This window comes from Salmo salar, chromosome ssa13, assembly GCF_905237065.1.
Source record: "Salmo salar chromosome ssa13, Ssal_v3.1, whole genome shotgun sequence".
NCBI classification, from domain to species: Eukaryota; Metazoa; Chordata; class Actinopteri; order Salmoniformes; family Salmonidae; genus Salmo; species Salmo salar.
The window spans coordinates 84,455,456-84,599,634 of NC_059454.1; the positions used below are offsets into that span (position 1 = coordinate 84,455,456).

The 144,179-nt window shown below is 42.9% G+C and overlaps 6 protein-coding genes across 15 annotated transcripts; 3 read left to right on the top strand and 3 right to left on the bottom strand.

The window, feature by feature from the left end:
• Positions 1-16,759: 16,759 nt before the first annotated feature.
• On the bottom strand, positions 16,760-44,233 carry LOC106567824 (gap junction delta-2 protein). Its single transcript, XM_014137590.2, has 2 exons — positions 42,883-44,233; positions 16,760-18,388 (listed from the first exon to the last, which is right to left on the bottom strand). The coding sequence occupies exons 1-2, from the start codon at positions 42,957-42,959 to the stop codon at positions 17,533-17,535; spliced, it is 933 nt and encodes a 310-aa protein (XP_013993065.1). The 5' UTR covers positions 42,960-44,233; the 3' UTR covers positions 16,760-17,532.
• A 2,519-nt stretch (positions 44,234-46,752) lies between these two features.
• On the bottom strand, positions 46,753-74,243 carry rab6a (RAB6A, member RAS oncogene family). Of its 6 annotated transcripts, none has more exons than XR_001320149.2 (9): positions 73,935-74,243; positions 62,579-62,637; positions 54,850-54,903; positions 53,677-53,782; positions 52,482-52,593; positions 51,757-51,850; positions 51,190-51,283; positions 48,582-48,648; positions 46,755-48,369 (listed from the first exon to the last, which is right to left on the bottom strand). XR_001320149.2 is itself a non-coding variant. In NM_001139936.1 (8 exons), exons 1-8 carry the CDS (start codon positions 74,002-74,004, stop codon positions 48,305-48,307), a joined length of 627 nt encoding a protein of 208 aa, NP_001133408.1. In that variant the 5' UTR covers positions 74,005-74,125; the 3' UTR covers positions 46,753-48,304. The 6 variants fall into 6 exon arrangements, 4 of the variants coding, with proteins under 4 accessions (NP_001133408.1, XP_013992890.1, XP_013992891.1 ...); XR_006758345.1 differs by lacking the exon at positions 53,677-53,782 and adding an exon at positions 53,950-54,055; NM_001139936.1 differs by lacking the exon at positions 51,190-51,283 and having other exon boundaries at positions 46,753-48,369; positions 73,935-74,125.
• Positions 74,244-77,764: 3,521 nt separating this feature from the next.
• Positions 77,765-79,266, top strand: LOC106568055 (39S ribosomal protein L48, mitochondrial). 2 transcript variants are annotated; one of them, XM_045692740.1, is made up of 6 exons: positions 77,766-77,962; positions 78,062-78,150; positions 78,257-78,339; positions 78,644-78,746; positions 78,849-78,938; positions 79,071-79,227. In XM_045692740.1, the coding sequence occupies exons 1-6, from the start codon at positions 77,938-77,940 to the stop codon at positions 79,143-79,145; spliced, it is 465 nt and encodes a 154-aa protein (XP_045548696.1). In that variant the 5' UTR covers positions 77,766-77,937; the 3' UTR covers positions 79,146-79,227. The 2 variants fall into 2 exon arrangements, with proteins under 2 accessions (XP_045548697.1, XP_045548696.1); XM_045692741.1 differs by lacking the exon at positions 78,849-78,938 and having other exon boundaries at positions 77,765-77,962; positions 79,071-79,266.
• A 318-nt stretch (positions 79,267-79,584) lies between these two features.
• Positions 79,585-103,788, top strand: dnajb13 (DnaJ heat shock protein family (Hsp40) member B13). 3 transcript variants are annotated; one of them, XM_045692299.1, is made up of 9 exons: positions 79,585-79,813; positions 79,951-80,054; positions 80,178-80,339; positions 80,460-80,617; positions 80,808-80,921; positions 90,517-90,630; positions 91,008-91,084; positions 102,435-102,572; positions 102,679-103,788. In XM_045692299.1, the coding sequence occupies exons 1-9, from the start codon at positions 79,746-79,748 to the stop codon at positions 102,683-102,685; spliced, it is 942 nt and encodes a 313-aa protein (XP_045548255.1). In that variant the 5' UTR covers positions 79,585-79,745; the 3' UTR covers positions 102,686-103,788. The 3 variants fall into 3 exon arrangements, with proteins under 3 accessions (XP_045548255.1, XP_045548254.1, XP_013993062.1); XM_045692298.1 differs by having other exon boundaries at positions 102,435-102,568; XM_014137587.2 differs by lacking the exons at positions 102,435-102,572; positions 102,679-103,788 and adding an exon at positions 92,103-92,276.
• Positions 92,382-95,845, bottom strand: LOC106567822 (mitochondrial uncoupling protein 2). The gene is made up of 8 exons (XM_014137588.2): positions 95,613-95,845; positions 95,307-95,458; positions 94,493-94,694; positions 93,690-93,903; positions 93,386-93,583; positions 93,193-93,294; positions 92,904-93,084; positions 92,382-92,696 (listed from the first exon to the last, which is right to left on the bottom strand). Exons 3-8 carry the CDS (start codon positions 94,616-94,618, stop codon positions 92,582-92,584), a joined length of 936 nt encoding a protein of 311 aa, XP_013993063.1. The 5' UTR covers positions 94,619-94,694; positions 95,307-95,458; positions 95,613-95,845; the 3' UTR covers positions 92,382-92,581.
• A 3,817-nt stretch (positions 103,789-107,605) lies between the features above and the next one.
• Positions 107,606-121,648, top strand: LOC106567820 (protein phosphatase methylesterase 1). Of its 2 annotated transcripts, XM_014137586.2 has the most exons (14): positions 107,614-107,900; positions 110,193-110,286; positions 110,491-110,583; positions 116,318-116,375; positions 116,487-116,538; positions 116,958-117,112; positions 117,307-117,397; positions 117,504-117,569; positions 117,688-117,817; positions 118,053-118,182; positions 118,318-118,362; positions 118,542-118,606; positions 118,779-118,846; positions 121,226-121,648. In XM_014137586.2, the coding sequence occupies exons 1-14, from the start codon at positions 107,815-107,817 to the stop codon at positions 121,227-121,229; spliced, it is 1,137 nt and encodes a 378-aa protein (XP_013993061.1). In that variant the 5' UTR covers positions 107,614-107,814; the 3' UTR covers positions 121,230-121,648. The 2 variants fall into 2 exon arrangements, with proteins under 2 accessions (XP_013993060.1, XP_013993061.1); XM_014137585.2 differs by having other exon boundaries at positions 107,606-107,900; positions 116,318-116,538.
• Positions 121,649-144,179: the final 22,531 nt, after the last annotated feature.

Here is a 144,179-nt window from a genome sequence, read left to right on the forward strand (position 1 = left end):
TCTCTTGAAGACGGAAGGGACGTAGCCAGCGGTCAAGGATGCGTTAATGAGCGAGGTGAGGTAGGGGAGAAGGTCTCCGGAAATGGTCTGGAGAAGAGAGGAGGGGATAGGGTCAAGTGGGCAGGTTGTTGGGCGGCCGGCCGTCACAAGACGCGAGATTTCATCTGGAGAGAGAGGGGAGAAAGAGGTCAAAGCACAGGGTAGGGCAGTGTGAGCAGGACCAGCAGTGTCGTTTGACTTAGCAAACGAGGATCGGATGTCGTCAACCTTCTTTTCAAAATGGTTGACGAAGTCATCCGCAGAGAGGGAGGAGGGGGGGGAGGCGGAGGAGGATTCAGGAGGGAGGAGAAGGTAGCAAAGAGCTTCCTAGGGTTAGAGGCAGATGCTTGGAGTTTAGAGTGGTAGAAAGTGGCTTTAGCAGCAGAGACAGAAGAGGAAAATGTAGAGAGGAGGGAGTGAAAGGATGCCAGGTCCACAGGGAGGCGAGTTTTCCTCCATTTCCGCTCGGCTGCCCGGAGCCCTGTTCTGTGAGCTCGCAGCGAGTCGTCGAGCCACGGAGCAGGAGGGGAGGACCGAGCCGGCCTGGAGGATAGGGGACAGAGGAAATCAAAGGATGCAGAGAGGGAGGAGAGGAGGGTTGAGGAGGCAGAATCAGGAGATAGGTTGGAGAAGGTTTGAGCAGAGGGAAGAGATGATAGGATGGAAGAGGAGAGAGTAGCGGGAGAGAGAGAGCGAAGGTTGGGACGGCGCAATACCATCCGAGTAGGGGGAGAGTGAGAAGTGTTGGATGAGAGCGAGAGGGAAAAGGATACAAGGTAGTGGTCGGAGACTTGGAGGGGAGTTGCAATGAGATTAGTGGAAGAACAGCATCTAGTAAAGATGAGGTCAAGCGTATTGCCTGCCTTGTGAGTAGGGGGGGAAGGTGAGAGGGTGAGGTCGAAAGAGAAGAGGAGTGGAAAGAAGGAGGCAGAGAGAGGAATGAGTCGAAGGTAGACGTGGGGAGGTTAAAGTCACCCAGAACTGTGAGAGGTGAGCCATCCTCAGGAAAGGAACTTATCAAGGCGTCAAGCTCATTGATGAACTCTCCAAGGGAACCTGGAGGGCGATAAATGATAAGGATGTTAAGCTTGAAAGGGCTGGTAACTGTGACAGCATGGAATTCAAATGAGGCGATAGACAGATGGGTCAGGGGAGAAAGAGAGAATGTCCACTTGGGAGAGATGAGGATTCCAGTGCCACCACCCCGCTGGCTCGATGCTCTAGGGGTATGCGAGAACACGTAGTCAGACGAGGAGAGAGCAGTAGGAGTAGCAGTGTTATCTGTGGTGATCCATGTTTCCGTCAGCGCCAGGAAGTCTAGGGACTGGAGGGTAGCATAGGCTGAGATGAACTCAGCCTTGTTGGCCGCAGACCGGCAGTTCCAGAGGCTGCCGGAGACCTGGAACTCCACGTGGGTCGTGCGCGCTGGGACCAGCAGGTTAGAGTGGCAGCGGCCACGCGGTGTGGAGCGTTTGTATGGCCTGTGCAGAGGAGAGAGAACAGGGATAGGCAGACACATAGTAGACAAGCTACAGAAGAGGCTACGCTAATGCAAATGAGATTGGAGTGACAAGTGGACTACACGTCTCGAATGTTCAGGAAGTTAAGCTTACGTTGCAAAAATGTTATTGACTAAAATGATACAGTACTGCTGGCTGGTGGAGTAGGCTAGCTAGCAGTGGCTGCGTTGTTGACTTTGAACGTGTAGCTGGCTAGGTAACCTCGGTAGTTTCAGTACTACACCTTGTCATGATACAAAGCAAGTTTGTAGCTAGCTAGCTAACATAACACTAATCAAGACGTTCCTTGTAGTGTATTTAGTTTCAACAATGCTGCTCGTCGGTAATAGTTGGCTAGTTGGCTAGGTTAGGAAAAATGGCGTCGCGGGGGACGGAAATAGCTGGCTAGCTAACCTCGATGGCTGGCTAGCTAACAATTATCAATTAACAATGATCAAGCTATGACAAAGACAACTAGGTAGCTAGCTAGGTAACACTGCACTAGTCAAATCGTTCCGTTGTAAAGTATTAGTAACTACAGCGCTGCTAGTCGGTAACGGTTGGCTAGCTGGCAGTGGGTTAATGATGACTAGGTGTGTTGAGTAAGTCTGGCGCCACGTCGCGGCTGGCTAGCACACCTCGATAATACTCAAACTCAAACTACACAATTATCTTAGATACAGAGACAGCAAAGACAACTATGTAGCTGGCTAACTAACACTAACGCCACACTAATCAAGTCGTTGTAATGTAATAGTTTCTGCGGTGCTGCTAGTCGGTAGAAGTTGGCTAGCTAACAGTGATGACTAGCTAGCTAGCAGCTAGCAGTGTTGACTACGTTAGGAGGACGAAGATAGCTAGCCTCGATAATTACTCAGTTACTCTAAACTACACAATTATCTTTGATACAAAGACGGCTATGTAGCTAGCTAAGAAGAATTGCTCAGATCAAACTAGAGTGCGAACATATTTTGAAAGACTTAACAGGACTAAGGTAACACCGATATCATCTTTTAGGGAGCGGTAATGAAGTGACCAATAATGGTTGATCAGCTGTGCGGGTGAATTTACAAGACATCATTTAACAAGACATCAGATTGCGATAATCTAGTGCCACCGATCGTTTCAATAGGCCCCTTGTTATTTGATTATATTCCAGTACATTCTGTATGCTACCTGTTAGCCTATCCATTGTCACATAATGAAAGGTGTGAAAACAGATATAGGCTGTTGTTTGTGTTTTCCTGGCTGATTTGGGGCATCAGTTGATTGACCGATGTAGGCCTACTGTAGAACGATAAACTTTACTCCCGTGTGGATGCTTGCCCATGTTTGATAGTTAGGCTATGTATAATTTGTTAATATAGTTATGGTCTTCGGTGTGGATGGCCCTTACATAGGTGAGATTTCCATTGCTAAGCTGTTATATTACAGGTACAGTAGTATGGGTCTACTGTACTTTAGTTTGATTTCATTATTTGAAGTCATCCTTCTTGTGATTTCAAAGCCTGTGTTGCATGGCTTTAATATTTCATTTCGTAAAGCTGTCAAGATATTTATGCATTGGAGCCTATCCAAACACAATTTCGTTAAGCTGTGATTTGAACCCATGCCAACTCTGGCATATGTGTGCCATGGTCAGCGGCTGTAACCGTTGGACCACACAGCTACTGAGGCCATCAATAATTTATTCTGCACATTGCTTGCCTTGAACATATAATAATAATAATAATAATAATACAAATAAAAAATATCCCTAACAAAAAAACATCTACCCCCTACAATTTATTATAATCCACATAAGAATTCACACAAGATGCACTGTAGCATAAACGTAGCCTGCATGTACTCTACATAGGCTCTCCGCACTGCTAAAGCTAACTCTCTCTCCTCTGCTCTCATCCTCCTAGACCTATCTGCTGCCTTTGATACGGTGAACCATCAGATCCTCCTCTCCACCCTCTCCGAGTTGGGCATCTCCGGCGCGGCCCACGCTTTGATTGCGTCCTACCTGACAGGTCGCTCCTACCAGGTGGCGTGGCGAGAATCTGTCTCCGCACCACGTGCTCTCACCACTGGTGTCCCCCAGGGCTCTGTTCTAGGCTCTCTCCTATTCTCGCTATACACCAAGTCACTTGGCTCTGTCATATCCTCACATGGTCTCTCCTACCATTGCTATGCAGACGACACACAATTAATCTTCTCCTTTCCCCCTTCTGATAACCAGGTGGCGAATCGCATCTCTGCATGTCTGGCAGACATATCAGTGTGGATGACGGATCACCACCTCAAGCTGAACCTCGGCAAGACGGAGCTGCTCTTCCTCCCGGGGAAGGACTGCCCATTCCATGATCTCGCCATCACGGTTGACAACTCCATTGTGTCCTCCTCCCAGAGTGCTAAGAACCTTGGAGTGACCCTGGACAACACTCTGTCGTTCTCTACTAACATCAAGGCGGTGACCCGATCCTGTAGGTTCATGCTCTACAACATTCGCAGAGTACGACCCTGCCTCACACAGGAAGCGGCACAGGTCCTAATCCAGGCACTTGTCATCTCCCGTCTGGATTACTTCAACTCGCTGTTGGCTGGGCTCCCTGCCTGTGCCATTAAACCCCTACAACTCATCCAGAACGCCGCAGCCCGTCTGGTGTTCAACCTTCCCAAGTTCTCTCACGTCACCCCGCTCCTCCGCTCTCTCCACTGGCTTCCTGTTGAAGCTCGCATCCGCTACAAGACCATGGTGCTTGGCTACGGAGCTGTGAAGGGAAGGGCACCTCCGTACCTTCAGGCTCTGATCAGGCCTTACACCCAAACAAGGGCACTGCGTTCATCCACCTCTGGCCTGCTCGCCTCCCTACCTCTGAGGAAGCACAGTTCCCGCTCAGCCCAGTCAAAACTGTTCGCTGCTCTGGCACCCCAATGGTGGAACAAGCTCCCTCACGACGCCAGGACAGCGGAGTCAATCACCACCTTCCGGAGACACCTGAAACCCCACCTCTTTAAGGAATACCTAGGATAGGATAAAGTAATCCTTCTAACCCCCCCCTAAAGATTTAGATGCACTATTGTAAAGTGGTTGTTCCACTGGATATCATAAGGTGAATCCACCAATTTGTAAGTCGCTCTGGATAAGAGCATCTGCTAAATGACTTAAATGTAAATGTAAATGTAAATTTACACAGGAAACTCAATTCTGATATTTTTGGACTTTTAACCAATCGCATTAGATCTTTTCACATCAGATGTTTTTCAGAGCTGATCTGAATGGTCAAAATACCAATTACCGTAACTTCCGGACTATAAGCCGCAACTTTTTTCCCACGCTTTGAGCCTCGCGGCTTAAACAATGACGCGGCTAATATATGGATTTTTCCCGCTTTCAATTTTCTTTGAAAGGAGATGACTTCAGTGGTTTCAGTGCACAGGAGGAGGAAGATAGTGACCAATGACTTTCTTGGTAGGCTACTGTTTACTGCTAATATTAAATTTTTTGTTACAAGCCGTGTTTCGTTAAAGCCTATTTATTTTTGTTACAAGCCGTATTTCGTTAAAGCCTATTTATTTTTGTTACAAGCCGTGTTTCGTTAAAGCCTGTGTAAAGTTAATTTGTTTCAATGTACCGGTAGGCACCTGCGGCTTATAGACATGTGCGGCTTATTTACGTTCAAAATAAAATAAAACATTTAATTCAGTGGGTGCGGCTTATGTTCAGGTGCGGTCAATAGTCCGGAAATTACGGTAGTGGAAAAAAGATCAGAATTGGTCTGCCTGTCTAAACGCAGCCATAGGCTACTTGAACTGGTGCCGAGTGGACCTGTGTAACAGTGTAGGTTCCGTCCCTCTCTTCACCCCAACCCGGGCTCGAACCAGGGACCCTTGCACACATCAACAACTGACACCCCACGAAGCATCGTTACCCATCGCGCCACAAAAGCAGCGGCCCTTGCAACGCAAGGGGAAACCCTACTTCAAGTCTCAGAGCGAGTGACATCACTGATTGAAACGCTATTAGCGCGCACCACCGCTAACTAACTAGCCATTTCACATCGGTTACACCTGCACTCTAAATTACAATGCAGGTAGCTATGGTACTGCATTGTATACAAACACCGCTTCGAGCTGGTGATTGTAAATATTTCTTCAGATATTCAAATCCTCCTGATGCATGATATATTTTTTCCTGCAATGAAATTGGTCAAATTAAGATCCGACAACTGTAAAAGGAGATTGTAGGGCTGTGTTTTACTAAATGGCTTCCATACATCAAGATGTACAGTAAGCATGTGCAGCTCCCAAGTGGCGCAACGGTCTAAGGCACTGCATCACAGTGCTAGAGGCGTCACTACAGACCCTGGTTTAATCCCGGGCTGTATCACAAGCAGCTGTGATTGGGAGTCCCATAGGGCGGTGCACAATTGGCCGGTGTCATTGTAAATTAGAATTTGTTCTTAACTGACTTGCCTAGTTAAATAGAGGTTAAATCATCCATGCTTGTCCAGAAGTCCCTGTGATGTGAAGCCATGCAGTCAGGTGGTGGTGCAGGACAATGTGACAAAGATAAGCCCTCTTCATGGTTTATAAATTGATATACAAAATGATGCTGGATTCAAAACTTTGAGTGTTCAAATTATTATACACAATTCTTGCAACCAATAGAATGTTATATATATATATATATATATAGGGGATACAACCATCCCAGCTCTGCAGATTTTGCTGCGAAGAGAAAGAATCATTAGATCACTTGTTCTGTTACTGCCTATATGTAGTTTGTTTTTGGTCCCAGGTTCAGGAATGGCTGAAAAATTGCAACATTTACTTGGAGCTAACTCTGCAAATAGCACTGCTGGGTGATTTGAAAAGTCATATTCAATCGATCAATAATATAATAATACTCTTAACAAATGTGTTTATCTTTCATTTACAACCTGTAGAAACTATGAGAATATAAAGGTTCACAACTTTTGTGAAACAGCACAGTAGAAAAATATATGGCAGCTAGAACTGGATTGTCTTCACAGATAGATGGGAGGGGTTGAAGGTAGCTGAAGGCTGTAACTAAAAGCAAACAAAGGATAACTAATGCAAAATATACTGTCTGTGAAATGTATGTAGTATGTATAAGCTGGAAGTAGAAGCCTAAGTATTGTTGTCCATTAGTTTACTCCAATTAGGGGAGGGTGGCAGGGTTAGGGGAAATAATAAAGAAGGAAAAAAAAGAAATAAATGTTTACCCCTTTTTCGTGGTATCCAATTGGTAGTTACAGTCTTGTCTCATCGCTGCAACTCCCGTACGGACTCGGGTCAGGCAACGGTCAAGAGCCGTGCATCCTCCGAAACACAACCCAATCAAGCCGCACTGCTTCTTGACACAATGCCCACTTAACCCAGAAGCCAGCCACACCAATGTGTCGGAGGAAACACCGTACACCTGGTGACCATGTCAGCATGCACTGCGCCCGGCCCACCACAGGAGTCACTAGTGCGCGATGGGACAAGACATCCCTGCTGGCCAAACCCTCCCCTAACCCAAACAACACTGGGCCAATTGTGCGCCGCCCAGGGGCGGTTCTGGGGGGGGGCCAGTGCCCCTGTGACAACAATTTTGGACCACCTTGTGGCCCCCCCTAAATGTGGAGTATGAAATAATTTTTACATAACAAATTTTTGCTATCGTTCTTTTTTACATCTGTTATTAGACAGTGGCAACGCGGAACACTAATGATTATAAACATGGTATTTTGCCTGCTAATGCCTGCAATGCAGTGAATAAAACGATATGACAACAATAACGTCTAATGTAACTGGCCCCAGCTTGGCCCCCCCCAGTTGAAATGGTCTAGAACCTCCACTGGCGCCGCCCCATGGGTCTCCCGGTCGCGAACAGCTGCGACAGAGCCTGGACTTGAACCCAGAATCTCTAGCCTTAGACCACTGCGCCACAAGGGAGGCCTGGAAAATAAATATTTGTTAAAATATATACAGTACCAGTCAAAAGTTTGGACACCTACTCGTTCAATGGTTTTTCTTTATTTTTACTATTTTCTACATTGTAGAATAACTGTAAAGCCATCAAAACTATTAAATAACACATATGGAATCATGTAGCAACCGAAAAAGTGTTAAACAAATCAAAATATATTTGATATTTGAGATTCTTCAAAGTAGCCATGATAGCTTTGCACACTCTTGGCATTCTCTCAACCAGCTTCATGAGGTAGTCATTGATGTCTTCACTATTTTTCTACAATGTAGAAAATAGTAAAAAATTAAGAAAAACCCTTGAATGAGTAGGTGTGTCCAAACTTTTGATTGGTACTGTATATATTTACCCAAACATATGGGGGATTTCTAAATGATGCAGACAATTACACTGGTAGAAGCCACAATCTATCTGCAATATTAAAGGTGATCTAGCCCCTATAAAATAAAAACAAAATATAGATAAGCCGTCCTACAGACCATCACTGTGATGAATGTTAAAATACACCCCTGGCACTCTCTGCCATTCTCCTTAACACTCCCTCTCTCTCCCTCCTCTCCCTCCATCTTTTTCTCCCCTATCTCCCTCTCTCTCTCCCTCAATCACCAGCCTTGTGCTCCTCCTCTGCCCCGCCTGTGCCTCCATCTCTCCTTCCTTCTAAACCTTTCCTTTTCCTTTTCTTTCCCTCTAACTCATTCTCTCATTAGATGTTAATGACAGGTCTTATATGCAGTCTTTGGCTGGCTTTATAGTCCAATTATCCTCCAACTTTAGTGAGAGCTCACTGATCCTGCGGTCCATGGAGAATATCTCTTCTCTTTTGAAGAAGGGGTGGTGCACTGTACCATTTGAAATATCAAACGTTACTCATTTTTTAAATGTCACACATCTTGGCTAATAGTAACACTTCACTGTCTAAATTATTACTGACAACCATGATCATCACTCTCTACCCTCTCTCAGCCAGAAGAGGACTGGCCACCCCCCGGAGGCTGGTTCCTATCTCGGTTTCTTCCTACGTATGTAGGATCTTAATTTGAGCCAGTTTGCTACAGCAGGAAAAGAATCCTGCAGCAACAGAAAATGTGAATTATTATGTGGATTATAATTCATGGACATTGTTGTAGGAGATGATGCATTTTTCGTTAGCGCAAATCAATTCTGACATTTCGAAGTGGAAATTATAAACTTTAGAAGCCTTTTTAAAACTCAAATACACTGCAAGTTTGCATTTTCCATTTCTTATTTTCAAAATAAGATCCTACATCTGGTTCCTTCCTTTCTATGGAGTTTTTCCTAGTCACCGTGCTTCTGCATCTGCATTGCTTGCTCTTGGGGGTTTTAGGCTCGGTATCTGTATAGCGCTTTGTGACAACTGCTGATGTAAAAAGGGATTTATAAAATACAATTGATTGATTGAGATAAGGAACCCTACTTAATGGGATAATAGAAGACGAACACTATGGAAAAAAATATGTTATAAAATATCACTTTGTTAGGACCACACCCTAAAACTGATGATTAGACAAGATGATCATCGTTAAATCAGCATTGGATTAGATAATGCATCTTTGAGTCATGGTATGATGTACATGATATAATGCACTCAGTTGTGTGAAAACATGCCAGCATTCTTATTTTATTTAAGAAGTTATATCACAGACATTCAATTCCCTAACTGAAATGGAATTCTGCAATCAATGCCATCACATCAGTACTCTTGTTCAAAGCACAGTAATGGCTGGAACGGAGCGAATGGAATGGCATCAAACACAAGGAACCATGTGTTTAATGTATTTGATACCATTGCACTCATTCCACTCCAGCCATTACCACGAGCCCGTCCTCCCCAATTAAGGTGCCACCAACCTCCTGTGATGCACACAAACATGCTATGACAGCACTGATGAAATGTGGGCTACATGCGGTGACTGTACTCCATTTTCTGTACATGGGTATGTGCGGTCAGCACTAAACCTGATAAAGACTTTAATGGTTGAAACATTATAATCTGTACCAGTGCAGCAAGCAACACTGCAGTGAACATTGAGTCAGTATTCATTACTATAGATTGTGGATAGTTGCGGTGGTGGTGGCCTGACCTCCCATGGCCTGTTGGAGCTAATGAAGTTCTCCGCTAAGTAATCGACCCCAGTGGAAATGATCTGAGCTGAAGCCAACATATGGTTCCTCAGTTTGATTTCACCACTGCATGCCCATGCATATTCTATCAGGCAGCATGCCGTGCGCCCGTCTGTTTCATAATGGAGATTTTACAAGATGCAAGACAAGATGGTGTGTGTTTTTCTTGTATGTCTTCCTTTCACTGTTAATCAGATTTTATAGTTCATGTACAGTCATGTGAGATCTTGGTTAAAACAACTTCGCAATATCCTTGTAGCTGGATACTCCACTAGTCACAGTATGTCTTGTCTCAGGGCTGTATAATGCTGGTAGGACTTCTGTTTAGTTCCAGAAATGTGCCCTTTACGCTCAGTTTGTACTGATGTGGGATCTTAATTTGATCACCTTGTTGCAGGAGAAGTTTCCTGCAATGCAGGACATTTTAAACTTGTAATGTATTTAAAGGTTTAAAAAGGCTTCTAAAGTTTGTTATTTCCACTTTGACTTGACTTTCCCTTACAAAAATTGTATCCCCCGCTACACAAATGTCAATTAATTATAATCCACATAATTCACTTTCCTGTTGCTGAAGGATTATTTTCCTGCTGTAGGAGACAGGCTCAAATTAAGATCCAACATCTGAATGTCAAATACAATTTGAGTTATGCAACATTACAGACTATATTGCCGACCTGTTGCTAGTAATATAGTAGAGTGTAAGAGACACAGACTGACCTGTAGTAATGTAGTGAGAGTAAGATGCAGACTGACCTGTAGTAATGTAGTGAGAGTAAGATGCAGACGGACCTGTAGTAATTTAGTGAGAGTAAGATGCAGACTGACCTGTAGTAATGTAGTGAGAGTAAGATGCAGACTGACCTGTAGTAATGTAGTGAGAGTAAGATGCAGACTGACCTGTAGTAATGTAGTGAGAGTAAGATGCAGACTGACCTGTAGTAATGTAGTGAGTGTGAGAGACTTAGACTGACCTGTAGTAATGTAGTGAGACTAGCGTACTCTCTCTGGGCTGAGCTGCTGCTCATGTGGAGGCAACATGAGCAGCCAAGTAAAACAGACTGTCTGCTCTGCTGCTTTGTTTCTCTCTCCTCCAGCACTCTACTTCTCCTCCTCTCCTGAAGGGATCTGATAACATCACTAGTGCCAATCTATTTCCCATCAATTCCCCAGGCACAAACGCTCAGGTTCATTTTGTACTCTAATTTCATGTTAACAAATGTGATTTGATTGCCCAACACTTACACTTAAACTAGAGAATTCAGACCCCAAAGCCTATCTCTTTGTAACACGATAACACCCTTACCAAGAAGGGTTAACAATGTGTGATAATTATTTAATGAGTTATTCCACAGGCTGTGATGCATGACTAGATTACAGATGCAGAAAACAGATTACACATTTGCCATCTGCTCTCTCTTCATTGATCTTCTGATTGAGGAAAGTTGAGGGCTACCTCATTGAATTTATGCCAATCAAAATGTTCATCTCCCTAGCTGAGGCAATTTCCATCATGTTTCATTTCAGTTGCATAAATACACAGAGCCCCAAAACTCTCGCTCCTGTGACTGGCTGCACACTGGGATAAATAATTGACTTACATGCTTTAATGAGTAAGCTAGTAGTAATATGGGCTTCTAAGGTACACTTTTGCAGTATGTGTTTATTATGTATTTGTTTGTTTCTGTGTGTGTGTGTGGGGGCATGTGTGTGTGTGTGTGTGTGGGGGGGGGGGGGGGGGGTGTAGCACATGCTTGTCTGTGTGGGGGTATGTTTGTGTGTTTTTGTGTGTGCGTGCCTGTGGGTGTGTGTGCTTTTTGGCACTGTACTGTTTTCAATACAATTAGCATCTGTACATTGGGGAAGGCTCATCCCTTACCGTAGGCAGTCACCCAGCCACAGCTGAACCATACAGCTGTATCCCGCTGGTTCAGGGAGTTGTGTAGAGTGATATAAACCAGGGACAGGCAGAGAGGAAGTCATAGAGGAGACCTTGGTTTAATATAGATATTCATAAATTAGATCAACAAGGAGACACGTGTACATGGGAGCCAACTGTTCCAATCGCTTCATTCATTTGGTTACCAGTGCAGATGACTTGTCGAAGATTTATGAAGTCACTGTCTAATCCTGGTATATACATTACATGGCCAAAAGTATGTGGATACCCCTTAAAATGCGTGGATTCGGCTATTTCAGCCACACACGTTGCTGACAGGTGTATAAAATTGAGCACACAGCAATGCAGTAGAATGTCCTTACTGAAGAGCTCAGTGACTTTCAACGTGGCACCGTCATAGGATGTCACCTTTCCAACAAGTCAGTTCGTCAAATTTCTGCCCTGCTTGAGCTGCCCCGGGCAACTGTAAGTGCGGTTATTGTGAAGTGAAAACATCTAGGAGCAACAACGGCTCAGCCAAGAAGTTGTAGGTCACACAAGGCTGTTAGAGTGGAGGCTGTTAGAGCAGCAAAGGGGGGACCAACTCCATATTAATGCCCATAATTTTGGAATAAGATATTCGAAGAGCAGGTGTCCACATACCTCTGGCCATGTAGTGTATCATTCTAATAAATAGGGAGAAAGCTAGAGGCATGTTTTAAGTAGTAGCAATTTTCTTTTGGTCAGTGGCAGGTATAGTTCAATGTCAACCAGAAAACTGAATAGATGTAAGATCTTAATTTGATCCCCCTGTTGCAGGATAGCTTTCCTGCAGTGCAGGAAATGCAGAACTTGTTGTGTATTTGAGATTTAAAAAGGCTTTTGAAGTTTGTAAAATCCACTTTGAAATTATTTTCCTGCTGTAGCAAACTGGCTCAAATTAAGATCCTACATCTGTAGTTTAGGTGCAGAGCTGGGGTCAGGAGAATAAAAATAACTGTTGACTCTGAATGTGATGTTGGTATTTGGAACAGTGTGGATAAGAGCTATCATTGTAAAGATGAACACAGTGAATTATTTAATGATAGAGTTTTACAAAGAGGGGAATTAGGAGGCAGTGTTGCTGTCTGAGTGCTGATACTGTACTGTCCCTCAGTAGAATAATCTCTGTGGTGCTAAACATTGTTACTGTCCTCTCTATATCTCCACAGCAACCGGCCCGGCAACCAGACTGCTAACAAAATCAAACTCAATTTAGCTTCTGTGACACATTAATCTTTTGATTAGGAGGTGGATGACTTGTGATTTGTGTTTGCTGAGGTTGTGCCTGCTTGTCTTCCGCTGTCATTGATATGATTATTATATGTTGGTTTTCAGCGCATGTACTCTGCACGTGCACACACTCCTAATATCCTCCTGGCCACGTGTCAATGGGTTCATAACAGGGCCTTGATGTGAAGAAATAACCCCTCCATTCATTACTCCTCATATTATTATGGATCAAATTGTCCACACGCCTTCAATCTTAACTGTCCCTCCTCCAATCCCACTCTTTTCCAGTGCCCTCCTGGCCTCCCCAAGGCCCGAGTCACTTGGCTGTCTCCACTGACTGGCTGAAGGTTTAATCTCACTAAAAGGCTCCACACCCTCTATCTGGACCACTCTTATTAAGGTAGCGGCAGGTAGCCTAGTGGTTAGAGTGTTGGACTAGTAACTGGAAGGTTGCAAGATTGGATCCCCGCGCTGACAAGTTAAAAAGCTGTCGTTCTGCCCCTGAACAAGGCAGTTAACCCACTGTTCCTAGGCTGTCATTGAAAATAAGAATTTCTTCTTAACTGACTTGCCTAGTTAAATAAAGGTTAAAAAAAATAAACTCATCAGCAAAGCCATTAGGTCTAGGATCACTACTGCTCTTATTTCCTATCGCTATGTCATATCAGAGGTAGGATTAGGATTACAATAGATTTATCAAAGATATTGATATTGTTTTGAAAATATGTAGTTTTGTTATTTGGTGAAATGATCATGTGATGTATTAGGTTATGTCTGCTTCCTCTGTCTTACCCATATTAATCCAACATGTGATGGCGTTTGAGGAGGAGTTGAGGCCAAGCAAGTGACAGCTGTGGTGTACTGGGAGTCAGTGTGTGCGTTTCAGCAGGAGTCAGTGGGAGACTGGGGGAATCACGTGTAGGTAAAACACACTCCATTGCATTACACTACATTACACTCAACAGACTAACTGACTGCACAATGTTTCAGTCTGTTATCATAAAACCATTCAGGTCAGGAGTTTTACTTTCATATCTAGACTGAACTGGTGCAATATCAGTGATTCATAGGTAGAAACTCGATCTATACACAATAATGTAACCTAACCTCTGAGAGAGATGTATCATTTTTGTTTCTTTAATAATTGATGCTAACGCAGGTTTTGAAACTTGAAGCCAATGGATTGTTAAGTTGTCACTGTGTATTACATGAGATAAACTGCAGAGCAGAGGAGGGAGTTCAGTTTAAACATGTCCCACTCTATAGAGAGCTACTGTTGCCAGTCAGTGCATGAGTAGAGTGTACGTACAGTTAAAGTGTACATTTGAAGTAGGTTAAAACTTTTCACACATGCTGGACCAGTGATTACTAATGACAGTTGTCCATCCATGACCTCTGACCTGAGAGCCAGAAAGCTATTGAATCACCTAACCATACCAATAGGCAGATTCTGAAACCTGACCAGAGATAGCCAGCCACTCCTAAAATGTGTATAGTTGCTAATCTCTTACTGAGTTCAGTTGGAATAAACTCACCTGGGAATATCAGTGTTGGACAGGAGAGTGCTGCTGTCTGTCGGTCTTCCTGGACTGCATGAATCATAGTCTTCCTCTCTCTCTCACACACACACACACACACACACAGACACACACACACACACACACACACACACACACACACACACACACACACACACACACACACACACACACACACACACACACACACACACACACACACACACACACACACACACACACACACACACACACACACACACACACACACACAGAGTTCAGTTCAGCTCACTGAATCCTCCAGTGGGGACACAGGCTATAAGCCTCCATCAAAGAGCCTTACATGAAAGCCTAAATAAAAGCACCTGGGTTGTGATTTGTGATTAGTGCTTGGGTCAATGTTTGGATTTGATGAAAGCCAGAGCCTGTCTGTGTGGAAGTCTCTGCTCTGCTGTGGACTCTGCTCATAGGTCTGCCTTATGATGTGTACTGAGTGGATTTTTGGGCCATTGCAACTAACTCTGCCTGGCTGACTTTGTTTAGTGTACTCATTCATGTTGTTTCCTTTTCATTACCAAGTAATTCATGTTTGCCTGTGGTTTGTTCATGTCTGGTCTGGGTACAGAACTTTAATCATACCCTGTTATTAAAACACAACTAACATTGTCATAAAGTATTTGCACGGAAATTCAAAGTGTCCATGCTGTATATCTAACGTTAGGAGTTCACTCAGTTTATCATGTCATCAGTGACTATAAATGGGCTGCTGTATGTTGGTATCCACTCTGTAAACAAATCCTAGTCTTTCTGCTACCCAATGTATGAAACTGTCCTCTTGATGTGATTTTAACCTTGTGCCCTCTCATAGCCTGCACACTGACATTGGGTAGAAAGCTGAGGCGTTTTGATAATTATTTATTTATTTGTAATTTTTTTACACATACATACATATATATATATATTATTGCTGCAATTCTGGAGACATTCCAATATTCGCTCCCAATATCCCCATAACAGGGTGCTATATTCATATCTGATACTTCATTTTTCATCTTAACGCATGCTGATTATTACATGTCACAGTAGCAGGATGCAAATAAATGAAACAGTCTCTTTTTTAAATTGCATGTCATGTCACAATCTATCCATTCTATGAATGCTTCAGTAACATGCCTTTTTCAAAGTCCATAGGAGAAAAAAACATACAGTTTCCATTAGAGAACAAAATCTTAACAAAGAGAACATTAATATGATATATTCTTAAAGCTGGCAGTCTATGATTAATCTCCAGCGCCACCCAAATCCCAGCACCCAACCTGACGCACGCCATGCCCCCGCCCACCTAAGCCTCATAGCTGAAAAAGTAGACTTTATGCAATTATTATTACATTAAACTATTTACAGTAACTTGGAAATATGGCACCAAATTTGGTAGTAAAGAAAACAACTTGTGGGTTACACTTTAAAATGTTCTGTGAGTAAATACTTCTGTTTCCTGTGTAATGGAAAAAGAAGTGCTTGTTGGAATTCCATTAATTCCTTTAGTGCTTCCTACTGTAGTCAGTTCTTTAAAAGAATGCATAATACAGTGAGAGAGGAGGGGGTGCTAGTGGGGGAGCGGGTGGGGAGGGGGTGCTACTGGGGGGAGCGGGTGAGGAGAGGGTGCTAGTGGGGGGAGAGGGTAGAGGAGGGGGTGCTACTGGGGGGAGCGGATGGGGGAGGGGTGCTACTGGGGGGAGCAGGTGGAGGGGGTGCTACTGGGGGAGCGGGTGAGGAGGGGGTGCTAGTGGGGATTTGGGGACGGGGAGAGGAAAGGAGGAGGTGCTACTGGGGGAGCGGGGACAGGGAGAGGAGAGGATGCTAGTGGGGGAGCGGGGGGAGGGGGTGCTACTGGGGGGAGCGGGTGCTACTGGGGGAGCGGGCGAGGAGGGGGTGCAAGTGGGGGAATGGGGGGAGGAAGGGGTGCTAGTGGGGGTTTGGGGACGGGGAGAGGAAAGGAGGAGGTGCTACTGGGGGAGCGGTCCCAGGGAGAGGAGGGGGTGCTAGTGGGGGAGTGGGAGAGGAGGGGGTGCTAGTGGGGGTGTGGGGATGGTGAGAGGAGGGGGTGCTAGTGGGGGTGTGGGGACGGAGAGAGGAGGGGGGTGCTAGTGGGGGAGCGGAGGGAGGAGGGGGTGCTACTGGGGGAGCAGTACCGGGGAGAGGAGTGGGGTGCTAGTGGGGGGAGCGGAGGGAGGAGGGGGTGCTACTGGGGGAGCGGAGGGAGGGGGTGCTACTGGGGGAGTGGGGACGGGGAGAGGAGGGGGTGCTAGTGGATGTGTGGGGACAGTGAGAGGAGAGGAGGGGGTGCTAGTGGGGGAGTGGGTAGAGGAGGGGGTGCTAGTGGGGGAGCGGAGGGAGGGGGTGCTACTGGGGGAGTGGGGACGGGGAGAGGAGGGGGTGCTAGTGGGGGTGTGGGAAGAGGAGGGGGTGTTACTTGGGGGTGTGGAGATGGGGAGAGGAGGTTTCCAGTTTGTGCTGAGGTGTAGTTTTAGTGTTGATTTTTGACGTTTTTTTAAAGGTGCATCACCTCTGCTTGGCTCCTCCTTACAGTGGAGCTGCCGCAGGGAAGGAAAATAACTGAAAGAAAGTTATTTTCATTCCCTCAGCAACTCAACTTCGCCCATCATCCCTGCTCTGACTCTGCAGAACAAAGGCATATACACTCTCTCGCACACACACGTGCAGGCATACATTCTTGCATATGCACACATACATAAAGAAATTAAGGGACTATGTTTGACCGTTTGCAAAAGCAAAGGATCTAATTTTTTAGGTGAGACATTTCTTATTTAACTATCCTTATTTCATATTCTTACAGTAATTAGTCCTATGTCCTCTTTTTCCAGTGTGTTCTCTTGGAAGGCACCTAGTGTCACCTAGGATTCAGAGCACAACTCCCCCTACAGTTAAAATCTAACTTTAGTTACAGCAACAAAACTGCCCTTGACGTACTTTCTCTCTCTTGTAGAGTCCAAAAAGCTCTTCTCTCCAATAATCCTCCAATATGGCCATGTGAAGTCCCTCTGCGCTCCTGAATAATGTTGCAGTGTACATAGAGTTAGTGCCCCTTAGGATGGGGGGAGCTGGGCTAAGTGTTTGTCCTCCCCAGAAAAAGCTTGCTTGGTCCAGAAGTCCAGGTCCCCCCATGTGGAGGAACCTCTGTCAGACATAGGCTGACTCACTGGACTGAGTCCTGCCCAGGTTGGGGGCCTGGGACAGATGCGGCACGTCCTTCTTACGCACCTCACAGATGGACTTCCTGCGGGCCTGAACACCCCTGACGGCCGTCTTGATCTTCCTCCAGCCCAGGTGGTTGAGCTCGGCCAGGTTAAGCAGCACACAGATGCCGCTCACTGCAAACATGAAAATCAGGAACACCGTCTTCTCTGTAGGGCGTGACACGTAGCACTCCACCTCCTTCACACAGGGGTAGCGGTCACACTCAAACATCCCTGGTACGTTGAAGCCATACAGGAAGTACTGGCCGGCCAGGAAGCCGATCTCCAGCACGTTACGGAACACCACCTGGATGACGTAGAAGCGGGAGATGCCCTCCTGCCGCCGCACCTTGGCGCTCTTGGCCTGCGTGAGCCCCCGGGACACGTTGGGGATCTCCTTGACCTCCAGGTCCTGCTCCTCCTTGCCGCTGTCGGGGTTCTGCACCAGGATACCATTGATGTTGCGCAGCTTGCGGGCGTGGTGGTCGCCTCCACGACCGTGGTGACTTGCGTGACCGTGGTCTATGTAGGGGTGCAGGATGGAGTAACTGCGGTCACGCTGCTTGGCGGACTGGTGTACGGAGTAGGTGATGAAGCACAGGCTGGGCGTACACACCAAGATGATCTGGAAGACCCAGAAGCGGATGTGGGATATAGGGAAGGCCTTGTCGTAGCAGGCCTGGTTGCAGCCCGGCTGCATAGTGTTGCAGATGAACATTATCTGCTCATCCTCATAGACCTTTTCACCCACTATACCTACTATCAAAATACGGAAGATCACTACTACTGTCAGCAGGATCCTGGGGAGAAGGAAGGGGGGGAAGAAGAAAAATACAACATTTCAGTTATGTGTTATCAGGAGTCTAAAATGTCCCTGTAAGACATGTGTCACAAAGCAGAACAAGAATCATTGTAAGTACTGTGATACTGACAGTACACTGTATGATGTTACTGGTCTATTATAATTCAGTAAAAGTGCCTCGGCACTGTGTTTGCATGTTGGATTTGACTTTTGTTAAGTGTGAGTTAGTGACATCATTTGTCTTAAGCCAATAAAGGCTGTGCTTATGTACCTCAGCTCAACCATAGCAAATCAATTGAGACAAAAGCAGCTCTCACACCAAGGACAAGTTTTATCAGATGTGTGTAGTAGTGTGTGTGTGTGTGTGTGTGTGTGTGTGTGTGTGTGTGTGTGTGTGTGTGTGTGTGTGTGTGTGTGTGTGTGTGTGTGTGTGTGTGTGTGTGTGTTCCTTGCATGTGGACGAATCCCTCAGCTGCTGCAGAGTGTATGGAGGGGTGGAGTTGTTGTGCTCTAAATAGCATGCTCACGTGAACACACTACCGACTGTGCACACACTGATTGAATCAACTCAGTTCCAACGTAATTTGTCAACATATTGTGACGTGGAATCAATATAGACAATACATTGGATTTTATAAAAGTAATCAGTATGGAATCTCATCAAGGTCCAAATGTGTTGATAGCTCAGCTAAAATGAGCACAGTTGTTTCCAAAGTTAAGCAGGGTATATAGAGGTAGGCATCTGGACGGTCTCACTGAAGTGCATTACCTCTGATATACCAGTAGGAGTCACTGTTCAGGAAGAAATCGTTGGATTGTGCCTTCACATTTTATTTAAATATACCTCTTTATTTGGGTTGATAGCATGACATTGAAACAATGTTGATTTAAATATACCATTTTACGATCAACATTTGAACAAGGTAAAATAAAATATTTATAATCAAATCTAAAATTCAACATAATTTCAACCACCTAATAATTTACTGTATATATAATATAGTATGAACAATATTTTTACATTTTATGTGGAATTTTCTATGCAATTTCAACATATACATAGTTCTGATGATTATATTGAAATGAGATTGATGTAACAACCTAATAGTCAGATTAAGTCAATGTATTTACTTACATTGAAGTTTTACCCTAATTTCAACGTTTACAACGCTGTTTGAAATTAGATGAAAACATTACTGGTTGATTACTTTTTTCTAATCCAATTTTCCACATTGATTCCATTTCAACCAGTGTGTGCCCAGTGGGTATGCAAGATGAGGGGATTTCACACTCATCAACACTCCATAGCTGAATGAGAACAACACACTCACAGAAAAACTATTCAGACTTACACATTAAAATGTGTGTGTGTTTGTGTCTGTTTGCATGTGTGCGTGTGTGTGTGTGTTGCTGTGTGTGAGATTTAAGACACAAAGGAGGAAGGAAGGAGAGGATGGAGAGGATGGAGAGAAGGAGAGTCTCAGTCATTACTGTGAATAATGAACATGTGGGTCCCTGTATGAATATCCATTATGTTGCTGGCTGAGCGTAACCCCACCTGTCTCCTATCCAGCCAGCATTTCCATTCATTTTTCAACATTAGACAGATAAGAGATGAGCTCTCTCCCTCACAGCTCTGCCTTTCGAGACATGAGTTGAGAGCCTAATCCCACACCTCCTCAATCTACCCAGAACTACTACATCCACACACAGACACACAAGATCTAAACGGCATTATATTGTAGACTACTGTACTTTATCTATGCTTCCTTATGTACACCAATATGCTCCACTGGAATCAGTGGATATGTAAACCAAATGAAACCAAATCAGCTATGTTTAAAATCCACTGCTAGTGCTGCCCTGGAGGAATGCCCCGTCTCTCCTGCTCTTTCTCCCTCCCTTTCTGTGTATTTATTATTTAGCACACAATATTGGGGAAGTGTTCAATGGGACATCGATTGAGTGTGTGCACTTTATTTGGACCACTAGCCTGTAGAGTTCCTCAGAAGATGCAGACCTCCATTTCCACTGTAGCTAAGCAGCTTAGATAGCCTCCATTTACATGCCATAGGCAGCTACCAGTCAATTAAAGTCTGTAGCACTGCTGAACACGTGCTGTCATTTTCCCCCTCTCTCTCTCTCTCTCTCTGTCCCTCCCCCTCCATATCTCCTGTTCTCTCCCTCTCTCTTCTAGTTTTTTAATAGCGAAGTGTCAAAGGAGACCCTGGTGTGTCTTTAAAATTAGCCCCACACCCACTCTTCATAGCCGGTTACCACAGCAACCACCTTTTGAACCAGTCAGTGCGGAGGCTCAGAGAGAGGAGAGCAAGAGATGAAAGGAACATGAGAGTCGAGGGAGTAAGAGAAACAAGAATTGTGTGTGGGGGGGTGAGAAGTGAAATAAACCTAGATAAAGGTAAGAGACAGGCAGATTTAAAATGAGAAAGCTCAAATCAAATCTAATTATATTTGTCACATGCGCCAAATACAACAGGTATAGATAGGCCTTACCCTTAAATGCTTACTTAGAAGCCCTTAATTAACAATGCAGTTAAAGAAATATATTTAAGAAAATATTTACTAAATAAACAAAAGTAAATAAAATGTAATCAAATAAAAAAGTAACAAGCAAATGGCATAACAATAACGAGACTCTGTACAGGGGGTACCGGTACCGAGTCAATGTGTGGGGGTACAGGTTAGTCAAGGTCATTTGTAAAGTGACTATGCATAGATAATAAACAGAGAGTAGCAGCAGTGTAAAAACAAAGGGGTGAGGGTCAAAGTAAATAGTCTGGGTGGCCATTTGATTAATTGTTCAGCAATCTTATGGCTTGGGGGTAGAAGCTGTTAAGGAGCCTTTTGGTCCTAGACTTGACACGCCGGTGCCCGCTTGCTGTGCGGTAGCAGAGAGAACAGTCTATGACTTGGGTGACTGGAGTTTGACAATTTTTTGGGCCTTCCTCTGACACCGCCTAGTATATAGGTCCTAGATGTCAGGAAGTTTGGCCCCAGTGATGTACTGGGCCGTACGCACTATTGTCAGATGCCGAGCAGTTGCCATACCAGGCGGTGATGCAACCGGTCAGGATGCTCTCGATGGTGCAGCTGTAGAACTTTTGAGGATCTGGGGACCCTTGCCAAATCTTTTCAGTCTCTTGAGGGGAAAAAGTGTTGCCGTGCCCTCTTCACAACTGTCTTGGTGTATTTGGACCATGATAGTTCGTTGGTGATGTGTACACCAAAGAACTTGAAACTCTCGACCCGCTCCACTTCATCCCCGTCAATGTTAATGTGGGCCTGGTCAGAGGTCTCTGACATCTTCCCTATAGGCTGTCTCATCATTGTCGGTGATCAGGCCTACCACTGTTGTGTCGTCAGAAAACTAAATGATGGTGTTGGAGTCGTGCTTGGCCATGCAGTCATGGGTGAACAGGGAGTACAGGAGGGGACTGAGCACGCACCCCTGAGGGGCCCCAGTGTTGAGGATCAGCGTGGCAGATGTGTTGTTGCCTACCCTGACCACCTGGGGGCGGCCCGTCAGGAAGTCCAGGATACAGTTGAAGAGGGAGATGTTTACTCCCAGGGTCCTTAGCTTAGTGATGAGCTTTGTGGGCACTATGGTGTTGAATGCTAAGCTGTAGTCAATGAACAGCATTCTCACATAGGTGTTCCTTTTGTCCCATTGGGAAAGGGCAGTGTGGAGCGCGATTGAGATTGCGTCATCTGTGGATCTATTGGGGCGGTATGCGAATTGGAGTGGGTCTAGAGTTTCCGGCATGATGGTGTTGATGTGTGCCATGACCAGCCTTTCAAAGCACTTCATGGCTACTGACGTGAGTGCTACGGGACGGTAATCATTTAGGCAGGTTACCTTCGCTTTCTTGGGCACAGGGACTATGGTGGTCTGCTTGAAACATGTTGGTATTACAGACTCGGTCAGGGAGAGGTTGAAAATGTCAGTGAAGATACTTGCCAGTTGGTCCGCGCATGAGTACACGTCCCGTTAATCCATCTGGCCCTGCGGCCTTGTGAATGTTGACCTGTTTAAAGGTCTTGCTCACATCAGCTACGGAGAGCATGATCACACAGTCCGGAATAGCTGGGGCTCTCATGCATGCTTCAGTGTTGCTTGCCTCGAAGCGAGCATAAAAGGCATTTAGCTTGTCTGGTAGGCTTTAGCTCGTCACTGGGCAGCTCGCAGCTGGGTTTCCCTTTGTTGTCCGTAATACTTTTCAAGCCCTGCCACATCAGATGAGCGTCAGAGCCAGTGTAGTAGGATTCAATCCTAGACCTATATTGACGCTTTGCCTGTTTGATGGTTCGTCTGAGGGCATAGCAGGATTTCTTATAAACGTTCAGATCAGTGTCCCAATTCTTGAAAGCGGCAGCTCTAGCCTTTAGCTCAGTGAGGATGCTGCCTGTAATCCATGGCTTCTTATTGGGAAATGTACGGGCACTGTGGGGATGACTTCGTTAATGCAGCGATTGATGAAGCCGGTGACTGAGGTGGTATACTCCTCAATGCCATTGGATGAATCCCGGAACATATTCCAGTCTGTGCAAGCAAAACAGTCCTGTAGCATAGCATCTGTGTCATCTGACCACTCCCGTATTGAGCGAGTCACTGGTACTTCCTGCTTCAGTTTTTGCTTGTAAGCAGGAATCAGTAGGATAGAATTATGGTTAGATTTGCCAAATGGAGGGCGAGCGAGAGCTTTGTATGTGTCTCTGTATGTGGAGTAAAGGTGGACTACCTACTCAACAGCCAGTGTAATCCCGTGGCGCGATATTCAAATACCTCAAAAAGGCAAAACCTTCAATTTTTCAAACATATGACTATTTTACACCATTTTAAAGACAAGACTCTCGTTAATCTAACCACACTGTCCGATTTCAAAAAGGCTTTACAACGAAAGCAAAACATTAGATTATGTCAGCAGAGTACCCAGCCAGAAATAATCAGACACCCATTTTTCAAGCTAGCATATAATGTCACATAAACCCAAACCACAGCTAAATGCAGCACTAACCTTTGATGATCTTCATCAGATGACAACCCTAGGACATTATGTTATACAATACATGCATGTTTTGTTCAATCAAGTTCATATTTATATCAAAAAACCAGCTTTTTACATTAGCATGTGACTAGCATGTGACTAGCATTCCCACCGAACACTGCCGGTGAATTTACTAAATTACTCACGATAAACGTTCACAAAAAACATAACAATTATTTTAAGAATTATAGATACAGAACTCCTCTATGCACTTGATATGTCCGATTTTAAAATAGCTTTTCGGTGAAAGCACATTTTGCAATATTCTAAGTAGATAGCCCGGCATCACAGGGCTAGCTATTTAGACACCCAGCAAGTTTAGCACTCACCAAAGTCAGATTTACTATAAGAAAAATGTTATTACCTTTGCTGCTCTTCGTCAGAATGCACTCCCAGGACTTCTACTTCAATAACAAATGTTGGTTTGGTCCCAAATAATCCATTGTTATATCCAAATAGCGGCGTTTTGTTCGTGCGTTCAAGACACTATCCGAAAGGGTAAATAAGGGTGACGAGCATGGCGCATTTCGTGACAAAAAATGTCTAAATATTCCATTACCGTACTTCGAAGCATGTCAACCGCTGTTTAAAATCAATTTTTATGCCATTTTTCTCGTAAAAAAGCGATAATATTCCGACCGGGAAAGCGTGTATACGTACAAAGAGAGAGAAAATAAAAACATCTCGTGCCCTCGTGCACGAGCCTGAGTCTCAGAGTACTCTGACCAGCCACTATCCAAACGCGATAATGTGTTTCAGCCTGGGGCTGCCTCGATATCATTCAGCTTTTTCCCGGGCTCTGAGAGCCTATGGGAGCCGTAGGAAGTGTCACGTTACAGCAAAGATCCTCAGTCTTCAATAAAAAGAGCCAAGATGAACAACAACTTGTCAGACAGGCCACTTCCTGTTCAGAATCTTCTCAGGTTTTTGCCTGCCATATGAGTTCTGTTATACTCACAGACACCATTCAAACAGTTTTAGAAACTTTAGGGTGTTTTCTATCCAAAGCCAATAATTATATGCATATTCTAGTTACTGTGCAGGAGTAGTAACCAGATTAAATCGGGTACGTTTTTTATCCGGCCGTGTCAATACTGCCCCCTAGCCCTAACAGGTTAAGTTTGCCTGCATTAAAGTCCCCGGCCACTAGGAGTGCCGCTTCTGGATGAGCATTTCTTGTTTGCTTATGGCGTTATACAGCTCGTTGAGTGAGGTCTTAGTGCCAGCATCGGTTTGTGGTGGCAAATAGACCGCTATGAATAATATGGATGGGACTCTCTTGGTACATAGTGTGGTCTATAGCTTATCATGAGGTATTCTACCTCTGGCAAGCAATACATCGAGACTTCTTTAATATTAGACATCGTGCACCAGCAGTTATTGACAAATAGACATACACCCCACCCCTCGTCTTATCAGACATAGCTGCTGTCCTGCCAATGCACGGAAAAGCCAGCCAGCTCTATATCATCTGTGTCGTCATTCAGCCACGTCTCGGTGAAATAAGATAGAGTTTTTAATGTCCCGTTGGTAGCATAGTCTTAATCGTAGATCATCCAGTTTGTTTTCCAATGATTGCACGTTGACCAATAATACGGAGGGTAGTGGGGGTTTACCTTAGCGTGGACTCATTAAAGAAAACATCTGCTGAAGCAGAGGGAAATAGTGATGGAACAAATTCCTAGCAGGGCAGCAGTGCAGAGGCAGACAGGGTAGAACATGTGTTACTGTGGTACAGATTAAATAGAGCAGCATGCTGCTGCAGGACTGTTCTCACACCACCTGGGCCTTGTGCGTGTGTGTGTGGGTGTTTGTGTGTTTGCGTAAGCGTGTGTTTGTGTGTGTATGTGTGTGTTTGCGTATGTGCATGTGTGTGTACTTGGATGTGTGTGTGTATAATCCATGTATATCCCTTGTTTGTGCAAGATGGCATGTGCGTCTGGCCGTTTGGAGCAGCTGTGAGTGTGTACGCTACACTACCTCTCATTGTGTTTGAAAATAAAATGGAAGAGATCTTTACGCATTTGGTGTTTCAGATGTGAAATGCATGCCAAGTACACTGTTACACACTCCCACTCTTACAATACACACGTGAATGCAGGGAATAACACAAGCAAACACATGCAGACACTCGTTTTCTCATGTACAGTCAGGTACATAAGTATTTGGACAGTGACACAATTTGCATCATTTTGGCACCACCACAATGGACACCACTACAATGGATTTGAAAGGAAACAATGAAGATGTGCTTGAAGTGTAGACTTTCATCTTTAATTGAAAGGTTTTGTCAACATTATTGTATGATCCGTATAGGAATTACAACAATTTGTACACTCCCCCACACACACACAATTTTAGGGGCTCAAAAGTAATTGGACAAACTAACACAATCATAAATTCAATTGTGAGTTTTGATACTTTGTTGCAAATCCTTTGCAGTCAATGACTGTCTGAAGTCTGGAACCCATAAACTTCACCAGATGCTGGGTTTCTTCCCTGGTGATGCTCTGCCAGGACTTTACTGCAGCTGTCTTCAGTTCCTGCTTGTTCTTGGGGTGTTTTGCCTTCAATTTTGCCTTCAGCAAGTGAAATGCATGCTCAATTGGATTCAAGTCAGGTGATTGACTTGGCCATTGCAGAACCTTCCACTTCTTTGCCTTAAACAAAGTATTGGGTTGCTTTTGCAGTATGCTTTGGATCATTGTCCATCTGCACTGTGAAGCGCCATCAAATAAGTTTTGAAGCATTTGGCTGAATCAGAGCAGATAATATAGCGCTAAACACTTCAGAATTCATCCTGTTGCTTTTGTCAGCAGTCACGTCATCAATAATACAAGGGAACCAGTTACATTGGCAGCCATACACGCCCACACTATAACACTACCTGCTCCATGCTTCACAGATTTGTTTTTAAATTGAACCTTTATTAAACTAGGCAAGTCAGTTAAGAACACATTTTTATTTACAATGACGGCCTACCAGGGAACTGCCTTGTTCAGGGGCAGAACAACAGATTTGTACCTTGTCAGGGTCGGGGATTCGATCCAGTAACCTTTCGGTTACTAGCCCAAAACTCTAATCGCTAGGCTATCTGCCGCACCACCACAGATGAGGTGGTATTCTTCAGATCATGAGTAGTTCCTTCCCTTCCCTTCTCCATACTCTTCTCTTCCCATCATTCTGGAACAAGTTGATCTTTGTCTCATCTGTCCATAGGATGTTGTTCCAGAACTGTACAGGTGTTTTTTTAAACTTAAAGAAACCTCAAATCTGGTCTTCCTGTTTTTGAGGCTTACCAATGGTTTACATCTTGTGGTAATCCCTCTGTATTTACTCTGGTGAAATCTTCTCTTGATTGTTGGCTTTGACACAGATATGCCTACCTCCTGGAGGGTGTTATTGATCTGGCCAACAGTTTTGAAGGGGTTTTTCTTCAAACAGGGAAATGAATTCTTCTGTCATCCACTACAGTTGTTTTCCGTGGTCTTCCGGGCCTTTTGGTGTTCCTGAGCTCACCAGCGCGTTCTTTCTTTTTAAGAATGTACCAAATAGTTGATTTGGCCACACCTAATGTTTTTGCTATCTCTTTGATGGTTTTTTCAGCCTAATGATGGCTTGCTTCACTGGCAGTGACAGCTCTTCAGACTTCATATTGAGGGCTAACAGCAACAGATTCAAAATACAAATACCACAAATCAACTCTATACCTTTTATCTGCTTACTTGTAAATGAACTAATGAGGGAATAACACACACCTGGCCATGGAACAGCTGAACAGCCAATTGTCCAATTAGTTTTGGTCCCTTAAAAAGGGGGGGCCCACATATAAAAAGTGCTGTAATTCCTACACTGTACACCCGATTTGGATGTGAAAACCCTCAAATTAATGCTGAAAGTTTGCACTTTCAGCTCATATTCATTATTTAATTTCAACTTCAATATGCTGTGGTAGACAGCTAAAATAATAATAACTTGGTCAATGCCCAAATATTTATGGACCTGACTGTAAGTGCTTGTCTCTTCGATGGTTTGACCGGACATGGAGGTTAGTCTATATGAAGTGATGGGTATTGATGTTTCTTTTCAGCAAGGCATTTGACAGATACTGCTAGATGAGAAGCAATTGGTGTCCTGTTCCAAAAAGCCAATGGCAAAGACCCTTATTATACCTACTGTATCTCTGGGCTTTGAAATGTGAGAATATATAGAGCTGTAGCAGATGATTGTCCTGCCAATGTATTGAATGTATAATAGAACAATACAAGCTTCTGTAGGGGATAGTGGGGTAAGTTGAGCCATTTTTACATTCAGCTTCACTCCGTCAAGGGAAATATAGTATTATTTCTAACAAAAACATCATATTTCAGGATGTTGAGTATCCCTAGAAATAATCAGAATTCATATAAACATTACAGTTTTGCAAACATAGCTTGTCCAAAAAAAGTGGTCTCTTGGAACAACCTAGCCCGGGTATGGGGTAAGTTCGCCACGGGACAGGGTAAGTTATGCCGCCTACACATTTCTGTAATGAATGAAATATTACCATGTCTATTTTTATTTCCCAAACACAATTCAACACAATATGTTTTTTGTTATTTAATAATTTAAAGCATATTTTAACACAGGCTTAACACCTAGCAAACACTGTACTTTTTTTACACCTTTTTTTACACCTTTAAACATAAGCCAGGCCCTGTTGTTACCTCATATCCCAGCAATAATGCCTTGCATTACACCTGGGAAGAAAAAAACGTACATTTTCTGAACTTGGCATTGGCTCAACCATTGGCTCCACTTACCCCATGGTCATTGGCTCAACTTACCCCAAGGCAAACATTTTGACTATATTAGCCCACACAGCTACAAGGATGCACTAGGTTTAGGACCTCATATTGAAGCTTAGAAAGACCCCAAGTGATGTATAGAATTATATATATTGGTTTAGATACAAGCATCACAATAAATTAATTTGTTTCATTTTTTAACCTAACTTTTTCCATTTCCCATGAAATGATTACCTCTTCCTAAATATTTGGTCAAATTATACATTTTCTGTATAGTTTCCTAGAAACAATGGTGGCTCAACTTACCCCTTTGGCTCAACTTATCCCACTCTCCCCTATATATCTCGACAACGGTAGAGTCTGTGTGTGAAAGAGTCTCTGCACTGTCAAGTGTTTTGCAGCAGTTCCCTTGGTGCAGCCTGGTCCAGGTCCTGCTATCACTATGAGTGATTGTCATGATTGTTCAAACACCTGCTATGTGCTGCATCAGTGAAGCAGGCCCTGCCCAGCCGTACGCATCCACACCTACACTACACTACTCAAGCTGTCTGTTCAAACTCCCACTGAATAGGACTGAATGGTTTCTATCTCCTAACCTACCTATAATCAACATGACACATGTGTTCAATTAGGCCTCAATAGGGGTTCACAGCGAAGCTATTGTTATTGTCTGAATTCTTATTATTTTAATTTTCATTGACAACATTCACCTTTTTGAGGTCATCAGAGACATTACTGTGACAAACCATGTCAAGTTCAGCATTGATATCTCCAAAAAATAAGGACACCATGAACAATAAACTTTTTTGACTATGCCTATGCTTAAAATAATCGTAAAAAATCTTCTTCTCATGGACTAAAAGTCAGATTCACTACAAATGTGGTCTTTGCACTGATCACAATAGTCCCTGAAGAGTTTAAGAAATTAAAGTTGATCCATTCAAAGATGGCCATATTATACTAGCTGATGTGTATTTGCACATACGCTAATATGCTAAAATATGCTAAGAATACTTCAAAAATCTTCTCATGAACCATATATAAATAGTTGCTGCATTCAAATATGGCTGCACTCTACCTATAGATAGATGTTAGCACATATGCTAATGCTAAACATACTCGTAAAATCTTCTCATGAACCATAAGTCAAATTGACTCCAGATGTGGTACAGTATATAGACTCAATGAATTAGCCTGTAATGAATTTGATAATGTTTAGTTGCTGAATTCAAAGATGGCCACACTACACCACTAGATGGCACCACATCAAACCCAGGCTAAAAGAACAGAACCTATGGACATGAGGCCATGAAATTTGGAATGCAAACCTTATGAACAGTACCAGTCAAAAGTATGGACACCTACTCATTAAAGGGTTTTTCTTTATTTTTACTATTTTCTACATTGTAGAATAATAGTGAAGACATCAAAACTATGAAATAACACATATGGAATCATGTAGAAACCAAACAGGTGTTAAACTAATGAAAATATATTTTAGATTTTAGATTCTTCAAAGTAGCCACCCTTTGCATTGATGACAGATTTGCACACTCTCTCAACCAGCTTCACCTGGAATGCTTTTCCAACAGTCTTGAAGAAGTTCCCACATATGCTGAGCACTTGATGGCTCCTTTTCCTTCAGTCCAACTCATCCTAAACCATCTCAATTGGGTTGAGGTCGGGTGATTGTGGAGGCCAGATCATCTGATGCAGCACTCCATCACTATCCTTCTTGATCAAATAGCCCTTATACAGCCTGGAGGGGTGTTGGGTCATTGTCTTGTTGAAATACAAATTATAGTCCCACTAAGCACAAACCAGATGGGATGGCGTATAGCTGCAGAATGGCAAGTCTCTTCTTCTTATTGGTGTCCTTTAGTAGTGGTTTCTTTGCAGCAATTCGAACATGAAGGCCTGATTCACACAGTCTCCTCTGAACAGTTCATGTTGAGATGTGTCTGTTACTTGAACTCTGTGAAGCATTTATTTGGGCAGCAATTTCTGAGGCTGGAAACTCTAATGAACTTATCCTCTGCAGCAGAGGTAACTCTGGGTCTTCCATTCCTGTGGCGGTCCTCATGAGAGCCAGTTTCATCATAGCGCTTGATGGTTTTTGCAACTGCACTTCAAAGTTCTTGAAATGTTTCGTATTGACTGACCTTCATGTCTTAAAGTAATGATGGACTGTCATTTCTCTTTGTTTATTTGAGCTTTTCTTGCCATAATATGGACTTGGACTTTTACGAAATAGGGCTTTCTTCTGTATACCACCCTTACCTTGTCACAACACAACTGATTGGATCAAACACATTAAGAAGGAAAGAAATTCCATAAATTAACTTTTAACAAGGCACACCTGTTAATTGAAATGCATTCCAGGTGACTACTTCATGAAGCTGGTTGAGAGAATGTCAAGAGTGCACAAAGCTGTCATCAAGGCAAAGGGTGGCTACTTTGAAGAATCTCAAATATAAAATATATTTTGATTTGTTTGACAATTTTTGGGTTACTACATGATCCCATATGTGCTATTTCATAGTGTTGATGTCTTCACTATTATTCTACAATGTAGAAAATAGTAAAAATAAAGAAAAACCCTTGAATGAGTGGGTGTGTCCAAACTTTTGACTGGTACTGTATATGTCCTTAGAAGCTGTGTGAATATAAAGTCACTGCAACCTTAGATGACTGCACTAGACCAGTTGGTGGCACTATAGATGCCATTGGCACCAGTGACATAGGATACTAGAGCAATAACTATTGACCGAGTGGACTTTGTCTCATCGAAATGAATGTGAGATTTAAATTATGCAGATTAACAATGGGACATATCACGAAAATAACATTGAAAATATTTCACAAATTTGAAGCATAAACCATTCATCAAATTGACCCCAGAATTGATATATAAACTCAATATATTAAGTACTGACTTTAAAAATTATTACCTGCTGCATTCAAAACCACCCTACAGCACTATACTTCACTTGTGTCATCTTTGTGGTATTGAGAGATAACCATAGTAATACTTTCACTGATTGCATATAAAGGAAGATAGTTCCTACATGATAGAGTGCTTGCTTTGTTATCCAACTGATCTTGTGTCCTTTCTGTTATCCTGTGGACCCCGTGCATTGCTGTTTACATCTATATTGTTTAATATATTATTGTATTGAATATGGTTGGATATTTCCATGTTTTGTATTTCCTTAGAAAGGCACAGGTTATTAAGTTCCCTACCATCAATTAGACTCTGTAGAATTCACAGGGTTGCTTTTCCTGCAATGCTTGACTGGGGATATGTGATGGTGGTGCACAGCGTGAGTTCTACTGCAGTACTGAACTGTTGGTTTATGCAAGTGTTGGACTGTCTGGGTGTAGGTGTGAGATGGTTTGGGATTCCGTGTGTGCGTGTGTGTGGTATTCTGCTGTGGAACAGGATAATCAGCATGGAGTAGATTGCTGCATTAGCAGAAAGCAGTGGAAGAAGGTCATCTAGAAACATCAGTGTTGCTAAACCCTGCAGAGAGAGAAAGGCCCATACATTAGAGCAAATTAAGGCAGGAAGGCCCTTGGGCCCTCACCAGCAGAATATCCGATGCCCACTGCAGATGATCAAAAAGATTTAATTATAAGTTCGCCTGCTTTTTTGAAACCTCTTCACTCAAGCCAAAGGCATAATGTACACAAGGCCATTGATTGAACTGTTTTAACTGGTCCAGAAGATCAAGGATGGGGATCCAGGCCCCACATCTACACAGTGCTTTACTACGGCATCAAAGCTCCGGCCTCAGATCCCTCACAGCAAGACCTGCTGAAAAATGATCATGTCTTACATCAGTCAATCTCACACTGGCTATGTTTAAACAGGCAGCCCAATTCTGATTCTGATGTTTTTTACTAATAGGTATTTTGACCAATCAGATAAGCTCTTAAAAAGATCTGATATGACAAAATCTCATGTGATTGGTCACAATACCAATCAGTGGAAAAAAGATCAGAATTTGGCTGCTTGGACCCACTGAGTGCCCTACAGTCTGTTCTATACCTGGTGCTAACATTCGTCCTTTGTCCTGATTGTGTCCACATCCTGAATATCTGTCAAATAATTTGCATACAGGAAGGGACCGGCCAAAAACGCCTTCATCACTGGTACATTAATCTGGACAGGCTGTTTCTATAGTAACTCACAACTGTGTATAGCACGCTGCTTGCTGTGTATACTCATTATGCGTAAAAGTCTAAAAGTATTTGTTTTTAAATATACTTAAGTATCAAAAGTAGATTAAAAAGTATGAATAATTCAAAATTCCTTATATTAAGCAAACCAGACGGCACAATCTTCTCACTCCAACACTCAGACATAATTTAAAAACAAAGCATTTGTGTTTAGTGAGTCCGCCAGATAAGAGGCAGTAGGGATTACCAGGGATGTTCTCTTGATGTGTGCAAATTGGACCATTTTCTGTCCTGCTAAGCATTCAAAATGTTACGAGTACTTTTGAATGTCAGGGAAAATGTATGTAGTACATCATTTTCTTTAGGAATGTAGTGAAGTAAAAGCAAAAGTTATCAAAAATATAAATAGTAAAGTACTGATACCCAAAAACTACTTATTAAGTAGTACTTTAAAGTATTTTTACTTAAATACTTTGCACCACTGGTTAGCGCCAGGTATAATCAAAGCTCTAGAAAGCCACAGGATTCGAAGTATATGACGAAACTATACTTTTCAAGGTCTACCTTCTCCAGATCTGCGATGCATATGTATTGCAATTGATCAGTGCTCATAATGAGTATACACAGCAAGCAGTGTGCTTATACACAGTTGTGAGTTACTATAGAAACAGCCTGTCCAGATTAATGTACAAGTGATGAAGGCATTCTTGGCTGGTATGCAATGTGATGTGAACCACCCTGCAGCCTCTAGCGATCCACCACAGCCAGGTCTCTAACTGGAGACCCAATTAGCTCATCCAGCTAAAGAGCATGTCTGATTGCAGCCCAAGTGGATAATTGAGTCTCAAAAGCTATCTTTGGATTTAGGATGACATTATAATCACAAACCGGAGCAGGCTACTAGAGCTCTTAAAGTTCTGCTGAAAGGTAGAAACAGCCAGTAAACTGAGTGTAGAGCCAGTGTCTATTGAAATATCTGCAGTGTGAAAATGGTTTATACTTGGAATGGTGTGTTGGTAATACTGCATAGCTTTGAAGACATTATATCCAATGCATTTTATGTATAGCCTCTAAATGCTCTGTAGCTGTCCTGTATTGCTTCTACAGTATATTTCAGTTTAGCTGATGTGTAGGCTGTCTAACCTGTGTGTTTATAACTCCAGTGTTAGATCCTATGGTAGCTCATGTAGTAGCTGGTGTGTTGGCTGGACATGCAGGCCCTGGCTCTCCCAGAGGCTCTCACACACATTCATCCACACAGCAGCTGTTGCCGTCAGCCTCAAGGGGCAACACCGGCCCTGAGCACTGACACCAGATGCACTGGGAAAACACACATCGCACACACACACACACACACACACACACACACACACACACACACACACACACACACACACACACACACACACACACACACACACACACACATCTCAAACACATACTAGCATTCACAGATAGGCATGCATGCAGACAGAACTAGCAGTAACATATACATTATGGACAGTGCACTAACACCAAAGGCACAAAAACAGAGTCACATAATGTTCAGCCGCACATACTGGACACCCAGAGTGAAAATGCCATTTAATCTCATATGGAGCATGTCTCCATAATAAGACACAGCTCATTTCTGGTGGCAGAACATAATGAATGAAGACCTGACCAAGCACAGAGATTAGAGAGCAGGATTACATTACAACACTATGGCTTTCACACTGCAAATGCATCTCTCTCTCTAGCTCTCTCTCCCTCCGTCTCTCTGTCTCTCCCCCATCTCCCCCCATCTCTCTTGCTCCCACTCTCAATTTGTGTTTGAGCTAGTTAAAATCCCATATTCTTTTCCCTAAGTATAGTTGTTTTCGGTATCTGTACTTTACTATTTAAGCATTTTTTGCAACGTTTACTTTTACTCCACTACATTCCTAAAGAAAATAATGTACTTTTTACTCCATACACTTTCTCTGACACCGAAAAGTACTCGTTACATTTCAAATGCTTAGCAGGACATGAAAATGGTCCAATTCATGAACAATAAAAAACCTGGTCATCCCTACTGTCTCTGATCTGGCAGACTCACTAAACACAAATGCTTTGTTTGTAAATTATGTGTTGGAGTGTGCTCCTGGCTATCTGTAAATAAATAAAAACAAGAAAATTGTGCCATCTGGTTTGCTTAATAAAAGTAATGTGAAATGATTTATACTTTTACACTTTTAGTTAAGTATATTTAAAACTAAATACTTCCAGAATTTTACTCAATTAGTATTTTACTGGGTGATTTTTACTTGAGTCATTTTCTATTAAGGTATCTTTACTTTTACTCAAGTATGACAATTGGGTACTTTTTCCACCACTGCATGCCACTGATAATGATAACAACCTGTGCTGCCTACTCAGATCGTCTGCACATGGAACCGTCCCCTCTTTTCCTCCCTCTCCTTCCTCCTCCTTCCTCTGTGTATTCATGCTCCAAACCCCTCTCTTTCCTCAGCCTCTGCAGCATTATCCTTTCCTCCTCATCCATCCATCTCCTCGTTTCCATTGCTTCATCTCTCCCTGATCCACTAGTCCTCCATTATCCCCTCTCGCCCCTCTTTTCGCGCCACTCCTCTCTGGCACTGTCCCCACAACAGCATTGCAGTGAAAATGATGCATCAACACACTTCCTTTCTCTTTTACCTGCAAGGTGTTTAAATCTGATTTAATACAAGAACCCCCAGGCTTATTTCTCTCCTGGAAAAGCGCATTACAGCTTTGTAAGGGAGATCACAGGTGGTTGTGTGTTTGTGTATGTGTGTGTGTGTGTGTGAAATGGAAGCAGAGAAAGAGGGGGGGGGTGTGTGAGAGAAAGGTTATAGAGGACAGTTAGTACAAACACACAGAGTATACACCACAGTGACGGCAGGAGGAAGGCAGAGACTTGATTTGAAGTCAGAAGATAATCTAGTCAACAGGATTATACCAGAACGGTCACATATACATACCTTCTAATCCCACAATGCACAGGTGACAGGACCCTGATGTATAATGAGTTTACCAGAAACACTTCTCTGAAATAGCAGTCTGACCATATGAAACACAACTTCACAGCCTTACACTAACACATTACAGTAGCTTAAATAAGACTCCTGTATGCTAGCCCGACGACACACTTAATTTTTCCGCTGCTTCGTCGTTGGCAACATACAGTACCTTCATCTGAGACTGCCATCATTGAAGTAATTTGTGGTGCCAAGGGGCACGAGGGGCGTTGTACAAAACAAAGTTAAAGGATCATCTCTAACCAATCAGAGGATCAAAGCCAATTACTGCTGTATCTGGCTCTGGCCCAGCCCATCGGTTTCTGCACTAATCAGATGGCCCTGAATGTGTTCGCATTCAGTGAAGGGTCGGGGAGGTACTCAGATCCAGTCTCATTGATGAGAAGAAACTAACTGTGGGCATACCATTTGCTGGAACAAGGAGTCTGGTTAGCCAGGCAATCTGTATACACTATGTACAGTGCATTCGGAAAGAATTCAGACACCTTGACTTTTTCCACATTTTGTTATGTTACAGCCTTTTTGTAAAATGTATTAAATTGTTTTTTTTTTCATTAATCTACCCACAATACACCATAATGACACAGCAAAAACAGGTTTTTACAAATTTTTGCTAATTTATTAAAAATAAAAAAGCTGATATTTCACATTTACGTAAGTATTCAGACACTTTACTCAGTACTTTGTTGATGCACCTTTGGCAGCGATTACAGCCTCAAGTCTTATTGAGTTTCTCCCAGTCTTCTCTGCAGATCCTCTCAAGCTCTGTCAGGTTAGATGGGGAGCATCGCTGCACAGCTATTTTCAGGTCTCTCCAGAGATGTTCGATTGGGTTCAAGTCCGGGCTCTGGCTGGGCCACTCAAGGACATTCAGAGATTTGTCCCGAAGCGTCTCCTGCGTTGTCTTGGCTGTGTGCTTAGGGTCATTGTCTTGTTTGAAGGTGAACCTTCACCCCAGTCTGAGGTCCTGAGCGCTCTGGAACAGGTTTTCATCAAAGATCACTCCGTACTTTGCGCCGTTCATCTTTCTCTTGATCCTGACTAGTCTCCCAGTCTCTACGGCTTAAAAACATTCCCACAGCACGATGCTGCCACCACCATGCTTCACCATAGGGATGGTGCCAGGTTACCTCCAGACGTGACGCTTGGCATTCAGGCCAAAGAGTTCAATCTTGGTTTCACCAGACCAGATAACCTTGTTTTTCATGTCCTGAGAGTCCTTTAGGTGCCTTTTGGCAAACTCCAAGTGGGCTGTCATGTGTCTTTTACTGACGATTGGCTTCCTTCTGGCAACTCTACCATAAAGGCCTGATAGGTGGAGGGCTGCAGAGATGATTGTCCTTCTGGACGGTTCTCCCATCTCCACAAAGGAACTCTGGAGGTCTGTCAGAATGACCATTGGGTTCACCTCCCTGACCAAGGCCCTTCTCCTCCATTTGCTCAGGTTGGCTAGGCGGCCAGCTCTAGGAAGAGTCTTGGTGGTTCCAAACTTCTTCCATTTAAGAACGATAGAGGACACTGTGTTCTTGGGGACCTTCAATGCTGTAGACATTTTTTGGTACCCTTCACCAGATCTGTGCCTCGACACAATCCTGTCTCGGAGCTCTATGGACAATTCCTTCGACCTCATGGCTTGCTTTTGCTCTGACATGCACTGTCAACTGTGGGTCCTTATATATACAGGTGTGTGCCTTTCTAAATCATGTCCAATCAATTTAATTTACCACAGGTGGACTCCAAGTCTCAAGGATGATCAATGGAAACAGGATGCAGCTGAGCTCAATTCCGAGTCAAAAAGCAAAGGGTCTTATACTTATGTAAATAAGGTATTTCTGTTTTTATTTTTTGCAAAAAAAAAAAAAAAATTTGGTGGAATTGTGTGTCGGTTAATGAGGATTTTATTTTATTTAATCAATTTTTTAATAATGGTGTAACGTAACAAAATGTGGAAAAGTAAAGGGGTCTGAATACTTTCCAAATGCACTGCATATATCTAAACACTTAGTCCCATAGCTGTAATAGCTATAAGCATCTAAGTTCAGGCAGAATGGACCAGCACAGAGATATCAGTTACCGCTAATGTCTAGAGGCTAAACAGACAGTTCTGTTGGCCAAACAGATTGAACATGGCCCAAACACTAAGGGATCATTGACAACATACCGTCATGTCCACATCAGCAGTATTGACCAAGTTACAGGAGCAACCAGAGGAATCTATCTAGGCTACCGAGGGATAAAATGTTCAAACTCCCAGACATCAAATAGGAGACCAATATCTGGGGTGCACTATAGGGCCACCCATTTCACAATTCACATTACCACTTATTTACATTTTACATTTGAGTAATTTAGCAGACACTCTCAAAAGAAAGTGTAAGTGAGTGTTAGTTCACAAAAGGCATTTTATTTGGGGGGGAGGGGGGGGGGGGGTCGGTGTGAGAAGGTGATGTGGGGGGGGGGGGTGCTGTTGGATTATTTAAGATACTCTTTGAAGAGGTAGGGTTTCAGATGTATTCAGAAGATGGGCAGGGACTCTGCTGTCCTAGGTTCAGGGGGAAGCTGGTTCCACCATTGGGGTTCCAGGACACCGAAGAGCTTGGACTGGGCTGAGCCGGACCTGGGGTGGGATGCCCAAGAGACCAGAGGTGGCAGAACGGAGGGTTGGGATGTAGGGTTTGAGCATAGCCTGAAGGTCGGGAGGGGCAGTTCCTCTTGCTGCTCTGTAGGCAAGTACCATGGTCTTGTAGTGGATGCAAGCTTCGACTGGAAGCCACTGGAGTGTGCAGAGGAGCGGGGTGACATGGGTGAACTTCGGAAGGTTGAACACCAGGCGGGCTGCAGCGTTCTGGATAAGTTGCAGGAGTTTGATGGCATAAGTGGGGAGCCAACAGCGTGTTTCAGTAGTCCAGACAGGAGATGACAAGTGCCTGGATTAGGGTCTCCGCCACTTCCTGTGTGAGGTAGGGTTGTACTTTACAGATGTTGTAGAGCATGAATCTGCAGGAGCGAGTCACTGCTTTGATGTTTGCAGAGAATGACAGTGTGTTGTCCAGGTTTACACCAAGGATATTTGCCTCTGGAAGGGGGACACCGTGCAGTTTTCAACTGTGATCGAGTGGTCTTTGAATGGGCAGGCCTTCCCCGGGAGGAAGAACAGCTCTGTCTTGTCAAGGTTGAGCTTGAGGTGGTGGGCTCTCATTCAAGCTTCGATATCTGCTAGGCACGCAGAGATGCGTGTCGCCACCTGGGTGTCAGAAGGGGGGAAGGAGAAAAGTAGTTGAGTGTCATCTGCATAGCAAGGATAGGAGAGACCACGTGAGGATATGATGGAGCCGAGTGACTTGGCGTATAGAGAGAACAGGAGAGGGCCTAGAACCGAGCCCTGTGGTTCACCAGTCGTGAGAGTATGTAGTGCAGACACAGATCCTCTCCATGTCACCTGGTGGAAGCGGCCTGCCAGGTAGGATGCAATCCAAGAGTGTGCAGAGCCTAAGACACCCAGCCCTGAGATGGTGGAGAGGATCTGATGGTTCATGGTTTCGAAGGCAGTGTATAGATCTAGGAGGATGAGAACAGAGGAGAGAGTCAGCTTTGGCAGAGCGGAGAGCCTCCTTGACACAGAGAAAAGTAGTCACAGTTGAATGACCCGTCTTCAAGCCTGACTGGTTAGGGTAAAGAAGATCGTTCTGAGAGAGATAGCGAGAGAGTTGGTCTCTCGCTATTTCTCACGTCTGGTATAGAATGTGGGAACACCACAATGCCTTTTACACCACACATATAGATGCTACAGAGGAAGATGTGACAATTAATAAAAGGATTGACCGAAATTTAGCATGACGAGTATTAGTCTTGAAATATGTTTGATATGGGGTAAAGCCTTTCTTGTCGGGCCTGTAAAATGCATGATCAACAGCAGCGCTCAGATTAAGTATAAAAGACATGAACAGAAGTCCATGTCTGCATTAATAATGCTCTCTGTCAGACGCTGCAGACAAATTGAGAGAGTTGTCTCTGCTTCTGAATGATTGCTTCTGAATTTTTTCATTCATTGATTAATTCTGTGATTGGTTTATTCATCTTTTGCACCAGACAGGCTATCAATGATTCCAGCTGCCAAACAGAGGCTTGATCTCAACTCAAAGGAGATGTGAAGAAAATTCAGATCCCTTATCCCGTGTATCAATCGAATGGCACTCAGACACATGGAGAGATATGTATACACCAGTGGAGGCTGCTGAGGGGAGGACGGCTCATGATAATGGCTGGAATGGAGTAAATGGAATGGCATCAAACACACAGAAACCATGTGTTTAATGTATTTGATACCATTCTACTGATTCCACTCCAGCCATTACCACAAGCCTGTCCTCCCCAATTAAGGTGCCACCAACTTCCTATGCTATACACTCTCACCTATTTGGTTTTGTTGTTTGTGTGGTCTACTTGATTTGTATCTTTCTGAACTTTGATCTACTCTAGCATGACCCCAAACCATATGCACCATATGATGCTGAATAACGTGAAAGAAAATGACTATAGTGATACTACACCACAACCCTACATTTAACACCTTGAACATTATTGAGGGCGACAGCTTCATAGTGCAAAAGCACTGTCCAAAGTGAAAACCTCATAATTATCTGTCAACGTGATTTCATTTGAAACTTTTCTTAAGCAATTTGCGTTATGAAGAGGCTATTTATGTATTGCTCAGTTTCGTGGTCCCGTGTGGCTCAGTTGGTAGAGCATGGTGTTTGCAACGCCAGGGTTGTGGGTTCGATTCCCACGGGGGACCAGTACAAAAGAAGAAAAAAAATTGTATGAAATGTATGCATTCACTACTGTAAGTCGCTCTGGATAAGAGCGTCTGCTAAATGACTAAAATGTAAACTCAAGTTAAATAATCACTTCCGATTTGATTATTTAGGTGATTATGTAACTGAAGTTTAGTAAACTAAGCAATACATAAATAGTAATACATAAATATCTTCATAACGCACATTGTTGAAGAAAAGTTTCAAATTAAATGATATAGTAATACATTCAACATTATTACATCAAGAGAAATATAGTATTCTTTCTAACAAAGATATCTAGATATTTTTCAGGGTGTTGTGTATCCTTGGAAATAATCTGAATTCATGTAAACATAACAGTTTTGAAAACTTAGCTTGGCAAAAAAGTGGTCTCTTGGCACAATTTACCCCGGGTATGGGGTACATTGAGCATAGTGATGGGGTTAACATGGGGACACATTTCTAACACTTTGTACTTTTTAAAAACACTTTCAACATAAGCTCAGGCCCTGGTGTAACCTCATATCCCAGTGACAATGCCTTGCATTTCACCTGGGAAGAAAACACTTAAATTGTGGCCTAGAAGGGGGCGAACCCAACTGAAGAATAAATTTGTCATCATTTGAACTTGAGTAATCACATGAATGTGAGGTGTCTTCAAAATACTATGCATAAAACAGACAAAATGTAATCATCATTTGTATGGGGTATATTGATTAGCCATTGGCTCAACTTTCCCCTGGACAGATGGCACAATTTACCTTAAAGCAACTATTTTTACTATATTAGCCCACGAATCTACAAGGATGCACTTTCATGCTAGGTTTAGGACCTCATATTGTAGCTCAACTGATGTATAACACGTTATTTAAACTATCTACTTTGGTTTAGATACAAGCATCATGAAACTTATAACACAATACATTCATTTAACTTTGTGAAAATCAGTTTTTTGGACCTAACTTGCTTACCACTTTCCACATATGGCTTCTTCCTTCACAGACTCCATGAAATGACAACCTCTTCCTAAACATTTGGTTACTGATTTTGTGTATGGTTTCCTAGAAACAAGGGGTGGCTCAACTAACCCTTTGGCACGACTTACCCCACTCTCCTCTACTGTATATAGCCTTCTAGCCACACACTCTGATAGACATTATGTACACACACACACACACACACACACACACACACACACACACACACACACACACACACACACACACACACAAGAGAGACGGATGGGAGAGAAGGTCAGGCGTTGCCCTAGCGGCAGGGGACTACCTGGGGTCGAGGTTAATGAGCACAGCAGTTCAGTTGGCCTCCATGCTAACACAAGTAGCCAAGCTCCCCAGCTCAACACGGAAGGACAGAAAGAGAGAGTGCACTAGATTTCTTCTCTACTGGACTGTACTTCAAATCATACAGCTATATGTTTCACTGGGTAAGCAAGCATATGGAATTGGCAATGTTGTGTGTGTGTGTGTGATTATTCCGTACAGATGGTGAGTGCAGTTTACCAGTAACTCACATTGTGGTTAATGGGTGGAAAAATCACACTTTGAATTTAACTAATCACACAGGCGAGAGACAATGAAGCAGATTTTTTACACCCCAGATAAAAAAATCATCTATTACAGAATGTTTGTCCTCAATGCATGTCTCTACTGCTAATAAGACTCCAATCTGTTCATGCATGACCTTCTGCCACTACACTGCTATAACTAGAGAACATACAAAACCAGAGACTTCACTTGACAGCCTCAATTTACACAAAAAGCAATCTCGTCTCATCCAAGTTCAGACTCATTTTTTCCACCTTCAACTCATGCTGCTCTGCTCTCTTCCACACTTCCATTTCTGTCCTCTGTCTCGGTATATCTCTCTCTCCTCTTCTACTAGAGATCCCCCAATGCCCCTCCATCAATACCAGTGCCAATAGATGAAATCAACATTAATTAACCCTAATGCCTTCTAATACCAGCTATTTATTATGTTCAATTAGCTTGTCCCTTAACTAATGATGGCCTACCAGACGAGCTAAATACCTTTTGTGCTCACTTCGAGGGAAGCAACACTGAAGCATGCATGAGAGCACCAGCTGCTCTGGATAACTGTGTGATCCCGCTTCCATAGCTGATGTGAGCAAGACCTTTAAACAGATCAACATTCACAAGGCCACAGGGCCAAACGGATTACCAGGACGTGTACTCAGAGCATGCGCGGACCAACTGGCAAGTGTCTTCACTGACATTTTCAACATCTCCCTGAGAGTCTGTAATACCTACATGTTTCAAGCAGACCACCATTGTCCCTTAGCCCAAGAATGTGAAGGTAACCTGCCTAAATGACTACCGCCCCGTAGCACTCACGTTGGAAGCCATGAAGTGCTTTAAAAGGCTGGTCATGGCTCACATCAACACCATCATCCCAGAAACCCTAGACCCACTCCAGAGGAGGGAAGGGGAGGCAAAGAGTAGAGGCTACTGCTGAGACACACACACACTTTCAATCAGAAAAACACAATCATCACACAAACATGCAAAAATTAAGAATAAAAACAACTTTTACACACACACACACACACACACACAGGTGATGAGTGGCAGGAAAGTCTTACCTCCCAATCATGGTAGAATGTTGCTGGACAGCAGCCTCGAGCAGCCGCTCCAGAATGGTCCACTCCCCCATGGTCATCGAAAGACAGGTTCAACCTACAGAGGAACCGGGGCTCTGGGGCTCTCCCCCGATTCCTTCCCCTCCTCCTTCCCCTCTTCCTGGGCTCAGCGCTCCTGACAGTCCCCAGCCAGAGGGGGCGCATCCGCCCCCGTCCCACACCAGCTTCTCCTGACCTCTACTCGTTGACCTGGCCAATGGTTCTCTGTAGGAGTGACTGTGTGGGGGTGAACGTGTGTGTCCTCCCTCGGTCCGGTCCCGTTCTGCTCTTCCCTTTCTGGCAGAGGAGCGGTGCCGTCTGCCTCTCCTCCTCTCTCCCCCTCCCTCCCTTTCTCCCCCTCCCTGTGCAGTGAAGCTCGTCCTCCCCCTGCCGCACCACACAGATCTATACTATAGCTCACTGTATCTGACAGCCATGATCTCGCTCACTCTCTCGCTCTCCTTCTCTCCCTCCTTTATATCTCCTTCCTCCCCCTTTTTCTCCCCCTCACTCTCTCTCTTCCCTACCCCTTCTTTCTCCTTCCTCCTTCCTCCACCCAGGGCTCTCCTGGTACCTCATATGAACTCCATCCCATCAGTGCGAAGCTCTTGTCCTTGCATTGTGTTCAGTACCTTCCCTATAACCTTCCTCCTCAAACCCAGCACACTGCACCCAGCTGACCCTTCCTCTGCTCACCTCCATGCAGAGCCGTAGATACACTCACACACACAAAAACTCTATGACAACTGTCACTGCCTGGGATTCTTACTGCATTTACTACGCTAGAATGTAAAAACACATTTGCAAATAAAGCTCCTGGCATTCACAGTAAAGCTTACTGAATTGTCTTGTCACGAGAAATGGTGGCTCCTCCCCCAATCACAAGAAACTGTAAAAAGCCCACTTGCACACACACACACACTGACACACTCCCAACAAATCAACTGCCTTGCTGCATACACCGAGGCAGTGGTGCTGCAGACCTGCTGTCCTGTATCGTCCCTCTAGCTAATTCCAGCAGAGTCCTCCGCCTGGAGTCATGTCTACCGCAGAAAGCAGGGATGAGTGGCTATCCTCCTGTAAAACTATTTCTGGGTTCCATCATCTCGTTCCTCTCCTTTCAATCTCTTACTCACTTTGCTCTTTCTCTCTCCTCACTTCCTTCTTCCCCCTCTCCTTGTGTTTGTGTGTTGAGCTCACTCTCTCTGTGATTACTTATTTCTCTCTAGGTCTCACTCCTGTTCCTCCCTATCCTTTCTGCGCGCTCTCTCTCTCTGGTTCGCTCTATCAATGTCACACTCCGTAAGCATGCCACCCCCCCCCCCCACCTTCAGACCTGCTCACTCTCTTTCTCTCTCGCTACCCTCTTTCCTTCTCGAGTGTGCTCGGATTGCTACCCTGATCGCTGCTTCACTTGTGCTATCAAGAATTCCTCCCTCCCTTGTGCCGTCTCTGTTCTCTCCTCCTGTACTATTGGAATAAGCGATTCTACCGCCACCTCTTCTTCCCTGCTTTTTTTCAGTAATCCTCAGTGTGGAGTCTTGGTAGAGCTATCTTTCTCTCTCACTGTCGCTCTGTCTCTCATCATCCTCTTGTACACATGGTCCCTCTTTTTTTTCTCACTTTTGTTCTTTCTGTTACACATCACCCGGCTCGTGCTTCTGTTGAGAGGATTACAGGAGAATCATGGTTCTGCACCTCCTCTCTACACCCTCCCTCCACACCTATCTATCTCTGCTATCACCTTCTCACCCTATCCTCTCGCCCCTCCTCCTCATTCACTTAATCACATTCTGTCCATTTCCCCTTCTCCATTCCATCCCCTTCTGTCTCTCTCTCTGGAGAGATGAGCACAGTATAGTATTCTGCCATGACATTGAATGCTACATTAGATTAATATTATGACAGTGTGAGACTGTATATACTGTAGGCTACCCCCACCCACCCATCTGCCCACAGATACACACGCTCTACCACACCTGTGCATAGCCAACACTAACAGCATCAAGGCGAAGATGGGCAGACAGATATATGGAGTCTTGGACCATAAGGAGAAATAGAGGGAGGGAGGGAGGGAGGGAGGGAGGGAGGGAGGGAGGGAGAGGAGTGGGGGTTGGTGTTCAGGTTGCGTGCAGGTTTGTGAGAGGTGAGTAGAACATGTGCTTGTGATGTCATGGTAACAGTGCATGCATTGTTTTTGGCATTCCCTTATATAAAAACAGCCACGGCTTCAGCAGTCAATCAGGCAAGTTCACAACCACAGACCTTACACAGCAACATCTGCAGTGAATCAAGGATTGACTTAACTAGCTCTGTGTATGTGTTTGTGTGTGAGTGAGAGAGAGAGCAGACAGGGAGGGAAGGAGGAGGGAGCATTGCGTGTGTTCAGCATCTTGGGCGAGGGGGCTTACGGTCTCACCCTCATCCAGGACACATGGTGTATCAGTCCTGTGGCAGGCAGACAGACAGAAGGCAACAGCTCTGACTGAGGTGCATCAGTAGAATATGTTTGGACCTGGTTTAGTGGTTAGTGACAGAGAGGCTCTGGAGAGCTGTTGTCAGCTGGCTGGGGATAGGGCTGAATGAGTTCAAAGCTCTAAGGCACATGAGAGAGAGACGCAGGTGTGTCATCAGTGACCTGGAACAGCCATCTTAAAACACAGACACACAAGCAAACAATGAAATACACACACAAGATTATTCATACATAAATGACCTTGGATGGCCAAATAGGAGACACCAAATTGCTTTAATTAATTAACAGGAATAGGACATCTTAGATTAATGCATATTCCAAAAATACAATTTTAAAGCTGGAATTCTTATGATTTTCTTGCCACAAAGATGCTGATCATTAATGATAGATGTTGCTATTCCCTTGTCAAAATCCTGTATTGATACTCCATATTTAGGGCTTCAAGCTTGAATGTTGAGTATGAATCAAATAAGATAAAAATACATTTAATAACCCAAAGTAAGTGTAAAGTCAGGGAGAATTATCCAGCTACTCTAGAGAACAGGGGTCACTTAACCAAAATAATAATGATAGTATATGAACTACGTAGGTCAACAGGTCTCTGAAGGGAGAAGGGGATGCAAGGTTTGGTGTGCAGCAGAATTCAGGTGTGTGTTGGTAATGTTCATCAGGGAGCGGATTTAGATCCTCAAGTTTAACACTATCACTCTCTTGTGGATTTTTCTGCTCATGGGCCCCTGGCCAGTCTTTGGAGAGGCTGCCATCTAGTGGCTTTACAGGCTCTCAGCAGGACAGTAAAGGGATGGGCTCCTGTCAGAGGCATAGTTGATTTATGCATGTCTCAACATCGTTACCCTTTCAACTTTAGGTGAGTTAAACCAAACCCAATAAGAAAATGCCAAGTCAAATTCACTGTGATAGCTGGGAGGCTGTAAATCACTAACTGATATGAGAGCTGACAAATAGTGGGCTTGTAGCATACGGGTAGGACATTGAGGTTGTCAGAAAGTGGATGCAGTGTTGATGGGGAGTGCAGGCAAGATTAGAGTATACATTCTGACTTTACCCAGTAACTTCCCTTTGAAACAGGATGGAGCCTGCCTTGACATCTAACCATACCTGACAGAAGGTCAATACTCTGACCTTCACCTTATCTGAAATGTACAGTACCATACAAAACACTCCCTCGGTCTGAGGACGACAGCTAGTTTTGTCCATGTGTCAGACTGCTTAAACATGGCCCCCTATTGACTCAAATATGTTGTAGGAAAATTATTTAGACTTTAAATATTGAATTAAAATATTTTTCACAATAACATAACACCACTAAGTTCACAGGAAATAACCAGACAACTCCCTCTTTCCAGATTGCCTTGTCTAGCATTTATCAATTTATTATTCAACCATCAAAAACAACATTTCAGTTACTAAATGCAGACCTTTCTTAGGGATGTTGATAAGACACTGATGAATTCTAGCAGTGCAAATTATGCGCTTCATTACACAGAGACGTGGCGGCGCAAAGCAGTTACAGTTTACCTCTAACATCCAGTTAAAACCATTTCAAAGAAAAAAGGTTACGAACTAAGACTACCAAAAAAAAAGTGGACTTTCCTCCCGAAAAATACACACAAAAAAACATTGCACTGTTTTTTCTTCAGTAAAATTAGCATTTTGGGGTGGAGTAGAGGGGTAGTGATGTCACCAGAAGAGCTGGGGGACAAAATATTCTATTAGCCGTTTAGGGATCATCCCAACAACTGTAACACAAATGAAGAAACATGATCTATTTGAAATAAATATTACAAGTCATTATTAAATGAACATGTCAAATAATTATCATTAACAAAAGATCAAAACCAAACTAAAAAACAAGCAAAGAAAAAAAATAACTCTAAAGTGTCAATATTATAACAAACCTAACAAAGCTAGGAAAACCCAAAACCATGGAAGCCCTCTACAATTAACACTTTTAAAAGGCATGTCTGCATATATTATGAAGTTGGGTTTGTGTTGAATTTGATACTTATTTCAATATACAAAAATCTTTTTGTAAACACTACTGTTCTCCAAAGCAATATATTTTCATCTATGATAATAAATTGTACTCTTTAGAAAAAAGTAAAGACCTAACCAAGAGATAATAGAAAATGGCAGCCAAGGTGAAGATAGCTTTTATTCATTTGTGAGGACAAGTAAGGGACAAATTAAGGACGGTCGTGTAGTGGTAGTGAGACTGCCCTTGTGTTGTATAATGTCACGTCACTGTGGTGGGACTATGTGTGTGTGAGTTCTTGTGGTTTCCCTAGATAGTGTCGTCATGCCACGTTTCTGTAAAGTGACACTGTATGGCTGCTCTGTGGTGGGACTGGCATTAGAAAGGGAGGTTGTTATGCTCAACTTTCACCTGTCACCCAGTGAGTGATATTGATTGGGGGCTGCTAAGCTGTAATAATCCGTTCAGGACCCACTTATGGCAGAAACATTCCACTCGGTATCTATGGGTCTAGGTCCCTCACAGGCTGCCATCATTTGACAACTGTGCAACCAAACATTTCGGTACTACAGAAAAATAGGATACAGTGCTTGATTTTTTTGGGGGATTTTGCCAAAGTAGAGTGAAAGTTCAACTGAAATAAAATAACCTTCACATCCATACTGTGCTTGTTAAGCTTAAGGTCATCTCAGTGAGAGAGCGGGTTACCACGACGACAAGGATGATGGACAGGTAGTGTTCTTCTCTTTCAGGCTGGGGAGAAGGAGTCAGGATTCAAGGGGTTCAGAGGGAGAGCAGTCAAGCAGAGAGAAAAGGTACAGTATAGAGAGACATAGGGGCAGTGAATAAGCCAGGGTGAGAAGGATCAAGAACAAAGCGCAGGAGAGAGAGCGAACAAGTGATAAAGAGTTGAGTTAGCAGGAGCAGCCTCCTTCGCTGATGGGCTGTTCTGGGGGCTTCTCCAGCTTTATGTCAATCACTGGGGGAGGAGAGGTTAAGGACCAACTCAGAGCTCAGACAGGAACACATGAAGTCTTTTCAAACACTTCCCATCTTCTCAATATGTTTTAATAGGTTTACAAGCTACCCAATAGGTGGCTGTAAATGTTTGAGTACAATCTGTTTCTACTATTGCCACTGAAAAACATGCATAGTCAGTCACACACACGTTTCTGTGTAGAGTAAGGATACTGTCTTCTCTGCTCTTGTCCTGTGTGCTCTCCATGCCAGGGAGGGCAGCGGCCACGCGACGGAACAGCTGCAGGAGAGAGAGAACAGACCTCGTCTGTCAGAGTCAGAACACTCCAACCTTCCTGCCTTGACACCAGGCCTGCAGCTCTGTGTGCTCTCGTTCTTCTTACTACATCGTCATTGGTAGGGCTGGCCCAATTACCATATAACCGACGGTCATGAATGAAGACTGTCATGAAAATACATTAACTGTAAAAAATGTATTTATTATTTGTGGAATGAACAGCTGACTGAAAACGGGGCGGTTGGGCATTTGCATGGTTGAGTCCGTTTCTGCTGTAACATGGACTCTACAACGTGGCTCCTTGCTGAAACAAACAAGATGTTGTAAAGTCTGAGGTTGCCTAGGCAACACCCCCCTCCCTGCAGCCTAGGTTGAAGATGAAAAAAGACAAGAGGATTCTAATACCCCACAACAGGACCAGCTATGCTAGTTTATTTTCTAAAAAGCTTCCACGTGGAATGACAACTTGTCCTAACCTTTGTCATCTTCTGCTTGCAGCAGCACATGCAGTCAGGAGTGGAGGAGAGGAGAAAATGTTTTGTTTTTTTGCTATTCAAGCAGTTATTACGATGACCGCTGTCATTTGGCTGAACAATTAGTCATCCAAAATTCCATGACCAACACAACTAGTCAATACAGGAATTGAATTAAATAAATGTAAAATTGGTTTAAGTTGGACAGCAGTAATCATATACATTTCCTCCTCAGAGGTAAATACCATCCCATACCTGCTGGAAAGGAGTTTAAGATCCTGCAGATCTGATGCATTAAATAGAATCCTTTGATACTGGTCAGAGAAATTGCTTCAAATCAAACCTGGAGTGAGAATTAAAAGTTTAAAAAAAGATGTACAGTACTGTGCAAAAGTTTTACACAGGTGTGAAAAAAATGCTATAAAGTAAGAATGCTTTCAAAAATAGACATGTTAATAGATTATATTTATCAATTAACAAAATGCAAAGTGAGTGAACAGAAAAAAATCTACATCAAATCAATATTTGGTGTGACCACCGTTTGCCTTCAACAGCATCAACTCTTCTAAGTACACGTGCAGACAGTTTCTGAAGGAACTCAGCAGGTAGGTTGGCCCAAGCATCTTGGAGAACCACAGGTCGTCTGTGGATTTAGGCAGCCTCAGGTGCTTCTCTCTTCATGTAATCCCCAGGGATGAAAACTGCTGAGGGCCCAAAAAGGTGACACTTTTTTTTTTGCACTGAAACATGCAAAAATCCCTGCCAGGGGGAAATGCAGGTTTTAACTATTTTAACAAAGAATATGATCTATATGATCAGTCTGTGTGTGTAAAATAAAAAGTGGTTAATGTGAACCTAATTCACAGCAAAAAAATGTAAAGAAAGCAATCCAATGTTATTTGTTGCCTAGACTTGACACTCAAGCCTTGAGAAAAAAAGCACACACTAATATTGCAGTTAGCCATGACAGCCTTTATAATAGAACGCTTGTGACCACACTCAAATATTGCACTTGGGGAAAAAACATCTTAAAGTAGAAATAGAATGAAACAAACAGGCATTCTATTTTTGCTCTATTATAGTGGCCACTATAGACATTGATTAAGTGCACAAGGCTACGTGTGCAAAAATAACGTTTACGCAGTTAAAAGTATAAGTACTTCTCCGGACAGTAGATGGGTGTACCAGGGTCCCACTGTTTTCTGCCAATTCTGAGCTGATGGCACTCCAATTGCGAAGGGAAGTAAGCATGATGTGTCTCATCTGCTGCAGTAAGTTTCCTTGGCCGACCACTGCGTCTACGGTCCTCAACTTTGCCCGTTTCTTTGTGCTTCTTCAAAAGAGCTTGGACAGCACATCTGGAAACCCCTGTGTGCCTTGACATTTCTGCCTGGGAGAGACCTTGCTGATGCAGTACAACTACCTTGTGTCTTGTTGCTGTGCTCAGTCTTGCCATGGTGTATGACTTTTGACAGTAAACTGTCTTCAGAAACCTCACCTTGTTAGCTGAGTTTGGCTGTTCCTCACCCAGTTTTATTCCTCCTACACAGCTGTTTCTGGTTCAGTTAATGATTGTGTTTCAACCTACATATTGAATTGATGATCATTAGCACCTGTCTGATATAATTGTTTAATCATACACCTGACTATATGCCTACAGAATCCCTGACTTTGTGCAAGTGTACCTACAAGAATTGATGATGTTTTGAAGGCAAAAGGTGGTCACACCAAAAATGGATTTGATTTAGATTTTTCTTCTGTTCCTTAATTTTGCATTTAGTTAAATATAATCTATTAACATGTCTATTTTTGAAAACATTCTTAATTTACAGCATTTTTTTCACACCTGCCTAAAACCTTTGCACAGTACTGTATATCCCACCCACCAGACCAGACCGGAGGCCAAAGTGGATGGTCTGTCCCAGGGTGCCCGGGGGAACATTCTGGTCTTTAGTTATTATGGCCAACATAGGATGGAGAGTTCTGAGAATAATCCAAGGACCCCCTTTAGTGTAAAGCAAGTCAGCGTTAAGAGAGTGTGAGCACTGCACACACGCATGCTGTGCTCTACCTGTTTGACATTGTAGCCCGTCTTTGCACTTGTTTCAATAAACAGAACATTCAGCTCTTTGGCTCTCTGTTCCCCTTCCTCTGTGGTTATCTGTCTGCAATGTCCCACGACAACAGACACACACACATGAACGAGAAAACAAAAGGAAAAGACAACGTGAAGATCGTGAAGTGAAGGATGAACATGCCGTGTTTCCTCCTGCTACCACTGCTGCAGCCTCTGCTCCGTCTAAAAGTGGCCACACAGCCAGACTCTCAAACACCTCAGAGCACCAGCTTATTTCCAGGTTCAATACACCACATATGATTCAAATTAAAGGCTCTTAAATCTTAAAACGGTCAATCAATGGTTTTATAGAATGTACATGTGCAAGCAGTTTCACAAATTCTAATGACCTTACATATTCCATGTAAGGGTTGGGCTTAACTAGACCTACCCATGCTTCATTATTGTAGCAATTGACCCTAAACCTCTGACTGTGACGAGTGACCTTTTCAAGGGTGAGCCGAGGCAGCAGCAGTGGCAGCACGGACGGAGAGAACGACTCAGCCACACACACACACTCACCTGCTTGACGTTGTATCCTGCTTTAGCACTAGTCTCAATAAACATTACATTTAGCTCTTTGGCCTTCCTCTCACCCTCTTCAATAGCAACTTGCCTGTGGTAGATAAGAGGGTTAAACATGCAGAACAGCAGCTTACAGTCAGTTCAAAGAATCTAAAGCATGCCAATTATTCGAGAACACAGCCGGACAGCATCAACCAATGACAAAAAAAATTAAACGGGAATAGTACAAAGAAGTTGTTTAAAGGCATAAAAGCATTGAGGGTTATAGTGACAAACCAAGTGTTAAAATAAAAAGTGCTGTTTCATTATCACAATTGTTTGAACACACAAATGGATAAGACATCACTCAAGGGTAACGCTATGATCTGTTGAATCTCTGAATAATGAAACTAATTCTAGGCCATGCTGAACTCCAAACGCCGGTTCTGTGTGTGGACTGTTCAACCCCAGCCAGCTCTGTCTCTAGAGAGCCTGTACCAAGTGACGAGGCTAATAGGTCACTGCTTAGCTGTCCCTAGAGGGCAGTGCTTCTCTCGCTTAACACAGGAGGGCCTAAAGGTCTCAGTCAGGAACTCACTGTGGCGCCAGTCTTAATCATTCTACAGTAACAATCAGTCGATTCATTAGTATGCTCTAATGGAGAGCCCTCTAGGACCTGGTCTGATGAGAACTGAAGAGCTCTACAGGCTTACTGACATCACCCTTTAGTTATTATGTCACACCTTTTGTCTGCAAGGTCAGTCTTGTTTCCCACCAACATGATGATGACATCACTTCCTCTCTCTGTTCTGACATCATCAATCCATTTTGTGGTTTGCTGGAAAGAGTTGACGTCTGATACAAGAGGAGGGAGGGAGAGTTCAATGTTAATCTCCAAGTTGTGACAAGTACTGAATTATAGTAATGAGCAGAAGGACAGAAAGACAGTGCAAATATAGAGACAGTGACAACAAATAAGAACGTATCATTAAACTAAGTAAATCCATCTCCCATTTCCTATCCATCTAGGATTCTCTTATTATTTAGCCATATCCTTGTATTCTACCTTCCTGTCTGTCTATCCTCTTGTCTGTCCAGCTAGATGTGGTGTCTGTTTTTCTGAAGTGACAGACTTCCACTTCCAGTTAAATAGCCCTGCTGCAGCGCCATGTCTCCTTATCCTTACAGTATCCTTACAGTATCTGCCCCTAACAGTCCTCAAACACACATGGTAGGAGAGACTTGAAAAAGGAGACATCTCTGAACATTACATTGAAAGGCTGCAATATGTTATTTCATAAATGGGCAAAATAGGCCTCTGAAGCAACATCAAAGCTGCCAATACCAATTATTTGAATGAAACCAATAAGACACTTCAGACATTAAGAAAGATAGAGAAATCAAGATAAAAAGGATAGAAAATAAATGATATGTTGCTCTGTTGGGGCAAACAAGATGATTAATCTGCCATCCATGTATTCATGACCACAAATCTAGGAAACCACTAGACTACGGATTAAGTCAATGGTTCTTTAGTATTACAGATTTCACTGACTGATATTGTAGTCTAATTGGGTTGCATGTAGTATGCTACCGAACGCTTTGCACTCCTAGTATCAATAAACAGATTAGCCTAATCTTTTTCTATTTATTACAGAAACAGAGAAGCTTTCACAGACAACAAAAAATGCAAAAGGCTAACGTAAAAAAGAAAGAACGTGTCCAAGTGGACACACAAACAAAAATAAGAGTGGGTGGAAAACATCTACCTACAAGAAAAGGGGACAAAAAGGAGGAAAGATATCTGGAAGGATAAAGAGGAGGATGGGAAAACAGAAAAAAGAAGAGGGACTTGAGCCAGCGGTGAAAAATGAGGACATCTTTTTGTTTTGATCAGCATCGTTCCATCACTTTTCCATCAATAGGGGCCGCACTCACTTGTGATGTCATAGACTACCACAGCCACGGTGGAATCTCGTATGTAGCTAGGGATCAGACTCCGGAAGCGCTCCTGGCCGGCTGTGTCCCAAAGCTGCAGTCTCACCTGAGCAGCACGTTAGCACCAGCACACAGGGAGAGAAGGAGAAAGGGAGAGATGGCGGAGAGGAAGAGGTGGTGGTAAGAGAGGGGAGAACTGGACGAGGGTTGAGGAGGGGTGGGGAGGGGCACGCACGCACGTCGAGTGGGCGGGGCGCGGAGGCGAGTACCTACTTGTGATGTCGTATACTACGACAGCTGCGGCAGAGTCTCTGATGTAACTGGGGATGAGGCTACGGAAACGCTCCTGCCCTGCCGTATCCCACAACTGCAACCTGATCTGTTGCGGATGGGAGGAGAAATAAAAGAAAAGGAAAAGGAAAAAGAAAGGATGAAAGGAAATTGAGAGAAAACGAGTGCAGAAACAAAGGAAAACATGAGGAAATAAAACAAAACTGAATCAACTCATGAGAGAAAGAGCGAGAGAGAGCGAGAGATAGCGAGGGCTGCATGCAGGGAGTGTGTAACCATAGGAGTGGTGAGGGCCAGGGGAATCATGGGTACTAGGCCTCATTTCTGAAACGTTCTTCCCTCGTTCAAACTTCATGTTTAATTTCAACATGCGAATGAAGAGAATATGAGCAGATGGGAAAAAGGAAAGAAAATAATGAGTTTGTCTGGAGAAGAAAGCTGGCAGGAGGGAAGATGCAAGGTAGGCCAGGCCGGCTCTCCGGCTTCTTTAAGGTGCTAGTGTGTGCGCGCGCGTGAACCTGGGCCAGGATAAGACACTGATAGAGCAGACAGAATCAGGTCACAGGATACCCAGGATCACCAAAGTCCCAGAAACCACCAGTGGCAAGGAATCAGGGACCTGTGTCATTGGGTGGGGGTGTGTGCGTGCGTGCCAGTGAATGGGTACATCTTTATATTTCAATGAAACTGGATTGAAGGGAGACATTTTCAAAATCACCATAATGAAATTTAACATTATTCAGTAAAATTATCACATAATGCCACAGTCATGACTAACAGACTCACTTAAAAATTAACTAATTCCTCTCATAATATACTGATTATGACAAAATCAGCATGTTACCACTCAATGGAATTTAAAAAGGAGAAAGCAAAACTTACTGTTCGGTCTTCGAGGTACATGGTTTTAGACAAAAAATCTATTCCTATTGTGGCCTGGAAATGTAAAAGAATTAAGAGAATGAGAGAACATTCTAACAATTATGATGGTAGATTGATAAGGAAAGGCTTTAGTACTGTACTTAAACTAAACTGAAGAAACAAACCTATTGCCTATGCACCAAAAAAATAAAAGTAACTGGTTAAGTAACTGGTTCCAAAGCCTTTTTAAAAGTTACAAGGAGACTGCGTGGCAGGCTGACTACCTGTTACGCGAGTGCAGCAAGGAGCCAAGGTAAGTTGCTAGCTAGCATTAAACTTATCTTATAAAAAACAATCAATCTTAACATAATCACTATTTAACTACACATGGTTGATGATATTACCAGTTTATCTAGCTTGTCCTGCGTTGCATATAATCAATGCGGTGCCTGTTAATTTATCATCGAATCATAGCCTACTTCATCAAATGGGTGATGGTTTAACAAGCGCATTCACGAAAAAAAGCACTGGCATTGCACCAATGTGTACCTAACCATAAACATCAATGCCTTTCTTAAAATCAATACACAAGTATATATTTTTAAACCTGCATATTTAGTTAATATTGCCTGCTAACATGAATTTCTATTAACTAGGGAGATTGTGTCACTTCTCTTGCGTTCTGTGCAACAGAGTCAGGGTATATGCAGCAGTTTGGGTCGCCTGGCTCGATGTAAACTGTGTGAAGACCATTTCTTCCTAACAAAGACCGCAATTAATTTGCCAGAATTTTACATAATTATGACATAACATTGAAGGTTGTCAAAGTAACAGCAATATTTAGACTTAGGGATACAACCTGTTAGATGAAATACAGAACGGTTTCGTATTTCACTGAAAGAATAAACGTTTTGTTTTCGAAATTATAGTTTCCAGATTTGACCATATTATTGACCTAAGGCGCTTATTTCTGTGTGTTATTATAATTAAGTCTATGATTTGATAGAGCAGTCTGACTGAGCGGTGGTAGGCAGCAGCAGGCTCATAAGCATTCATTCAAACAGCACTTTCTTGCAATTGCCAGCAGCTCTTTGCTGTGCTTCAAGCATTGCGCTGTTTATGACTTCAAGCCTATTCAACTCCCGAGATTAGGCTGGCAATACTATAGTGCCTATAAGAACATCCAATAGTCAAAGGTATATGAAATACAAAAAAATGGTAAAGAGAGAAATAGTCCTATAATAACTACAACCTAAAACGTCTTACCTGGGAATATTGAAGACTCATGTTAAAAGGAACCACCAGCTTTCATGTTCTGAGCAAGGAAGCTTTTTTACATGGCAAATATTGCACTTTTACTTTCTTCTCCAACATTGTGTTTTTGCATTATTTAAACCAAATTGAACATGTTTCATTATTTATTTGAGACTAAATTGATTTTATTGATGTATTAAGTTAAATTAAAAGTGTTAATTCAGTATTGTTTTAATTGTCATTATTACAAATATATAAATATATATATATATACAATCTGCCGATTAATTGGTATCGGCTTTTTTTGGTCCTCCAATAATCAGTATCGGCGTTGAAAAATCATAAAAATCGGTCGACCTCTAATCTCTTGATTCACGGCATACCAATCTTCCTGTTACGCCAGCATGTATGTGTCAATGACTGATTTCATCTGTGTTGCTACACTTTGTAATTCAAATGTAGTCTCGGCTCTGTTAAAAGTACACTCAAGTAAAACCATTGTATTTATCTGTCACTAGCCGGCTACCACCCAGTTACTCAACCCTGCACCTTAGAGGCTGCTGCCCGATGTACATAGACATGGAATCACTGGTCACTTTAATAATGTTTACATACTGTTTTACTCATTTCATATGTAGTGGCAAGAAAAAGTATGTGAACCCTTTGAAATTACCTGGATTTCTGCATAAATTGGTCATCAAATTTGATCTGATCTTCATCTAAGTCACAACAATAGACAAACCGTGTGCTTAAACTAATAACACAAATTATTGTATTTTTCTTTTCTATATTGAATATTTATTTTACCTTTATTTAACCAGGTAGGCCAGTTGAAAACAAGTTCTCATTTACAACTGCGACCTGGCCAAGATAAAACAAAGCAGTGCGACAAAAACAACAGAGTTACACATGGAATAAACAAGTGTACAGTCAATAACACAATAGAAAAATCTATATACAGTGTGTGCAAATGTAGTAAGATTAGGCCATAGTGGCGAAATAATTACAATTTAGCATATATCATTTAAAACATTCACAGTGTAGGTTGGAAAAAGTATGTGAAACACCTAGGCTAATGACTTCTCCAAAAGCTAATTGGAGTCAGGAGTCAGCTAACCTGGAGTACAATCAATGAGATGAGATTGGAGATGTTGGTTAGAGCTGCCCTGCCCTAGAAAATAATTCACAAAATGTGAGTTTGCTATTCACAAGAAGCATTGCCTGATGTGAACCTGGCCTCAAACAAAAGAGATCTCAGAAGACCCAAGATTAAGAATTGTTGACTTGCATAAAGCTAGAAAGGGTTACACAAGTATCTCTAAAAGCCTTGATGTTCATCAGTCCACGGTAAGACAAATTGTCTATAAATGGAGAAAGTTAAGCACTGTTGCTACTCTCCCTAGGAGTGGCCGTCCTGCAAAGAGGACTGCAAGAGCACATCGCAGAATGCTCAATGAGGTTAAGAATAATCCTAGTGTGTCAGCTAAAGACTTACAGAAATCTCTGGAACATGCTTGCATCTCTGTTGATGAGTCTACGATATGTAAAACACTAAACAAGAATGGTGTTCATGGGAGGACACCACAGAAGAAGCCACTGCTGTCCAAAAAAACCCATCTGAAGTTCGCAAAAGTGCACCTGGATGTTCCACAGCACTACTGACAAAATATTCTGTGGACAGATGAAACGACAGTTGAGTTATTTGGAAGAAACACACAACACTATGTGTGGAGAAAAAAAAAAAAAAGAGGCACAGCACACCAAGATCAAAACCTCATCCCAACTGTAAAGTATGGTGGAGGGAGCATCATGGTGCTGCTTTGCGGGCCTGGACAGCTTGCTATCACTGATGGAAAAATGAATTCCCAAGTTTATCAAGACATTTTGCAGGAGAATGTAAGGCTATCTGTCTGCCAATTGAAGATCAACAGAAGTTGGGTGATGCAACAGGACAATGACCCAAAACACAGAAGTAAATCAACAACAGAATGGCTTCAACAGAAGAAAATACACCTTCTGGAGTGGCCCAGACAGAGTCCTGACCTCAAACCGATTGAGATGCTGTGGCATGACCTCAACAGAGCAGTTCACGCCAGACATCCCAAGAATATTGCTGAACTGAATCAGTTTTGTAAAAGACGAATGGTCCAAAATTCCTCCTGACCGTAGTGCAGGTCTGATCCGCAACTACAGAAAATGTTTGGTTGAGATTATTAAATCCAAGGGTTCACATACTTTTTCCAACGTACACTGTGAATGTTTACATGGTGTGTTTAATAAAAATAGAAATTTACATGGTTTTTAGAGTGAAGTACATCGGAAAAAAGCAAAAGAAAACTGCAAGACTGAAGAGGAGAAAAAACAAGCAACAAACAAAGAAGATGGGCTTTTGAAAAATAACTATTTTTCATAAAATTGTAGTTATCTTAGCTAGCTGAATTGTTTACCAGTTGCTAAGCAGTTGCTAGGGACTCTTTTGGAAGAAGCTAGCTAGCTAACGAAGAACAACAAAGAATATCTAGTTAACAGAAGAAAAGAAAGAGAAAACCAGGACAGAAGAAAAAGGATATCAAAGTGAAAGAGTTCTCTAAAGACACAAGAGACAATAATACAAGAAACAACACTTCTGTAGCTTGTCAACTATGTGTCTGTCTATCCCTGTTCTCTCCCCTCTGCACAGGCCATACAAACGCTTCACACCGCGTGGCCGCTGCCACTAACCTGGTGGTCCCAGCGCGCACGACCCACGTGGAGTTCCAGGTCTCCGGCAGCCTCTGGAACTGACGGTCTGCAGCCAACAAGGCTGAGTTCATCTCAGCCTATGCTACCCTCCAGTCCCTAGACTTCCTGGCGCTGACGGAAACATGGATTACCACATATAACACTGCTACTCCTACTGCTCTCTCTTCGTCTGCCCACGTGTTCTCGCATACCCCTAGAGCATCGAGCCAGCGGGGTGGTGGCACTGGAATCCTCATCTCTCCCAAGTGGACATTCTCTCTTTCTCCCCTGACCCATCTGTCTATCTCCTCATTTGAATTCCATGCTGTCACAGTTACCAGCCCTTTCAAGCTTAACATCCTTATCATTTATCGCCCTCCAGTTTCCCTTGGAGAGTTCATCAATGAGCTTGACGCCTTGATAAGTTCCTTTCCTGAAGATGGCTCACCTCTCACAGTTCTGGGTGACTTTAACCTCCCCACGTCTACCTTTGACTCATTCCTCTCTGCCTCCTTCGTTCCACTCCTCTCCTCTTTTGACCTCACCCTCTCACCTTCCCCCCCTACTCACAAGGCAGGCAATACGCTTGACCTCATCTTTACTAGATGCTGTTCTTCCACTAATCTCATTGCAACTCCCCTCCAAATCTCCGACCACTACCTTGTATCCTTTTCCCTCTTGCTCTCATCCAACACTTCTCACTCTGCCCCTACTCGGATGGTATTGCGCCGTCCCAACCTTCGCTCTCTCTCTCCCGCTACTCTCTCCTCTTCCATCCTATCATCTCTTCCCTCTGCTCAAACCTATCTCCTGATTCTGCCTCCTCAACCCTCCTCTCCTCCCTTTCTGCATCCTTTGATTTTCTCTGTCCCCTATCCTCCAGGCCGGCTCGGTCCTCCCCTCCTGCTCCGTGGCTCGACGACTCACTACGAGCTCACAGAACAGGGCTCCGGGCAGCCGAGCGGAAATGGAGGAAAACTTGCCTCCCTGCGGACCTGCCATCCTTTCACTCCCTCCTCTCTACATTCTCCTCTTCTGTCTCTGCTGCTAAAGCCACTTTCTACCACTCTAAACTCCAAGCATCTGCCTCTAACCCTAGGAAGCTCTTTGCTACCTTCTCCCTCCTGAATCCTCCTCCCCCTCCCCCCTCTCTGCGGATGACTTCGTCAACCATTTTGAAAAGAAGGTTGACGATATCCGATCCTCGTTTGCTAAGTCAAACGACACCGCTGGTCCTGCTCACACTGCCCTACCCTGTGCTTTGACCTCTTTCTCCCCTCTCTCTCCAGATGAAATCTCGCGTCTTGTGACGGCCGGCCGCCCAACAACCTGCCCGCTTGACCCTATCCCCTCCTCTTCTCCAGACCATTTCCGGAGACCTTCTCCCCTACCTCACCTCGCTCATCAACTCATCCTTGACCGCTGGCTACGTCCCTTCCGTCTTCAAGAGAGCGAGAGTTGCACCCCTTCTGAAAAAACCTACACTCGATCCCTCCGATGTCAACAACTACAGACCAGTATCCCTTCTTTCTTTTCTCTCCAAAACTCTTGAACGTGCCGTCCTTGGCCAGCTCTTCTGCCATCTCTCTCAGAATGACCTTCTTGATCCTAATCAGTCAGGTTTCAAGACTGGTCATTCAACTGAGACTGCTCTTCTCTGTGTCACGGAGGCTCTCCGCACTGCTAAAGATAACTCTCTCTCCTCTGCTCTCATCCTTCTAGACCTATCTGCTGCCTTTGATACTGTGAACCATCAGATCCTCCTCTCCACCCTCTCCGAGTTGGGCATCTCCGGCGCGGCCCACGCTTGGATTGCGTCCTACCTGACATGTCGCTCCTACCAGGTGGCGTGGCGAGAATCTGTCTCCGCACCATGCGCTCTCACCACTGGTGTCCCCCAGGGCTCTGTTCTAGGCCCTCTCCTATTCTCGCTATACACCAAGTCACTTGGCTCTGTCATATCCTCACATGGTCTCTCCTGTCATTGCTATGCAGACGACACACAATTAATCTTCTCCTTTCCCCCTTCTGATAACCAGGCGGCTAATCGCATCTCTGCATGTCTGTCAGACATATCAGTGTGGATGACGGATCACCACCTCAAGCTGAACCTCGGCAAGACGGAGCTGCTCTTCCTCCCGGGGAAGGACTGCCCGTTCCATGATCTCGCCATATCGGTTGACAACTCCCTTGTGTCCTCCTCCCAGAGTGCTAAGAACCTTGGCGTGATCCTGGACAACACCCTGTCGTTCTCCACTAACATCAAGGCGGGGACCCGATCCTGTAGGTTCATGCTCTACAACATTCGCAGAGTACGACCCTGCCTCACACAGGAAGCGGCGCAGGTCCTAATCCAGGCACTTGTCATCTCCCGTCTGGATTACTGCAACTCGCTGTTGGCTGGGCTCCCTGCCTGTGCCATTAAACCCCTACAACTCATCCAGAACGCCGCAGCCCGTCTGGTGTTCAACCTTCCCAAGTTCTCTCACGTCACCCCGCTCCTCCGCTCTCTCCACTGGCTTCCAGTTGAAGCTCGCATCCGCTACAAGACCATGGTGATTGCCTACGGAGCTGTGAAGGGAACGGCACCTCCATACCTTCAGGCTCTGATCAGGCCCTACACCCAAACAAGGGCACTGCGTTCATCCACCTCTGGCCTGCTGGCCCCCCTACCTCTGAGGAAGCACAGTTCCCGCTCAGCCCAGTCAAAACTGTTCGCTGCTCTGGCACCCCAATGGTGGAACAAGCTCCCTCACGACGCCAGGACAGCGGAGTCAATCACCACCTTCCGGAGACACCTGAAACCCCACCTCTTTAAGGAATACCTGGGATAGGATAAAGTAATCCTTCTAACCCCCCCCCTAAAAGATTTAGATGCACTATTGTAAAGTGGTTGTTCCACTGGATATCATAAGGTGAATGCACCAATTTGTAAGTCGCTCTGGATAAGAGCGTCTGCTAAATGACTTAAATGTAAATGTAATAAAGACATGAAAACATAATTGTTTATTAGTTTAAGCAGACTGTTTGTCTATTGTGACCTAGATGAAGATCAGATCATATTTTATGACCAATTTATGCAGAAATCCAGGTTTTTCCAAAGGGATCACATACTTTCTTGCCACTGTATATACTGTATATACTGTATTCTAGTCAATACCACTCCGACATTGCTCGTCTTTAATATGCATATATTTCTTAATTCCATTCTTTTACTTTTAGATGTGTGTATTGCTGTGAATTGTTAGACACTACTGCACTGTTGGAGCTAGGAACACAAGCATTTCGCTTCACCTGCAATATCATCGGCTAAATATGTGTACGCGACCAATAAAATTTGATTTGATAATTTCTAGTAGAATTAAGATATGAGACAAGTTGAGCAAATGCATTATTTTGAGTTAACTGAATTTTTGCCTGTTTTCTTAAGTTGGAGCCAAGTTTGGGTCAACTAAACATGTTAAATTCATGTAACACTAACCGAAAAGTTATTATTCTTTTTTAAAAGGCTGTGGAACCAGTCAGTTAATAATATGAATTTGTTTAAACTATATATTTTTTTTACAGCGTAGTCAAGTCCAGCACTACCACACCGGACTCAAATGGCTAATCATAAAGACTGACTAGCTGAATCAATTGTGTTGGTCTGGAGCAAAAGCCTGCCCACTCTGTAGTAGGACCAGGACGAGGGTTAGGCATTGAGACCAATGATGTAATAAACCTAGCCCTAACTATCATATCCACATTCAACTCTGTATGTGTGGTCTAGCCTCACCTGGTAGGTGTTGTCGAAGCTGTCGTACATGAACCTGGTAATCAATGATGTCTTCCCCACTGAAAAACAAGACAGGCTCATGTTATGACCAACATTTTTATAACCCCATTAATCTGTTTAATAAAACATATACTACAGTCTTGAAGGGCAAGTAACACACCAGTAAGGCTGGCAGATAGTACTGACAAGTGTCATTTCACATAGCCAACACAGAAATAGAATAAATCATTCCATTTCTATGAACTAACATGTTCCAGCCTGATTTGATGCAGCAAATCTCCAGCAACTCCTCAGTCAATTTGCAGGCCACAGCTCAGCACAACTCTATGACTTGACTCCACCAACCAACCATCAAGAGGCCTGGAGTAAGAGTCCATGAGGAGCTGTCTGAGTCTGCATGCTCGCCATAAGAAACCCAACACCACAATATAAACTGCAAATCAAGAAAGGATTTCTGAGTGAAAAATAAGCAAAAATGACATAAAAATCATAAAACGGTTTTTGAATAAACTTGGAAAAAAACCCTCTAAGGACTGCTGGGAGATTGTTAGTGGCGGTGCCGGCCCAGACCTGGCCCTCTGACACCAACACTCCCTCGCCCTGCACTGGCATGTGACAACACTCCAAGGGAAATTAGAGGGAGATTAAAAAAACAGGGAAGAGGCAGAGGAAAAGCAAGAAGAATGGACAGCATTTTGTTTCATTGCTACAGTCTACCACATTGTGGAATGCACAAGTATTCATTTCCAGTACAACCTCCCTCTCCCTACTCCCTTCTACTGCTTCCATGTATGTCTCACCCGGCCCCTCTATCATATTACTGCTATGTCACTGTTGAACCTGGCTGGGTAGGCCTCAAGTCACGTATCCTGAGCAGAGCTCTCAAAAACACGGGAGCAGTGTCCAGAATCACAGTACACACAGCAATCTGTACCATCGATATACCACTACACTAAACAACAATACTGGAACGAATGTGTGTAGGATTTGAGCACTAGGGACAGGCAGTAGTCTATATTTTGCTACATTTAAATAGGCCTACTAGCTAGGGGAGATTGGGAAACAGTGGCTCAGCCTGACCGTATGGTCCTGTCATTCATTCGGATGATGAGACACACCATTACACAAGGTTAGGTTAAGCAAAGTTAGAGGGCCAGAGGGGAAGCACTAAAGACCTTCAAGCATCTTCTCCCACGCCATTCTCTTAAACTCAGTGTAACTGACTGGACATTTAGTAATATATACTTTGTTTTGTGACAAGCCAAATAAAAAATTATTCGACAATGCATTCCTCAGTCAATTTAGAGTATGCCTAATCTGTCTATGCCTGATTATCTTCCTGATAACCAATAGCCAATCAAATAACTTAAATACAGACAAAGCTGAGCCTGCCCATTGTGTGACCTCTAAAATACACCACGGTCATTATGCGTGGCCCTTTGGCCAGGGTGGGAAATTAACGTTTGGGTCCACCAGCAACTGTGGCAGGTAGATACGTTTACACACACAAAACAAACTCGGCAACAAAAATAAACGTCCTCTCACTTTCAACAAATTTTTAGCCCTCACCCCCCGATCAAACAGGTCCCAGACGTTCTCAAAGGAATTGAGATCCGGGCTCTTCGCTGGCCATGGCAGAACATTGACATTCCTGTCTTGCAGGAAATCACGCACAGAACGAGCAGTATGGCTGGTGGCATTGTCATGCTGGAGGGTCATGTCAGGAAGAGCCTGCAGGAAGGGTACCATATGAGGGAGGAGGATGTCTTCCCTGTAACGCACAGCGTTGAGATTGCCTGCAATGACAAGCTCAGTCCGATGATGCGGCGACACACCGCCCCAGACCATGACGGACCCTCCACCTTGATACCGCTCCAGAGTAGAGGCCTCGGTGTAACGCGCATTCCTTCGACGATAAACGCGAATCCGACCATCACCCGTGGTGAGACAAAACCACGACTCGTCGGTCCAGCCTCTCAGCCTATTGCGGACAGTCTGAGCACTGATGGAGGGCTTTGGTGTAACTCGGGCAGTTGTTGTTGCCATCCTGTACCTGTCCCGCAGGTGTGATGTTCGGACGTACCGATCCTGCGCAGGTGTTACACGTTGTCTGCCACTGTGAGGACGATCAGGTGTCCGTCCTGTCTCCCTGTAGCACTGTCTTAGCAACTCGCAGTACAGACATTGCAATTTATTGCCCTGGCCATATCTGCAGTCCTCATGCCTCCTTGCAGCATGCCTAAGGCACGTTCACACAGATGAGCAGAGACCCTGGGCATCTTTCTTTTGTTTTTCAGAGGCAGTAGAAAGGCCTCTTTAGTGTCCTAAGTTTTCATAACTGTGACCTTAATTGCCTACTGTCTGTAAGCTGTTAGTGTCTTAACGACCATTCTACCGGTGCATGTTCATCAATTGTTTATGGTTCATTGAACAAGCATGGGAAACAGTGTTTAAACCCTTTACAATGAAGATCTGTGTAGTTATTTGGATTTTTACAAGTTATCTTTGAAAGACAGGGTCCTAAAAAAAGGGACATTTATTTTTTGCTGAGTTTACATACAGTTGAAATCGGAAGTTTACATACACTTTAGCCAAATACATTTAAACTCAGTTTTTCACAATTCCTGACATTTAATCCGAGTAAAATGCCCTGTCTTAGGTCAGTTAGGATCACCACATTATTTTAAAGAACGTGAAATGTCAGATTAATAGTTGAGAGAATTATTTCTTTCAGCTTTTATTTCTTTCGTCACATTCCCAGTGGGTCAGAAGTTTACATATACTCAATTAGTATTTGGTAGAATTGCCTTTAAATTGTTTAACTTGGGTCAAACGTTTAGGGTAGTCTTCCAGAAGCTTCCCACAATAAGTTAGGAGGAATGGGCCAGAATTCACCTGTCAGAGCTGGTGTAAATGAGTCAGGTTTGTAGGCCTCCTTGCTCGCACACACTTTTTCAGTTCTGCCCACATATTTTCTATGGGATTGAGATCAGGGCTTTGTGATGGCCACTCCAATACCTTGACTTTGTTATCCTTAAGCCATTTTGCCACAACTTTGGAAGTATGCTTGGTGTCATTGTCCATTTGGAAGACCTGTGGTAAAATTATATTGATTGGACATGATTTGGAAAAGCACACACGTCTATATAAAGGTCCCACAGTTGACAGCGTATATCAGAGCAAAAGCCATGAGGTCGAAGGAATTCTCCATAGAGCTCAGAGACAGGCTGCAGCATGGAGGTCGAATGCACAGATCTGCAGCATGGAGGTCGAAGAATACAGTGGCCTCCATTCTTAAACTGAAAAAGTTTGGAACCACCAAGACTCTTCCTAGAGCTAGCAGCCTGGCCAAACTTCGCAATCGGAGAAGGGCCTTGGTCAGGGAGGTGATCAAGAACGCAAATGGTCACTGACAGACCTCCAGGGTTCCTATGTGAAGATAAGAGAAACTTCCAGAAAGACAACCATCTCTGAAACAAGATTCTCTGGTCTGATGAAACCAAGATTGGCCTGAATGCCAAGCGTCACATCTGGAGGAAACCTGGCACCATCCCTACGGTGAGGCATGGTGGTGGCAGAACCATGCTGTGGGGATGTTTTTCAGCGGCAGGGAGACTAGTCAGGATCGAGGGAAAGATGAACTACAGAGAGATCCTTGATGAAAATCTGCTCCAGAGCCCTCAGGACCTGACTGGGGCAAAGGTTCACCTTCCAACAGGATAACAACCCTAAGCACACAGCCAAAATAACACAGGAGTGGCTTTGGAACAAGTCTCTGAATGCCCTTGAGTGGCCCAGCCAGAGCCTGGACTTGAACCCGATCTAACATCTCTGGAGACACCTGAAAATAACTTTGCAGCGATGCTCCCCATCCAACCTGACAGAGATTGAGAGGATCTGCAGAGAAGAATGGGAGAAACTCACTAAATACAGATGTGCCAAGCTTGTAGCGTCATACCCAAGAAGAATCGACGCTGTAGTCAGTGCCAAAAGTGCTTCAACAAAGTACTGAGTAAAGGGTCTGAATACTTATGTAAAATGTGACATGTCCGTCCTTCTCTCCCCCCCCCTTTGTCATTATGGGGTATTGTGTGTAGATTGATCAGGGGGAAAAAAACGATTTAATCCATTTTAGAATAAGGCTGTAACGTAACAAAATGTGGAAAAAGTCGAGGGGTCTGAATACTTTCCCAGCGCACTGTACAGTGTAGCAAATTGTTCTACCATCTAAACTGCTGTGAAATATATTTTCCATAACCAAAAATATTTACATTTTCAGCTGGTGTACAAAATCGAAAGTAAGAGGCAAAAACAAAAATGGGAAGCATTGAAATAAAACAGATCTACCGCTTCTTACTTGCTTTTAACTGAGAATGACAGATCTAGAACTCACATTGCTATGTGAATTTGGTCAAGTCTCCCAAAAAGATATATATATATATATAGCAACTTCAACAAAGCTAGCCCCTTGAATCATTCAGAGAAGATTACTGTTTCGGCTGGGAAGAATGCGGACGCCTTTACTGTCGTGTAAAAATGGGTACAGAAAAACAGCTGACCCACTAGGAAGGTGCAACTGACACTTCAGCGTGAGAACGACCCTTATCAAGAGAGCTAGTGCCACCCATTCCCCTTCTCTATAGCGAGCCCTTCTTCTGGCCCACTGAATGTTAACCTCAGCCCAAAGAGAGGACACGAGAGCAGAGGGAGGGTGGAAGACAAATGACACAGAAAGGAATTTGTTAAAAAAAAGAAGAAAAAAAAAGGGAGTTGGCCTCAATTCTCCTCAGCCTTAAAGCTCCCCTTTCTCTCACACCTGTTTTAATTATTAATATGCTCTGCTGGCAATCTATGTGCCTCAGTGTGGGTGAGTGTCTGTGTGCCATACCTCTTTTTAAACAGGTCAAATATCTTCCTTAGAAGACCGATCCTAAAACTCACATATCCTCTTCTCCCAAACCCCTCATCCTTCCCAGACCCTCCCAAACCAGCAGGTTCACCCCTCCTCCCATTCCCTCATGGTAGGACATCCCGCCCCCCCGGACACAAGTCTCCTGTCAGCTCTATCCCCCTATACCCGTTCCCACTCCTATTGTTCTGTAGTCAGTGCCAGTGGGAAGACAAAGGCGGTCTGCATTTGGGAAAGTTCAAAAGAATGTTTAATGAGCCAAAATGCAGAGGCCCACCACTTCCTAAATACAAAATTGTATTTGGTCTTTCATTGAATAGAAACACAAGAGAGTTGTTTGTTTTTAACACATTCTTTTTACTTACCAGGTAAGTTGTCTAATCAGTGGGAACACTTTATAGCAACAACCTGGGAAAGAGTTGCCGTGGGAGATGACAGTTGGAAGCTGGGGATGATTAGGTGGCCTGGGTAATATGATGTCCATCTGGCGAATCAGCCAAGACACCAAGGTAAACACTCCCTCCCAACTCGTCAGGACCTCGATTTAACATCTCATAATTATAGGGAAGGGTAGGCCTAACTTGGTAGGGTCTGAGTTTAGGGTCAGGCCATCCTCTCAAACATGTTTTTACACTAATAAAATCTAATTCAGAAAAAAACCTGGAAAGTAAAGCAGAGGAGGCTGGTGGGAGGAGCTTTAGGAGGATGGGCTCACTGTAACGGCATAAATGGATGGTACCAAAACAAGAAAAATTGAAACAACGTGCCTGACTCCGTTCCACTGAGTCTTCCCACCAGCCTCCTCCGATGCAAAGTCACTTCAAAATCTATACTCAGCTTAATGGGAGTCTGTGGACATTACATCAGACAAAAATCTGAGTGTGAAGTGTATTGTTTGCGTGCGTTTCCCAGCGGTGAGGGATTTAGACTGACCAGGCTTGTGTGCACATGAAAAGGCAGTAGATAGTTCGTCACCCTGATCCAGTGTTAATCTCTCACGCCAGTGCAGAAATCCCCATTTACATAAATGTCTGTGGGGTGAGAGGTCAGTAGAGGCGGGACGTTATCAGTATCGCCATACTCGTTAGTATCATCATTTACTTCTTTAGCACCGGTTCTAGTGGCATGCATTCAAAATGAGTGGCTTTCTGAGCTTTTCTTTTGCAAAATTACTTTGAATTAACTAACTTATTTTGAAATAATTGTCAACATATAAACATCAAATTAAGGTGTGGGACGTTCACTGTATTACAAGGAACAATAGCAGGTGTATTTCGCTCCAGTAGCTGGCATATTCTGTCCGTTCATAATTCACTTGTGGGAACATGGCGGCTCTCAAAACCCGACAACAGAAAGTTGGCCAATACCATCCGAGAGATTGTTTGGGAGGAAATTACCTCAGCCCTCGAATTGCAATTAAAAACAAATTAATCCCTTGTACTGCTCACTTCTAAAGTGGATACAGTACATTCAGAAAGTATTCAGACCGCTCGACTTTTTCCACATTTTGTTAGGTTACAGAATGATTCTAAAATGGATTAAATAGTTTTTCCCCTCATCAATCTACACACAATACCCCATAATGATGAATCAAAAACAGTTGACATTTTTTGCAAAAATATTTTTAAAAATACAAAGAAATACCTGGAAATATCACATTTACATAAGTATTCAGACCCTTTACTCAGTACTACCTACACAAATAGCTAGCTAGAACAAAGTGTTAATAAGATAAAGTCATTAAAAAGATTTAAAAGCAATACAAATAAGTTGTCCAGTAGGCATTATATTTGACTACATTTACTCCACTACATTCCTAAATAAAAGTATGTACTTTTTATTCCTTACATTTTCCCTGACACCCAAAAGTACTTGTTACATTTTGAATGCTTAGCAGGACAGAAAATTGTCCAATTCACACACTTATCAAGAGAATCCCTACTGCCTCAGATCTGGCAGGCTCACTAACATAATTTACAACCTATGTGTGAGTGTTGGAGTGTGCCCATGGCTATCTGTAAATAAAAAAACAAGAAAATCGTGCCATCTGGTCTATTTAATAAGGAATTTGAAATGATTTATACTTTTACTTTTGATCGTTAAGTAGATTTAAAACCAAATACTTTGACTTTTACCCAAGTAGTATTTTACTAGGTGACTTTCAATTGAGTAATTTTTTTTATGAAGGCATCTTTACTTTTACTCAAGTATGACAATTAGGTACTTTTTCCACCACTGATCCTGACTAATCTCCCTGCCGCTGAAAAGCATCCCCACAGCATGATGGTGCCACCACCATGCTTCACCGTAGGGATGTTGCCAGGTTTCCTCCAGATGTGATGCTTGGCATTCAGGCCAATGAGTTCAATCTTGGTTTCATCAGACCTCAGAATCTTGTTTCTCATGGTCTGAGATTCTTTAGGTGGCTTTTGGCAAAATAAGCGGGCTGTGATATGCATTTTACTGAGGAGTGGCTTCCATCTGGCCAATACCATAAAGACCTGATTTGTGGAGCGCTGCAGATATGGGGGAACCTTCCAGAAGGACAACCATCTCTATAGAGGAACTCTGGAGCTCTGTCAGAGTGCCCATCGGGTTCTTGGTCACCTTCCTGACCAAGGCTCTTCACCTCCGATTCCTCAGTTTGGCCCGGCGGCCAACTCGAGGAAGTGTCTTGTGGTTCCAAACATCTTCCATTTAAGAATGATGGAGGCCACTATCTTTTTGGGGACCTTCAATGGTGCACTCACATAATCTGATCCACGCACAATCCTGCAGCGTAGCCAATGGCTGTGATGCTGCCCTCAGCACAAGACAATGATGAGAACACCCCCTCAATTGGGTAAAAGGAACACATTATTATTGCTGAACATTGGACTTCATTATTATATTGCCTATGTTCAAGGACATTTAGACAATGACTCTACACCAACGAAAGAGGTACAGACAATATAAAGTGCATTCGGGAAGTATTCAGACCCCTTCCCTTTTTCCACATTGTTACATTACAGCCTTATTATAAAATGGATTCATACATTTAAAAAAAATTGCTCAATACCCCATAATGACAAAGCGAAAATAGGTTTAGAAATGTTTGCAAATGTATTACAAATTAAAAACTGGTCTTATTTACATAAGTATTCAGACCCTTTGCTATGAGACTCGAAATTGAGCTCAGGTGCATTCTGTTTACATTGACCATCCTACAAATCTTTCTACAACTTGATTGGAGCCACATGTGGTAAACTCAATTCATTGGACATGATTTGGAAAGGCACACACCTGTCAATATAATGTCCCACAGTTGACAGTGCATGTCAGAGCAAAAACCAAGCGATGAGGTCGAAGGAATTGTCCGTAGAGCTCCGAGACAGGATTGTGTCAGAGGCACAGATCTGGGGAATGGTACCAAAAAATATATATAATATTCAGCAGCATAGAAGGTCCCCAAGAACACAGTGGCCTCAATCATTCTTAAAAATGGAAGAAGTTGAAACCATCAAGCCTCTTCCTAGAGCTGGCCGCCGGGTTAACTGAGCAATCGGGGCCTTGGTCTGGGAGGTGACCAAGAACCCGATGGTCACTCACAGAGCTCCACAGTTCCTCTGTGGAGATGGGAGAACCTTCCAGAAAGAACCATCTCTGCAGCACTCCACCAAATCAGGGCTTTATGGTAGTGGCCAGACAGAAGCCACTCCTCAGTAAAAGGCATGAGAGCCCTCTTGAAGTTTGCCAAAAGGCACCTAATGGACTCTCAGACCATGAGAAACAAGATTCTTTGGTCTGATGAAACCAAGATTGAATGCCAAGCGTCACATCTGGAAGAAACCTGGCACCATTCCTACGGTGAAGCATGGTGGTAGCAGCATCAGGCTGTGGGGATGTTTTTCAGCGGCAGGGACTGGGAAAATAGTCAGGATCGAGGGAAAGATGAACAGAGCAAAGTAGAGAGATCCTTGATGAAAACCTTTCTTCCAGAGCGCTCAGAACCTCAGACTGGGGCGAAGGCTCACCTTCCAAACAGCTGTGCAGCGATGCTCCCCATCCAACCTGACAGAGCTTGAGAGGATCTGCAGAGAAGAATGGGAGAAACTCCCCAAATACAGGTGTGCCAAGCTTGTAGCGTCATACCCAAAAGACCTGAGGCTGTAATCGCTGCCAAAGGTGCTTCAACAAAGTACTGAGTAAAGGGTCTGAATACTTATGTAAATGTGATATCTGTTTTTATATTTTAATACATTTTCATTATGGGGTATTGTGTGTAGATGAGGGGGGAAAACAATTGAATACATTTTATAATAGGGCTGTAACATTACAAAATATGGAACAAGTTAAGGGGTTTGAATACTTTCAGAATGCAATGTATTGAAGTGCCATACAGACTGAGGTTGCTTTCTTGTGCGGCTACAGCACATTCTATCCCTATGGGCTAAACTGTTGAGGATAGATGGCCAGTCCCATATGGGCTTCCACACAATTCCCCCCATTTTATCATTGATTTCCCTTCATTACATAATCCAATTCATCTGGTCTGCAAACTGACATTTAAAGGTCTGACAAGGTAAATGGTGACTTAGTTTACGCTTTACTTTTATTTATTTCTCAACACCTTAAGACCATTAAAAAAAATAAGATGCATAAGAGATTTCATAGGTAAGGCTGCCACTCATCGTTATACTGCAACTCTGTAATGATAGTGCAGGGCGGGGGGCACCGGGCGGGGGGCACCGGGGAGGGAGGGCTGCTGTTGTGGGTGAGGGCAGGGGACTGGGGAGAACCTAATGGGGTTAATCAGGGGATGATGGTGGGAGGGAGACTGATAAGGAACCTTGGTTGCGGGGTAGGATAGGAAAGGCATGCTTCTTTGGGTTGGGGAGGATGGGGACTGAGGGGGTGAATGGTTTGGGTTATCTTTGTATGCATTTACTTGATTTGTTTTTGTACCTGTAACAAAAATGACAAATCTGAATAAAAAAGGTTGGTCACAAAAAAAAGGAAAACAGCCCTAATGTTGGAAACAAACATGTCATCGAGAGTCGCATAAATATTGCGATACTGGTATTGTCACAGCCCTAGAGGTCAAGCGTCATTCCTCTTGGGCAGAAAGCAAACTAAATCACAGCAGTATATCCTCCAAATTACTACTCCCCTCCCCCAATCTCAACAGAAACACATCACACAGGCTTGTCAACAGCAAACAAACACATACATATATTTGAAGTGTAGCATGGGTTCTGGTTAAAGGAGGGGGATGTTTGTCGCTGACAGTGGTATATAGGATAGACTACTTTCTAGCCTTGCCTACGATGAGAGGAACAGATTGAAGTACAGCCCACCTCCATACCATCCCACCCCCTCAGCAGTGCTGTGATCAGGCTGGTCACCCAGGCTTCACAATGCATCATTCCAGTCCTTGGTTCTCCCTCAATGCACTTTCATACTGAAAACCACAGGCCTTAAATCAGGGTGGTTCTGTCTGCAATGTATGTTGTAGGAAAGTTGGGTTTCAGGTATGCCGGATCCATCCAGCATATACAATAGCTCAAATTCTCTGAATCAGAGATAGTCAGATTGTTTCATAAGAATGGTGATGCTTTTTAAAATCACAATTGCCACCACATCATGAGAATGGAGAGCTGATGAAATGTACAATATGAAGTCCCCACATCAGAGAAAAAGACAGTGCTGGCTGGCAGGCAGGCATGAGCCTATAAATCAACCATATAACGTTGATACTTGGTTTGACATGCAATGAGACGTCTTTCTTGGCACAGAGGCTGTCTTTGGCAAGAGTGACGACTGAGATGTTTAGCACCGGAAACTTTACAGCCGCTCTGAACACCAAAGACAAATCTGACATCTCTGACTGAATAAACACACCAGAGCAAACCCTAGCTATAGTTATAAAATAGCGGCTAGTTATTGTAGTCGTAGTATGTAGCATAGGTTAGTGGTTCATGTTTTGATTGATTTTAGCTGACGTTACAAACCGACTGTGTTAACTAGAAACAATTAGTCTCCCAACAACAGTTTGTTAGTTTAGTTAGCTTGCTATTTAGGCTAGCAAGTTCCCTGACCTGTGTCGAAAACATTAGTTAGAATAACTGACTTACACTGCCAAATAGTTAGCTAACTAACCATAAATTCATTAGCAATGTAAACATTTGATATCACCGAAAGGTTAAATATCACTGATCGGTAATCGTAGGTAGCTATATAACTGAAGCGCCATGGTCTCAGTTGTATGGCAGTCGGTGGATATCGATTAAAAAAAGAAAGACTCGCCCAGGATGAACAGGGCTGGCATTAGCTAGCTAGCCAGCTAAAAGCTAAGTTAGCAAGCTATTGATCACATAGCTAGCTATTTAGCGAACTCCGTGTTTAAAATATATCCCATCTTCAACCTAGGCTAACGTTACACCACACCGTTTTCAGTTGTACACTTACCGCTCTGCTCGCCAAGAAATACTAATTTAAATTTCCTTAGAGGGTTTCCAAAATCTCCTGCCGCGGACATGACTGCAATATAGTTAGGCAGGCAAAGGCAAGTTGTAGACTGTGGGAGAAACACTAGGGCCCTACTTCAGTGAGCTAGCTAAATCGCTAGCTAGCCAGTTCGTTAGCTACCTAGCATTAAGCAATGCTCCTCTAGTGCAGTATATTGGCCAGACTGGCAGTCGGTGAGTTTAATAGGTAATTGGCTAGCTAAACCTCAGCACTCCCAACAGTGTGTTGTGAGCAACATTAGCGTGATCAACAATAGTGGTATCGGCGGTTCGTCTTCAAAATAAATGTCACTAATTGATCATGCAAACGGATTTAAAAAAAATTATAATCATGCCAGAATTGGCCTATATAATGCTAAACAAGGTTGAAAAAGACAGTTATTAGTTAAGTCACTAATATTAGTGTAAACTCTACATAGTTGTGTGAGTGTCACTCAGTAGGCTGATACCACATTTCATGGGTGAACAATCCATAGATTAGGCAGTACAGTGCAATATGAATGTTCAATGCACATAGGTTGACTGGTGAGCTTAATGTTGCTCATTTCAGTGGTTTTAGAGTTCTGCAATAAGAGCTAAGACACTAATATCTGTGGAAACTCTTCACATTTGTGTTCTGTGAGTGTCACTGAACTTACCCAATTTCATGGGTGCACAATCTATAGGTTAGGCAGCTACAGTGCAATAAGAATGTCAAATACACACAATAGACTGAGTAGAAAGGTGACTTCCCACAGTCAAAGTCCTGCACTAAGATGCTAATATTTTGGAAACTCTACATAGTTGTGTCCTGTGGCTGTCACTGAGTAGACTGATAAACCATTTAACCATTTCATGGATGCACAATCCATAGGTTAGGCTGATGCCACAATGGTATGCCCCAATGGAATTCTGAATTCAAATACATCCACTTTTATTGCAAAATATTTGTACATGTTTTTTGTCAAATTAACTAGTAATTGTCATTTATATCCCAACCTTTAGCATTATCTAGTCCAGTTGTGGCATCGTTCCACTAGTTTTATCCGTTTGCATCAGTTTCCATGGATTACTTTTATTTTGAAGGCAACCTGCCGATTCAATTATTGTTGCCCACTCTAACGTTGTTCACAACACACTGGTAGCACTCCCACTCGCTAGCCGTATCAGAGGAAGTTTGTCACAACCTAATTTTTATGACGACTGACACGGCTCCACCAATACAATGCAATTGAGGCATTTCATGCAGTGGTGTAAATTATGTCATTATGGCCCACAAACCTTCCAATATATGATATATCCGATATTATAAGCTGGGCGGTTCGAGCCCTGAGTGCTGATTGGCTGACAGCTGTGGTATATCAGACCGTATACCACGTGGACGACAAAACATTTAATTTTACTGCTCTAATTACGTTGGTAACCAGTTTATAATAGCAATAAGGCACCTCGGGGGTTTGTAGTATATGGCAAATATACCACGGCTAAGGGCTGTATCCAGGCACTCCGTGATGCGTCGTGCGTAAGAACAGCCCTTAGCCTTGGTATATTTATTGGCCATATACCACACCTCCTCGGGCCAAAATGCTTAAATATATTTCTTAATGGGGACCTGTACATTAAAACGTGGCTTGCTACTTTTGTGTTTTGTTCTCGCGTCCTAATTTTGCATATTTCATTAAATTCCATTTATTATTTGGGCCAGGGAGGAAGAGGCGAAGTTTTTGCATGGGAATGTAAATACACATCCGAGAATGTCTCTGTCACAGATGAAAGGGGAGTTGATGCAGTGGCTCTTGCCGTGTTCAAAACAACGGAAACTCGTAAATCTCCGACTTCAGTGCGTTCAAGACAACCTCGAACTCGGGAAAAAAATGCGCTCCGACAGAAAAAAAATAGTGGTGTAAAGTACTTAAGTAAAGATACTTTAAAGTACTACTTAAGTATTTTTTTTTGGGGGGGGGGGTGGTTTATCTGTAATTTATTATTTATATTTTTACAACTTTCTTTACTTCACTACATTCCTATTTCAATTTGAAATGATGTATTATTATTTTAAACCAAATACTTTGACTTTTACTCAAGTGGTATTTTAAAGGGGTAACTTTCACTTTTACTTGAGTAATTTTCTATTAAGGTATCTTTACTTTTACTCAAGAAAATGAAAATTAAACACAAGAAGCAAACAAGGATAAAACACATTTGAAAGCGGAACAAAGATATTATCCTTATTCTGACACTAGGCGGACCAACCGGAAGCGTTTTTCTCAGAACCTCTTGTGTACATGTGCAACAACTAGCTACAGCAAAATCTAAAATAAGTTCGAGATTTATGACGTGATTACTTCAGTTTAAAATTAGAGCAATGAATCCTGTCATTCTCAAGGTAATGTGTCTTCTACCAAGAAATGGCATCTTTGACACAGGTTGTAGTTAGCTGGCAAAAAGGAAGGTCAAACATGTTAGTATATCACATCAAAACACTTGTATGATAGATTATTTGTTTGTCTTCTATCCAGTTACAGGCCTCATTGGCCCTTCATTCACATACATTGGACCGAGCAGCATTGTTATTAAGGTAAGTTAGTTAAAAGCATAAGCCTATAAGAAGTCAATTGTTGGTTGGTCCAGGATACAATAATCACCAGGTCATGTTTCATTCAATGGGGTGGTAGCACAGAGATAGATACTCTAGTGCCCAAAAGCCTGTTTTAGCATATGGGCAGCGCCATTGAGGGATTTCATCATTTTGCAGTAGTCAACTGGGTGGGAATTCTGATGGGTTAAGGAATGATCACATAATTCCATCCAGGTCACATGAGGGATCAGCCAATGAATTATACCTGTGAGGAAACATTCCATAACTGCAGGTGGCAGTAAATCACCAACCATGGCTTTATACCTGTTCAAACACACTCCAGGTGTCAGTATGCACCCGTTCAGTTTGTTTGCCAACTCATAGAAGTATTAGAAGAAAATTGACTACTCCTCCCAACCCCCCCACCCAAAAAATAAATATATTATTTAACCTTTAGGCAAGTCAATGGTGCTGCCAGACTCCATAATAGGACAGATCCAATAATGCAATGTCTAAGTCTATGGGTAGTAGCTAGCTACCTCTTGATGTCTGTTTCTTTTATTTTAAGGGCATCAGTATCAGTTAAACATCCGATTCAGGGTAAGTCCTCCCCCAATAACAATAATAAGTTACTATTATGTGTATACATTTAGACTTTACAGGAAAGCCTTAGGAAGGGATTATATTAGTGATGGGGAACCGAGGATTTCTGAAGGCTTTCGGCGCTTTCACCAAATTGTGCCCGAAAAAGAGTTCATTACTCTGAGCTTCTTTATCTGTTCACAATGCACATTAGTGACATCTGTTGGTTAGCAATAAATAGCAGCGTGTGACTATCAGAGCAGTTTTTTTAACACTGTTTTCAATAAAACTGGTGCAGCGATAAGTCGTTGGCTTTAGTAGCCTATAATCAGGTGAAATACCAGGTTCACATATTACATCATGCTTGCCTTTTTTTGCCTTCAAGTTTACTATTTTTCAAACACTGAATCTATGGCATTATTTAGGGTGCTTAAGACAAAGCTTATACTGAATTAAAATATTTGAACAACAGTGCAGAAATTGTGGTTTCACAAAACAATTTAAAATAGTGTGCTTTCAACAGGATTTTACCTCATACCCTCAAGTCCCTGACTGTTCCCAACTCTACCTGCTAAACTACCGATCAGGTGAAACTTTTTGTACAAAATCCTAACTATATTTGTAAATTTGGTGTCTGAAAGCAGTTTTTAATCTAGGAAAGCACCAGAACCACGGCGAAATCTGTGGTATCTCGAAAAAGCAGTGATCAAATGAAGCTTCGGACATCATCGATGACTGACTTCTGATAAAGTGATACACGCATCAGCACACTTCTTTGAAGTTAGCTGTTTAGCGATTTCAACACATGCCTCGGTGCTCCGGTATCAAACGTAACATCGCTAGATTATATCCTGATAGTGATATTGCCACTTTATAATTACCTAACTGTATCTAGGCTATCTGTTTGACTGGATAACTGTTTTCTACAGGGAGTCTGGCTTTTCCCAATGAGAGACAATACAGGACCAGGCCTACCCATGGGATTGGCAAATATAAGCACCTGTTAACCAAAGAAGCGGTAAGACTGTCCTTAGTAGATCACTTGTATATACTTTCTAATACTGAAGCCACCAGCTTACACTCTTACCATATCAGCTTTCTAATAAAACGTATGGTGCCTTCAGCCAAAGAAAGAGAGACAGCAGATGAAGGAGATTAAAACGGCAACAGATGCAGAGTATGGGACTCTGAACGTGAAAGTGTCTGGGTATGACATGATCCTAGTGGAACACTACTCTCAGTACATCCACAACCTCTGCAATCGGCTAGGTGTCAAAGTGGCTGAGAGGTAGACTTGGCTGAGAGGTAGACTTTAAGATACTGTGTTACTGGCCTCACTCAGTGATTTTATGGCCCAAATATCCATGTCTGTTGCAAAGTGCATAATGCTTCCATAGGAGGCACATATTTGGCCCTCTTGCACAGCATGGGCATACATCATCCAAGGTCTTTTATTTATTGATTAATTAACAAACCTTAAAGGGATGAACTAACTATTCTCTTCATCTCAGCTATGCATTGCCCACTAAGAGCACAGAAGTCATGGTCATGCCGGAGCAAGGGACCAAGATGTATGTAGACGCCATCCTCAAGACCCATGAGCGAATTGTTCAGGTAATGGAGTGTTTTGAGTCTTAGTAATGTGTTCTCTGAACTTTCGGCAGTTGCATGACATAACTTTTCACTCTAGAGCATTGGTAATTGTTTTGTTTACAGCTCAGCCAACTAAACGCCACATTATGCCCCATCTTTATGGAGGTTATGTTGAAGAATCAGCCAGAGGGGGTTCAACTCTCTGTAAAGCCAGTGAGCATATTCCGTCTGTGTTGACCTCTGCATGACTTTTCTTTTGCACATAGATCATATCCTATATCTATGTAAACTTATTTTGTTACTAACTGTTCAATATCATAACACTTGCTTTTCTGTTTCCCCTAGCACACAGAGGCAGATTACCAAGCCCGTTTCAAGGCACGTCCAGAGCTAGAGGGACTGATGGCACAGATTACCTAGTGAGAGCAGACTGTTCACCCCACCCTTTTACCTCAACTGTCATCATACTTTTTCTGACATCTACTGTTTCATCTTTTTTTCCATCACATGTTTTTTTTTAATATAAATAAATTTTGGATGAATGTAGGACATATACATTGCTTTTGTAGCTTCAAATAAAATATTTAATCTAAAATCCAACTGGTTGGTTTATTCTTGGTGTAGAAATGGCTTCATCGGATGCTAAAAACAAGAATAAGGTAAATACATGTTTTCAGTACATTGATTTATCAATGGATTAACGGTGGTTTATTGTCTGATTGGATAGATAAAGCACAACCAGATGGCTGACAGTGCTTCGGTACGTGTTGTGAAAGAGTTAGAGGCGAAGGTGCACGGTGACTACAGGGGTTGTAACCTTTGATTTGGCGCCATCCATCGGCAACTCCCAATAAATACATTTGGAGCGTCGCGCATCTATGGCAACCAAATCCAGAAACCACAAACAATTGTCCATCCCATGTTTTTATTTTCTTACCGTAGGACCTAGCTAACAGTAACGTTAGCTTTCTATATTTGTTTCGCTTTTCATATTACATGTTCATTTTTTTTTGATCGACTATGGGGAGGGATTATTATGCAGCATTGGAGATAAATAGAAATGCAACAGATGCAGACATAAAAAAATCGTAAGTTTAGTTACTTTTTATCTTTGTCTCAAAATGACACACGCTAAAACATTGTTTACATACATTACATTAGCTAGCCTACTAGATACGTTTTCATAAAAACAACCATGCCTAGCTATATTTTTTTGCCCCTGTAGATACCGACGACTTGCCTTGAAGTACCATCCTCACACAAACAGCAAACCGGGTGCCTCTGAAAAATTCAATCAACTTGCCGAGGCCTATGATGTTTTGAGTGACCGTAAGTAAACGTTACAACAATCATCAGTGTAGCCGCTGCCACTATCAGTTCAGTGCTGCTTGGGGAAAGCTTCAGAGACGTCAGGTCACATAAAATGATAGGCCCACAATATTTATTTTTCAGCTCGAAAAAAGGCAACCTATGACAAGTTTGGAGAAGAGGGTCTGAAAGGAGGTATCCCACTTCAGTCTGGGGAGACTGGAGCTTGGACATCAGGATACATCTACCATGGAAACCCAGACAAGATATTCAGGCAGTTTTTTGGAGGTGACAACCCATTTGCAGGTAGGAAAAAGAACATTCAGTATTTTCTTAATATAAGTTTTACTTGTTTGATTTATCTAAATGATCTCCATAGTAATGACAACTCTTCCTGTTCTTGCATGATAATGCTTCCCTCTTCAGACTTCCACATGCAAGATGGGAATGAAGTGGCCATTGGGTTTGGAGGCCTGCGAGGAAGAGGAGTGAAAACACAAGACACCCCCATTGAAAGGGACCTTCACTTGGCCTTGGAAGACCTCTTCTATGGATGTACCAAAAAGATCAAAATATCTCGTAGGGTAAGATGGGATCATAATGCCTGATGAGTGTTGAGATGTCCTTCAATCAACATACCTATAGGCCTATATTGAGTAGTTAAAAAAAGAAAAGCTCTAACTTTAAACATTGTTATTCTGTTCAGATGCTGTACTGCTTACTTCAGGTAACCACTATCAGATTCAGTGTAAATTTGCTCAACCTCTGAACCAGGTCATGAATGAAGATGGACACACATCCAGTATCAAGGACAAAATATTGACTATCATTGTAAAACCAGGATGGAATGAAGACACTAGGATAACATTCCCAAAGGAGGGTGATCAGGTAAGAGAATCATCACCCACTCAGTGCTTAAATTACATCTTATTGTGCTTTTTAGCTATGCGTTTTACAGACGTTAGTTCCGTCAAGGGCTCCAACCTGCCACACTGTTTGTACACATAAATATCTAGTCGTGCGGGGAGTGTCTGTGTTTCTCTTCAATAGATATAACTTAGCCACCAGTGTTGGGGAGTAGTGATAGCTTGGTGGTAGTTGAACACAATTCAAATCTAGATAGTGTTTAGTAGGCAATCATTTCCTTTATTTTTTGGCATCAGACCTGCCTAATTCTCACTCGAAACATTATTTGTCTTTAATAGGCATTCTGTTAACACATGACCCCAAACTGATCTGTTCTTGCATCAAAGTTGTCTTTGAAATATCCGATATACATATAATTTCATGAAGTAGTTTTGATGTAGTGAACTACTTTTTCAAACTAACTTTAGTTAAATAAACTATGTTTTTTTACACTAAAGGGTAGCTTTAGTGTAGCTTAACTTTTTACATTGTGAAGAAATTTCTTGCTTGGTAAACTACACTGAACAAAAATATAAACGCAACATGTAAAGTGTTGGTCACATGTTTCATGAGCTGAAATAAAGATCCCAGAAATTGTCCATACGCACAAATAGCTTATTTCTCTAAAATGTTGTGCACAAATTTGTTTACATCCCTGTTAGTGAGCATTTCTCCTTTGCCAAGAAAATACATCCACCTGACAGGTGTGGCATATTAAGAGACTGATTAAACAGCATGAGTATTACACAAGTGCACCTTCTGCTGGGTTCAATAAAAGGCCATTCTAAAAGGTGCTGTTTTGTCACACAACACAATGCCACAGATGTCTCAAGTTTTGAGGGAGCGTGCAATTGGCATGCTGACTGCAGGAATGTACACCAGATCTGTTGCCAGATAATTGAATGTTAATTTCTCTACCATAAGCCGCCTCCAACGTCGCTTTAGAGAATTTGGCAGTATGTCCAACCAGCCTCACAACCGCAGACCATGTGTAATCACGCCAGCCCAGGAACTCCGCATCCGGCATCTTCACCTGCGGGATCATCTGAGACCAGCCACCCAGACAGCTGATGAAACTGAGGAGTATTTCGGTCTGTAATAAAGCCCTGGCTCCAAAGTGGGTGGGCCTATGCCCTCCCAGGCCCACCCATGGCTGCACCCCTGCCCAGACATGTGAAATTCATAGATTAGGGCCTAATGAATTTACTTAAATAGACTGACTTCCTTAAATGAATTGTAGCTCAGTAAAATATTTGAAATTGTTGCATGTTGTGTTTATATTTTTGTTCAGTGTACATAATATTAAATTGTCTTTATATTTAAATTGTCTTTATATTTCACTAGATTGTAGGTCCTCCATGATGTCCCAACACATAATGACATGAAAGTGAATTCTGACAGTGTAAAATGCCCTTAGTTCAAATCAAATGTTATTTGAATACAACAGACCTTACCGTGCTATGCTTAATTACAAGCCTAACAATGCCATTTTAAGAAAATAAGAGTTAATAAGAAAATATATACAGTACCAGTCAAAAGTTTGGACACACCTACTCATTGAAGTTTTAGATTTTTTTTTTTTTTACTATTTTCTACATGGTAAAAATGATGGTGAAGACATCAAAACTATGAAATGACACATATGGAATCATGTAGTAACCAAACAAATCAAAATATATTTTAGATTCTTCAAAGTAGCCACACTTTGCCTTGATGACAGCTTTGCACACTCTTTGCATTCTCTCAACCAGCTTCATGAGGAAGTCACCTGGAATGCTTTTCCAACATTCTTGAAGGAGTTCCCACATATGCTGTGCACTTGTTGGCTGTTTTTCCTTCACTTTGAGGTCCAATTCATTCCAAATTCCAGGTCGGGTGATTGTGGATGCCAGGTCATCTGATGCAGCACTCCATCACTCTTCTTCTTGGTCAAATAGTGCTTACACAGCCGGGGGGTGTGTTTTGGGTCATTGTCCTGTTGATAAACAAATGATAGTCCCACTAAGCGCAAACCAGATGGGATGGTGTATCGCTGCATAATGCTGTGGTAGCCATGCTGGTTAAGTGTGCCTTGAATTCTAAATAAATTGCCGACAGTGTCACCAGCAAAGCACCATTGAGTGGATAGCCCAAGATGACCGTGGTGGTGAGTATCTTCTTTAATACTTTGAACGCCTCCTGGCACTCTGGCGTCCACCGGAAATGAGCATGCTTCTTTGTAAGCTCATGAAGGGGCTTGGCTACAGCAGCAAAATGTTTGACAAATCGTCAGTAGTACGAGGCCAGGCTGACGGACTTCTGAAACGCAGGTAGGCTGGGACCATTCTTGGACATTCAGAATTTTCTGGGATCTGTGGCAATGCCGTGTTTGGAAAACAATGTGTCCAAGGTAGGTTACCTGTCGGTGGAAGAGACCGCACTTGGAGGGTTTCAATTTCAGGTTGGCTTGGCGTAGCCGATCGAACACTTGTGCCAGGCGTTGGAGTATCTCTGTGACATCCCTTCCCAGGATGATGATGATGATGTCATCTAGATTTACTAGGCAGGTCTCCCATTGCATTCCGGCCAGGACGCGGTCTATTAGACGCTGAAACGTCGCTGGTGCGTCGCAGACCCCAAAAGGAATCACATTCCACTCAGAGGCACTTCCTGCTGCAGAAAGCGTCCGCCTACGGTCCCTGGGAGTAAGCTCTACCTGCCAGTAACCTGACGCTAAGTCCAAAGTGCTAAACCATTTGGCCGTTGACAGGGTATCTAGAGGGTCTTGGTTACGAGGAAGTGGATATGCATCCTTAACAGTACGCTCATTTAGAGCCCTGTAGTCCACACATAGACGATATGTCTGGTCCTTTTTGCATACCATGATAACGTTCGTCTGCACTTAGCGCAATAGAGCTCTCCATATACACTGACTGTAAGTGAGCAGGAAACGCTGGGGAGATGAGACTAGTTTGTAGTGACATGGAAGAAATATCAGTGGCCTGATCAACATCTGCTGCCTGTGGGAATCCGGCGATAGCACCATTCTTTACTTTCACTGACTCTGTTCCTGGGTTGTAGAGCCTGATGGGGATTTGATTATTGGCGATGCTTCTCAATTAATCCTTTAGTTAGGCTCAGCACCACATCATCCTCTGACAGGTTCACGGAAGTGTGTGTTCCCCGGCACGATGTTCTCACACCATGATTCAAGACGGCTGTGCATGCTATTCTTATGACAGGCACCTTTGGTCTGTTCTTTGGGTTGAAGTAGGGCACCTGATCACCAAACAGTACAATCCTCTGGCTGCCAAAATCAAGGCGTGCCTGTGACTGCTCCAGGAATGGATGACCGAGGATGTCTTCGGTGTTCTCCGTGTTAACACTCACTGTGCTGGTACCAACCTGAATGGACAGGTGAACTTCTCCAAAGACTTTGACATTTACAGGACCAATGCCCTGCAGAGACTGCACAGTCGATAGCTGGAGTGGAGGTTTAACGTCTGGGTGAATGGTGTCGTAACTGTCCTAAAGAGCACATACGTCCATGTCGTAGAATAGTAGGTGGATACACATTTCGGGACCTGTGCCCTTGACACTGAGAACAGCAGGTGTGTTTTGGCTTTCGGTGGAATTGGGCGATTCAGGGACTTAGCTGGCTTCCTTGGCAATGGACAGCTCCTTTTTATGTGTCCAATGCCTTGGCAGTTGTGGCATCTGATTTCGTTCCAATTTGTATTTTTGCACTCACCAGTCTTTGGTTTGTGTGGCTTGAAGCTGGACTTTGGAGGTTTCTGACTCCACTCTACAGGTGGTGTGATCCAACTCTCACCATCTTCGCTGTGGTCGATGCATTCCCGTAGGGTAGCTGCTCTGGCTCTCCACTCTGTAGTTCGCACACCAGACTGCATTAGTTGAGTAACACTGTTAGCTGCTCGCTTGGTGGTTTCGTACCTGTGGGCGACCTCATAGCTGTCCTGCGACTGTGAGTGGTGGTTTTCCACAGGAGGCATGGCTGGAGTGGAGGGCAGAGCTGCCGGCATCCTGCGTGGGTAATGGGAGTCAGCAGCATCTACAGGTGTACTCGCTGCATAGAGTCTATGGTTGGCAGAGTTGAAAGGGTTAGTGCATGGAGTATACAGCATTTCAGTAGTTGGTTGAAACACATTTCCAGAGATAGCATTTTCAGGTGAGCATCTAGCATGCCAGCTGGCATAGTTTTGGTTGTGATTTAGCTATGATTCGATTCCACTGTCACCCACATTTCCATTTTTTACGAGACTTGAATGGATTAAATTCTCTCCTTGGCTGTTGAGGAGACGTCTATGACTCGGCACGAGTCAGCCATATTAGCTGCAGCTGGCTGCATATTAGCTACATCTGAACTTGGAATAAATTAATTGCAGTTACTGTTAGCATTTGCAACATCAAATGAATGTATCCAGTTGGCTAATGAGATTTGTGATAGCAGTCTACATTCACTGTAGTTAGCGACATGAATGGGTTTCAGTAGCACGTCGAATCCTCAGGCGGATTCTTTCTCGTAATAACAGATTTCCTGTGTGCAGCCGCCATTTCACAACTTTAGGTAGAACGTCAGCCACTACTCGGACAATGATGATTAACTTCGTTAGCCATTCCTTTGTGAAAGTCCTTTTTCCCCCCGTTGATTTCTCTTTGATATTCTGGTAGAATGTGAATAACTCACTGATGCAGGCAGGATAAATCCCGGACGAGACCCAAGTGTTACCTTTCCTTCCTCGCCTCCAGACCGTAGTCGCGACAGCTCAGGGGAGCCTTCCTTGCTAGCTCCAGGGCCAGAGCAATTTGCTCTGGGGTAATTCCCACATTTGGGGATCTTATCCGCTGCTAATGACGAGTTAGTCTGGAATTGACATTTATTAAACTTGTACACCATGTGAGGTAGTCTGAATGACAAAATGAAAGTGGGCTAATGGAGCAAAAAGGGCGTGGCTCACAGTTCGGCTACATTACCACCACCACAACAATTAAAGCAAAAGTTAATCTACTACGTTACCCATAATGCACTTTAGTGTTTTAAAGCTATACCACTACTTTACCAACACACGGCAGGAGTCGAGGGATGTTAAAATAATTCCCACTGTCAGCGGCTTCTCTCTACTACTTGCCACGGTAGGTCTGGGCTGAGGTAGTTCGTTTCACCTCTCTGCCTATGTCGTGTGCAGAGTTTCCCGTTGGACAGAGTGGTGAATGGATGCACTGCTAACAAGGCAAATCTACTGCAGAGTTGGCCTGCAGAGTTCTGTCTTACTATCCAGGTCTGTGCCCAAACAATTTGAGCTTCTACTTTTAAAAATCCACCTTTCCAGAAACAAGTCTCTCACCGTTGCCGCTTGCTGAAGACCACCTTCTGCCCCCAGCTGTGCCCTGGACACCATATGTGAATTGATTGCCCCCCATCTATCTTCAGAGCTCGTGCTGATAGGTGACATAAACTGGGACATGCTTAACACCCCGGCCATCCTACAATCTAAGCTTGATGCCCTCAATCTCACACAAATTATCAATGAACCTACCAGGTACAACCCCAAATCTGTAAAAACACAGGCACCCTCATAGATATCATCCTAACCAACCTGCCCTCCAAATACACCTTTGCTGTCTTCAACCAGGATCTCAGCGATCACTGCCTCATTGCTTGCGTCCGTAATGGGTCTGCGGTCAAACAACCACCCCTCATCACTGTCAAACGCTCCCTAAAACACTTCAGCGAGCAGGCCTTTCTAATCTACCTGACCCGGGTATCCTGGAAGGATATTGACCTTATTCTGTCAGTAGAAGATGCCTGGTTATTCTTTAAAAGTGCTTTCCTCACAATCTTAAATAAGCATGCCCCATTCAAAAAATGTAGAACCAGGAACAGATATTGCCCGTGGTTCACTCCAGACCTGGCTGCCCTTGACCATCACAAAAACATCCTGTGGCGTACTGCATTAGCATCAAATAGTCCCCGCGATATGCAACTTTTCAGGGAAGTTAGGAACCAATATACACAGGCATTTAGGAAAGCAAAGGCTAGCTTTTTCAAACAGAAATTTGCATCCTGTAGCACAAACTCCAAAAGGTTCTGGGACACTGTAAAGTCCATGGAGAATAAGAGCACCTCCTGCTAGCTGCCCACTACACTGAGGCTAGGAAACACTGTCACCACCGATAAATCCACAATAATTGAGAATTTCAATAAGCATTTTTCTATGGCTGGCCATGCTTTCCACCTGGCCACCCCTACCCTGGTCAACAGCCCTGCACCCCCCACAGCAACTTGCCCAAGCCGCCCCCATTTCTCCTTCACCCAAATCCAGATAGCTGATGTTCTAAACGAACTGCAAAATCTGGACCCCTACAAATCAGCAGGGCTAGACAATCTGGACCCTCTCTTTCTAAAATTATCAGCCGAAATTGTTGCAAACCCTATTACTAGCCTGTTCAACCTCTCTTTCGTATCGTCTGAGATCCCCAATGCTTGGAAAGCTGCCGCGGTCATCCCCCTTTTCAAAGGGGGAGACACTCTAGACCCAAACTGCTACAGACCTATATATATCCTACACTGCCTTTGTAAGGTCTTCGAAAGCCAAGTTAAGAAACAGATCACTGACCATTTCGAATCCCATCGTACCTTCTCCGCTATGCAATCTGGTTTCCGAGCTGGTCATGGGTGCACCTCAGCTACGCTGAAGGTCCTAAACGATATCATAACTGCCATCAATAAGAGACAATACTGTGCAGACGTATTCATAGACGTGTCCAAGGCTTTCGACTCTGTCAATCACCACATTCTTATCGGCAGACTCAACAGCCTTGGTTTCTCAAATGACTGCATCGCCTGGTTCACCAACTACTTCTCAGACAGAGTCCAGTGTGTCAAATCGGAGGGTCTGTTGTCCGGACCTCTGGCAGTCTCTATGGGTGTGCCACTGGGTTAAATTCTCGGGCCGACTCTCTTCTCTGTATACATCAATGATGTCACTTTTGCTGCTGGTGATTCTCTGATCCACCTCTACGCAGATGACACCATTCTGTATACTTCTGGCCCTTCTTTGGACACTGTGTTAACAAACCTCCAGACGAGCTTCAATGCCATACAACTCTCCTTCCGTGGCCTCCAACTGCTCTTAAATGCAAGTAAAACTAAATGCATGCTCTTCAATCGATTGCTGCCCGCACCTGCCCGCCTGTCCAGCATCACTACTCTGGACGGTTCTGACTTAGAATATGTGGACAACTACAAATACCTAGGTGTCTGGTTAGACTGTAAACTCTCCTTCCAGACTCACATTAAGCATCTCCAATTCAAAATTAAATCTAGAATCGGCTTCCTATTTCGCAACAAAGCATCCTTCACTCATACTGCCAAACATACGCTCGTAAAACTGACTATCCTGCCGATCCTTGACTTCAGCGATAGTCATTTACAAAATAGCATCCAACACTCTACTCTGCAAATTGGATGCAGTCTATCACAGTGCCATCCGTTTTGTCACCAAAGCCTCATATACTGCCCACCACTGCAACCTGTATGCTCTCGTTGGCTGACCCTCGCTTCATATTTGTCGCCAAACCCACTGGCTCCAGGTCATCTATAAGTCTTTACTAGGTAAAGCCCCGCCATATCTCAGCTCACTGGTCACCATAGCAGCACCCACCCATAGCACGCCCCCCAGCAGGTATATTTCACTGGTCACCCCCAAAGCCAATTCCTCCCTTGGCCGCCTTTCCTTCCAGTTCTCTGTGGCTTGTGACTGGAAAGAATTGCAAAAATCACTGAAGCTGGAGACCCATATCTCCCTCACTAATTTTAACCACCAGCTGTCAGAGCAGCTCACAGATTACTGCACCTGCACATAGCCCATCTGTAAATAGCCCATCCAACTACCTCATCCCCATACTGTTATTTATCTTTTTTTGCTCCTTTGCACCTTAGTATCTCTACTTGCACATTCATCTTCTGCACATCTATCACTCCAGTGTTTAATTGCTAAATTGTAATTATTTCGCCACTATGGCCTATTTATTGCCTCACCTCATGTGCACACACTGTATATCGATTTTTTCTCTATTGTGTTATTGACTGTATGTTTGTTTATTCCATGTGTAACTCTGTGTTGTTGTTTGTGTTGCACTGCTTTGCTTTATCTTGGCCAGGTCGCAGTTGTAAATGAGAACTTGTTCTCAACTAGCCTACCTGGTTAAATAAAGGTGAAATAAAAAAATCTGGGAGAGTAGGCGAACATAACGAGCATACATGAATCACTCACGATTCCACTCGTTCGCAGAGGTAGGCGTGATTAGAACTCAGATCAAGAAACCTTCTGAGCATTGATCAACGTTGGGAACGCAATAAGTGGGTAACGATAATTAGCTAAATAAAAAGGTGTATAAACTCTATTTCACAAATAAAAAGGTGCGTAAACGGCGTTTATCCTCCACCACACCCCTTGGGTCTGACAAAACCCATTCATAAACATCAATATCCTCATTCATTAACATCAATATCCTGCCAGTCTGAATTTAATCTACATTTGACCAGGCATTTTAGCTATCGATGTGACGTTTGGTAGCGCCTAATCAGTGAGTTATATACCTGCCTGGCTGAGTGGCAGTATGGGTGGAATGAGCGAACTCGCCTGGCAACCAGAGCGCGAAACACGTGAGGAAGGAAAACTCGGTAGTCTGCCTGGAAATGAATTCCAAGACCAATACATTTCTCAAATATTTTTCATCATTTTCTGTTCTCCTCTCATTTTAATTCAAGTACTTTTGAAGTAAACTTGAGAAATTGTCTGATTTTCAAGGGATTTCAGTAGTTGAATTTAAGAGTGCCAAATTCAAGTATTTTAAGCACCCCAAGCAACTTGTGGGAATCCTGTTATGGTAAGGGCTGGCATAAGCTACAGACAACAAACACAATTTTGTATTTTATCGATGGCAATTTGAATGCACAAAGGTACTGTGATGGGATCCTGAGGCCCACTGTCATGCCATTCATTCGCCGCCATCACCTCATGTTTCAGCATGATATTGCAGGAACCCATGTCGCAAGGATCTGTACACAATTCCTGGAAGTTGAAAATGTCCCAGTTCTTCCAGACTTGTCACCCACTGAGCATGTTTGGGATGCTCTGGATGGACGTGTACAACAGCGTGTTCCAGTTCCTGCCAATATCCAGAAACTTCGCACAGCCATTGAAAAGGAGTGGGACAACATTCCACAGGCCACAATCAACAGCCTGATCAACTCTATGCTAAGGAGTTGAGGCAAGTGGTGGTCACACCAGATACTGACTGGTTTTCTGAACCCCGACCCTTTTTTTTTTTAAGGTGTCTGTGACCAACAGATGCGTATCTGTGTTCCCGGTCATGTGAAATTCATAGATTAGGACCTAATTTATTTATTTCAATTGACTGATTTCCTTATATGAACTGTAACTCAGTAAAATCTTTGAAGTTGTTGCATGTTGTTTATATTTTTGTTCAGTGTACATTTTCAGAGTACCCTCCCCAAGACATTTAGCCACATTGTGCTCATTCAAGTCTTTGAGCTGGTTGTTTCCCCCAGGGACCCAACAGTATTCCTGCAGATATTGTGTTCATTGTGCGGCAGAAGAGTCATCCCCGGTTTGCAAGGCAACACAATGACCTGGTCTTTACAGCCCAGATCTCTCTGGACAAGGTGAGAATGTCCAAGTCTGACCCTGGAGGTAAAGTACAGAGAACATGTTTCACTCAATAGTCTGCTTTGTTTAACTCACTTCAAGTCCCTACAAAGAGTCACCTGATGCTTTGTCCAGGTCAAAATGGGTCACTAAAGAATCATTTATTGCAGATACACTGTGGAACGATTATGTTTCGACTTGGTTACTAAGTCTTAAGCATGTTCTCAGCAATAGTAGCAAGGGCATTCTAATGCCAGTTGTGGTTTAATATTACAATTTTGTAGGCAAAATGTCTCCCATGTTGAGTAGAATGTATATTTCTTCCCAAATACTTTAGCCATTAAATCTGCATTGAGGTCTTTCACCCACAATTAGTATATTCCTCCTCCCACAGGCTTTGACTGGATTCGCTGTTGAAGTGAAGACACTAGATGACAGGATACTCAATATCCCCATCAATGACATTGTGCAGTGAGTAGTGCTTTTACTACTGTATGGGGGGGCTTCTTGTATATGATTGTAAGACGCTTTCACTACATTAGTGTCAAATAGAATGAATAGAACAGGCATCCACATTCAGGTCAATGATGGCATAATGTATGGACTGGCAGTCATTGAGTGTACCCATGCCTAGGTTGAAGACAAACAATTCCACACAAGCGTTCGATAAACAAACTCAAGAGACCAGCGCCGTTGCTGGATTCGACCGGATTAGCATTGAAAACGTGACCAGCAATAAAGTGGCTGTAGATGATAAGTAAAGCAGTTATGCCATTTGTTCGCTGAAAATCACTACGATTTAGTTTCACTTTGTGCTGCTACCATTCACACCGTCATGCCGAATGCGGAAACTGGCCCCTTGTTGAATAGTCGCAAAAAGTGATGGGATGTTTTAACCTGTATATTTTGAACCTAGACCCATGCCAGGAAGTAAAATTAGGAATTGTACCCTTCGATCTGTGCTGTATCGCATTAGTGGAAACCAAGACTGCTCAGGGCAGGTCTGCCGGTTTTGACTGGTGACTCATTTGTAGCAGGTTAGAAGTTAAGGGCAAGCTAAACAATTGAATTTGACGAACATCTCACTACAACCAGGCCTGCCCTGAGAAGTCTTGTTTCCGCTAATGCAATGAGGCATGCTTTGTTGACCCAACTGACGTTACAAAAAAAGTTATTTGAATGAAGTCTACATTATCATGGCAATCCAGCATTAGTTGATAGAACATTCTGCATTACAATACTAGGCAGCCATTGAGTACCAGTCAAATTGCCAGTGTTGAGCTTCCAAGCCCGTTCCATTTGTGATTAGTGGATGCTACTACAGACTCGCAACTACCCTGCTTGTTTTAAGATTAAAACAGCATGATCATGGTTCAGTAAACTAGTTACAGGATGTAATTCATACAGGGATGTACACTTGCACTTTTGTCTAGTCATGTATGTCAAAGTTTCAAATTACTTATGCTAAAATTCTCACTTCCCCACCCAGTCCAAAATACAGCAAAGTGGTGTCTGGAGAAGGCATGCCTCTGTCCCAGGATCCCTCCCAGAGAGGAGATCTCATCATCCAGTTCGACATTCACTTCCCTCAAAAGCTCTCGGCTGAGAACAAACACCTGATCAACCAAGCCCTTGCTTTCTGAATAAACAGCCATTAAATAAAGCCTGATTGGAAATCTCCTTCCTTGGACCCCTATTTGAGAATGGTGTTCTTTACCAGTAGAACTAGGTGAGATTCTTGTGAAGTTATTTGCATAAGAGAAGCCACTTAAAAATATCAATTTTATTGTCAGAAGTTAGTACTTAAAAAGACAGAAAGAACAGCTTTTCAGTCTCAGAAACACTTCAAGTGAAAGGTGAGTGAAAAGTGGTTTAAAAAAGGAAACTACATGGGCCACATTTTTTGTTGTTGAACAAAAGCAACCACATCAGCACAGGGTCACCCTCTACTGCAGCCAATGGCCAGGTCTACAGAGGAGTGGTGTAGTTTTGGCGGGCAGCCATAATGGCACGTTTCAGCTGCTCATATGTAACAAACATCACCACGTTCCACGAGCCCAGTCGGAGAAAAGAGGGCATGAACCTGTAGGGACAGAATTGAGACAATTCAGAGCCAGGCAAAAATTCAAATAAACCAGAGAAGGGGGAAAAAAACAACCAGGTTGTTAAGACATTCATGAATGTTACAAAGCAAGCAGCAACAGCGAATAAACCGCTAAAGCACTGATTGAGAAGGTGTTGCAACCCAATCCAGGAGACTACTCCCTAGCAACTAAAACACATGGCTTACCCTTTGTAGAAGGCAAGGGGTCCCTCCTTGGTCACCATGGCAATAGCGCAGTTGAGGGCGCCGCTGTACTGGCCGAGGGCCGAGTTCATATATCTCGTCTTCACCACATCCACAGGAGAGGCAATCACAGTGGTGCAGAATCCTGCACCGAATGCAGATGTGAAGTGGCAGGGGAGGTCATCTATTGGGTGAATGGAATGGGTTTAGGGGAGGCATCACAATACCAGAGGGAAGCGTGACAGTTAAAAATCAGTCATTCTGCACAATATGTGGCAAGGCAATGGCTCACCAGTCAGAGGTGTGTTTCTAATAAGTAGGTCTTTGATGAGGTCATATGTAACCAGTTCAGTGCAGTTCACGATAGCATTGCGGGCAATGTTTGGGCCAGTACCTGCAAGGTGGGGATGGAAATGTTGGCAATACTGCTGACAAAAACATTTGACAAAGGCACAAATGATCCTTGTGATCAAGCAAACAACCACCTCTCCACAGGCCACGGATTCCCTCTTCCTTGGCGATGGTCTTGTAGGCCTCCATGGTGCCATGGTAACGCCGGTTTAGCCCAGAGGAACTAGTCTGTGCCTGAAAGCGCACCTTCACCACATCTGTGGGTTGGGCTAATGCGACTGCCATGGCTCCAGTGGTACAGCCCGCCAGCAGACGACTGCCAATCCCTACATCTGTAGAGAGAAATGGGCAGTCAGAACAGTTGGAGTAACATTCAATAGAGAATAAGTATCGATTTAGAAGGTTGAGGTTGGTATACAGTATGTGACATGTACTCACGGTCAGAGCCTTTGGTGTAGAATGACTTGACGGAGTCGTAAAGGCCAATGCGGACAGAGGCGAAGCTCATCTGCCTCTGGAGCCCTGCCACCAGCCCGCTGTAGAGGCTCCTGGCACCCTCTGTACGCACCATGGTGGTGATGGTACCAAACACGCCCCGATACCGCACTGCCGTGCCATGACTAGCTGCCGCACCTTTCCCCTCTCCCTGGATCTGTGCGGAACGAAAGGGGCATGGAGACTTAACACAGACACTGGGGAGGGAGCACTGGCGGATGTGGGAGGAGAATCCAGCCACAAGTGTCCACAATGCTAGGTCCAGGACCTGCCAATTCCTAGGGCTTAACCATCAACTCCTGGGCCACTTAGTTGGGGGAAGGAAGTCAGGAGGGACAAAATTGAAAGAAATAGTCAGTTTTAATGTTGGCAAAATAAGGTGAATACAATTAACCAAAAATGAAAGGGGTCATCTTGGGTCAGTAATGGATTTGGGTATCATTTTGTGGACCAACCAAGTTCCCAAATGTGGACCCATGACAGTAATAATGAGTTAGAGACAATATGATTGATGCAGCAGTAATCTCTCAAGCATCCCTTAATCCCTTTTAGTATGACGGCTCACCACATTTGACCTGTCAAATGAGTTCCTTCACATGATTTCATAAGAGAAACGATGACCAGTTGTAACCATCCTGGGTCCCCAACAGCTAAAGGGGGCAATGCTTGGATTCTCCATTTAATGATGCTACAACAGAGGACCCCACAGTTCATTTCAACAAAGAACACATGCTCCTTAGGCTTACCTGTAGCCGGACTTTGGCTGTGTCCAATGGAAAGGTGAATAAATCAGCAATGCAGGCCGCTGTTCCAGCACCAATAAACTTCACAGCAGCGGTTGGGGGCACATCCGCAGGTCTGAATCCAACCATTTTATCAAGATGAATGGAATGTGAAGATTTAAGAAGACTGACGAGGTGAAGACGAGACAGGGAACTCTACCCAATTCTGAAAAGGGAGGGACAACACAATTTTACAACGGCAATATTCATAATGTTGTTCACTGACATGTTGCCAAATCACAATTGTATGTTGACTCAAGTGACTAGACTATGGGGGCCTACAGTTAAACTAAGAAAATACTGTCCTTAAGGGGCCAAAACACGTGAAGGAGGGGCAGCAAAGTTGTTTCAACACTTTGTGGTCTACTCAATTTGCGGAACTGCGAGGAGACACCGCCTGTTGCCATATCAGTAGTGCTTGACAGGAAATAACTAGTTAAAGGGAGAGCTGTAACCTGTTTATGCGATGCTGAAGCAGACAATGAGTAACCCATTTAACCAACACTGTGCGTGCAGGGATAAAATGTAGCGACCAGAAAATTAACCAAGAATGCCACAACTTCAAAATATCAGGCAAGCCTATATTAAAAATGTTGAATTATAATACAATTAAAGTTGAAGACCTTTCAACATATTTATCTTTAAAAGAAAAGAAAAAAAAAGTGGCCATTACATCTGGAGATCGGGCGAAAGAAATAGCTTTATACAACCGGTTCTTTTTAAACAATGTTGCACTTGAAGTTAGCATTATCCAGTTCCTGTATAGTATGAACACTACCTTCACTTAAGGGACCCAGGACTGTGAAGGCAGATCAGGATTCTCTAAAGGCGTCTCTCTGGTCGAAATTACTTTCAACTATGATTTGATTGCCTTTTTCTTCCATAGAAAGACGTTCAAAAACGATGTATCCAAAAAACATACTACAAATTCTGAAAAACAAGACGGCAACAGGTTAGTCAACATCTCATAACACCAACCAGTATACAAGAAAATAGCACTGTATCAAAGCATAACCAGTGACATCAATTTAACTTTACATTCTCCATCAGTAAACTTTTGACAGGCCTATGAACATAAGTTTACCTTAAATAAAATAGTCAAAATTGGATCAGGAAAAACGGTGAAATCCTTTTGTGTTGATGCCTCGTGATAACACGTGAATTCCTCGTCGATACAGCGGTAAAAGAACAACAGCAGTTTGTTTTATAACCCTGTCACGTCATGAGAAGGCAACAGTGTTTGATCTCAGCAAATGCTGGTTGTCGGATACGAGCCAAACTGGCCCTGCCCTGTTCTCGCGTACACCTTATAGCTGCTTGTGATTGGCCCATTCAATTGCCACACCTCTACCATTCCACACCACGTCCAACCAAATATGTAATGTGTTTTATTATATAAACTGGGTGGTTTATTATAAACTGGGTGGTTCGAGCCCTGAATGCTGATTGGCTGATGGGTATGACAAAACATGTATTTTTACTGCTCTAATTATGTTGGTAACCAGTTTATAATAGCAATAAGGCACCTCTGGGATTTGTGATATATGGCCAATATACCACAGCTAAGGGCAGTGTCATAGCACTCTGCGTTGCGTTGTGCATAAGAACAGCCCTTAGCCGTGGAATATTTGCCATATACCACACCCCCTCGGGCCTTATTGCTTAATTATAAACTGGGCGGTTCAAGCCCTGAATGCTGATTGGCCGACAGCCGACAGACTACCTGTATTACTGGAATTGTTTTTTTCCTGCTCTAATAAAGTTGGTAACCAGTTTATAATAGCAATACTTCCGGCGCTGACAAGAGATGGCCGCCTCGCTGCATAGGAAACTATGCAGTATTTTGGTTTTTTATTTGTTATTTCTTACATTGTTACCCCAGGTAATCTTAGGTTTTATTACATACAGTCGGGAGGAACTATTGGATATAAGAGCAACGTCAACTCACCAACATTATGACCAGGAATATGACTTCCCGAAGCGGATCCTCTGTTTTGCCCACCACCCAGGACAATGGATCGGATCCCAGCCGGCAACCTAATACAATGACGCCGTAGATGGGGCAGACGGAGCGGTCTTCTGGTCAGGCTCCGTAGACGGGCACATTGCGCACCGCTCCCGAGCATACTACTCGCCAATGTCCAGTCTCTTGACAACAACGTAGACGAAATCCGTCCAAGGGTAGCCTTCCAGAGAGACATCAGAGACTGTAACGTTCTATGTTTCACGGAAACATGGCTCACTCGAGACACGCTATCGGAGTCGGTACAGCCAGCTGGTTTCTTTATGCATCGCGCCGACAGAAACAAGCATCTTTCTGGTAAGAAGAAGGGCGGGGGTGTATGCCTTATGATTAAAGAGACGTGGTGTGATCATACCATTATACAGGAACTCAAGTCCTTCTGTTCACCTGACTTAGAATTCCTCACAATCAAATGCCGACCGCATTATCTACCTAGAGAATTCTCTTCGATTATAATCACAGCCTCATATATCCCCCCCAAGCAGACACATCGATGGCCCTGAACGAACTTCATTTGACTCTATGTAAACTGGAAACCACATATCCTGAGGCTGCATTTATTGTAGCTGGGGATTTTAACAAGGCTAATCTGAAAACAAGGCTCCCTAAATTCTATCAGCATATCGATTGCGCTACCAGGGCTGGCAAAACCCTAGGTGATTGTTATTCTAACTTCCGCGACACATATAAGGCCCTCCCCCGCCCTACTTTCGGAAAAGCTGACCATGACTCCATTTTGTTGCTTCCAGCCTATAGACAGAAACTACAACTGGAAGCTCCCGCACTCAGGTCTGTTCAACGCTGGTGCGACCAATCGGATTCCACGCTTCAAGATTGCTTCGATCACGTGGACTGGGATATGTTCCGCATTGCGGCGAACAACAACATTGATGTATACGCTGATTTGGTGAGCGGGTTTATTAGCAAGTTTATCGGCGATGTCGTACCCACAGCGTCTATTAAAACATTCCCAAACCAGAAACCGTGGATTGATGGCAGCATTCGCGCAAAACTGAAAGCGCGAACCACTGCTTTTAATCATGGCAAGGTGACCAGAAACATGACCGAATACAAACAGTGTAGCTATTCCCTCCGCAAGGCAATCAAACAAGCTAAGCGTCAGTATAGAGACAAAGTAGAGTCGCAATTCAACGGCTCAGACATGAGAAGTATGTGGCAGGGTCTACAGTCAATCACGGACTATAAAAGGAAAACCAGCCCCGTCGCGGACCAGGATGTCTTGCACCCAGACAGACTAAACAACTTCTTTGCTCGCTTTGAGGACAATACAGTGCCACTGACACGGCCCGCTACCAAAACCTGCGGGCTCTCCTTCACTGCAGCCGACGTGAGCAAAACATTTAAACGTCGCAAGGCTGCAGGCCCAGACGGCATCCCCAGCCGCGTCCTCAGAGCATGCACAGACCAGCTGGCTGGTGTGTTTACGGACATATTCAATCAATCCTTATCCCAGTCTGCTGTCCCCACATGCTTCAAGAGGGCCACCATTGTTCCTGTTCCCAAGAAAGCTAAGGTAACTGAGCTAAATGACTACCGCCCCGTAGCACTCACTTCCGTCATCATGAAGTAATTTGAGAGACTAGTCAAGGACCATATCACCTCCACCCTACCTGACACCCTAGACCCACTCCAATTTGCTTACTGCCCCAATAGGTCAACAGACAACGCAATCGCAATCACACTGCACACTGCCCTAACCCATCTGGACAAGAGGAATACCTATGTGAGAATGCTGTTCATCGACTACAGCTCAGCATTTAACACCATAGTACCCTCCAAACTCGTCATCAAGCTCGAGACCCTGGGTCTCGACCCCGCCCTGTGCAACTGGGTCCTGGACATCCTGACGGGCCGCCCCCAGGTGGTGAGGGTAGGTAACAACATCTCTACCCCGCTGATCCTCAACACTGGGGCCCCACAAGGGTGCGTTCTCAGCCCTCTCCTGTACTCTCTGTTCACCCACAACTGCGTGGCCATGCACGCCTCCAACTCAATCATCAAGTTTGCAGACGACACTACAGTGGTAGGCTTGATTACCAACAACGACGAGACGGCCTACAGGGAGGAGGTGAGGGCCCTCGGAGTGTGGTGTCAGGAAAATAACCTCACACTCAACGGCAACAAAACAAAGGAGTTGATCGTGGACTTCAGGAAACAGCAGAGGGAGCACCCCCCTATCCACATCGACGGGACAGTAGTGGAGAGGGTAGAAAGTTAAGTTCCTCGGCGTACACATCACGGACAAACTGAAATGGTCCAACCACAGAGACAGCGTGGTGAAGAAGGCGCAGCAGCGCCTCTTCAACCTCAGGAGGCTGAAGAAATTCGGCTTGTCACCAAAAACACTCACAAACTTTTACAGATGCACAATCGAGAGCATCCTGTCGGGCTGTATCACCGCCTGGTACGGCAACTGCTCCGCCCATAACCGTAAGGCTCTCCAGAGGGTAGTGAGGTCTGCACAACGCATCACCGGGGGCAAATTACCTGCCCTCCAGGACACCTACACCACCCGATGTCACAGGAAGGCCAAAAAGATCATCAAGGACAACAGCCACCCGAGCCACTGCCTGTTCACCCCGCTATCATCCAGAAGGCGAGGTCAGTACAGGTGCATCAAAGCAAGGACCGAGAGACTGAAAATCAGCTTCCATCTCAAGGCCATCAGACTGTTAAACAGCCATCACTAACATTGAGTGGCTGCTGCCAACATACTGACTCAACTCCAGCCACTTTAATAATGGAAATATTGATGTAATAAATGTATCACTAGCCACTTTAAACAATGCCACTTTATATAATGTTTACATACCCTACATTACTCATCTCATATGTATATACTGTACTCTATACCATCCACTGCATCTTGCTTATGCTGTTCTATACCATCACTCATTCATATATTTTTTTATGTACATATTCTTATTCATTCCTTTACACTTGTGTGTATAAGGTAATTGTTGTGAAATTGTTAGGTTAGATTACTCGTTGGATATTACTGCATTGTCTGAACTAGAAGCACAAGCATTTCGCTACACTCACATTAACATCTGCTAACCATGTGTATGTGACAAATACATTTTGATTTGATTTGAAAAGGCACCACTGGGGTTTGTGGTACAGTGCATTCGGAAAGTATTCAGACCTCTTCACTTTTTCCACATTTTGTTACGTTTGAGCCTTATTCTACACACAATACCCCATAATGACAAAGCAAGAACAGTTTTTTTGCTAATACATTTTTTTACGAAATATCACATTTACATAAGCATTCAGACACTTTACTCAGTACTTTGTTGAAGCACATTTGTCAGTGATTACAGCGTTGAGTCTTCTTGGGTATGACGCTACAAGCTTGGCACACCTGTATTTAGGGAGTTTCTCCCATTGTTCTCTGCAGATCCTCTCAAGCTCTGTCAGGTTGGATGGGGAGCATTGCTGCACAGCTATTTTCAGGTCTCTCCAGAGATGTTTGATCGGGTTCAAGTCCGGGCTCTGGCTGAGTCACTCAAAGACATTCAAAGACTTGTCCCGAAGCCACTCCTGCGTTGTCTTGGCTGTGTGAATAGGGTTGTTGTCCAGTTGGAATGTGAACCTTTCTCCCAAATATGAGGTCCTGAGCGCTCTATAGCAGGTTTTCATCAAGGATCTCACTGTACTTTGCTCCGTTCATCTTTGCCTCGATCCTGACTAGTATCCCAGTCACTGCCACTGAAAAATATCCCCACAGCATGATGCTGCCACCACAATGCTTCACCGTAGGGATGGTGCCAGGTTTTCTCCAGACATCACTCTTGGCATTCAGATCAAAGAGTTCAATCTTGGTTTCATCAGACCAGAGAATATTGTTTCTCATGGTCTGAGAGTCCTTTTGGCAAATTCCAAGCAGCTGTCATTTGCCTTTTACTGAGGACTGGCTTCCGTCTGGCCACTCTACCATAAAGGCCTGATTGGTGGAGGGCTGCAGAGATGGTTGTGCTTCTGGAAGGTTCTCCCATCTCCACAGAAGAACTCTGGAGCCCTGTCAGAGTGACCATTGGGTTCTTGGTCACCTCCCTGACCAAGGCCCTTCTCCCCCGATTGCTTAGTTTGGCCGGATGGCCAGCTCTAGGAAGAGTCTTGGTGGTTCCAAACTTCTTCCATTTAAGAATAATGGAGGCCACTGTTTTCTTGGGGACCTTCAATGCTGCAGACATTTTTTGGTACCCTTCCCCAGATCTGTGCCTCGACACAATCCTGTCTCGTAGCTCTAAGGAAAATTCCTTCGACCTCATGGCTTGCTCTGACATGAACTGTCAACTGTTGGACCTTATATAGACAGGTGTGTGCCTTTCCAAATCATGTCCAATCAATTTAATTTACCACAGGTGGACTCTCTAATCATGTTGTAGAATCAATGGAAGCAGGATACACCTGAGTTCAGTTTCGAGTCTCGTAGGTCTGAAAACTTATGTAAATGTAATAATTCATTTTTTTACATTTACTTTTGCTAAAAATTCGGAAAACCTATTTCTGCTTCGGCATTATGGGGTATTATGTGTAGATAGATGAGGAAATAAAAACAATTTAAGAATAAGGCTGTAACGTAAGAAAATGTGCCAATAGTCAAGCATTTTCAAGTCTTGACATAGATTTTTAAGCAGATTAAAGTCAAAACTGTACCTCGGCCATTTAGGAACATCCCCTGACTTCTTGGTAAGCAACTCCAGTGTAGATTTGACCTCGTGTTTTAGGTTATTGTCCTGCTGAAAGGTGCATTCAGCTCTCAATGTTTGGTGGAAAGCAGACTGAGCCAGGTTTTCCTCTAGAATGTTGCCTGTGCTTGGCTCCATTCAGTAGATTTTTTTATCCTGAAAACTCCCCAGTCCTTAACGATTACAAGCATACCTATAACATGATGCAGCAACCACTATGCTTGAAAATATGAATAGTGGTACTCAGTGATAGGTTGTATTGGATTTGCCCCAAACATAACCCTTTGTATTGAGGACCAAGAGTGAATTGCTGTGCCACATTTTTTGCCGAATTACTTTAGTGCAATCATGGTGAAATCCCTGAGCGGTTTCCTTCCTCTCTGGCAAATGAGTTCGGAAGGACGCTTGTGCCTTTGTAGTGACTTGGTGTATTGATACACCATCCAAAGTGTAATTAATAACTTCACCATGCTCAAAGGGATATTCAATGCAAATAGTCTGGGTAGCCATTTGACTAGATGTTCAGGAGTGTTATGGCTTGTGGTTGTGAAATCGTGTGCACGTGATGCAGGCTACATTACAGTACAGTATCGTTAGCATGCTACAGTAGTTTATTTTCGGTTCCAGTGTATAGCACAGGTTTATTCAACATGTATCTAGCGGTATCAGTCATGTATTAGCTAATACATGTATTATGTTAGCTAGTTTAATGGTGTGAAAATTGTGATATTTGCCTTACATTTCAATCTACATATGCATATGGGTCTGCTATGTTTGGTAGGCTATTCAATTCCCTTGACATTTCGCAAGCATGAGTACTTTACAATAAGGGTAGATATGCATTGTGTTAATCTTACTATTTGCCCATTAGATCTGACATGCATTGAATGCTAGACAACTTTACATGCATGCTTTCCATAAATGCAGTGTGTACTTTGCAAAGATGAAAACCCTTCCGCGATGATTCTCTCTTCCTGTATCTGTCAAATAGGCGTATGCATTCTTTGTCCTATAGCTACAGCTACATAACTAAATATAGTAGCTGTCACTTACCTTTGATGCCACGGCTTGGCTGTAGATTTGCTCTCATGGTGCTGAGAATGCTTAATACCGTAGCTGTCACTTATGTATTCTCTACATGCATATGTATGAACCCCTGGACGTACAGGTACCTCCAGCGCTCCCTCCTGCCTCATGTTCGGCCTGTACCTGGTAATCTACCCCAGGCTTTTGTCCTTGCCCCGGTGGGGCGAAGACCAGCAGAAGAGGGGGATGTCCTTCCTGCCTCCAAAACATATCTCGGAAAGTGCTGAGATTATATTTTTTTTAAATAATAAATGACAAGCTTATAAATGGTAATTTTAATATTTGCTAATGTTGGTAGTTTAACTCTGTCTTTCCCTTAAATGCAGCTGGTGATTCCAGAGACCTGGCGGGCAACTCTCAACAAGAAACACCAGCAGTGGATTGACCGGATGCTGTTTACCCAAGTTGGACTCAGAGTTGACCAAAGTTACCTTGCTAACTCCTCAAACCTGATGGCTCCAAAAACAGATTTTCATCAACTCAAATTGAATTGACATTGTTAAAGGTTTCATGATGCTTATATCTAAAGTCACCATGTCCTAGAGAGATTTACACGGGTATCAAAACGTCACGATGCTTAAAATTATTAAAATACACAAAAGTGATTGTTGTTGTGTTGAATTGTGTTTGGGAAATATTTAAATCAATACAGAAATGTGTAGGCGGCTTAACTTACCCTGTCCCGTGGCCAAGAGATCACTTTTTTTGGACAAGCTATGTTTTCAAAACAGTAACTTTTACATGAATTCTGATTATTTCCAGGGATACACAACATCCTGAAATATGTGTGGATATCTTTGTTAGAAAGAATACTGTATTTTCCTTGACAGAGTGATGCTGAATGTAAGAAATGGCTCAATTTACCCCACTCTCCCTACCCTGTCCCTATGTTCAATTTACTCCATATCTGGGGTAAATTGTGCCTAGAGACCACTTTTTTTGGACATGCTCTGTTTTCAAAACAGTTGTTGTTTATATGAATTCTGATTAGTTCCAGTGATACACAACATCCTGAAATATATGTAAATATCTTTCTTATAAAAAATACTATATCTCCCTTGATGTACTGATGCTGAATATAAAAAAAATTCTCAACATACCCTACATACAGTATGCATGTGGTACATTGACAAAAAAGTGATGTGACGGCCCCTCCCTGCTCTGTCTACTGGGCTTTGCTGCGCTTACTTCCTGCAGGAGATTGATGGGCGGAGTAGGGTTGTCAGTGCTGATGGGGCACACCTGTGTAAGCTCAGCTGTGGCATAAAGCCACTGCTTCCCCATTCAGCAGGAGATTCCTCTCTCTATGCATACTGTTGGTTGTTTTGTTGTGGCTTGGCAATTGATGCGTAATTTACTGACCGTCATGCCTCATCTGATTATTGTTGTGAGTGTTCACTTTACTTATAGAATACATTCATTTTGTTATTCCTTTACTGAGTGTGTGGCTTCCCCTTGTTTGTTACAATCTTGAGCCAGGTTGTAACAGTGAATGCTGTGATACTGTGAAATGGGTTCCTCGGAGGCACATTAGGAATTTGGTTGTTCCATGTGAAAATCTGATTCTATAAGCTTGATAGAGCTTTTCTTGTGTGTAAGTACTAGTCTAACTACTAGTCTAAACAGCAGACACTGCTGAGTTATATCAAAACTGCATAACACACTATGACAACATTTTACATTTACATTTTAGTCATTTAGCAGACGCTCTTATCCAGAGCGACTTACAGTAGTTAATGCATGAAATGTTTGTACTGCCCCCCCCCCGTGGGAATCAAACCCACAACCCTGGCATTGCACACACCATGCTGGCGTTGCAAACACCATGCTCTACCAACTGAGCCACAGGGGACAAGATGTAAAGAACAGAATGTCCTATTCAAACAACTTCCTCCTTTAAGAGTGGCCCTTTAAACACTGCAGATAATCACACCTGACAGACGAAAGACTTCTTGTGTGAAGCGAGCAAGAGGGCGTGCATGTGTTTGTCTGTGCTCAACAATACTCTCTAACCACCTATGTCAAGTAAACAGTACCAGGAAGTATTCAAACCACAGCTTTACTTTGCACTCTCTATCACGTGAATGAGCAAAAACTTCAACACATGGTATGTCTGCCATGTTATATGGAAGCGGGTGTTATATGTACTGTATGTGCAGTGTAGTGGTGAACCGTGAATGCTCATTTGTCATTACTCTGTCAGTTGGTTCCTGAGAGAGCTCTCCAGCTTGGGTAGGCAACTAGTTTTTGCTGTGGGCTGATTTTTGTCCGCATGGATGGTTGGGTGGCCTGAACATAATTATAGTAATTTGTACACTGCAAATCGACCACTTGATTACATTAAGACACAATCACATTGTCTCTCTTTTTATTTGTGGGAATACTTGGGAACATATTTCCTAAATGAAAATATAAATTTTTAGCAGAATTCATGGTGATTTTTACAGTCTTTTATGACCAAAAACGAAAATTCAAATTGTATTTTTACTAGAATCTTTTGGGGCCCCCACAAAAAACGCCTGTTGTCGACCCCTGCTCTACAGGGTTATATTGGTCTGTAGTTGTGCTCTGATGTTATCTCCTTTATTGCCCTCTTGTGGAGCTTTGTTGCAGTGAAGGATATTCTCTAGTAGTAGGATTCACTCAGGTCATCCACTCTGTTTGCATGAATGACAGTTTGCATACTTTTAGGAATCAGGATAGAGTGTAGAAGGTTAACACAATGACAGCAGAAACCAGGGTTATTGCCTGCGTTCTTCATGATTACATACTGTAATATGTGTGCTCGTGGCATTCTGCGCCTCAAAGGGGAATCTCAGCAGTATCAAACTCCAGCCTGGTCAGGGGGGAAGGGAATGATGGGGGGATTGAAGCGATGATGATGTCATGGTGAAACAACCCCTGCTGCCACGGACACACAAGAACATACACAAATCCTTACACATGTCAGTATTGAGGCTATTTCTAAATTGATTTGAGTCAGAAGCTGTGTATAAAAAGTAGGAAACTGTTCATCTCTGTCCTGCTTCACACTGGCCTCCACTGGTTACTCTATGGTAGTGCTCCTCTGTAATATGCTTCACCTTACTCACTTGCACAGCTTCTTGCACACTTTACAATGAACTGATGCTTTCTACCCATAGAGGTATTATATAAACTTTTTGTATTGCTAGGTATTACTGCACTGTTGGAGCTAGAAACACAAGTATTTCGATGCACCTGCGATAACATCTAAAAATCAGTGTACTCAACCAATAAATCAACTTTCATTTAATCCAATGGAATGGGACGATGATGATGATTAGGGTCCAGTTATGATTGTTATTCTTGTTATGACTACGATTAACCATTGCCATTGGCAATATAATGATGATTATAATTTTTCTGTAATACATTTTTCTGTAATCAACACCGTCTTGCTCCCGGACAAGCTAAACACCTTCTTCGCCCGTTTTGAGGAAAACACAGTGCCACCGACGTGGGCCCCTCCCGAGGACTGTGGGTTCTCATTCATCATGGCTGACGTAAGACATTTAAGCTTGTTAACCCACGCAAGGCTGCCGATGCAATCACCATTGCACTGCACACTACCCTATCCCATCTGGACAAGAGGAATACTTATGTAAGAATGTTATTCATTGACTACAGCTCAGCCTTCAACATCATAGTACCCTCCAAGCTCATCATTAAGCTCGGGCCCTAGGACTGAACCCCACCCTGTGCAACTGTGTCCTGGACTTCCTGACGGGCCGCCCCCGGGTGGTGAATGTAGGAAACAACACCTCCACTAAGCTGATCCTCAACACAGGGGACCCACAAGGGTGTGTGCTCAGCCCCCTCCTGTACTCCCTGCGTGGCCATGCATGCCTTCAGCTCAATCATCAAGTTTGCAGACGACACAACAGTAGTAGGCCGGATTTCCAACAATGACAAGGCAGCCTACAATGAGGAGGTGAGGGCCCTGGCAGAGTGGTGCCAGGAAAATAAGCTCTCCCTCAATGTCAACAAAGATTAAGGAAATGATCGTGGACTTCAGGAGACAGCAGAGGGAGCATGCCTCTATCCACATCGACGAGGCCGCAGTGGAGAAGGTGAAAAGCTTCAAGTTCCTTGGCATACACATCACTGACAATCTGAAATTGTCCACCCACACAGACAGTGCAGCGAGGAAGGCAAAACAGCGTCTTTTCAACCTCGAGGCTAAAGAAATTCAGCTTTGCCCCAAGACCCTTTCAAACTTTTACAGATGCACCATTGAGAGCATCCTATTGGGTTGTATCACCACCTGGTATGGCAACTGCACCGCTTGCAACCGCAGGGCTCTCCAGAGTGTGGTGCAGTCTGCCCAACGCATCACCGGGGGCACACTGCATGCCCTCCAGGACACCTACAGCAACAGATGTCACAGGAAGGCCAAAAAGATCATCAAGGACATAAACCACCCGAGTCACGGCTTGTTCACCCCGCTATCATCCAAAGCGAGGACAGCACAGGTGCATCAAAGCTGGGACCAAGAGACTGAAAAACAGCTTCTATCTCAAGGCCATCAGACTGCCATCACTAGCCGGCCTTCACCCAGTACCCTGCCCTGAACTTAGTCACTGTCACTAGCAGGCTACCCCCTGGTTACTCAACCTTGCACCTTAGAGGCTACTGCTCTGTGTACATAGACATGGAATCACTGGTTAGTTTAATAATGTTTACATACTGTTTTACTAATTTCATATGTATATACTGTATTCTAGTCAATGTCATCCTATTCAACTATTGCTATATACTATTCTATCCTACATATTATATTATTATTATATTATATATTTTCACAACAATACACACACATCTAAAAGTAAAAGAACAGAATTAAGAAAAATATAAATATTAGGACGAGCAATGTCAGAGTCCGGAATATAAATATATATCTGTGGAATATACATATATAAATAAATAAATATATATATATATATATATAATATATATCTGTAGAATATATATATATATATTTATATTCCCGGACTCCGACATTGCTCATTGTATTGTTTTGAATAATTAGATATTAGTGCACTGTTGGAGCTAGGAACACAAGCATTTCGTTACACCCACAATAAAATCTTCTAAATATGTGTATGCACCAATAAAATGTTATTTTATTTGATTACGTCATTTTCTTTCTTTTTTTTACCAAGATTAAGGTTCTACATTTACACCATGTTTTCTGGGAAATATAGTTTTTCTGTGAATATATCTTGATGGTTTAGTTGAGAATAGTGAGCAGTATGCAAACATATCCCAGAGTGCAATGTGGCAATTGGCAAACGGGTAATGTTGTGGGAGGATAAACACATTTTGCGGTTGTCAATTTGTAGTTGCTAATAGCTGACCGGTGCTGGAAGAAAATCGTATGGTTCGAAGGAGGGGGAAGATTTGGTATTTGACTGAACGGCCTTGGCCCCGCGTTCGACAGCATGGAGAAACAGTTGCATTTGAATGTGTTAGCTTCCAGACCTCCCGTGTCAGGAGGCTTGCAGTCGCGGTCTAAAATGAGAATGGGGTGAGTTCAAAGCTAGTTTTGAGATGGTTGGCGAGGCTATAATCAGATAGTTGTCTGGCTCTTGTTGCTAAGCCCTACAACTTGTGAATTCATAACTAACCTGAGCCAACAACAGTCTTTTCCTCTGTTTAACTTTTGTGTTAAAGCTAGTTAGCTAAGTTCAAAACATTGCTAGCTAGCTAGCAAGCAAGCTAACTAGATAACGGTTAAATATATCTGACAGCTGACATTAGGTACTGAAACTAATACAGCTTTTCAATCCTATTATCTTGTGAACAATGCTCCTATTCACGTGTTGTTTAATTGTTCCATTCAAGTGCGAAAGCCAGCTGGTTTTGACCTAATTTGGTTTTGACAGGTCAGTACATTAGGAGCATCATCAGTTATGTCCCAGTCAACAAGCTACCGTGTTATGAAATAAATTAGCTTGATAGCTACGAATCTTTTATGGATTATGCTGCCTCCATATTCTTCAATATTAGTGTTTCATATGGGTCGTTGATGGTTCAATTTATGAACCGGTATAGCTAAAATGATGCCTCCCTCTTTGTTGTGTGGGTATCCCTCCCCCCTTCCTTCTCTTTCATCAGAGCTGCTGTCATAGTCCCTCCTGTGTCACGACCAATGGTTTATTATATAAATCACTGGTCATGACTCAATTTCTTACTTTATAGTTAAGAAGTCTCTCTCACAGGTCATCACTATTTGATCACTAAGGTCTTTCTGCTTCATGTTATTTGAATGGTTTCATAATTATTGGTATACAACATCCACTGATTAATTAACCATACATTTGATGGCATGCCCCTGAGTGTATATGAGATAACATGACATATACAGCTTGAACTAAGGGTTAATGTAGGACTACACTGGGGTAAATCCATTTTAATTAAATCCCTTTTTGTCTGCATCCATTTTGATTTATACATAACTTTCCATACTTTTTATTTATTTTTTATTTCACCTTTATTTAACCAGGTAGGCTAGTTGAGAACAAGTTCTTATTTGCAACTGCGACCTGGCCAACATAAAGCATAGCAATTCGACACATACAACAACACAGAGTTACACATGGAATAAACAACACATACAGTCAATAATAAAGTACAAAAAATACACGTTTGCCCATGAATGAAGTGGTTGGAAAGTTGACCCATTTTGCATACCCCCACCATCCATGTCTTCATCACTGGAAAATATAAACGGTGGAGTTTGATATAATTTAAAAGCTTGCAAACAAGGCTTAAAAAATATTTCATAATTTGTTTTTTAATATATAAACATTACATTTTTAAACCTCTAGTGTAAATTATCAAAAAATGCTTAAACTATTTTTATTTATTTTTCATATTTGCATATTTTGTAGCTTAAACCCTACTTTACATCATCTGAGGTTTTTGTGATGTTCCAGACTTCTTTTGAGACATATGCTATTGAATACAGGGTGGGTGTCATTTCAATCATAGAAATATAATCGACCTATTCTTCCATACCACAGCAATTTAGCTGGTACACCATTGAAATGTAAATTGAATTAACATTTTTACTTCTAATTACTACCACAAAGATGACCACCGTCAAATGTCAACTTAAATGGTCATGTCTATTTTATTATCTATATTTCTATGATTTCAATAGGTTTCCTATAAAGAATTGACAGTTCAATTTCATCTATTCCCATTCAAGTTAAAGTTCTCTGATTTGTGGACTTCTAATCGTCTTTGTGGTCCCATTTGAAAGTTTACATATAAATTGTATTCCCATTTTAGTACATTTATTAGCCAAAACATGACACCCACCCGGTATTCAAGAGCATCTTGTCTCAAACAATGGCGGGCACAACATAAAAACCTCAGATGACGTAAAATAGGGTTTAAGCTACAACATATGTGAATATTAAAAAAATTAAGAATTCACGCATTTTTAGATAATTGACATTTAAGGTAAAAAAAAATGACAAACTGTTTTTTAATAAAACTTTTTCAAGAAATGATCAAATATTTAAATTATATCAATCTCAACCATTTATCCTTTCCAGTGGTGAAGACATGGATGTATCATGGTATGGTGGGGTATGCAAAATAGGTAAACTTTGAGCACTTTTATCTCTTGAATGTTTTGGCATTCAGGTCTAAAATGTCACTTTCTGAGCACTTCTACACTGGGCAAATATGTATGGTAGGTTTTGTTCAAATTAAAAGGGGTGCTGTCAAAAAGTGATTGAATTCAAATGGATTTACCCACTGTTTAAAATCCTCTTTCTGTTTGCTACTCAACCTGGCTAACACACAGACCTGGACGGAAGAGAGACTTCTCCCCTCTGTCCTGGAGTGAATACTTTGAAGCGATGGAAGATGTAGAAGTGGAAAACGATAACGCCAAAGATATATCCTTTACTGTGGCTCCCATAAGTGTGCTAATGTTCATCTACACATGGAATTGAACCATGAATGATGTATCATATTTTTGAAACACTTACTGAAGAGAATTCATTTTATACAGTGTAATATTGAACTCCTGATCCAGTGCATCATAAGCATATCTCCATTGTGAATGTGTCTATACTCTATATTCCTTGACTTCTCTGCACACGTTCAGAATCTACTGCAGCGGCCAGCATGGTCCTGTGCTGCTCCTGCTCCATGGAGGAGGCCACTCTGCTCTCTCCTGGGCTGTGTTCACTGTGAGTAATACTATCAAATACCAGGTACCACACTCTATGTACACACACTACCATCACAACATGTCCTGCATTTACAGAGCCTTCAGAAAGTATTCATACCCATTGACTTATTCCACATTTTGTTGAGTTTAGAGCTGTGGTGGTCATTACATTTTGTCAGCTGGTTATTGTCATGCAAAAGACTTCCAGTCTGACCGTTAATTAACATAAAGATGTTTAGCATCTCCAGGCATACAAGCCACTGATATGCGCCTTCAAAAAAAAACAAGACAAATAAATACATTTTAAGATAGTCTAATAAATCTATTTAACTAGATTTAGAATGGCCCATTATCAAATGGGCAGTGGGATAAAGATGTGTCATCATTATGCACTCCAATAGCGAATGGAGGCCGCTTTTCCGGCTGGTTCGTTTTTCAATCCTATGCTGGGTAGGCTACTCCGGATATTTCACTCCATGCATCAACCACTGTTTAAGGAGCATACAGCCTCTTGCTTCGCAACAGGTGATATTCCGCCCAAACTCTGTATGCCATGGGATCTCCAACCCTGTTCCTGCAGCTACCCAGTGCTTAATTTGGGAAACCAAGGGAAATCTTTTCGGGAACATTGATAGTAACATGTTTTCACAACAAAACATATTTCATTAAACTGTTGACAGCCCATCTCTCTGCACGCCCGAGAAAGGAATTAAGGAGAGAGGAGGAGATGGAAATGCACGGTGGTGAGATTCTGTAGCTAAAGGTAATGTCAGCCTATTAATTATGAAAATATAAAAATGCCCTATTACTAGGCTATTCAAAATCAAATACAAATTCACTAATTATAGGCTAACTCTGTAAGCCGCCCTGCACAATCAATGAACCAACAGCATCACCTAGGCCTATATGTTCGCTCCCAAACTCATGGATAGAAAGTTTGGAGCGTAGCATAAGGAAACCAGTCCATCCACTATGCATAATAATACAGTCCACTCAAAGGTGGTTACTAGAATAAAACTTTTTTGGGGTAAGGCTAGACCAATTATGTACCAAAGACATTTGAAATCTTTTTTCTCTATTTTTATATTTTTCTGCCCTGCATAGTATGCGGTAGGCTATATTCTATAACAGCAGAATCATTATTTTAATTCAGGATATTTTTGGGGGGCTTGGGCTCATATATAGGCCTATGCATATGTGTGGTTTGAATAATCCTCACCTTAGAAAGTGCTATCCATTTTGTTGTTATTCTTAGAAACAACATGCACAACGTCCATATTTTCTTCAAATCAATCAGTTAGGTGAGTTTTTTTTAAAGCGTGATACTGTTTTGATTGTGATTTCGAATCCATTTGCATTGATGTCAGAGTGGTTAGAGGGACAACAGAGCCCTGACTACTAGGCCATTAGCGAGTTGGGTACTACCAATGCATGTCCAGAGTGCATAAAAGGAGATTACCGTGACTCAATGGTCACTTGGAATTTTACTGCAGTCATGACTCATGACTGGTGGTAATATGGTCACCGCAACAGCCCTAGTTGTTACAGCCTGAATTCAAAATGGATTAAATTGATTTTCTCACACATCTACGCACACTACCCCATAATGAAAAAGTGAAGAAAAAAAAACATTTTAGACATTTTTGTTACAAGTTACAATTCACTATGCAGAAATCGCTCCACCTTTTCCTTGTTGCAAAAATTTTAATAGTTTGCTTAATTTCAGTTTGTGACAAAACAAGCAAATATAGTGTAGAGCAGGGTTCCCCAACTGGCAGCCCACGGGCCGAATTTGGTCCGCGGTTTATTTTATTTGGCCCTCCAAGTTTCCTGAGCCAAAAAATTATAATTTTATTTATTTTTTTGCATTTTCATTGTTGGATATAAAAGACTGTAAAAACACCAGGAAATCAGCTCCAAGGGATTTTAATTTAAGAAATCTATTCCCAAGTATTCTCACACATCGTATACAAATGTAAGCAAGGTCTGAAATTATTATGTTTTAGTCAAACATTATATATGTTTGGACTTTTTGCGGTTAATTTGCAGTCTACAAATGATTACTAATTATCTTCCGACCATCCGTTCAGGAGAAAATTGTCCCGCGGCTGAATCTAGTTTGTGATCCCTAGTGTAGAGAATCATTGTACCATCTAAACCACTGTGAAATATGTTTTACATTACCAGAAATATTGTGTTTTCAGCACTTTGAAGCTGGTGTACAAAATGGAAAGTAAAAGACGCAAAAACAAAACTTAAGAACTGGAAGAAATAGAAATGAACATAGAACATATCTACCGCTTCTTAGACTTGCTTTCAATGAGAATAGCAGATCTATACCACACATTTCTATGTGATTTTAGGTCGTGTCTCCCAAAAGGTTACATTATTGCAGCTTTAAGCAAATGTTTACTTCTGAACTTAATTAGACTTGCCATAACAAAGGGGTTGATTACTTATTGACTCTTAAGACATTAAAGCTTTTCATGTTTAATTAATTTGTAAAAATTTCCAAAAACATAATTCCACTTTGACACAACAAAATATGGAAAAAGTTAAGGAGTGTGAATACTTTCTGAAAGGGCACTGTAAGGTTGTATTGAGTGACTGTTGAAGATTATTTTATTTTTTTATAATAATTTCCCCTTTATTTGACCAGGTAGGCCAGTTGAGAACAAGTTATCATTTACAACTGGCCAAGATAAAGCAAAGCAGTGCGACACAAACAACACACATGGGATAAACAAACGTACAGTCAATAACACAATAGAAAAATCTATATACAGTGTGCAAATGTAGTAAGATTAGGGTGGTAAGGCAATAAACAGGCCATACTGGTGAAATAATTACAATTTAGCACTGGAGTGATAGATTTGCAGAAGATGAATGTGCAAGTAGAGATCATGGGGTGTAAAGAAGCAAAAAAAATATGGGGATGAGGTAGTTGGGTGGGCTATTTACAGATGGGCTGTGTACAGTTGCAATGATCGGTAAGCTGCTCTAACAGCTGATGCTTAAAGTTAGTGAGGGAGATATAAGACTCCAGCTTCAATGATTTTTGCAATTCGTTCCAGTCATTGGCAGCAGAGAACTGAAGGAAAGGCGGCCAAAGGAGGAGTTGGCTTTGGGGATGACCAGTGAAATATACCTGCTGGAGTGCGTGCTATGGGTGGGTGCTGCTGTGGTGACCAGTGAGCTGAGTTAAGGCGGGGCTTTACCTAGCAAAGACTTATAGATGACCTGGAGCCAGTGGGTTTGGCGACGAATATGAAGCGACGGCCAGTCAATGAGAGCATGCAGGTCGCAGTGGTGGGTAGTATATGGGGCTTTGGTGACAAAATGGATGGCACTGTGATAGACTACATCCAATTTGCTGAGTAGAGTGTTGGAAGCTATTTTGTAAATGACATCGCCGAAGTCAAGGATCGGTAGGATAGTCAGTTTTACAAGGGTATGTTTGGCAGCATGAGTGAAGGAGGCTTTGTTGCGAAATAGGAAGCCGATTCTAGATTTAATTTTGGATTGGAGATGCTTAATGTGAGTCTGGAAGGAGAGTTTACAGTCTAACCAGACACCTAGGTATTTGTAGTTGTCCACATATTCTAAGTCAGAACCGTCCAGAGTAGTGATGTTAGATGGGTGCGGCCAGCGATCGGTTGAAGAGCATGCATTTAAGAGCAGTTGGAGGCCACGGAAGGAGTGTTGTATGACATTGAAGCTCGTCTGGAGGTTAGTTAACACTGTGTCCAAAGAAGGGCCAGAAGTATATGGAGGCCAGAATGGTGTCGTCTGCATAGAGGTGGATCAGAGAATCACCAGCAGCAAGAGCGACATCATTGATGTATACAGAGAAAAGAGTTGGCCCGATAATTGAACCTTTTGGCACCCCCATAGAGACTGCCAGAGGTCCGGACAACAGGCCCTCTGATTTGACACACTGAACTCTGTCTGCGAAGTAGTTAGTGAACCAGGCGAGGCAGTCATTTGAGAAACCAAGGTTGTTCTGATTGACAGAGTCGAAAGCCTTGGCCAGGTCGATGAATACGGCTGCACAGTACTGTCTTTTATCGATGGAGGTTATGATATTGTTGGGACCTTGCGCGTGGCTGAGGTGCACCCATGACCAGCTCGGAAACCAGATTGCATAGCAGAGAAGGTACGGTGGGATTCGAAATGGTCGGTGATCTGTTTGTTAACTTGGCTTTTGATGACTTTTAGAAAGGCAGGGTAGGATAGATATAGTTCTGTAACAGTTTGGGTCTAGAGTGTCTCCCCCTTTTGAAGAGGGGGATGACTGCGGCAGCTTTCCAGTCTTTGGGCATCTCAGACGATATGAGAGGTTGAACAGGCTAGTAATAGGGGTTGCAACAATTTCGGCTGATAATTTTAGAAAGAGAAGGTCCAGATTGTCTAGCCCTGCTGATTTATAGTTTTCCAGATTTTGCAGCTCGTTCAGAACATCAGCTGTCTGGAGTTGGGTGAAGGAGAAATGGGGAGGCTTGGGCAAGTTGCTGTGGGCGGTGCAGAGCTGTTGTCCAGGGTAGGGGTAGCCAGATGGAAAGCATGGCCAGCTGTAGAAAAATGCTTATTGAAATTCTTGATTATCGTAGGTTTATCGGTGGTGACAATGTTTCCTAGCCTCAGTGCAGTGGGCAGTTGGCAGGAGGTGCTTTTATTCTCCATGGACTTTACAGTGTCCCAGAACTTTTTGGAGTTTGTGCTACAGGATGCAAATTTCTGTTTGAAAAAGCTAGCCTTTGCTTTCCTAACTGCCTGTGTATATTGGTTCCTAAAAGTTGCATATCGCGGGGGCTATTTGATGATAATGCCGTACGCCACAGGATGTTTTTGTGCTGGTCAAGGGCAGTCTGGTCTGGAGTGAACCAAGGGCTATATCTGTTCTTAGTTGCTCTATCTGTTCCTGGTTCTAGATTTTTTGAATGGGGCATGCTAATTTAAGATGGTGAGAAAAGCACTTTTAAAGAATTTCCAGGCATCCTCTACTGACGGAATGAGGTCAATATCCTTCTAGGATACCCGGGCCAGGTCGATTAGAAAGGCCTGCTCGCTGAAGTGTTTTAGGGAGCGTTTGACAGTGATGAGAGGTGGTCGTTTGACCGCGGACTCATTACAGACGCAGGCAATGAAATAGTGATCGCTGAGATCCTGGTTGAAGACAGCAGAGGTATATTTAGAGGGCAGGTTGGTCAGGATGATATCTATGAGGGTGCCCATGTTTACGGATTTGGGGTTGTACCTGGTAGGTTCCTTCATCATTTGTGTGAGATTGAGGGCATCTATCTTAGATTGTAGGATGGCCGGGGTGTTAATCATATCCCAGTTTAGGTCACCTAACAGTACAAACGCTGAAGATAAATGGGGGGCAATTCATTCACATATGGTGTCCAGGGCACAGCTGGGGGCTGAGGGGGGTCTATACCAAGCGGCAACGGTGAGAGACTTATTTCTGGAAAGGTGGATTTTTAAAAGTAGAAGCTCGAACTGTTTGGGCACAGACCTGGATAGCATGACAGAACTCTGCAGTAGATTGCAACTCCACCCTGTTTGGCAGTTCTTTCTTGGCAGAAAATGTTGTAGTTGGGGATGGAAATGTAAGAATTTTTGGTGCCCTTCCTAAACCAGGATTCACACAAGATGGAGCCGTATGTTTGTGAGCATGCCTTATAATAACACAGACTGACACTGAATTCTGGCCAGAGTTAAGTTAACACAGAGTGGGCTTGTGTTTGCAGGCGGTGATATACAACAGAATTAACTGCCGGGTGGTGGCTATGGACCTCAGGGCCCATGGTGAGTGGCTAACTCTCCCTCATGATAACACACGTTCCTTCTGGTTACCTCATATTCATGGTCTCAATAGTATTATTATTTATTTTTTAAACTATTTTCTTTCCAAAAAAGGTGACACCAAAGTAAAGAATTCTGACGATCTCTCAGCGGAAACAATGGCCAAGTAAGTTGTCAGGAATGTTTTCTCTGTCATCATTCAGAGATGAGTGTTAAACAGGGTGTGTGATGGGGAAGGTATTGTGTTGTTGAGATGGGAGGGAACCGGACAGGACCTGAGGCAGTGGTGGAGAGAACCTGTTGGAGAGCGAGGAGAACTGAGTCAGATGAGCTATCGGCTGCTGCTGTCTCCCATTGAGACACTGATCTGCTGTTTGATGCAAGGAGAGAAAACAGGCTTGCTGCAACCCCCAGAATAGTATTGTTTACATTAACAAAGTGCCAGTGGAAGAAACTGACATCTCTTTCTATATTGTCTATCTTCTGTTGGGTGTGATTGTTTGAGGAGCTGGATTAGGCTGGTTTGGATGGGTGAGATTGTTCTAGCAGTTGATTTATGCTGGTTTTGTCTCATCTTTCCACCAGGGACATTGGCAAAGTGGTAGAAGCTCTCTATGGAGAAAACCCACCTCCGATCATGATGATTGGACACAGCATGGGTGGAGCTATAGCAGTTCATACCGCTGCAGCAAACCACGTGCCGTCTTTACTTGGCCTGTGTGTGATTGATGTCGTGGAAGGTGATTATGGTATTTGTGTTTGTTTGTCTCATGATCGGGACTTGTCATTTGATGATCAAACAAGCAGCAGTTGAGGAGCTGACAGAAGATTAATTGATGTATTAATTGTTTTAAACTATAATGTTACACACTGTGTCATTAATTCATTGATTGAGTGATTATTTCATAAAATTTCCGCTATTGTGTTTATTCAGGCACAGCAATGGATGCATTAAACAGTATGCAGAATTTCCTCAGGAGTCGACCAAAGACCTTTAAGTCTGTGGAGAATGCCATTGAGTGGAGGTGAGATGCTGTCCATACACACAAGTGTAAAAATACTCAGCAAATGCTTTACTAATAGAGCATATTCCAAGTCATGTGTTCTCTGATCTTGTCCCTCCCCCATCAGTGTGAAGAGTGGACAGATCCGAAACGTTGAGTCAGCCCGGGTGTCCATGGGAGGCCAGGTGAAAAAGTACGTCTGGACCTGAGAAAAATGGGCTCAGAGGGCAAATACCTTTTTAAATGAATCAACTTCAAGATGTGACTTTTCAGGACCTGTAACTAAACACAAGTTTTGACCTCCTCCGTAGATGTGAGGAACCCCTCAACAGTCCAGGCGTCTCCAAGAGCATCAGTGACGGCATCATTGAGGAGGAAGAGGAGGAGGAAGAAGAAGAAGGAGAATCCAACCACAAAAGAAAGAAGGAGGATGACCAAGAGGTTAGGGATGGGATGATTGCGGGGAAAATGTAATGTTTATTTTTTACAATATATTTTATACCTATGTATTCGGGTGTGTTTGTATGCGTGGGTCTTCTTAGGCATTAGTAGTTGGTGTATACATCTGGGTGCGTATGTCATCTTGGGGAAGTGTGTATGTCATTTCCCACCTTTACACAGTCTGTTGTAATGTGTACATGAAGTGTAAATTTAACTGTCTCTTGGCTTTCTTCAGGTGAAGAAGGAGACCCTTTATACCTGGCAGATTGATCTGTCAAAGACAGAGAAGTACTGGGAGGGCTGGTTCAGTGGCCTGTCTGCCCTCTTCCTTTCCTGTCCTGTGCCAAAACTGCTCCTGCTCGCTGGTGAGTCCCTCGATTCAGTACATTTTAATCCACATGATTTTTACACTTGTGTGTTTTCAATATAATTCAAATACATCTGTCTTTGACATTGGACTACAGCACACATTGTTGTGTATAACATTTTTCCCTTTACAGGTGTGGACAGGCTTGACAAAGATCTCACAATTGGACAGATGCAAGGTGAGGACGGCCTCAGATTAATGTTTGTTAGGTTGGTTGTTGTTGACAATTGTGGTTCTGATGGTGACTGTGACAATCCACTGTACATCGTCCCCCACTCCCTGTGGTTTTACTGTAACATCTTCTAAATCCAATGGAAGCATGTTGCACATAAAGATTCGTGTTCCATTTGTGGTCAGGGAAGTTCCAGATGCAGGTGCTCCCTCAGTGTGGCCATGCTGTCCATGAGGACGCCCCTGAAAAAGTGAGTGTGTTTTAAACTTCTGGGTATGAGGCTGAACAACTGCTTGTTAAATGTGTCGTTGTTTCCCATTTTGTTGCGATAGTAGTTTCAGGCCAATATGTAAATAATATTGCACACAAAATACTATTCTCAATGTCTGGGAACTAAACCGACATTGCTCTTGTTTCCCCAGGTAGCAGACGCTCTGGCCTCATTCATGGTCCGTCACAAGTTCACTGAATTTAAGGAGGGTTTCCTGTGGTAAGACTAATTTTACACGGATAGAAACACATTGTTTATTACCTTTAAGTCTGCTTCTCCAGTAATCATTGTAAAATCTCATTGTGAAGACCTACATAAGCACGTATCGCTTATCTGCACTGTTAAATGTTAAAATCACATTATTTGTGGACTAACGGTTAGTGCTTCCGCCTATAAGCACACATGCTTGCCGGTGTCGGCGAGGGTTCGAATCCGGCTCACTTCCCTTGTGACTCACTATCTGTCTATCTTTCCCACTGTCTCTTCTCAGCCCAATAAAATGGAACCCTCCCCTAAAAATATACACTAAGTGTACAAAACATTAGGAACACTGTCCTAATATTGAGTTACACCCCCTTTTGCTCTCAGAACAGCCTCAATTTGTCGGGGCATAGACTTCAAAGTGTCCAGCATTTCATATGGATGCTGGCCCATGTTGACTCATTTGACATTTTTACATTTGTGTAATTTAGAGTGGTTTACTGTTAGTGCATTCATCTTGAGATAGCTAGGTGGGACATCTTGAGATAGCTAGGTGGGACAATCACATCATAGTAAGTACATTTTTCCTCAGTAAAATAGTAATCAGCAAAGTCGGCTAATAAGGGGAAGGGGAAAAAAGTAAAGTGTGAGTGTTAGTTCACAAAAGGCATTATTTTTGTCTTTTCTTTTTTGTGGGGGTCGGGGTGAGGAGGAGGGTTGCGAGCAGGTGAGGAAGGGGTGCGAGCGGGTGCTGTGGGATGATTTAACATACTCTTTGAAGAGGTATGGTTTCAGATGTTTTCGGAAGATGGGCAGGGACTCTGCTGTCCTAGGTTCAGGGGCGTGCCAGGACAGAGAAGAGCTTGGCTTGGCCTGGGCTGAGCGGGAGCTGCCCTCTCATAGGGATGGGAAAGCCAAGAGACCAGAGGTGGCAGAATGGAGTGCTCGGGGTGAGGTGTAGGGTTTGAGCAAAGCCTGAAGGTAGGGCGGGGCAGTTCCGCTTGCTATTCCGTAGGTAAGCACCATGGTCTTGTAGTGGATGCGAACTTCGACTGGAAGTCAGTGTAGTGTGCGGAAGAGCGGGATGAAATGAAAGAACTTGGGAAAGTTGAACAACAGGTGGGCTGCTGCATTCTGGATAATTTTCAGGGGTTTGATGGCACAAGCGGGGAGCCGAGCCAACAACGAGTTGCAGTAGTTCAGACGGGAGATGACAAGTGCCTGGATTAGGGCCTCTGCCGCTTTCTGTGTAAGGTAGGGTTGTACTCTACGGATGATGTAGAGCATGAACCTGCAGGAGCGAGTCACTGCTTTGATATTTGCCGAGAACGACAGGGTGTTGTCCAGGGTCACACCAAGGTTCTTTGCACTCTGGGAGGGAGACACTGGAGTTGTAAACCGTGATGAAGAGGTCTTTGAGCGGGCAGGCCTTCCCTGGGAGGAAGATCAGCTCCGTCTTGTCGAGGTTGAGCTTTAGGTGGTGGGCCGACATCAAAGTTGAGATATCTGCCAGGCACGCAGAGATGCGTGTCGCCACCTGGGTGTCAGAAGGGGGGGAGGAGAAAAGTAGGTGAGCGTCATCTACATAGCAATGATAGAGACCATGTGAGGATATGGCAGAGCCGAGTGACTTGGTGTATAGCGAGAAGAGGAGAGGGCTTAGAACCGAGCCCTGGGGTACACCAGTTGTGAGAGTACGTACTGCAGACACAGATCCTCTCTACATCACCTGGTAGGAGCGGCCTACCATGTAGGATACAGTCCAAGAGTGTGCAGAGCCTCAGATGTGAGAGGGTGGACTCCAATGCTTCCCACAGTTGTCAAGTCGGCTGGATGTCATTTGGGTGGTGGACCATTCTTGATACACACAGGAAACTGTTCAGCGTGGAAAAACCCAGCAGCGTTGCAGTTATTGACACACTCAAACCGGTGTGCCTGGCACCTACTACCATACCCCTTTCAAAGGCACTTAAATATTTTGTCTTGCCCATTCACCCTCTGAATGGTACACATTCACAACCCATGTCACAACGCTTAAAAATACTTATTTAACCTCTCCTCCCCTTCATCTACACTGTTTAAGTGGATTTAACAGGTGACCTCAATAAGGGATCATTGCATTCATCTGATCAGTCTGTCATGGAAAGAGCCAGTGTTCCTAATGTTTTGTACACTCAGTGTATGTGTATATATAATTTTAAATAAACATAAATAATGGACATCATACAATAATAAGGTTTTGTAACAATTGCTGCCACCAATATTGGTAGTTATTGTATAAGGTCTGTTCTGACACGAGTAACACTTTTTTTATGTCAAAATGGGATGCTAACTGGTACAGGCAAACCAAAAAACATTTGTTTGTGTTCGTGTTTTACTTTTTTTTTATTGTAACAGCTAATGGGACCCAAATAAACAATAAACTACATAGACAAGTGCCAGTTTTGTCCTGGATCCATCCAGCAGTCATGGAGGAGTTTCCTGGAGCCTCATGGACACCATCTTCTGCCAATTACTCCCAACTGTGATAAAATAATGTTCATGAGCACTATACAAATTTCTCAGCACTTAAATCGGTAAAAGATATAATTTAAATGTATTATTATTACTACTACTAATACTTTGACACTTGTGGTTTTGCCCTTTTTTTTGAAAGCAGGGATTTTGTTTTACCCATCCCACTCAACCTTTTTTATTTTAATTTCCTGTGATGCCTTGCCTGTTTCTTGTTACATTTTGGCTAACTGCGTCTTGTTATGATATGTGTTTAATGTTGTTGGATTTTAAGAATGATGAATAAAAATGGAAAAATAATATTTATCCCAATTGATGCACTATTTATTTCCATGATGAACACAGACACCCATTATGGAGTATTTTGCAAGTGTACAAAACAGGGTCTCCCCAATGTGCAAAGCTGTCATCAAGGCAAAGGGTGACTACTTTGAAGAATCTCAAATATAAAATATATTTTGATTTGTTTTATACTTTTTACTTCATGATTCCATGTGTTATTTCATAGTTTTAATGTCTTCACTATTATTCTACAATGTAGAAAATAGTAAAAAAATAAAGAAAAACGCAGGAATGACTATGTGTGTCCAAACTTTAGACTGGTACTGTATGTGTAAATGATGCGAGACAGAGCTTCAAAGCAAAAAGGATTGAACCCCGAAACACTTGCATCTACCACAAATCAATTAATAACTTCTGCTGTGTGCAAAATATTGGGGTAACAAAAAAAAAAACGGTTAAAGGGTTCAGGTTACGGTTAATGGAAGGGTTAGCTAACATGCTAAGTGCACTGAACAAAAATATAAACGCAACAATTTCAAAAATCTGAGTTACAGTTCATGTAAGGAAATCAGTCAATTTATATAAATTCATTAGGCTATGAATTTCACATGACTGGGAATACAAATATGCATCTGTCGGTCACATACCTTTTAAAAAAAAAAGGACAGCGGATCAGAAAACCAGTCAATATCTGGTGTGACGACCTTTTGTCTCATGCAGCGCAACATCTCCTTCGCATAGATTTGATTGTGGCCTGTGGAATGTTGTCACGCTCTTCAATGGCTGTGTGAAGTTGCTGGATATTGGCGGGAACTGGAACACGCTGTTGTACACATCGAGCCAGAGCATCCCAAACGTGCACAATGGCTGACATGTCTGATGATTATGCAGGCCATGGAAGAACTGGGACATTTTTAGCTTGAGGGAATTGTGTACAGATCCTTGCAATATGTGGCCGTGCATTATCATGCTGAAATATCAGGGGATGGCGGCAGATGAATGGCATGACAATGGCCCTCAGGATCTCGGCATTGAAATTGCCATCGATAAAATACAATTGTGCTGGTTGTCCGTAGCTTATGCCTGCCTAAACAATAGCCCCACCACCACCATGGGACACTCTGTTCACAAACTTGACATCAGCAAACCGCTCGCCCACACAACGCCATACAAGCTGTCTGCCATCTACCCCGTACAGTTGAAACCGGGATTCATTCGTGAACAGCACACTTCTCCAGCATGCCAGTGGCCATCGAAGGTGAGCATTTGCCCACTGAATTCGGTTATGACGCCAAACTGCAGTCAGGTCAAGACTCTGGTGAGGATGACGAGCATGCAGATGAGCTTCCCTGAGACGGTTTCCGACAGTTTGTGCATAATTTCTTCGATTGTGCAAATACAGTTTCATCAGCTGTCCGAGTGGCTGGTCTCAGACGATCCCTCAGGGAAAAAAGCCGGACGTGGAGGTCCTGGGCTGGCGTGCTTACATGTGGTCTGAGGTTGTGAGGCCGGTTAGACGTACTGCCAAATTCTCTAAAATTACTTTGGAGGCGGCTTATGGTAAAGAAATTAACATTCAATTCTCTGGCAACAGCTCTGGTGGACCTTCCTGCAGTCAGCATGTCAATTGCACGCTCCCTCAAAACTTGAGACATCTATGGTATTGTATTGTGTGACAAAACTGCACAGTTTAGAGTGGCCATTTATTGTCCCCAGCACAAGGTCACTTTAATAATGTCACTTTAATAATGTTTACATATCTTACATACTCAACTCATATGTATATACTGTATTTTATACCATCTATTGCATCTTGCCTATGCGGCTCGGTCATCGCTCATCCGTATATTTATATGTACATATTCTTATCCCTTCCCTTTAGATTTGTGTGTATTAGGTAGTTGTGAAATTTCAGATTACTTGTTAGATATTACTGCACTGTCGGAACTAGAAGCACAAGCATTTCGCTACACTTGCATTAACATCTGATAACCATGTCTATGTGACCAATAAAATTTGAATTTGAAGGTACACCTGTGTAATGATCATGCTGTTTAATCATCTTCTTGATATGCCACACCTGTTAAATGGATGGATTGTCATGGCAAAGGAGAAATGTTCACTAACAGGGATGTAAACAAATTTGTGCACAACATTTTAGAGAAATAAGCTTTTTGTGCATATGGAACATTTCTGGGTTATTTTATTTCACGTCATGAAACATGGGACCAACACTTTACATGTTGTATTTATATTTTGGTTCAGTGTAGTTGCAAAGTAGCTAAAAAGTAGTAAGTCGTTGCAAAGTTGATAAAGTTGTCCGTGATGAGATTCGAACACGCTCTATACATTCGGGTTATATGACCACCCACCCACCCCCTACTTTCATTTTAAGTAACCTTCTGTATAATATAACCATACCAAACGTAACATATCATACTAATATCAATGTCCTGGATTTACGTTTACTATTACGTCTAGTCTATGAGACCAGGCTGGGAAAAAAATGGGATCCTTTGTGGAATAAAGAACATAAATTATAAGATTTATGAATACAACAAACCAGATGACAGCAAAGGCAATGCTATGCCGTAGAGGAAGGCAGATGGCTGCATAGCATTCTAGCGACATCACAGCCAGGTTGAGTGGGGCAACACAGGACATGCCACTGCCAAACTTGACAAACAGACAACACTGACAACCTTTACCAATTGTAGATAAGCCAAGGCAAACACATACAGAAGGCAGCTGACCAGAAACTCCATGGAGTCATTAAAGAGTGTATGTGTGAAGAGAATGTAGCAGGAGTTTCCTTAAAAGTCGTCCTGCTACTCATAGCAAAAATCATCACGCAATTTATGTCGAACAAAAATACGGCCATTAGGATAGCCACCGTCACTTTAACCATAGTCCTCCCATTCATCTTGATTATTATCATCTGTTCATATACAAAAAAGTATCCTGAGGTTTCATTGGTTACTGCCACACACGGAGTGCCTTTGGAAAGAAAAAATGGATTCTTACAAGCAACTAAAAACATTCATGTTTATCTGATTAACATTATTCAAAATGTTAACACTTGGTTATTTATAGAAAAACGTATTTAAGGCGGCATTTGTGTTCTAATTAGTCATTCATAAAGCCGTACACCCGAAATCTGAAATACAAACCTTTGTGATCGGTAAGACTGAGGGAGCCTGCCTTTGCCTCGGGCTGTAGTTGTGCTGTTGAGCTCTGTATTTATAAACGGACAGAGGACAGCGACATCATAGTATCATTGACCCTAAGGTAAACGCACACACACAGTGAGATTGGTGCAAATAGTCCCCAAGAACAGAATGGTAACTTCTTGATCATTATCCCTGTCTACTGCAGTAGCTCCGTATAGGTTCAGAACAAGTATATATTGAAATATAGGGTGGTCAATTCCAATTGCATCTACATGTTCTGGACAAATAAATTGGTACCTTTACACTTTTCTTAATTAATTCCCTAGTTCTTCTTGTTGCCATCAATAAGCTTGTTGCACCTTTATACTGGCAATTTGGCCCACTTTTCAGTAGCAGCTGCTCTAATTACTCAATGTTTGAGGGGTGCCCACCACCAGCTGCTGTTTTCAGATCTCACCATAGGTTTTGGATGTGATTCACATCTGCACTATCCAGAACATCCAGAACATAATATAAAATATATTTTCCTCCTTTATTATTTTCCCTAACCCTACCACCCCTCCCCTAATTGGAGTAAACTAATGGACAACAATACTTAGGCTTCTACTTTCAGTTTATACAGTGCACTCGGAAAGTATTCCACATTTTGTTAGGTTACAGCCTTTATTCTAAAATGAATTACATTTTTAAAAAATGACTCACCAATCTATGAGAGGTTAGAAAAATTATCTAGATCCTCTATGAGGCTGTGCAGGGATCCAAATTGCAGATTTAAAAGAAAACATGAATAGTCAGCGTACAATAACACCTTTGTTCTTAAGCCCTGGAGTTCTAGCCCCTTGATATTAATGTTGGATCTAACAATAGCTAACATTTCGATGGCCATAATAAATAGATATGCCGATTGTGGACAACCTTGTTTTACTCCCCTTGACAATTTAATACTTTCTGTGAAGTAGACATTATTTACTATTTTACACCTGGGGTTATTATACATAACTTTAACCCATTGTATAAGAGATTGTCCAAAATTCAAATAGTCCAGTCGTTTATTTATACAGTGCATTCAGAAAGTATTCAGACCCCTTCCCTTTTTCCAATTTTTTGTTACGTTACAGCCTTATTCTAAAATGGATTAAATTGTTTTCCACCCTCATCAATCTATACACAATACCCCATAATGACAAAGCAAAAACAGGTTTTTAGAAAAGTTTGCTAATTTATAAGAATAAAATTTAATATCACATTTACCCCGATGTGCGAATGCTTATACATTTTGGCTGTTTAAGAAGGCATGCCAAATTAAGCAGGAATGGGAAGATTTGATTAACCAATATCTAGTCCTAGCTGATGGTTCCCCGTTCCCAAGCACCTCTATGCAGTCAGACCGTTCAATTATTCTGTGCCGCCAGGACCACAAAAAGATGCTCCCTCTCTGATTGTCCAAGCGTGACTCCCTCCCCATGGGCTACTGCAGCCAGTGTTGCCAGCACTGCTACGACCTGGGTGGGGTACTCCACCAGAATTCCCTCCGGCTAGGTACGAGGTCATCAAGGTTCTCATTAGCAGCTTTGAGAAAATCCTTGTATATTATGCGCACCCATCAGGGGGCTTTGGCTTTTGGACCTATTCTGCCAGGCAGGCTCAGACTTTTGAGGGGACGGTGCTGCTTTAGTGGGTCTCTGACCTCGTTCACCTTTCTGTCATGGATGCCTAGGCTACTTGCAGTAAGCATATAAAAACGGATAAGGACTTCTCCTTAGTGGTTGGGTTGCTCAGGTGGGTGTCTAGGATATAGGGTTGGCACTGTTCCATAATGATAGGAAAAAAATAAACAAACGATATATTTGTACGTTAAAATGTATATGCTATATCTGCGCAAAAGTGAAGACTCTCGCTCTGTCACCACTCCTGCTCGCAGACACACATGGGCTCTGGCATTTGCAACCATTTTCCTTACTCACTCACTTAAATCATCACATAAAACACACAGGCACCCCATCTTCCAACACACCCGCACTCCCCTCACATATACACACGTACATACCCACATACTGTGCCTTTTATGTCCTCTTGTTTTATTTCTACCTTGTTGATTCCTGCCTAATTTTTGGCTTTGGGTACTTTTTGTGTTCCAGTTCCTTGTATTTGGGAATGTATTATTTAATGAATTGTCCTATCTTTTATCTATTTATAAATACTATACTTAAAAAATGTAATACAAATTATTTTACAACATTCCCTAACTTAAATAGTGTCATGACGTTGGCCTCTTTGGGTACAGGGAGGACAGTTGACCCCCTCCCCTTTGTACCATCCCCCAACCTACCTTCCCCCCAACCCAGGCCCTGTGTGAAAGGGTTGTAAAAACTCTAAGAGGAGAATCTCCTACCACATGTTTCATAGAGAGACAAAGGAAATTCTTCAAACTCATAGAATTGGAGAACCGAACGACATTTGTGTTCTGGAGAAGGTATGGAAGATTGGTGAAGAATCCAGCTACGAACTGGTCCGCTTGGTACAATTTTGTGATACTCAGAAGAGACAATATAGCCATATTACCATAAAACTGTTTATTTAATAGCCTCAGCGATGAGACTTGCATCATAATGGTTGTATAAAATGTATTAATAAGGATAAAGCTATTTGTAATACATTGAGATGCTATGTACTGATGTTAATGTGATAGAATTGGATTTCTGTACCAAGCTTAACTCAGTCATCGGCACACCCCCCAGGGACACAGACAGGACCAGGCGTCATTTGACAAGCCTGTTCTAGGGTCACCTATAAAACCCACCCTGATTTACATTTCTTTAGACCAGGCCTCCACTCCATGGCCAATAGGTTTTACCATCCAAATCCTCTACTGAAAGTGAACTATACCACGTGGTTAACTTTTAGACTATTGATACCGACAGAATAAGAACAAGTCTTTGATATTAATTATTAGTCTGCAGCTAAGTAAATTATATCATTGAACGCGAAGACCAACGAAACATCCATTCTATAACGACATTAATGAATGTCGCTTTGAAAGATCCATTCTAACCGAGAGAGAGAGAGAGAGAGAGAGAGAGACAAAACTCTCCACAGAACGACGCTCCAACAAGGATCCCGACGACACACTGAGCGTAAATATATATTGATTGCAATTGTTCCCGAATGAGTGAGCGTTCAATTGTCAATTGTTAATATTAATGAACTCTGTGTACCTCCTCAGCTGACCGTTTATGATCCATTGTCTAACAGACCAGCCATGCCTGTTAGCCATTAGGGCACATTACTCTACCAATCCTTTGTGACGATAATTACTGTTTGTATGTTTTCTGTTAATTACTTAGTGTAGTAAATAAATGATTTTAAGACAATTGATGTATGGATGATTTTAGTAAAGACTGGGTTCGTGCAGATACAACAATTTACGACGTTTGGAATGAGACTGGACGCGAGGTAAAATACACCATTTAAACCAGAAGATAATCGGCCTATATTATAATATAGGAAAGTTATATTAGGAAAATTATAACTTTGTAATCTGAATATTTTCCTTGGTGCCCCGATCTCCTAGTTAATTACAATTAAACGATTAATCAGTTTAATTGCGTGATAATAATTACAGGGAGTTAATTGATAAACATGTCTTCAGTTTAATGGTACCCCAAAGACACGACAATAGTATAGTGTATTTGTGACCGACCGCCTCGATTTGGTCTTATGTACCAACATTTTAAATTGTGTTTTTTTTACATTGGATAAAAGTAGAGACTAGAAAATGATATATCATACACTGCTGTTGAGGAACAATGGGAAAGTAATTCTGATTTGAAAGTTGATAAACTTGTAATCCCACTTTTGAGAAAATGGCCCTTGAATGTTTTGGTACATCTACTGGAGAGCTCTTCTTTGTCTACACCCATTCAGCATCGTTCACACCCTCTTAAACCTTAGCCCCACCCATGTCTTTAAGGATTCACATGTGAGGCCATGTGGTAAACACATGCCATATCAAATATGTTTATTTGTTACATGCACAGGATACAGAAGGTGTAAACGGTACACTGAAATGGTTACTTGAATAGCAGCAATATCGAAAACAAAAAGTTACCGACACACTTGTCTAAATTGATGGATCATGTGAAGGAATTGCTATAACCACCCCCCAGCCACATCTAGCTAAGTGGAGAGGTCACTATTGTCTAGACATGTACACATGTTCATGAAATACAATAGATGGCCGTAATCACCCCCAGACACACCTGGTTAATTTGATGGGTCAATGTAATAATCCAGCCAAAGTGGAGTCTTTTGTTTAGACATGTAGCTAGCTAGGTAGCTAGCTATCTAGCTAAACAATTTACCGGCATAATCCCAACTCATACTAATCAAAATGAAATCAAACTTTATTTGTTACATGCGCCGAATACAACGAGTGTAGACTTTACCGTGAAATGCTTACTTACAAGCCCTTAACCAATAGTGCAGTTCAAGAAGAGTTAAGAAAATATTTACCAAGTAGACTAAAATAAAAAGGAAAAATAAAAAGTAACACAATAAGAATAACAATAACGATGCTATATACAGGGGGCACCGGTAACGAGTCAGTGTGCGGGGGTACAGGTTAGTTGAGTTAATTTGTATATGTAGATGGGGGTGAAGTGTCTATGCATAGATAATAAACAGTGAGTAGCAGCAGTGTACAAAAGGGAGGGGGGGCGGGGTCAATGTACATTTTCCGTTGCCGATTTTATTAATTGTTCAGCAGTCTTATGGCTTGGGGGTAGAAGCTGTTGAGGAGCCTTTTGGTCCTAGACTTGGCGCTCCGGTACCGCTTGCTGTGCGGGAGCAGAGAAAACAGTCTATAACTTGGGTGACTGGAGTCTCTGAAAATGTTATGGGCTTTCCTCTGGATGGCAGGAAGCTTGGCCCCAGTGATGTACTGGGCCAACTGCCGAGCAGTTGCCATACCAGGCGGTGATGCAACCGGTCAGGATGCTCTCGATGATGCAGCTGTAGAACCTTTTGAGGATCTGGGGATCCATGCCAAATCTTTTCAGTCTCCTGAGGGGGAAAAGGTTGTGTCGTGCCCTCTTCATGACTGTCTTGGTATGTTTGGACCATGATAGTTTGTTGGTGACGTGGACACCATGGAACTTGAAACTCTCGACCTGCTCCACTACATCCCCATCGATGTTAATGGGGGCCTGTTCAGACCACCTTTTCCTGTAGTCCACGATCAGCTCCTTTGTTTTGAGGGAGAGGTTGTTGTCCTGGCACTACACTGCCAGTTCTCTGACCTCCTCCCTATAGGCCGTCTCATCGTTGTCGGTGATCAGGCCTACCACTGTTGTGTCGTCAGCAAAATTAACAATGGTATTGGAGTCGTGTTTGGCCATGCAGTCGTGGGTGAACAGGGCATACAGGAGGGGACTGAGTGTTAAGGATCAGCGTGGTGGACGTGTTGTTGCCTACTCTTACCACCTGGGGGAGGCCTGTCAGGAAGTCCAGGATCCAGTTGCAGAGGGAGGTGTTTAGTCCCAGAGTCCTTAGCTTAGTGATGAGCTTTGTCGTCACTATGGTGTTGAACGCTGAGCTGTAGTCAATGAACAGCATTCTCACATAGTTGTTCCTTTTGTCCAGGTGAGAAAGGGCAGTGTGGAGTGCGATTGAGATTGCATCATCTGTGGATCTGTTGGGGTGGTATGCAAACTGGAGGGGGTCTAGGGTGTCCAGGAGGATGCTGTTGATGTGAGCCATGACCAGCCTTCCAATGCACTTCATGGCTACTGACGTGAGTGCCACGGGGCGGTAATCATTTAGGCTTGTTACCTTCTCTTCCTTGGGCACAGGGACTATGCTGGTCTGCTTGAAACATGTAGGTATTACAGGCTCGGTCAGGGAGAGGTTGAAAATGTCAGTGAAGACACTTGCCAGTTGGTCAACGCATGCTTTGAATACACGTCCTGGTAATCCGTCTGACCCTGGGGCCTTGTGAATGTTTACCTGTTTAAAAGTTTTGTTCACATCGGCTACCGAGAGCGTTATCACACGGTCTTCTGGAACAGCTGGTGCTCTCATGCATGTTTCAGTGTTATTTGCCTCGAAGCGAGCATAGAAGTTGTTTCGCTCATCTGGTAGGCATGTGTCACTGGGCAGCTCTCGGCTGTGCTTCCGTTTGTAGTCTGTAATGGTTTGCAAGCCCTGCCACATCCGACGAGCATCAGAGCCGGTGTAATACGATTCGATCTTAGTCCTGTATTGATGCTTTGCTTGTTTGATGGTTTGTCAGAGGGTATAGCAGGATTTCTTATAAGCTTCCTGGTTAGAGTTCCGCTCCTTGAAAGAGGCAGCTCTTGCCTTTAGCTCAGTGCGGATGTTGCCTGTAATTCATGGCTTCTGGTTGGGGACGATGTCATCGATGCACTTATTGATGAAGCCAGTGACTGATGTGGTGTACTCCTCAATGTCATCGGAGGAATCCCGGAACATATTCCAGTCTGTGCTAGCAAAACAGTCCTGTAGCTTAGCATCTTGCAAGATCAAATCCCAGAGATGACAAAGTAAAAAATCTGTCGTTCTGCCCCTGAACAAGGCAGGGGCCTAGGCCGTATTTGAAAATAAGAATTTGTTCTTAACTGACCTGCCTAGTTAAATAAAGGTAAAACATATATATATATTTTTAAATCTGCTTCATCTGACCACTTTTTTATTGATCTAGTCACTGGTGCTTCCTGCTTAAATTTTTGCTTGAAGCAGGAATCAGGATAGAATTATGGTCTTTGTATGTGTCTCTGTGTGTGGAGTAAAGGTGGTCCAGAGATTTTTTTCCTCTGGTTGCACATTTAACATGCTGATAGAAATGAGGTAAAATGGATATATGTTTCCCTGTATTAAAGTCCCTGGCCTCTGGGTGAGCGTTTTCTTGTTTACTTATGGTGGAATAAAGCTCATTCAATGCTGTCTTAGTGCCAGCCACTGACTGTGGTGGTATGTAAACAGCTACAAAAAATACAGATGAAAACTCTCTAGGTAGATAGTGTGGTCTACAGCTTATCATGAGATACTCTACCTCAGGCAAGCAATAGCTCGAGACTTCCTTAAATATCGTACACCAGCTGTTATTACAAAAATACATAGTCCGCCGCCCCTTGTCTTACCAGACGCTGCTGTTCTATCCTGCCGGTGCAGCGTATAACCAGCCAGCTGTGTGTTGATAGTTTTGTCGTTCAGCCACGACTCCTTGAAGCATAAGATTTTACAGTTTTGAATGTATCGTTGGTAGTTTAATGTTCCGCATATGTCATCTATTTTATTGTCGATTGCACATTTGGTAGCAGAACGGAAGGAAGTGGGGGTTTATTCGATCGCCTACAAATTCTCAGAAGGCAGCCCATCCTCCGCCCCCTTTTTCTCTGCCTCCTCTTCACGCAAATCACGGGGATCTGGGCCTGTTCCCAAGAAAGCTGTATATCGTTCCCTTCGGGCTCGTCAGACTCGTTGAAGGAAAAAAAGGATTCTGCCAGTCCATGATGAGTAATCGCAGTCCTGATGTCCAGAAGTTATTTTCGGTCATAAGAGACGGTAGAGGCAACATTATGTACAACATTTTTTAAATTGTTACAAGAAACACAAATAAACGAACAAAAAAACACCATCAGTTGGGGGCATGTAGGACATCTGCCTTATTCTCCGGCGCCATTTCCACCGGTCTAATGTCCATTGCTCGTGTTTCTTGGTCCAAGCAAGTCTCTTCTTCTTATTGGTGTCCTTTAGTAGCGGTTTCTTTACAGCAATTCGACCACAAAGGCCTGATTCACGCAGTCTCCTCTGAACAGTTGATGTTGAGATCTGTTACTTGAACTCTGTAAAGCATTTATTTGGGCTGAAATCTGAGTTGCAGTTAATGCTAATGAACTTATCCTCTGCAGCAGAGGTAACTCAGAGCTCTTCCTTTCCTGTGGTGGTCCTCATGAGAGCCACTTTCTTGATGGTTTTTGCGACTGCACTTGAAGAAACTTTCAAAGCTCTTGAAATTTTCCAGATTGACTGACCTTCATGTCTTAAGGTAATGATGGACTGTCATTTCTCTTTGCTTATTTGAGCTTTTCTTGCCATAATATGGACTTGGTCTTTTACCAAATAGGGCTATCTTCTGTATACCACCCCTACCTTGTCACAACACAACTGATTGGCTCCAACGCATTAAGAAGGAAAGACATTCCACAAATTAACTTTTAACAAGGCACACTTGTTAATTGAAATGCATTCCAGGTGACTACCTCATGAAGCTGGTTGAGAGAATGCCAAGAGTGTTTTTTCATAGTTTTGATGTCTTCACTATTATTCTTGTCATGACTTCCACCGAAGTCGGTCCCTCTCCTTGTTCGGGCGGCGTTCGGCGGTTGACGTCATGTGTTTTCTTGCCATCGCCGCTCCACCTTTCATTTTCCATTTGTTTTGTCTTGTTTTCCTGCACACCTGGTTTACATCTCCTCATAATTACTATGTGTATTTAGCCCTCTGTTCCCTCCATGTCTGTGTGGGGTATTGTTTATTGTCAAGGTTGGCACGCTTCCGGCTGGTTTGCGCCGGGTTTTGTTTTGTACCCGTGCTTTATGGCAACCGGTACTTTGTACTTGGTTGTTGTACTTTGTGCTGCCTCACTTGTTCTTTGGGCATTTGTTTTTGTGACACGGTTGCGTTCTGTTCTAAATATTGCCTCAGTAAAGTGCTTTGTCCACTCATCTCTGCTCTCCTGCACCTGACTTCCATGCACCAGCTACACCCACCGTTTGACAGAATACCCCACCACTATGGAGTCAGCAGGAGCAGGTACCCCTGTTATAGGGGGAGAGGAGCGCGTCCAGGAACACGCAGTGATGCTCCTCCATCTCGGCGCCGCCATGGACCGCGTCGTCCAAACAATGGACCGCTGGGAGAGACAGGGAGTTCCTCCAGCACCTCCACCAGCACAAAAGTGGCCTCCACTACTCGCTCCCTCTGCACCCAGTTCCAGTGGGATTCGTCTCTACCTCCCCAGGGAGTACGATGGGACGGCTGCCCGATGCCAGGGTTTCCTGCTGCAGTTGGAGTTATACCTGGCGACCGTCCACCCACAACATCAATACTGCCTTGGGAATAAACCTAAGTGAGTGCCAGATATAGGGGAGGTAATGAGTGAGGAAATGGAGTCCAGGTGTGCCTCAACATGAGGAGCTGGTGCGCATAATGATTGATATCAGGTGTGCATAATGATGGTTGCCAGGACCGGTGGTTAGTAAACCGGTGATGTAGAACGCTGGCGGGGAGCAGGAGTAGACGTGACATGTAAGCAATAGGGTGAATGCACTTTGCAGTAAATCTCAGCTCTGTTAAAAGTACACTCAAGAAAAACGATTTTATTGATGATAGTGATTCAGGAGTATCGTTAAAACAGGTTAACATGTCCCAACATCATTAGACAACTGTACTGAAAGCACTTACATTTCTGAAATACATTAATATTGTAAGGGACTGTTCTCCTTACTCTAATGCCAAAACATGCTAAGAAGTTTTTTTGGAAGGTTTTTGCTAACATATATAGAATGTTCCCCTAACTAACAGAAATCTGGACACTCAAACATTAGGGGAACATTACGTGTAACATTAGAAGAACATTATCTCTCCCTAGACTACAGCTGGGATAGTAACCATTCATCATCACTCCCATCTATTTCATCTTATTTTAATTAATTCTGATATTCATTAAACAATGTATTATCTGCATTATACACAATACTTAGATTCTCAGAGGTAAAATTATAGAGCATCCATCTGAATTTTGTGAATTAGTAGATAATTATTCTAACTACATAATCATCAGCTCCCCTGGTTCTACTTTACATGTATGAGAAAAGCGACTCTACTGCCTTGTTCTATGGAACTCAGTGATTTATTCACTGTTGTTGGCAGACCTGTGAGCAGAGATATCTGCCTGATCCTTTCATTGTTATGCTTCCTGTGTTCTGGTATGATATTTATACTAATGGTTATAAGGAGGGCCTTGATTTACTCCACATTATTGATCCTAGGCAAAATTCACAATATGCAATCCTAGGATTGACCATAGGCAATGCACCATAGGCTCCGGTGTGTTTGATTGGTCACAACAGTGTGGTGCCCTGAGCAGGTGAAAGGTAAATTATATGCACCGGAGCTTATGATAGGTCGAGAAAGTGAGGTGCACCCGAGCAGGTGAAAGTACAAGAAGTTGTAGTCCTGATCATGAGAGTGTGATGCCACACAAGAGTATGTATTGCAGCAGGCCTTGGTATCTGTCTGTCTGTCTGTCTGTCTGTCTGTCTGTCTGTCTGTCTGTCTGTCTGTCTGTCTGTCTGTCTGTCTGTCTGTCTGTCTGTCTGTCTGTCTGTCTGTCTGTCTGTCTGTCTGTCTGTCTGTCTGTCTGTCTGTCTGTCTGTCTGTCTGTCTGTCTGTCTGTCTGTCTGTCTGTCTGTCTGTCTGTCTGTCTGTCTGTCTGTCTGTCTGTCTGTCTGTCTGTCTGTCTGTCTGTCTGTGGTGCTGTGCTGTGCTGTGCTGTGCTGTGCTGTGCGAGGAGGGAGGGAGGGAGCTGCTACTGCTGCAGAGCTCCAGGGTGCCAATCAGGAATATCCCCTGCGCCCTCATTAATCCACATATTAATATTTAATGTGATGATTTAAAGTGTATACCATCATTAATGCTCTGTTAATAATTACATCATTAATGTCTGATGTGTTTGTGTTTACTGGGAGCCAGAGCTCCTCTGTGGCACTGGGACTGCTGACCTCTCTTAGGGCTCAGAGGGGACAGACAAATGGCAGATAGGCCTCTGTCACAGACATCAGGGTCACTGCACAATATCTACAGTATCATCTATAACTCTGTGCACATAATTCTATGGAAACGGATTGTATCCGAAATTCAAATAATAAACAACCATAAAAGACCTTGTCTACCGTAAATTCCTGACTATAAGGCTTTGAACCTCGCGGCTTAAACAATGACGCGGCTAATATATGGATTTTTCCCGCTTTCAACTTTTTTTTCTCCAAAAAAACACATTCTGTGACGTGCTCAGTTTTTTGCCGGCATTAAGCTTTCATTAGACCAATGAAATTGCCGAACGGGTTAAGGTCAAACAACTTTTTTGTTTACTGTTTAGATTAAATAGAGCGCTCTCAAACTTCCCATCATTCTGATTACGGTAGTCATTTTGTCACCCTCATCATGGCAAAGACACGGAGAAATGCATATGATGCAGCTTTCAAGTTGAAGGCGATTGATCTTGCTGTTGGAAAAGGAAATAGAGCTGCTGCACGGGAGCTTGGTCTTAATGAGTTGATGATACGACGTTGGAAACAGCAGTGTGAGGAATTAACTCAGTGCAAAAAAACAACTAAAGCTTACTGCAAATTTTTTATTTTTTGTTACAAGCCGTGTTTCGTTAAAGCCTATTTATTTTTGTTACAAGCCGTGTTTCGTTAAAGCCTATTTATTTTTGTTACAAGCCGTGTTTCGTTAAAGCCTGTGTAAAGTTCATTTGTTTTAATGTACCGGTAGGCACCTGCGGCTTATAGACATGTGCGGCTTATTTATGTTCAAAATAATATATTTTTTTTAATTCAGTGGGTGCGGCTTATATTCAGGTGCGCTTAATAGTCCGGAAATTACGGTACTCTATATGTGTGTAACAGGGTTGGTTATGTTTCTACTTGCCACTGCAGAAATATGTATTCATTGTTTATGAATTTCTATTGGTTGGTTCAAGTCAGATGTCAGTAAGGTGTTATGTCATTGGCTACGCTTGCAGATAGGGGGAGATCGTGAATGTCAATTCTTCCCAGTCTGATATTGACATGCAAGCGGTAGGTCATAATCTCAAATAGTGCTTTCTATTTATTTATTTACAATGTGTATGAGTTCACTATGTACATGTGCAGGTGACGAAATAGAGAAGCATAGAATGCTGAGCCAGCCACCAACAGCTATTGGTGTTATGATAAGTATGGGCTGATGCAATAGTAATTAGATACATGTATGATGATTTTTAAGAAGGGACAGCTTTCGCTGGAACTGTAGCACGATGCATGTTTTAAAAGATGGTTAACACCAACACTCTTAGAGGCTCATGCTCTATTTTCTAAACACATCCAGTAATGTGGATTTGAGATTATGGATATGAACTAGGATCAAGAGGTCATGGGTTTGAAACCATTAAAAAACTGTTTGTAAAGTAACTAAGTAAAAATACTTGAAGTACTGAGTATTTTGGGGGGGTATCTGTACAATACTTTACTATTTACATTTTTGACTACCTTAACTAAAGAAAATATGTACTTTTTACTCCCATACATTTTCCCTGAGACCCAAAGGTACTCGTTACATTTTGAATGCTTAGCATGAAAGGAAAATGGTCCAATTCAGGCACTTATTAAGAGAACACATGGTCCCTACTGCCTAATGAGAACACATTGATCCCTACTGCCTAATGCTTTGTTTGTAAATTATGTCTGAGTGTTGCAGGGTGCCCCTAGCTATCTGTACATTTTAAAAACAAGAAAATCATGCTGTCTGGTTTGCTTTATATAAGGAATTTCAAGTTAATTATATAATTTAGTTTTACTTTTGATACTTAAAGCTTGAATCTGTAGTTTCTACATCCATTTTTGGACTTATAAATTAATTATATACAGTACCTTCAGAAAGTAATCACACCCCTACAGCCTGAATTTAAAATTGATTAAATTGGGATTGTTTGTCACTGGCCTACACACAATAACCATAACGTAAAACACAAGGCCAAATCTACACTGGAGTTGCTTACCAAGAAGACAGTGAATGTCCCTGAGTGTCCATGTTATAGTTTTGACTGAAATCTAATTGAAAATCTATAGCAAGACCTGAAAATGTTTGTCTAGCAATGATCAACAATCAATTTGACAGAGCTTGAAGAATTTTGAAAAGAATAATGAGCAAATGTTGCACAATCCAGGTGTGGAAAGCTCTTACAGACTTACCCAGAAAGACTCACAGCAAGTGGCGATTTTAGCATGTAAATCTTGGTGTGGCAAAAAAGAAAAACAAGTGGAATGCATGCCAGCAAAGCCACTACACTACACAACACTAAACAATACATGAATTGCACTATAAAGGTGACAAACGGTGCCCACAAACTGTTAGGGCCTACATAAAGGTGTCCCAACAGCAGTCCCAACACCTTAACACTGCTACACCTGGCTATCAGTGGAGCCTTGTCTGGCAACGAAACAGTTCCTTCAGCCTCATTTACTGCCTTTTAAAAAAACATCGCTGATATGGCTGACTTGCTTAAACAAATGTGGTTTCTAATGACAATTGAGATGTACACAACTATGGCACAAGCGGATAAGAGGCAATCCGTAATTTCGATTAAGACAATGAGCGAGCTAGGATGGACGTAACGTTAGTCAATATAACTATTTGTTGAGCACTTTTGAAATATACATTGAAGGAATTCAGAACATGAGCCGTTCTTACAGTGCTCTCCCTGTACACCAAGTTAGGACAGTAGGATAAATAAAGGAGACATATAAACAGACAATGAAAGTTCTTACAATATTTGATCATTACATTTCTCTAAAACAGGTTATAGGCTAGTGTAGAACAGTCAGAACAGTAGGTGAAATTAAGAGGGGTAAGTAGACCAAATTATTAGGGTGAGGCACATGGACTACTAACATCTTACTACATAACATACACTTAGTATTAGTTTCTTAGCTACAGTATACATTTCTCACTGGCATATTACATTATTTATGAAGCAGCATACAGTACATTTTTGGACTCACCTTGTTGTGCTGTGCTCACTTGAACAGGAAGGTGGTGCGGCGGTCCTCCGAGTTAACAGTTGTTTTGAGCACGGCACAAATCATGCTTCATTGACAGCATGGCCACTGTTGAATGTTTATCATTTTAAACTTGGAAAAGAGTCCCTTAATCCCAGATTTGGGACCACACAGCCACTGTCACTGATTCCTTCCAAACCACTCGTTGAATTTGCGATTTCCAACTTGTGTCATGTTTATGTCCAATGGCCGATGAGCACCGATACATTTTATCTATCATTTCAAATCAAATCAAATTGTATTATTCACATGCACCGAATACAACAGGTGTAGAACTTACAGTGAAATACTCACTTACAAGCCCCTAACCAATAATGCAGTTTTAAAAATATAAATAAGAATAAGAAATATAAGGAACAGGTCATTAAAGAGCAGCAGTAAAATAACAATAACAACAGCGAGACTATATACAGGGTGTACCGGTACAGAATCAATGAGCGGGGGCACCGGTTAGTTGAGGTAATATGTACATGTAGGTAGAGTTATTAAAGTGACTATACATAGATAATAACAGAGAGTAGCAGCGGTGTGGGGGGAGGGGGCAATGCAAATAGTCTGGGTAGCCATTTGATTAGATATTCAGGAGTGTTATGGCTTGGGGGTAAATGCTGTTTAGAAGCCTCTTGGACCTTGACTTGGCGCTCCGGTACAGCTTGCCGTGCGGTAGCAGAAAGAACAGTCTATGACTAGGGTGGCTGGAGTCTTCAACAATTTTTAGGGCCTTCCTCTGACACCGCCTGGTGTAGAGGTCCTGGATGGCAGGTAGCTTAGCCTCAGTGATGTACTGGGCCGTACGCACTACCCTCTGTAGTGCCTTGCAGTCGGAGGCCGAGAAGTTGCCATACCAGGCAGTGATTCAACCAGTCAGGATGCTCTCGATGGTGCAGCTGTAGAACCTTTTGAGGATCTGAGAACCCATGACAAATCTTTTCAGTCTCCTGAGGGGGAATAGGTTTTGTCGTGCCCTCTTCACGACTGTCTTGGTGTGCTTGAACCATGTTAGTTTGTTGGTGATGTGGACACCAAGGAACTTGAATCTCTCAACCTGCTCCACTACAGCCCCGTCGATGAGAATGGGGGCATGTTCGGTCTTCCTTTTCCTGTAGTCCACAATCATCTCCTTTGTCTTGATCACATTGAGGAGAGGTTGTTGTCCTGGCACCACACTGCTAGGTCTCTGACCTCCTCCCTATAGGCTGTCTCGTCGTTGTCTGTGATCAGGCCTACCACTGTTGTGTCATCGGCAAACTAAATGATGGTGTTGAAGTCCTGCCTGGCCGTACAGTCCTGTCTGAACACGGAGTACAGGAGGGACCTGAGCACGCAGCCCTGAGGGGCCCCTGTGTTGAGGATCAGCGTGGTGGATGTGTTGTTACCTACCCTTACCACCTGGGGGTGGCCCGTGAGGAAGTCCAGGATCCAGTTGCAGAGGGAGTTCTTTAGTCCCAGGGTCCTTAGCTTATTGATGAGCTTTGAGGGCACTATGGTGTTGAACGCTGAGCTGTAGTCAATTAATAGCATTCTCACATACAGTAGGTGTTCCTTTTGTCCAGGTGGGAAAGGACAGTGTGGAGTGCAATAGAGATTGCATCATCTGTGGATCTGTTGGGGCGGTATGCAAATTGGAGTGGGTCTAGGGTTTCTGGGATAATGGTGTTGATGTGAGACATGACCAGCCTTTAAAAGCACTTCATGGCTACAGATGAGTGAGTGCTACGGGGGGGGGGGGGGGGTAGTCATTTAGGTAGGTTACCTTAGTGTTCTTAGTCTGCTTGAAACATGTAGGTATTACAGACTTGGTCAGGGAGAGGTTGAAAATTTCAGGGAAGATACTTGCCAGTTGGTCAGCGCATGCTCGCAGTACACGTTCTGGTAATCCGTCTGGCCCCGCGGCCTTGTGAATGTTGACCTGTTTAAAGGTCTTACTCACATCAGCTGCGAAGAGCCGCTCAGGCCCCTCCTGTACTCCTCATTATTTATTTTTATATGACAAGGATTAAAAAGGATTTGCCAGTAGATAGTCGACTGGATTCATGATGATGACTGCTAGCTTAGATTGTGAAACTATGATGTTGACATGATCAGTCCAATCAAAGCTACTGTACATATAACATGATTTGACGTAATTTTATCTGTGGCCAATGACCTTGAGCCTTCTTGGATGGGCACTTCTATGGCAGCAGCCGAAGGGCTAGAATTTGCAATGTCTCCTCTTACACTTGGCAGTGACGTAAAGTCCCCAAGAGTGACAGAACACTGAGTCAATCATGGCGCAACGCTCCGTATTTTCTGCTGGCTTGCCCCAGCAACACAGAAAGCACTGAGCTAGGCTGAAACACCTGCATTTTGGAGCTGCCTTACTCAAGAAAACATCAAATAAACCATGTTTGTATGCAGCTTAATTAACAAAATGATATATATTATTTTTACAATGTTTGCAAACTGATATGTGACACGTATTAATGCAAAAATAACATGCAAAACAGCCCATGTTTGCTAAAAATGCGGGGCTCAATACTCTGCCCCACCTACTCTGAATGACGGGTCAAATCAATTCAAATTTCTCAAATCAAATTTATTTATATAGCCCTTCTTACATCAGCTGATATCTCAAAGTGCTGTACAGAAACCCAGCCTAAAACCCCAAACAGCAAGCAATGCAGGTGTAGAAGCACGGTGGCTAGGAAAAACTCCCTAGAAAGGCCAAAACCTAGGAAGAAACCTAGAGAGGAACCAGGCTGTGAGGGGTGGCCAGTCCTCTTCTGGCTGTGCCGGGTGGAGATTATAACAGCACATGGCCTAGATGTTCAAATGTTCATAAATGACCAGCATTGTCAAATAATAATAATCATAGTAGTTGTCGAGGGTGCAACAAGTCAGTAACACAAGAGTAAGTGTCAGTTGGCTTTTTCATAGCCGATCTTTGAGAGTATCTCTACCGCTTCTGCTGTCTCTAGAGAGTTGAGTCACCTCTGAAAGTTGGGTCACCTCTGCTCACAGCTGTAATCGCTGCCAAAGGTGCTTCTACAAAGTATTTGATTTGATTTTAGTAGGATCTCTTTTAGTCCTCAGTTGGACTAATCTTCCAAGAGTCCTTAAACATTAAAATACAATTTATAATACGATCACATTTTCACATATAACACACTGTTACAAACAGACGTAATACACTAACATATTGACCAGATAAATAGTCTAACAGTCTAAAAAGATAGATTGATTGTAACGATGTGCGCTGAGAGTTGGGAAGCAAGTTCAGGGAGTGAGTGTTTTAATAAATAAACGGAACATAATACAAAACAAGAAACTCAAACAGCACACAGACATGAATCTGAAACAGAAACAATGACGCCTGGGGAAGGAACCAAAGGAAGTGACATATATAGGGCAGGTAGTCAAGGTGGTGATGGAGTGCAGGTGAGTCTGATGACGCGCAAGTGTGTGTAACGATGGTGACAGGTGTGCGCCATAACGAGCAACCTGATGACCTAGAGGCCGGAGAGGGAGCACACGTGACATTGATTCTTCATCTACCATAGTCCAGAACAACTTTCCTATGTATTATATTTAAATGGTTTTAAAGTACTGTTTGAATTTATATATTGAAAGGTTTCTGGTGTGCTCAGATAAATTATTCAATTTCAGTATTGCTCTAAATCGAAATGTTCTTTCGCCTATTTCTCTTTTCTGTCTGGATAACACATAGATGGTGGACAATCTATTCCTAGTATTTACTGAATGTCTGTCTCTTACCAACTGAATACTGTTGTGAATAGAGTTTGGCCATTTTAAATTGTGTATATTATGAAATAAAATAAGCATGTTTTTTTTTAAATGATCTTGTTAATTGATGACCAACCAAGAGCATTGCGCATGACTACAACAGAAGAACCATATCTCCACCTTAAAACAATCCTTGCTGCTTTGTTCTGTGCAATCTGCAGCCTCCTAATTTCACTTGCTGATGCTTTTCCCCAGACCACAGAAGAGTAGTTCACCTGACTCCCAATTAATGCTAGGGGTTATTTGCTTAAGAATCTTTCCTGGTAAATATTTAGCTATCCTTCTGATCATGCATGCAGTTTTAATATTTTTTTTCATAGATTAGTTATTTGAGACGACCATGATAAGCAGTTGTCTAGCTGCACTCCTAGTCGTTTGGTTTCTGCCACTTCCTCAAGTTGTACTCCCCCATACTTAATTGTATCCCATGATGTGTTGGCCTTTTCCTGGTGGAACAGACCAACATAACTTTGGTTTTCTTGGTGTTTAAAATAAGTTTGTTCCTGCAAACCCACTCCTTGATATTTTCCAAATCTACTTGTAGAGTTTGCTGTACCTGTTGAACTGATTCTCTTGCTGTAGAAATTGTAGTATCATCTGCAAATATCGTAACTTGTGTTTCAGATAAGCATAAGGAAGGTCGTTGGTATATATTAAGTAAAGAAGTGGCCCAAGGCAGCTGCCCTGCAGTATTCCACAGTTTAAAGCATGAGGGGAAGAAAATGAACCATAGATATAGGTGGACTGTTTCCGATCAGTTAGATATGACTGTACCCAATTCAATGCTACCTCCTTAAAACCATAATGCAATAATTTTGTCAAAATTATTTCATGATCCACTAAATCAAATGCTGCACAAAAATCTAAAAATAGTACACCCACAAACATGCCATTATCCATAGCGTTGAGCCACTGGTCAGTCATGTCAACCAATGCAGTGGTAGTGGAATGGTTTTTGCAATAAGCATGCTGATTGGCTGTAATCAGATCATTCTTTTCCATGTACTCCCATATTTGTCAACTCACAATACCCTCCGATATCTTACTGAGTGAAGGGAGTAGACTAATTGGTTGACTATTGGCAGGAGTAATGGGTTCTTTGCTGTCTTTCAGAATAGGACACAGTTTAGCATGCTTCTGTACATTTGCAAACATCCCCTTTTCCAGTGACCAATTAAATATGTATTTCAGTGGAGCTGCAATCTGGGGAGCAGCATAGCGAAGTCAAAAATTGTCCATAAGATCATGACCTGTAGATTTACCATCAGGTAATGATTTCAATAGGTTTAACACCTCCTACTGACACCATTTGTAGACTAAAAGAGCAGGTTTTGTTGCTCATAATATGATCATCAATCCATTGGACAATAGCTTGTTTGGAAGAATGGGTGTTTACATTATCGCTCAGTAAAACTGTATTCCATACATTTTTTTAAATAATGTTTACAATCAATAAAAGCCTTTTTGTAAAATAACGTTTCTTTGTTACAATTTCATTTAACTGCATAATTACGTAGTGTTCTATAATTTTGTTGATCAATTTCTAGTTTAGATTTGGCTGCTAAAACTTTTCCCATATTTCTTTGAGAAAAAGCCTCACCCAGTTCATCATCCATCCATGGAGATGGACGAGCCTCAACTCTACTCTTTCCTACTGGTCCATTACGTCAGTGAGCAAATCAATTAAACATTCTGTAGCGT

Bases quoted from the DNA above. Each gene is read 5' to 3' on its own strand.
- LOC106567824 (XM_014137590.2), bottom strand. From the start codon at position 42,959: ATGACCATGGGGGAGTGGACCATTCTGGAGCGGCTGCTCGAGGCTGCT. The intron at 18,389-42,882 runs GTAAGACTTTCC...CCTTCTCCCCAG, and splicing joins CATTCTACCATGATTGGGAG to GATCCTGCTGACAGTAGTAG.
- rab6a (NM_001139936.1), bottom strand. From the start codon at position 74,004: ATGTCCGCGGCAGGAGATTTTGGAAACCCTCTAAGGAAATTTAAATTA. The intron at 54,904-62,578 runs GTGAGGCTAGAC...TTACATTTCCAG, and splicing joins GCTTCGACAACACCTACCAG to GCCACAATAGGAATAGATTT. The intron at 48,370-48,581 runs GTATCCTTACTC...CTCCTCCCCCAG, and splicing joins GGACAAGAGCAGAGAAGACA to TGATTGACATAAAGCTGGAG.
- LOC106568055 (XM_045692740.1), top strand. From the start codon at position 77,938: ATGCCTCGGTGCTCCGGTATCAAAC. The intron at 78,151-78,256 runs GTAAGACTGTCC...TGGTGCCTTCAG, and splicing joins ACCTGTTAACCAAAGAAGCG to CCAAAGAAAGAGAGACAGCA. The intron at 78,340-78,643 runs GTATGACATGAT...TCTTCATCTCAG, and splicing joins CTGAACGTGAAAGTGTCTGG to CTATGCATTGCCCACTAAGA.
- LOC106567822 (XM_014137588.2), bottom strand. From the start codon at position 94,618: ATGGTTGGATTCAGACCTGCGGATGTGCCCCCAACCGCTGCTGTGAAG. The intron at 93,085-93,192 runs GTGAGCCATTGC...TTCACCCAATAG, and splicing joins TAGAAACACACCTCTGACTG to ATGACCTCCCCTGCCACTTC. The intron at 92,697-92,903 runs GTAAGCCATGTG...CTGTCCCTACAG, and splicing joins CCCCTTGCCTTCTACAAAGG to GTTCATGCCCTCTTTTCTCC.
- dnajb13 (XM_045692298.1), top strand. From the start codon at position 79,746: ATGGGGAGGGATTATTATGCAGCATTGGAGATAAATAGAAATGCAACA. The intron at 79,814-79,950 runs GTAAGTTTAGTT...TTGCCCCTGTAG, and splicing joins GATGCAGACATAAAAAAATC to ATACCGACGACTTGCCTTGA. The intron at 80,055-80,177 runs GTAAGTAAACGT...TTTATTTTTCAG, and splicing joins CTATGATGTTTTGAGTGACC to CTCGAAAAAAGGCAACCTAT.
- LOC106567820 (XM_014137585.2), top strand. From the start codon at position 107,815: ATGGAGAAACAGTTGCATTTGAATGTGTTAGCTTCCAGACCTCCCGTG. The intron at 117,570-117,687 runs GTACGTCTGGAC...CCTCCTCCGTAG, and splicing joins ATGGGAGGCCAGGTGAAAAA to ATGTGAGGAACCCCTCAACA. The intron at 118,363-118,541 runs GTGAGGACGGCC...ATTTGTGGTCAG, and splicing joins CACAATTGGACAGATGCAAG to GGAAGTTCCAGATGCAGGTG.